This window comes from Sarcophilus harrisii, chromosome 2 (genome assembly GCF_902635505.1).
Source record: "Sarcophilus harrisii chromosome 2, mSarHar1.11, whole genome shotgun sequence".
NCBI lineage: Eukaryota > Metazoa > Chordata > Mammalia > Dasyuromorphia > Dasyuridae > Sarcophilus > Sarcophilus harrisii.
The window spans coordinates 407,401,330-407,523,225 of record NC_045427.1 but is presented as its reverse complement, the minus strand read 5'-3'; the positions used below and the strand labels follow the sequence as shown (position 1 = coordinate 407,523,225).

At 36.1% G+C, this 121,896-nt stretch overlaps 1 protein-coding gene and 1 long non-coding RNA gene across 8 annotated transcripts; one reads left to right on the top strand and one right to left on the bottom strand.

The window, feature by feature from the left end:
* Positions 1–712: 712 nt before the first annotated feature.
* LOC116421671 lies at positions 713–1,813 on the bottom strand. Its single transcript, XR_004232149.1, has 2 exons — positions 1,435–1,813; positions 713–1,092 (listed from the first exon to the last, which is right to left on the bottom strand). It is a non-coding gene; the product is annotated as an uncharacterized LOC116421671 (long non-coding RNA).
* A 119-nt stretch (positions 1,814–1,932) lies between these two features.
* FBXW11 (F-box and WD repeat domain containing 11) lies at positions 1,933–84,846 on the top strand. Of its 7 annotated transcripts, none has more exons than XM_031953660.1 (14): positions 1,933–2,509; positions 36,737–36,838; positions 54,681–54,743; positions 59,270–59,495; positions 65,355–65,541; positions 66,407–66,497; positions 72,420–72,557; positions 73,292–73,410; positions 74,465–74,714; positions 75,332–75,450; positions 76,295–76,405; positions 77,043–77,121; positions 77,904–78,090; positions 82,219–84,846. In XM_031953660.1, exons 1-13 carry the CDS (start codon positions 2,465–2,467, stop codon positions 78,063–78,065), a joined length of 1,692 nt encoding a protein of 563 aa, XP_031809520.1. In that variant the 5' UTR covers positions 1,933–2,464; the 3' UTR covers positions 78,066–78,090; positions 82,219–84,846. The 7 variants fall into 7 exon arrangements, with proteins under 7 accessions (XP_031809520.1, XP_031809521.1, XP_031809522.1 ...); XM_031953664.1 differs by lacking the exon at positions 36,737–36,838 and adding an exon at positions 16,165–16,332 and having other exon boundaries at positions 1,938–2,509; XM_031953661.1 differs by lacking the exon at positions 54,681–54,743.
* The last annotated feature ends 37,050 nt before the right edge of the window (positions 84,847–121,896 follow it).

Here is a 121,896-nt window from a genome sequence, read left to right as displayed (position 1 = left end):
GAAGATGATTTCAAAAAGTCCTGGAGAGACTTACATGAACTGATGCCAAGTGAAGTGAGTAGAACCAAGAGAACATTGTACAAAGCAATAACAAAATTATGTGATGACCAACTGTTGGATTTGACTCTTCAACAACAATTTAGGCCAATTTCGATAGCCATCTGTATCCAGAAAGAGAACTATGGGAACTGAATGTGGATCACAACATAGTATTTTCACTTTTGTGATGGTTGTTTGCTTGCTTTTTGTTTTTTCTCATTTTTTTTCTTTTTGATTTGATTTTTCTTATGCGGCATAATAAATATGGAAATATGTTTAGAAGAATTGCACATGTTTAACCTATATTGGATTACTTGTTCTCTAGGGGAGGGGAGGGGGGAGGATGAAGGGAGAAAAATTTGGAACACAAAGTTTTGCAAGGATGAATGTTAAAACTCTGCATGATTTTGAAAAAGAAAAAGCTATTATGAAAAAAAAAAGCTAAAATGTCTACAGGACATCTATTTTAAGATGTTCAATAGGCAGTTGAATTAGATACTGGAGGTCAGGGGAGAAGCTAGGACTGGATCTGAAAATCATCGGTAATAATGGTTACTGAAACTACAGGAGCTGATGAGATCACTAAGTGAAACAGTACAAAGGAAAGAAAAAGGGTTCACGACCACACCCGAGTCTAGTTAATTTAATTAGTTTACTTTGTATAAAGGTGATAGTGAAACTATCCCACTTGGCTCTAAGGAATTACATATTTTGATAGAATCAAACAATGAGAACTGAATTTGAAGTGATTCCTTGAATTAATCAAAATTATTAGGTGAGAGACTAGATCTCATCCTAATCAATTTGTATAAAAGAGACAGGTTCAGAACTGCGGCTGAAAGAGATTCTTCTGACTACTGGATTCCAGAAGTTGGAGAAGCAAAAGTAAGACTGAATAGTGAAAGAGAAGGGGAACGTCAGGAAAGTTGCATCTCGTAGAAGAGAACCAAGGAGGAGCCACATCCCAATAAAAGATCAGTTCTGTAGATGCTCTAATTTACTGTTTCCTTAGCCAGCTTTGTCTGGCAAAATATTGTTTCAACCATCAGAGACCTAGAATCAGAAACAGATATAAAGGTAAGGTTAGGCAAAATGTCCAACGTCTGCCTGTGTGTTAGGAATTTTCTCAACTCTGGCTGCGAGCAGCTGTAACTGAGGACCGAATGTATTGTAGTTGACTGCAGGAGTCCCAATGTTGTCTGTGTGTTTTTTTTATGCATTTGTTACCATGTATTCCATTTTATGCTTTGGTAAATAGTAACGCTGTTGACATTCGGTCGGTAGGTTTTTTTTTAAGGGGACACGACACAAAAGAGGTTACGAACTTTCCTGGACTATGTCTACAGGTCCCTTCTAGTTCTAAAGCCAGGAGGTAGGGAAGGACGCCTACGTTACCTTTAATATTTATGCCAAAAAGCTTCTGCTCACATCCCGGCGCCGCTCGGGCCGGAGAACTGCGCGCACTCGGGCCCTTTCCACCTATTTATTCGCACGTTATATTCAGTGACCTCCCCTATCCCACGAGGCAGAGCCCCGCACCCTTCGCGTTCTCTCCTTCCTGCCTCCTCCACCGCCTTCTTCCCCAGCGCCAAGCCCCGGCCAACATTCTCTCTCCTCCCCCTTCCCCCACTTTGCTATCTGCTACCCTTCCCCTCGAGCCCATAGGGCCTCACGCCCCTTCAACATAACAAGGCCTTCCGCCTCCTTGCCTTGGCTCACCACGGAGCTCGCCCGACACCCCGCTAAGTGACCCTCTAAACTCAGCGGCCCTTTCTCCGGGGCCTGGAGAGCGGATTCACATTGCGCATGTGCGGAAATTAGCCCCACGCGCAAGGCCTCACTGACTGTTAAGTCGCCTTAGTTTCCGCTCCAGTTTTAGGACTACGATTTCCGACAGTCATCAAGGCATCCAAGTAGTAGCAGGAAAGCGCGCCGGAAGCACCGAAACCTACAAGGCCCGACCGCTGAGGCCGATGGGATATGTAGTTTATGAAAGCTACAGTAACTTTGTTTGCTCACCACCCCTATGTTTCCCAAATTGTAGTGGTCTTAACTCCCTACAGACAGAGCTTGCTTAGGACATTATCTGGAAGCTCAGGTTTGGGTTGCATTTACACGCGAAAGGATAAATCTAGAACCAGGATTTCGGTCCCAGGAAGCTCTGCGGCGGATTGGCCGCCCAGTTCGGCATGCCCTGCAGTTGGGCGCGGGGCTTCCTGGGAGCTGTAGTCCCCGGGTTGCGTTACGGCGTTGGCGGAGGGGAGGGCGGAGCTGCCGGCGGCCCGGGCGGGCGGGCAGCTAGAGAGGGTGCGATCGCCGCTGCCGCCGCTACCACCACCGACACCACCGCAGCCGCCGCCGCCGCCAGCTCTGGGGCCGTTCGCCGCTGCGGGGAGCGAGAGGCGGAGGCGGGGCCGGTGTCGCGATGGAGCCCGACTCGGTGATCGAAGACAAGACCATCGAGCTCATGGTGAGTGCGGCCCCGCCGGACCCTCGGCCCCGGGCCTGCCCAGCGCGATCAGAGGGCCCGAACCCTCCCACCCAGCCCCGATTCCGCCTCCCCTCCCCCAGCACCCCCGACTGAGGCCTGTCCTGGCGCCCCCCTCCTTCCCACCCGATTCCTCCCCGGGTCTGGTCTTTTCTTCCCTTTCCCCTCCTACTTCTGCCTCACCGACTCATCCAAGGACCCCAGACCCCGGCCGTCCCCCTCCCCTCACCCCCAGCCCCGACTCCTGCTCCCGAGGATCCGATGCCTGCCCTTGGCTAGATCTGCTCCTTGGCCGGTGACCCCGACCCGCCGTCCCGGGGATCTCCCCTCCTTCCTCCATCCTGTCCACCTTTCCCTTCCCCCCTCACCCTAACCTACCCCCACAGGCAAACTCGCCCCTAGCACCCCAAAGAGTCTCCTTCCCCCCCAGATCCATCCTCCCCGATCCGCCTTGTCCGGAGCCTTGGGCCCCTCCTCGCCCCCTGTCCCTGCCCTCGCTGCATTTCTCCAGCCCCCTCCCCCCTCTCCTTTCAGACTAACCGAGGTAGGAGAGAATGGAAAAGGAGGGTCAGAGAAGTCCCAGTCGCCATTGCTTCTCATCCTCCTCTTCCTCAAACCTCTGAGGCCTCAGTGCACCCCCTCTCTTTTTCTTCCAGTCCTTAAGTAACTAATCTCTGTGTCTCCCCCCCCCCCCCCCCCCCCCTAACCTCTGAGGCCTCAGTGCACCCCCTCTCTTTTTCTTCCAGTCCTTAAGTAACTAATCTCTGTGTCTCCCCCCTCCCCCCCCCACCCCAGTGAAGGAGCCGAGCCAGTGAATGCTCCGGATAATCGATGGGTGTATTCCGGGGGCTCGGTTTTCAGGGAGTGACTGATTTATGGCCCCGGATCTCCCGGGCTTCTCTGGTGACTGGATTATTGGGGTTGATCCGGACAAAGGGCTTCTGACATTCTGCGGAAATCCCGGCAGCTGCTTCACGCTGAGGGCTCAGAGGATTCTCTGAGGATGCAGTATTTTAGGCAAAAGGAAGAGTAACTGTTCACTCAGAGAAAGTGTGAGTGTTGTGAGAGAGTGTGTGTGTGTGTGTGTGTATAGAACAGTGAAGCCCTGCTAGGCCCTTAGCACTTTTCAACTGCAAAAAGCAAAAGGCTATGACTGATTGATGGGGTAAATCTACCTTGTATTAGAAACCAGTGTGGGTTTAAAGAGCCAGCTCTAGGCCTGAGGAAGGTGAATTTGGAACCAAAATAAGTCTTTGTACAAATGGGTGAGAGGGTGGTGGTATAAAGGAAAAAAGTAATAGTAGTTACAGAGTAAAAATGAGGCATTAAAAATCTGATTTCTCCTAAGATGACAAGGAGAAATAAATAGGGCAGGTGGTTCTTGCCAATTTCAGTGGCTTAGGAAATCAATCATAGGGAGTAGACTGGGTGGCTTTCTGGGAGTGTTTTAATGCTAGGATTCTCATCTGTTCGCTTTTTTATGGCCACTTTGCTACAGAAACCTTGATGGTTTCTTTGTATCTAGCCTAACAGTAACTAGTTTTTCCCTGAGCTGATGAAAAGGAGGGAAAAAAAAGATCACTTGTCAATTATATCAGAACACTTTCATAGTTAGATTTTTCTCTAACTCATGAATGCCTGAGTCAAAGATTCCACTAGGTAGGGTCAGTGACATCAGAGCCACTTCCACATTTAATGCTATAAATAATAAATGGTGACTACTCTGAATGCCCTTTGGATAGCTACCCAGTTTCTGTAGATGATGATATCTTAAGGATAGAGCCACATGTTTAAAAAAATGGAAGTGTAGTAGTTTAAATATGGAGGTAGCTTAATAAAATATTTTTGCCTCATTTAGTTATCTAACTTTATCAGTACTTCCGAACACTAGAAGTGGCATTTTTCCCAAAAAGTTTTCAAGGAGATCCTGATATATATATATATTTGTGGCTTAAAAAAAAAAAAAAACCCAACCAAATCATGATAGTGATAATTTATTGAGTAATTTTTCTTCCTTTTTAGCAGTATTTTCCAGCCTGTAGTAGTATATTTAGGTATTTGATACACTCTTACAATATGTTGTTCTGGTTAAAGATACTGTAACAAAGACTACCACTCAGTTATACTTAAATAATACAAACATATTTAAGATTGAGATGCAAATCTAAACTTGTAAGCACAATTCTTCATATTGAAACATTGTGAAATAAAAATGTGGTTTGATTGGACTGATGATGACCCTCATCTCTTGGTAACTGAATCCTCATAAAAAAACAAAAAATAAACAAACTGAAAATCATCTGTTTCCCAGATACTTGGTCAAGTATAAATGAAGAAAATGTCTTTATGGCCAAATGGACTTTGAAATCTCAAAGCCTAAAATCTTAATCTTCCAGGGTTCAAACTTCAAACCACAAAGTTTTTGACTAATGTGACAGTACTTGTCTAACAAGGCATTCAACCTTCTAAAGGCGGGAAGCAAACTCTTTACCTGTGCACACATCTGGATATTCATAGAAAATGTTTAATGACCAAAGAATTTTAGGGGAGAGAGGGGGAGGATAAGAAGCTTCATTTAAGGACTTTGTTGTTCTTTGTGGGATAAACCAATTGACTATTAAAATCTTTCCTCAAAGCCTTTATATACTTGTATAAGTGTTGTAGATAAGATAGAAACATAATGTATTTAAAGCTGAGTGACAGAATCTATAGAAATAGATTAGAAATGATCAGTGGATCATCACTTGAGACTTTTTGACTTATGTTGGGGCAGCATCCTCATTCTTTAGATGAACAGATCTTTTATATCAGTTTCTAGATTTTTTAATTGATAAAGAAGAGGATGAAATCAAGTACTGTGATAGTTTAAAAAAAAAAAAAAGCCCAAACACTTTAATAATTGTAAGGTTTCTTCCATTACTTAGTTAACTAGATAATTAGACCTGAAAAGTAGGCTCTTTGTGAATGAAATTTAACCACTTATTTTGATTTGTGGGAATATCTATCCTTTTATATTTCTTTCCTCACCATTTTCTCTCTTTGCCTCTCTTACCTTTTCTTTGTACTAGTACTATAACAAAAATAAAGGTAGTTTTTATTCCAGAAATTAAGGAATGTGCCAGAAGTTCTTCCCCCCCATTCTCATAAGTGCACTGTATCTGACACGTAGCAGGTATTTAATAATATTCAATAAATTCAATTGAATTAATAATCTAGTCAATAGATTATAACATCCCTTTGGGCTAAAGCTGTTTTTCTTTGTTATTCCTCCTAACTCTCAGTTTAGATTTACCCTTGGGACCATAGCTATTGTTAACTAGATTACTAAAATACAAAGCTTACTAAAACTCTTTTATTATTAAGGACCTAGCTGCTATGTTTTAAATGCCAGGGTAAGTGAATAATCCCTTGGCTCTAGAAGCAGTTTGGAGATAATCAGGTAATCACATAGTGATGAATTATTGGCCTGATATTTTAGAGTTAATTGTTTTGACTTGTATTAATACTAGCGAAAAGCAGTTATGCCCAGTTACTGAATCATTGAGACAGTGTGTGAATGTCTATAAAAGGTACCTGTTTGGAAATTTCTTTTGAAATGTATTCAGTATATACAATGTATACCAGAGGGCAGATTTAAAGGGGGAAAAGGCAGCAGTATACATATTATCACATAATATTTGTTTTCTTTTGGCTTCCAGTTATGAATTGCATTTCAGCCAAGCATGACTAATAAGCCACAATGGTTACTGTGCAGGTTGAAGAGAAAGACAGACTTTCTATTGAGAGGGTAGCAGAGATTGAAAGGAAGCTGTAAGATACAGGATTTAAGAGCTTTCTCCCCCATACTGTGCATAATGTGTCATTTGTTGTTGACTGTGTTCTGGACAAAGTGACCTCTGGGCTGGTCTTTTCTTGTCCATCAGTCTCACCTTTCTTATTTTTAAATGAGCCTGCTATTTTCTGGAGTTTGTTTTAAGGATGGTTGGGATAATATATGCAAAATACCTGAAGCCTCTTTAAAAAGGTAGTGGTTTCAGCCAGTGTATTCCAAATTATATCTGACATAGTGGAATATACTGAAAAGATGAAGGAAACTTTCCTGTGTGAATTTATGGGCATTTTCTTTTGGTAATTTCTTTTCTCTTCTGGGACAATGTGTGTGAAGCACTGTTATTGTGAGCTATTATTTTCCATTTTGTTCTCATTAATTTCTCTAAGTAAGATAGTGGGTGGATGGGTGGGTAGGGGAAAATGTATTTTCCCCCAAAGAAATTAGTTTAGTTGAGGGGCTTACATTTTTTGACATCGTCCCCATCATATATGCCAAGTAACATGTAGTACAAATTAGGCAGATGTGAATCCACATGGCAAATCAAATTGACATAGAGGCTTCATTTCAAAATCCAGAGACCTGGATTTGGAGTCTGAGAACATGGGTATGAATATGGAGTCCATAATTTTGAGTATAACTATTTAAGAGCTTGGGCCAGTCACAATCTTTCTTATCTGTAAAATAATGGGGATGCTCCAAAGATCCCCTCTAGCTCTAAATCAATAATATGAGAACATTGACTACACTCACATGTAAAAACAAACTTAAGCATATTTCTTTTGGCTCTTCTTACTCTTTTAGTAACAAGTAATAATGTTAGGTATTCTGTACCTAACAAGGATGAACACTTACAAATACAAAGAACAGAAAAAGCCACTTGCATGTGATACTCTGAATCTCTATCATGTACATTTTTTTACTTTGTGGGACAACTTTAAGAGACCATCTAATTTGCTATGGCACACTTACTGGTCAGAGAAACATGAAATCAAGACGATGAAGCTCCTGGGATGAATGTATGTGTGCACATAGTGGTGTTGGATCTCCTTGCCCTGTATTATTTATTCCCATCCTGAGATACTGCACAGGATAAATTGCAGCCAATTGCAAAGTCTTCCTGTTAAACAGAACATCTACCCACTAGCGAATAGAGGGAATTCTTTGACCTAGGTTAAAGGACTCCCAAGCCTTCTATGAGAGCCTTAGATGTATAGAAACTCTAGTATTCAGACTTGTGCTAGCACAAACCTAAGGGAGACTTAAGGTGTGTTGATAGTGTTGATAGGAGAAGGAGTAAGCATTTATATAAAGTCTACTATGTGTCAGACACTGCTAAATAATTTGCACTAAGGCATTTGAGCCAATGATTCCACTATGTACTGTTATTTGTTATCATTTCCTTGATTTTTCCTAAAGGTGAAGGTAGAAGGCTCTAACTTTCTAGAATTGTGTTTTCTTGGCTATTCTTACTACAAATAACCTCTTCCTCTTTAGAATGCATGTCTTATTTTGTGCATATTCTGCCTTGAATTATAGTTGTGTCCCCTTGTTGGATGGTAAGCTCCTAAAGTCAGGATCTCTGTATTCTAATCATTTTATATTCCCTATTGTAGTAACTCCTGCAGTCCCTTCCTTATGCATAATGTGTATTGGATGAATGAATGACTTTTAACTCTAATTTTCAATGAAACCTTTTACTATTTCTCCAGTGAACCTCTCTGAGGCGGAGGGAACTTAAGGGTTGGAATGGAGAGAGGAAATTATAATGTACATGCACACCTTGTGTACATTTTGGAAAGTTTTGGAAAATATGTATATTTGGAAAATTTGCTCACAGAAAATTCAGACTAAGAATTGTTAATCTTTCCTTCAGAAGAACTCACTGTGCCCTTGGATGACAATTATGAATGTGTAGACTGGTGATCTATGACCTTGAAACAGCTATAACCAACCTATTCATGAGTCTCATTGAACTTGCCACCATTAATTAGTACTGTGTCACAGGTCCTAATCCTGTGCCCTAATTGATCTAGACTTGAAATACTAAGTACCCTAAGAAAAATGTGATCAAAGAATGAATTCTTACCCTATTGGGAATCTTGTAAATGTTTTCAGGTAGCATAAATCGTTTTTATATTTTTGTGTTTTTCATGTCAATGAATTCTAATTTTTAAAATCTTTGACTTATTATTTGACTAGTTTCAAGTTTGTGAATAACACCAAAAGGAAGAAACCTGTTGCTCAAGGGGAGAAAATCATGTTTCCTTATGTTAAGTTTCTGATCATTGTAATTGCTTAACAGGAAGTTTGTCTAAATAGGCAAATGACAGATGTACCAGGAAGACCTGACAATCCAGTTGGTTGTCCTTAACTTAAACCTTATTATTGTTTTAGTGAAACCTGGAAGGTTTCAGTTTCCTGAATTGCTGAAGTTCTTTATAAAAGGAAATATCTTCTCGGACTTGGTCAACATTGATTGAATGGCCACTATATTTAAAATTCTATTCTAGGAACATTTGAGTTATTCACACACAACAACCAAAAAAAAAAAAAAAAAAAAAAAACCAAAAACCCCCCACCCAAAATAGAAAAGTGTCGAAATCCTGTGTGTTGATCATTATATAGTGGAAAAGACAGAAATAATGGTATATAATGGATGAGAAAAAAATAATTTAAAAAAAAAATAAAGATAACATATCCGTGGGCAGAAATATCAAGCAGGAGCTACACAGACACATACATATTAGTTTTTGTTTTTTTTTTTAAGGGCAATTTAGGAAGTTTTTAAATAGTATTTTTCCAAATACATATAAAAATGGTTTTCAACACTCATTTTTAAAAAACATGGTGTTGTAAATTGTCTCCCTTCCTTATCTCCTCTTCCTCCAAGACAGCTGTTACAGATTAAATATGGCCAATCTTAAGAAATATTTTTGAGGGACAAACAAAATTTACTTTTAAAGTTTGATGAAGGGATAGATAGAATTTGAATTGGTACATATAATAAAATATTTTTCGTTTATGCAATGTTTTAAAAGGAAAAAAAAACAATCTAATAGAGCTTGAAGGGTAATACTCAGGAAGTTGTAAGATGAATGGTAGTTAATAGCATGTTACACATTGATGTTGGTTTATACTTCAGCTGAAATAATATTTCTAACTCCTATGAAATGACTAGAATGCTGTATACATTGTGACGCCACTAAAAGTCTGTTGGGGAGAGTGTTCTCTAGGTTTCCTTCTCAAGCTAAAATAATTTTTCTTAGGATATTTGCAAAAATCCAGTTGAGGGTGTGTATTATCTAGTTAGCCAACCTTGTTGTATACTGTGCAAAAGTTCTCCTTTATTTCTGACTTTATTTTTTTGTTTGTTTTGCTGAAGCAATTGGGGCTAAGTGACTTGCCCAGGGTCACAAGCTAGGATGTGTTAAGTATCTGAGGCCAAATTTGAATTAAGATCATCTTGACTTCAGGGCTGGTATTCTATCCACTGTGCCACATAGCTGCCCCAATTTTCTTACTGTTTTTGTTGTTTTGCCATCCCCCTGTTATCACAAAAGCAGGCTCAAAAACTTCTGGGGCTTTTTCTGATGTTATGATCTTTCAGCCATGTCTGACTCTCAGTGACTGTATTTTGGGTTTTCTTGGCAAAATACTGAAGCAGTCATTTTCCTTTTCCAGCTCATTTACAGATAAGGAAACTGAAAGCAGACTGGGTAAAATGATTTGCCCAAAAGCTACATAACTAGTAAATGTCTGAAGCCATATTTGAACTCTGGAAGATGAGTCTTCCCGATTCCAGGTCTTGTGCTCTCTCCTACTGCGCCACCTAGCTTTCCAACCCTCTATACACTCCTTTGGTGATCTTGCCAGACCTCATAGATTTAATTATACTTCTGTAATTATACTTTAATTATACTCAAACCTATATATCCAGCCATCATCTCCTGAACTCTTTCTGCATTACCAGCTGCCTATTGCACATTTCCAATTGGTTGTCTCAGAGGCATCTCGAAGTCAACATGTCAAAAGTAATTCCAAATTTATCTCTTCTTCAAACTTTCCTATTTCCATTGAGGAAACCAGTCACACACATGTACAACATTGGTGTCATCTTGGGGCCTTACCTTTTTTTCATTACCCATCAGTTGCCCATGCCTGTCAATCTTATCTACACAATTTCTCTTATGGAGAATGGGCCTTTCCCTCCATTCTTGGCAAAAAAAAAAAAAAAAAAAAAAGTCCTAAAAAAAAAAAATCTCTCCACATCTTTCACTTGAACTAAAAACCTCTTGTTTGGTCTTCCTGGCCTCAGTATCTCTTTTCCAAATATCTTTTGTACAGCTGTCAAATTGATAGTTCCCCTTCCCCAAAATTAAAAATATCACCTTTAAGTGATTTTTCTCAGCTAGTAAATGTCTAGGGTCAGGTCCTCCTGATTCCAGGACCTATCTATTGCCCCACCTAGCTGCCCTGAAATTGAGATTTTAAAATCACAAATCTGAGCATATCTTTCTTGTATTACACACACACACACCTCAGAAAAGAAAAAAAAAAAACATACAAACACTAAAAATCCTCTACATTAGATACATGAACTATTCCCAAATCAGATTTCCACCAACATCTATCTTTCCCCTCCTTCACTCTCCAATTCTTTTTGGCTGGCCTTCTAGCTGTTCCCCATAACTGTCCATTGTTTCATCTCTCATCTCTGAACCTTTGTACAAGCCATCCTAGTTTCCCTTTGTATAGGTCATTCTTCATGTCTAAAATTATTTTCTCAAATAAAAAGCATTTGTTAATAATAGCACCTGTCTGCAAGTATTGAGTGTTCAGAATGCAGAGGCAAAAGTGAAAACAATCTACTTTAAAGAACCTTACAGTCTGGCTATATTCACATACAACATTTACCAATGTCTCTAAATATGTGTGACACACACACACACTAGATATAAAATAATTGAGGAAACTATAATTAACAACTAAAGTAGATGGCAGGAAAAGACCTTATGGAGAAGGTGGCACCTAAACTATAATGTGCTTAGAGGTGAAGTTTTAAGGCTGAATATTGTAGATACTTAAATTCCTTTTGATTATTTGAAAGATTGTGTGGAGAGCTTTAAAGGCCAAACTTTGTATTTGATCTTGACCTCTTTTAATCCCCAATATCCTTTTAGAACAGTGTCACTAGGTAATTAAAGCATTTATTCCCTTTAAAATAATTTTATATAATTTATAATTTCACATAAATTTTTAAAAATTGTGAAGATCATGCATACTGCACTAGAATATAAGCTTCTCAAGGGCTCACATTGTTTTGTATCATTTTCCCAGTGCCTAACATGATAAATGCCTGTAAAATGTGTATTGTGGGAAGAATATTTACTTTACAATTGACTATAACAACATGTCTCTTTTAAAAATAAACACACACAAAAGAACTCATTCATCGGCTGTAAAAGAAAGAAGCAAATGATGGTTTGTGAAGTGATTCTGGAAAGAAATTTCCTTGAGCTGTGACTTCCACAGATGTTTTGAGAAGATTCAGTTGAATGGGAAGTTTTAGAGGTGTTTTGGAAATAGAGATCAGGAGAATGCTGAGTATGGATCATTTTTGTCTTATTACTTTGGAGGAGTCTTTTAAAAAAAAAAAAAAAGATTTTGATAAAGCTTTTTTATTTTCAAAACATGCATGGATAAGTTTTCAATATTGACCCTTGAATAGCCTTGTGCTTCAGATTTCCCCCTCCTTTCCCTAGAAGGAAAGCAATCTAATACATATTAAACATGTTAAGTTATGTTAAATCCAATATTTATTTATATTTATACAATTCTGTTGCTGCACAAGAAAAATCAGATCAAAAAGGAAAGAAAATGAATAAGAAAACAAAATGCAAGTGAACAACAACAAAAAGAGTGAGAATGTTATGTTGTGACCCACATTCAGTTCCACAGTGTCTATGGGTGTAGATGGCTCTCTTCATCACAAGATCATTGGAACTGGCATCAATCATTTCATTGTTGGAAAGAGTCACATTCATCAAAATTGCTCATCATATAATCTTCTTGTTGCTATGTACAATGATCTCCTGGTTCTGCTCATTTCACTCAGCATCAGTTATATGTATAAGTCTCTCCAAGCCTCTCTGTAATCATCCTGCTGGTCATTTCTTACAGAACAGTAGTATTCCATAGCATTCGTATACTATAGTTTATTAAGCCATTCTCCAGTTGATGGGCATCCACTCAGTTTCCAATTTCTTGCCACTCCAGAAAAGGCTGCCACAACTACTTTTGCCCATGTGTATCCCCCTTTCCCTCCTTTAGGATCTCTTTGGGATATAGGCCCAATAGAAACACTGCTGGATCAAAGGTTATGCACAGTTTGATAACTTTTTGAGCATAGTTCCAAATTGCTCTCCAAAATGGCTAAATCTGTTCACAGTTCCACCAAGAATGGATTAGTGTCCCAGTTTTCCCACATCCCCTCCAACATTTGTCATTATCTTTTCCTGTCATTTTAGGCAATCTGACAGGTGGTAGTGGTATCTCAGAATTGTCTTAATTTACATTTCTCTAATCAATAGTGATTTAGAACACCTTTTCATATAATTAGAAATGGTTTTAATTCCTTCATCTGAAAATTGTCTGTTCATATCATTTGATCATTTATCAATTGGAGAATGGCTTTAATTCTTATAAATTTGAGTCAATTCTCTATATATTTTAGAAATGAGGCCTTTATCAGAACCCTTAAAGTAAAAATGTTTTCCCAATTTATTGCTTCCTTTCTAATCTTATCTTCATTAGTTTTGTTCATACAAAACCTTTTTTTAACTTAATATAATCAAAATTATCTATTTGGTGTTAAATTGTGAGTTCCAGTTCTTCTTTGAACTCAAATTCTTTCCTTCTCCACAGATCTGAGAAGTAAACTATCCTATGTTCTAATCTGCTTATAATATAACTTTGTTTCTGGAGAAATCTTTTAAAGATAATATGGAATAGGAAAGATGGATGCCAACTAAAGAAGACCTTCAAAGGATTCCAGCCTTAATCCCCTGAGCAGGGATTAGATCTTGTTGACAAAGATCTGAATGATGTATGTAGCTGAGTTGCCCAAAATTTAACATAACATGATGAAAGCTTCTGCCACATTGTAGTAATGAGTACATGATTATCTATGACTTTGATGAAAAAGTTGGAAACTAAAAAGGGAAGAATGGAAAAAGAACCATTGACTTGGAGTCAGAACTTCAATTTCAACCTCAGCTGTTTTCCTGCCTCCCTCTTTGACATTGGGTGTAGATCCTAAACTTCCCTGAGGATAAATCTAGGGCAACTTATGGTCCTACACGTAGATATTTTAAATATCTCTGTATTGACTAGGGAAAAAAGTCTTTAAAAAAAAATGATTCAGAAGTTAAATAATTTCCATTTAAGTATCTAGTAGTTAGAATGGGCCCTGAGGCTCCAAGGGCCAAAAATTTCCCACAAACCAAATTCTGCCCTCAAGCTAATGATATTTTTATCAGTAAATTATATTATATTGTAATGCAGCTAAACAGCTGGTAGAGCTTGGCCAGGCTAATATTTGAATTCTTTCTTACATACTTATTAGCTATCTGAGATCTTGGAAGTGACTTCACTCAGCCTCATTTTCCTCATCCATAAAATGGAAATAACAGCAATCTACCTCATAGGATTGTTGGGAGGATTAAATATGTACAGTTATCCCATTTACATATTAGATTTTGCCCATCACGATTTCATTATTCATGGATCAACATAAGCAATTATCAAAGTACTTTGTATTTATTTTTAGTTCATGCAATACTTTTACTTAGCATTGACCTATATGTATGTCAAAATATTTAACCCAAATTTTACAATGGTATTGCAAATGCCCCATAAAGGAAAGAAAAAAATCAGACTTCTCTAGTACAAAATTTTGGGGGCAACAAAATTTTACTGGGATTTTTCAGCTCACAGGGATGCTCTTCTCTATATGATATGAAAGGGATAAATGTTTTATAAACTTTAAAGCACCATAAGAGTTAGCTACAAGAATAAACACAGATAAGGATATATAAAATATCTATGAGTGGCAGAGAGGATGGGAAGCAGAATAGGCTGTCTATAAGAAATGGAAAAATTATGGCTAAAATTTATAAACTGTGAAAGCAGTAATCTGGCAAATATAAACTACCAAGTTTCTAGGGAAAAAATAGACCCCACAGCACAGTTTTTAATTTTAATCTACATTTTCTTGATGACTTTTCAGTCTAGGCAAATCAGCAAAACAATCACTGATTTGTAGACTTGGAAGATTTTCAAAATTTAACGGCTAGCTCTCCTGACTCCAGCACACTCCTGAATGGATAAGCTTGAGTTATTTGCCCACAATTATACCAAATCCTGAACAATTCAGTTCTATTTCAGGTTAAATTATATCCGAGAGACTGATTCTCTTTGTTGGTAATGGAAAATTTGTGGGGCATTAGTATCATCCACTTTATTATTACTCTTTGGGGAATTATGATTCTTTAAAAGTAATGCGTATTTTTGTTTATTTAGTGCTGAAGATGTGAGATATTGACCTTCTATACACTAACCCATTTAAAGCTGTCTTGAGGGCTAGTGATAATAAGACATAACCAAAACATAACAAAACCAGCTCTAATGAGAATATTTTAGATAGACACAGCTTGGGAGCTTCCTACTTTTTTGTATCTCAGTTCTTCCATCAGAGGTTTGACCTGGCTTGTCTAAGCACTGAGGAAAGTCAGAAAACCTGAGGTTACTTAATTGAAACTGCACCTTCAGCTTACTCATGACTGTGGAAATTGAAGGGATCAGAGATGCAATTTGTGGTTGAATACAGAGGGCTTTGGAATTTTTGTTTTTGTCAGAACTGCTGTTGTCTCACGTGCTCTTCTGTGTTTCTTTCTCCCATAGTTGATATAGCATTCACAAAAAGAAAAGCAGTAATTTAGTAGTAAACTGTCAGTTGAGGTCTTTTTAGTAATACAGTAAGCAGCCATGGGTGAGAAAATCAACACTAAGACATCGATCTGTCTTTAGAGGAGAAGAGGGCTGAAGACCTGGCTCTTATCCCATCTCTCTCATTTAACTGTGTTATCTTGGGGAAGTCATATAACTTAGAGCTCGAAGTATGTGGTCTCTATCTCTACTAAGGAGTTTCCACTTCTGCTCTTGAAACCTCTCTTCTGAGTCTTGGGCTGAGTTCTAATGGTTCACTGGCTTTTTGGTATGGCTGTTATATTTTTTTTCTTTTAGGTTACAAAATTGGCATTTGTACAGTTTCTTGGCAGTGTTGAATTTTTGATACTTAATAAAAATACTACAAACAAAAGATGTCTTAAGATATTGGAGAGGTTTAGGTCCCTGTTTTTAAGGTGTCTTGGAACTTGGTTTCTAAGGTGACAAACTCCTTCCTAGTTAGTTGCTGGAGAAGCAAAAAGTTATAATAACCATATATTTATAGCTGATAATAGGGTAAATTTTATTGGAGAATTTGTGCTTATTTAGAAATTTGGTGAACCTGAATAGTTAAGGATATTCCAATGTGTTCTGCAGAGATTTTCTTATTCTTTCAATCTTTGCTATAAGGAATCTTACTCCTAAGATTTCATACTGAGCTGGTTGGCTTAGGGCGTAGTTTTGGCCTGTTTTCTGGGACTCAGATCCACCACTCCACTGACCCTTCCATTACATAGTGGCTATTATTTGCCACTGGTGCCATGGTAGGTGTATGGATTGCTTTCTGTCTTTCCAACAGTTACCGAAGTGCATGTTTGGGATTTTGTTGAAGAAAACTGGATACAGTAAAGCAGAAGGAATCTTGGAAGATGATTGACTGCTGTCTTTTCTCAGACTAGTCTGAAAGGGAATATCCCCCACCCATTCATTCTGGATTGGTGGATCTGAAGTACAAACTATTTTCCAGGTAAGCAATTACCCTGTATTGTTTTGTTTTGTGGAATTTATTTCTTTTGAAAAAAGTTTTATTTTAAAAATATTCTTTCCCTCTATTTCCATAAGAAAATGGAATAGATGGTTAGACTTTAGTGTCTTGTATCTTCGGCCTAGTATTAGCCAATATATCTGAGGCTGCATTTCTTAGCAAACATTTCATTGAGTGTAATGAATGAGATTTAAGTCTCTTCTGAAACGAATCATTTCTTTTGATTTATGAATGGAACCTCTATAGTAACTAAAGTGTGTACACATAGGACCAGATGGGCAATGTAGTTATATTGAGATGGAGTGAAGGATGGAGTGAAAAACTTTGTTGCAATGTCATCTTGTAGGATTAGTGGAATTAATGTCATAACATAATTTATGTTGCTCTTTTTTCATGCTGTGATCTTTATTTGTTTGGATATTTAGAGCTTCTCCACAAGGATGTTTAGAGATGTCATTTCAGGTTTTGTAATTTAGCATATAGATGTTCAGGTTCGCATTCTCACTCATGATAAAAAAAAGAACCAGTAGTCTTTGGGTGATTTGTTGACCTAACATTTGTTTTCCCAACTATCCATCAGAAAGAATGGAAAGCTATCTGAAAGAGTTCAGTTGATGTAATACTGAATCTCAAAAGTTGGAAGGGACCTCAGGCCATCTCTCTAGTCCTGTTGGCACATGAACAAGAATCCTTCATATAACATACAAGTGATCATCCAGTATTTTATTTGAGTAACTCAAAGAAGGGAGAATATGCTACTCCCAGGAAGGGAATAAGAATTTATATAGCATTTTGTGCGAAGTGCTGTGCTAAGCACTTTGCAGACTAGTCTCATTTGATCCTTACAACAACCTTGTAAAAAAGGTCTTAACCTTCATTTTACATATTAACTATCATTTTACTATCGCTGAGGCAAACAGGCATGGGTGACTTGCCCAGATCATATAACTAGAGGGTATCTGAGGCCTAATTGCCAGAGGCAACCCATTTCACATTGAAATAGTGTAGATTGTTAGGAGATTTATCCTTCTGCCAAGCTGTCAGTGAAATATTTTTTTATTATATTATATTATAAATTATTTTTTAAGCAACTACCATGTGCCAATCACTGTGCAAAGGCCTGGAAGTATAAATAAGTTAAAAAGCCTTATATTCAGGGAACTCAGTCTAATGGGACAGATAACATACAAACAATTATTTACAAACAGGCTATATACAAGATAAGTAAGAGGATATCTAAGAGGGAAGGTCCCAGAATTAAGAGGGATTAGAAAAGGGTTTCCTGTAGGAGGTGGAATTTTATCTTGGTCTGGAAGGAAACAAAGGAAACCAGAAGGCAGAATTAAAGAGGAAGTGTATTCCAGGCTTGGGGATGGAATTGCCTAGTCAGAGGATGAGTCTGAAGAACAACAAAGAGGCCAATGTGTGGTAATGATGGGTAGTATAAGGTCTAAGGAGACTGGAAAGATAGGGAGGGGCCTATCTTTTGAGCATCAGAGGCAATTATGTTTGATTATAGGGACTCACTGAGTTTTTTGAGCAAGGGGTGACATGGTCAAGTTGACAGCTGGTTGGAAGATGGATTAGATTCGGATTTGTGGTGGAGTGATGAACCAATAGGTTATTCCAATAGTCTGCTTGATGATGAAGGGCGATACCACAGTAGTGGCATTGGCAGAGGTAAAAAGAGCACATGTGTGAGAAATAACACAAAGATAATAGATGATAAGCCTTAGTGATTTCAAAGATAAAGGTGCCCTCAACAGTGTCCAAATGGGGAAATTTAGGAAGGGGAAGGATTTGGGAAAAAATATGAGCTCACTTGTAGATGTTTTGGAGTTTAAACTCCCACCTATTTCCTGATTCTGCCCTTTGGGACCAAGTAGAATAAATCTATTCCCTATTTCCATTGTGGGCTCTTGAAATACTTTTTATAAAACAGCTAGGTTATCTTCCATCCAATCCTTCACGTGATTTTCCTGGGGTCTTACACCATCCTGGTCTTTTTATCTTCCTAAAATGTGTTGATTAGAATTGAGCACAAATTTCTGGTGGTGGTCTGCCCAAAGCAGATTAGAGACTAGAAAAACAAAGATAACTAAGCTAGTATATAAAAAAAATCTTCTTAAATATTAAAACAAGTGCTGGACAAGGAAGTATTTCAGGGTCTGATGAACTCAAAGCCAGCTTCATGCTTCTTTGAATTCTTTTTTATGAAGGTTATCTTGGTAACTTAAGTAGCTATGTAAACTTGTCTATTTAAAACATGTCCATGTAGCTGATTTTAATGGTTCTTGTAGTGGCCACTTCCCACTCCCTTTCTTCCCTGTCCTTGGGAGAACAGGCAATTTCTTTGTAACATTAAGCAATTCTCCCCAGAATTCACTTCTTTCAATCAAGGATTCATTTTGGTTGTAAACTCCCAGAATTCATGATGCTTGTCGCAATATAATTAAAAAATTCCTTTAATCTTCAAAGAATTTCTTTTGGATCATTTTCCATACTGGCATTCAGATTGGGCAGGGCCAGTCCTGATGAATTATGGGAGAGTTCTGAAGAATGGGACTAAGCATTATATATGCATGTAAAGTGAAATTGGGGGAAAGGGGAAGGAGTTTTTGAATTTGATAGATCAGCATCATGGAAATGGCTTTTGTGGTCAGCCTTCCCCTCATCTTTTTGTCAAATTTAGTTTGCGTATTATTAGGTGGTTTTATTAGTGCAGTGATTCTTAATCCTTTGGGAGTTAAAAAATATAATATATGTACTTTGAGATTATCTTTTTGCAGTCTGCACTTCTAGAAAGTCACACTGTATGTATTGAGTCCTGTTTTCCCACTGACTTTTCATCAGAATTCTGGAGTTATATTTCCATAGGGAAACAATTGTTTTTCAGTTGTGCCCTACTCATTGTGATCCCCAGGACTATATCTTCCATGGCAAAGATACTGGAGTGATTTGCCATTTCCTTCTCCTGGATTAAGGCAAACCGGTTAAGTGAATTGCCTAAGGTCACAAAGCTAGTGCCTGAAGCCTAATTTGAATTTACCTCTAATTGATTCAAGGCCCTGTGTGCTCTATATTACCTGTCTCTTGAATAATAAGTAACATAAATATGGTATAGGAGATTATGAGATTTAAGCTTGAAAGGGATTTTAGAGTTGATTTTATAGTGTAGCAAACTTCAAGTCCTAGAGAGAGGAAATGTTTTGCCCATGGTTATACTAAAAGTGTAACAGGTCCAGAATTCAAACTCAGGCTCTTATGATTTCCAAATTTGGTGCTGTCTCCTCATCTATTCTTTGAAAACTAGCATTAATTTCAAGGAGCAGTCTGCATTTAATTTTCTCTTGAGCCATTGTAAGAATTTGGCCCAGATGAGGATGTGGGATATTTGGAGAAAAGAAGGAGACTTTGGCTTCAAATCCATCTCTTTTTTTGTTTTTTGTTTTGTTTTTAAAATATTTCCCTTTTTTGTTTTGTTTTGTTTTGTTTAATCGCCTTTTATTTACAGGTTATATGTATAGGTAACTTTACAGCATTGACAATTGTCAATCCTCTTGTTCCAATTTTTCCTCTCTTACCCCCCTACCCCCTCCCCCAGATGGCAGGATGATCACTAGATGTTAAATATATTAAAATATAAATTAGATACACAATAAGTATACATGACCAAACCGTTATTTTGCTGTACAAATAGAATCAGACTCTGAAATATTGTACAATTAGCTTGTGAAGGAAATCAAAAATGCAGGTGGACAAAAATATAGGGATTGGGAATTCAATGTAATGGTTTTTAGTCATCTCCCAGAGTTCTTTCGCTGGGCATAGCTGGTTCAGTTCATTACTGCTCCATTGGAAATGATTTGGTTGATCTCATTGCTGAGGATGGACAAGTCCATCAGAACTGGTCATCATCTAGTATTGTTGTTGAAGTATATAATGATCTCTTGGCCCTGCTCGTTTCACTCAGCATCAGTTCATGTAAGTCTCTCCAGGCCTTTCTGAAATCATCCTGTTGGTCATTTCTAACAGACCAATAATATTCCATAATATTCATATACCACAATTTATTCAGCCATTCTCCAACTGATGGGCATCCACTCAGTTTCCAGTTTCTAGCCACTACAAAAAGGGCTGCCACAAACATTCGTGCACATACAGGTCCCTTTCCCTTCTTTATGATCTCTTTGGGATATAAGCCCAGTAGTAACACTGCTGGATCAAAGGGTATGCATAGTTTGATAACTTTTTGAACATAGTTCCAAATTGCTCTCCAGAATGGTTGGATGTATTCACAGTTCCACCAACAATGTATTAGTGTCCCTGTCAAATCTATCTCTTAAGCAACTTGGTGGTACAGCAAGGCCTGAACATTAAGCCTGAAGTCAGGAAGCCCTGAGTTCATATTTGGCTTTAGAATAGTTAGTAGCTATGTAACTTTAGGCAGGTCACTTAGGGCTATTTGCCTCAGTTTTCTCAACTGTAATGGGGAGTGTAAATAGTACAGGGTTTGTGAGCATCAAATGAGATTATGAATATAGCACTGTGTACAATGCGGGGTACATATTAGGTACCTTTTCCCTTCCCTTCTCTGTAAAATGAGGTGGTTAGATGAGGTCACCTATAGTGAGGAGTGATCCAGCTCCCAAGTCCTCAGGACAAATAACATTCATGTGATTTTGGGTGATCGGTCAAGTACATTCATATTTAGACATTCCATGCAGCTAAGTCCCATTTCATTGGGAATTCTCACTGACTCTTTGGTACTTGAATGTGTATTCAGCCATGCTGTCAATGCTATTGCTCCAGTTACTTAGCAGGACTCCCAAAGACATATGTGGAAATCATGTTTCCAACTGCTTAGACAGTTTGCCGGCAATTTACTTAAAGGAGCACCGTCAGACATGTAAAGTGCTGGGTAAATAGGATCAAAATGAAGCTACTGACCAAGCAACAGCTCCACAGTTCAACTCAATCTTTTTCCCACTTTGGCTTTTATTTTCTAATAGTTGCATTATATCTGCATCAGTTAAGGAGTGATTAGTGGATACGGTTTCTTTTTTCTTGTGTATGTGCAATTCTTCTGGGGGAAAAAAAAACCCAACTCTGTGTTTGTTATGTTGTACAAGAAAAATCAGACCAAAAGGGAAAAAACCATGAGAAAGAAAACAAATTAAAAAGTGAAAATATTATGCTTTGATCCATATTCAGCCTCTATAGCTCTCACTGGATGAATACTTTTCCAGTGGGTGCATTTTCAGTGAATAAACTAAAGCTGGTTAAATTGTTTGCCTTTCTTTTCTTCATGAGTAAAGCCCCAGACTTTGCTGTTCTTTCCTAAGATGGGCCCTTTACCTTTAGGTATACTACATATAGCTTGTGTGTCTCCACAAAAAATCAATCAAACAATGATTAAACATTGGAGAATGGGGAGGGGAAAAGCTTTGCAGGCCTCTGACCATCTATCTTCTTGGGACATCTTTCATTGCTCATAGAATGAGCTGCATTTCCCCCTTGGACTTAGGTATTGCTAGTAAGTCTCTTGGAGCACAGCCAGGGAACGTCAGAAGTGGCATCTCATCCAGACCATGGGCAGGGCAGGGCTGTAGCCACGTAATATGTGGGGGAGAGTATGGGAGGGAAAAAGGAGAGGCCTAATCGGTTTCCACCCAGCTGGCCCCTTCTTAAAACAGCTCTTCAAGACCTCACTCTTGCCCCTCCTTTGTCCCTCCCACATGCCAGCCCTTTTTCTCTTTCCTTCTCCAAATTCCAATCTCCATTTTTTGCTTGCTTGCTTAAAAAAAAAAGTTTGCAGCTGTTCTGCCTGCAGAATTTCCTCCTCTCAGTGCTGGGGCCCTGAACTTCCTCTAGGAATGTGGTTTTTTTTGTTTGTTTTTTTAAGCTCTCCCAAATCTGGCCCATCCTCAGCCATCCTTCCTCTTGGGCTACTTGAGGTTCTTTCTGAGGGAGACTCCACTACCTATTTCATCCTTTGGGATCCCTCACAACTATTCTTTCTACATTATTACACTATTGAGAAATAAGTAGGACTTTTCAGCATTGTGAAGTTGTATGCATAAAGATTCATCTGCTCTTTTCATTCTTCTCAAGGACAGTGATGGAACACAGTCATGGGACATTTGATGACACATATCAATGGCCTTGAGACTATTATTATTAAGTATTAGTGTGGTTTTCATTTTCTTTATACATGAAAGCCTTATTTTTCTTGATTTGATTGATGAGTCTTTATTTTAAGAGATGGGGGAGTAAAATCTGGGGCTTTACTCATTCATTTACTGAATTCTATGTAAGAGTATACATGCCATACATACATATTCATGCTAGGTAGTTTGGTTACTTAGGTACAGTGAAGTCCCTATAAAATATGAGGTAGGATTTCTGGTATTTTATTTCAGATGACTAAGGGAAAATGAGGACTTTTTTGTTTTCAACTGTCATCTTTTCATTCTGATAGAATTTTTTTTCTGAAGAGGTCTTATTTCTCTATTTCCTCTACTATAGTCTGATTTAAAAAAGATATTCTTTTTTGCTGAATATTTAATATTGAGTACCTGCATATTGTTTTAAAACTAAAGCCACCTTTCATTAGTGCAAAACTAAATATATTCAATTGCTAAAATAAGATATTTATTTGAGCACATGAAACTATAGGGACATGCTGTCTCTGTGATGGGAGAAAGGCTATGTGAGTAAGTTAATTTCTTCATCCATAAAATGAGAAATAGTTCAAGGATCCAAATTAATGTCTCATAGATCTATAGGACTTGACATAGCACCATTGTAAATCAGCAAATATTCTTTGAGAGGCAGCTGAATTCTGTTACACCTGAGTTCAAATTCTGCTTGATCGCTTAATTGCTATGTAACTCTAGGCAACTCACTGAACCTCAGTTTTTTCATCTATAGAAATGGCTCTAAAGATAACATTTACCTCTTAGGATTGTGGGAATAAAATGAAACAACTTTTTATTGAAAACCTACTGTGTGCAAGATACTGGGCTACATTTGTATTATATGTACAAAGATGTTTCAAAACGTAATTTCTTGTGCAATATTATTTGAAGATCGTGCTTTTCACCAGTTCACATTGTTTGTTCCACCCAGTTATTCCAAGGTTAATATGCTTGGGTCTTACTTGGTTCTTACAAAATAAAACATCTTTTCATTGCCTACCATATAGCATAGCATGGGGTATTTGATTATTTAGATTCCCTTTGATTGTGTATATGTTTGTTTAGAATTGGATTTTTTTAGAGGAAGACCTAATGTTCTCACTGTTATATCCCACCAGAAACAGTCTTGTGGATACTTTTATTTTGTTTCTGTATTTGGTTGTAGCTTTTCTCACTTGAATTGAATACAGATGGTCACTGTATTTTTTTTCTCTTGTGATCCAAGTAGTGCTAACAGAGACTCTACCTTTATAAATCTTGCTTCATTATCTACCTCTCTCCCCATTACAGTATGGGCTAATGCCTCTTACAGGAGTTCTATTTCTGGTGTGAGCCACAAGAAACAGACGACATCTGTGCTTAGTAGGCCCTTTGGCTCATCATTGATATCCAAATACAATTCCCAAGAGTGATTTGACTTCACAGTTTTCCAGTTTGGACCATGGCAATTTCGAATCACCTTCACTAAGTAAGGAACAGCTCATGTTTATTCTAAAATTAGTAACTGATTTTTCAGATTTTACCTGACAAATTGGTAGACTATGTTAGGATGCTTAATTCTAGAAGGCTTTTTCTTTCTTTTTTTATTTACATAGAATCAAGGAGTTAGACTAGGTGATTTGTGAGGTCTTTTCATTATCTAGATCCATGATCTTCTAATCCTAGGATTCTTGTCTGTCCATTATAGTATGGTGAAAGCAGGACAGTAAGTACTGTGTGTTGCAAAAAACACTGCTATAACAATTTGTATAAGAATTTCATCAAAAAAAAATGTGAAGGGGGAAGGTATAGCATATATATATATTATATGCCAGGCACTGTACTAAATGCTTTTTAAAATCCTTATCTTATTTGATCCTCACAACAACCTTTGTGAGGGTAGTATTTTTGTCCCTGTTTTATCATTGAGAAGACTGAAGCTAATTGACTTGCCCTAGATCACACAGCTAGTTTGAGGCTGGATTTGAACTGCCTGTTCTAGGCTCAGAGTTCTAACCATTGTTCTACCAGCTATCATCATCAGTTTCATCATCACCTTTTATTACCCACTCACTGTTTTCTTCATAAAATTTTTAGTTTGGAAGACAAGAGAATACTTAGGAAGAAATAAGGGGTTAAATCTAATTTTTGTTTTGGTCCATAATTCTGGCTTTTTTTTTTTTTTTTTTTTTTTTTAAATAGATGGTTTTTCACGAAGAAAGCATAGCGAACTTTGAATTATGACCTATGTAGAGCCAGTCTTGCTTATAAGTGCCCCTTTTCTGTTCAAGTTCTGGTTGATATTTTTCACTACTTTTGCTTTTTCTTACTTTGCACATAACCTACAATGAAGCTTTGAAATCAAAACAATTCTCTTCCCCAGACCAGAGCCAGGAAAAGAAAAATAGATCTACACTGCACCTCATGATGGATAGTGATCATATTCCACTCTCTAGCATGACATAGGGAACATGATCATAGGACAGGGAAAGCCTAGTTTTAAAACCAATCAATATACATTTATTTAAGTGCTTGCTATATGACCAGCAATTTGCTAAGCACTAGGAAAACAGAAAGAGGCAAGATAGTCCTAGTCTTCAGTGAGTCAAAGTTATACAAAGATATATAAAGCAAGCTATATGCAGTATAGGGAATAATTAACACAGGGAGGGCACTCAAAGATATTTATGAATGTGTCTGGTAAGTGGTCTTTTAATTGGGACTGAAGGGAAGCCAATAGGCAGAGATGAACCAAGAGATTCCAGGCACAGGGAACAACCATAATCAAGCAAGAGGGAAGTGTCAGTGAATCAAGGAATATGGGATATTGAGTAGACTAGAAAGATATAAGGCTGAAGCGCGTTAAATGTCAAGCAGAGCATTGAAAGTAATAGGGAGCTTATTAAGTAGGGGAACGATATGGATTAGACCTGTGGTTTAGGAAAATAGCTTTGACTGCTGAATGAACGGTAGATTGGAATGGAGAGAGATGGAAGGAACCAGAAGTTGAATAGGGAGATAGGATAGAAAAACTGAATTTGAATGATTTCTAGATCTTTCATGTTTAAATTAAATTTTAAATGTTTTAAATTATTGTTTAATTTAATTTTAATTTTAATTAAGACTATGAACTTAACATAAATTATATCCTTGCTTTATAAATCCAAAAATATTTCAGTGCCCAATAGAGATGCTTTATAGATAATAGAAAATAAAAATAGTTTTATTCGTACTTGTCGATCTTTACCTCAGTTCTTTCTTTTTTTTTTCTGAGATAATTGGGGTTAAGCGACTTGCCCAGGGTCACACAACTAGGAGGTGTTAAGTGTCTGAGGGCAGCTTTTATGGGGAGGAATGGGGAAAGGGATCTTTATTGATCTATAAAGGGGCCTTATATAAATGTGTTTACACACATTGGATTTAACATATTTTAACATGTATAACATATATTTGGATTGCTTGCCATCTGGGAAGGAGGGGAAATTCTAAAACACAAGGCTGTGCAAGGGTCAATGTTGGAAAAATTATCCATGCATATGTTTTGAAAATAAAAAGCTTTAAGAATAAACAAAAAAGTCAATAAATAACCAACAACAACACCAAAAAAGAGTAGCTAATCGAATCCAACTTTTTTGTTTTACTATTGAATAAACTAAGGTCCAGAGAATTAAATGGCTAGGTATTTAGTAATCCAGTAAGTAACCTAGAGCCTCTGGTCTCTTTAGGAGTGGGGATAGTTTTTTTTTTTTTTAATTGATATCCCAGCACCTAGCACACTCTCTATCTAGTACATAGAATAGAAGTTTATTGATTGATAACTTCCAATTTTCATGTGTGTGTGTGTGTGTGTGTGTGCGCGTGCACATGCGCACATGCTTGTAATGGGAACATTTCACACAATGTAAGCACTCAAAAGTTTTGTGAATTGTTTTTAGCATAAATTAAGGTTATTACTATTTTAGTTTTAAATCATAGGGTGATCATCAAGCTGCTTACCATAGTTGATAGAGTTTAGGGTTGGGACGCAGGAGTACTTGGCTTCAGATCCTGCCTTTTTTTGATCAAGCATTTGGAGTTAAGCAAGTTGCTCAGTATCACAGCTAATAAGTGTCTGAGACCAGACTGAGGCCAGGTGCTCCTGACTCCAGGCCTGGGTGCTCTGTCTACTGGACCATCTAACTGTTCCCAGTCCTGCTTCTTTTTGACATGGGGGAGTTCAACATTAAATGTTTCATGAAAATAATTTATTGTTATCAGAACATGAGATACTGTGACTCTGGAGGCAAGTCAGTTAATTTCTGTGCCTCATCCAGTTCCCTGGATTTTTTCTGCTAAGTTTTAGATGGGTTGATGGGAGAGAATTTCCATATCTCATGAATTGACAGTTCGTTACACTGATCCCAGATCCTTCAGGTATTCCACAGTTCTTAGCAGTCTACCACATACTAAGTACTTTACAAATGATTTTTTTATTCTTTCAAATCTGACAAAACTGACATCATTCCCAGTCTGACATTATATAGTTATAGTCCTTCCCTGACTTCCAAGAGGGGAAAGAGAAGGTTATCTTTTCATGACTAACCTGGGTCATACAATGTTTTTTAATTTGAAGTTGGAATATAGCGTTATTTTAGTTTCATCTACCAAGCTACCATCACTTCCCAAGCTTTTTTCTTGTTAAATGAGTTGAGATTACTCTTGATGTTTTTCTCCATTCTGATCTAGAATCATTTGCACAAAGGCCTGACTAATTTTTTGAATTTATGAAAAATAAGTTTTTACTACTTGAATCAATCTTTAACAAAAATATAAATTATAACTATTTTGTGCTATGAACATATATATATATATTAATAGTTGCATTGGATGGGCTTATTTTTTTGTATGCAGTTGGATATTGCAGTTCAAATTCTAGTGAATATTTTATTTTTCTCAATAGTATTTTATTTTTCCAGATGAGATGTACAGATAGTTTTCAACATTCATTTAAATTTTTTAATTTTATTTTTTTGCTTTGGCATTTGGGGTTAAGTGACTTGCTCAAGGTCACACAGTGTTAAGTATGTTAAGTGTCTGAGGCCAAATTTGAATTTAGGTCTTCCTGACTTCAGGGCTGGTGCTCTATCCACTGCCCCACCTAGCTGCCCCGTCAACATTATTTTTGTAAGACTTGTGTTCTAAATTTTTTCTTCCTCCCTTGCTTCCCTCCTTCCCAAGACAGCAAGCAATCTGACATAGGTTAAACATGTACTCCTTTCATACATATTTGCATATTTGTCAGATTGTGCAAAAAATTAGACCAAAAGGGAAAAACCATAAGAAAGAAAAAGCAAATAAATGAAAAGGTGAATACTATGTTTTGATTCACAGTCAGTGTTCTTAGTTCTTTCTCTGAATGCAGATGGTGTTTTCCATTCCACATCTATTGGAATTATTGTGGATCACACATTGCTTAGAAGAATCAAATTATCATGGTTGATCATCACATAATCTGGCTGTTGTTACTGTGTACAGTGTTCTGGTTCTGCTCACTTCACTCAGTGTCAGTTTATGTAAGTCTTTTTTTTGCTGAGGCAATTGAGGTTAAGTGACTTGCCCAGGTCACATTGCTAGAAAGTATTAAGGGTCTGAGACCAGATTTGAACTCAGGTCTTCCTCACTTCAGGGCTGGTGCTCTATCCACTGTGCCATCTAGCTGCCCCTATTTAAGTCTTTTACAGACTTTTCTGAAATCAGCCTGCTCATCATTTCTTACAGAATAATAATATCCCATTACATTCATATGCCATAACTCATCCAGCCATTCCCCAATTGATGGGCATCGACTCAATTTCCAATTCCTTGACATTACAAAAAAAGCTGCCACATGCTTGCACATGTATGTCCTTTTCCCTGTTTTATGATATCTCTGAGATACAGCTGGGTCTGTTTGTTTAAAAGAAGTATTAGGAGGATTTTTTTTTTCCCAAAGTGCTTAGGAAAATGAACTTTGAAAATAGCTATAGTTTCTCATAGATTCTTATGAGTACAAAATGAGAATTATTTTGATTTTTCCCAGAAGGTTCACCAAAGAATCTGATGAATTTAATAGGGGTCAGTTCCAGTACTTAGCACAGTGCTTGGCACATAGTTGGAAAAAAAAGTAAAACTTAATGTCATGTAAATCCTCATCCTAACTTTTAACAAATTCAAACTATTACATTATTCTGAATGAGTTTGCATTGTTAAAGGGAGTGGTTTTTGGCAATGTTCTGTGGCAAAACATTTGTTTTGTTACAGTCTGACACCTTAAGTGAAACAAACTTACATTAAAAGGATTCTATATATGGACTTATACACAAGATATACTTCTTAATCTTGATCATCATCTAGAAAATAATCTCTCTTTCTGGAGTACATGAGATTATTGGTCACTGGGCAAGGGGAGGTGTGGAAATTTACTTTTGGTTTGTTCAGATGCTTGTCTTTTGTATGTTTCATTGCTTAAAAAAAAACTTTTGGGAAATTGAATGAATTTGTTGAAAAGTAGCTGAATATATCAGAGTAGATGATTTGAAGAGTTTTGTAATTTAAGTTTATTTGGCTTAAGGAATGAAGGAACTAGAAAATGAAGACACTAGTACTGTTTATATCCTAAGGTAGCAGAAGTTCTGTTCTGGGGCTGTGATAATAAAATATTAGGAGCAGACGCATTTAGAAATCTCTCAGTGAGCAAGATGCTTTTGTGTGTTCTGGCTTACTGATACTCTGACATGATAGTATTTGAATAGGGATTGCTATGTATTTCATGAGGTTAATGGCCCAAAATGGGCCATTTGAGTGAGCATTAACAGTGCTTTCCAGCAAGGGTCTGTCTGCTAAGTAGCTCACAGGTGGCAGGTATAGGCCTTGCTTTGGGCTCAGTTTAGTTTAGTTTCATTGTTCCAGCAAAACCTTAGTAACTATTGCTACTCACCTTCTTCAGAAAAGGGATTTTTTTCCTAACTGATCTCCCTTTTTTAATGAGATAAGAATGAGAGAATAAGATTAAATTACACACTGGTGATGTAATATCTTGATTAAATCATGTCCTTAGATCTTCTGATTCCCCTGTATCTCTGAATAGGCAAATGGCTGATTACTTAGGACCACTAAGCATGCCCCTCTCTACTAGAAGAGCTATAGGAGTTAAAATTGATTTTTCCTTTTTATTAGTGGTGTCCAAAGAAAAAGAATAGAGGAAGCCTTCAAGAGAGAACCATATTATTATTATTTTAAAGAAAAAGAATACCACAGAAGCCTACATAGAAGGGCCAACACATTGTAATTACTATAGTAACTGAATCTAAAAATGATACTGTGTTGAGGAAGTGCAAATCAAGAGAACATAATAATTTGGAGTGGAGAAAGACATTAGAATTGCTCAGACTTTAGCATGAAAGTATCTGGCCACAATTCAAAATGTGCATCAGAATGATGGAAGATTTTCATATATTCATATCTCAATATTTTTGAATACTGTCAATTCTCTGGAGTTAAATCTTGAGGGGGTGGGGTGTCTAGATTTTCTCTTAGTAAAGATCAATAGAACAGGCTCTACTTATGTACTGTCCTAGAAGGTAAGCTGGAGGGGACTAGGGAGTGTAATTTTCATATAAACTGCCTTTGTCATTGATAGATGTACATCACATAATGTAATGGATTTAATCTTGAATATTTTCATATAAATCATTTTTGTAAAAATGAATCTTATTTTAAATGAGACTGTTTCATCATTTTCCTTAAAGATGTTTTTGTTTTCATAAATGCTGACCAGCATGGTGCCAAACATTTCAGATGCTGACAGCATGGAGCCAAACATTTTGGCGATCCTCCCTCTTGGCTATGAGGACTGATATGGCCTGGATAGTTCAGTGGAGTTTTACTTTCCATGTCAGCAGAACTCCAGGATTTCAGTTGGGACTTGTAAGCTGGAAAGAAACTATTTTGCTCAGTCTAGTTTCCTGCCACACTTCCCAGAATAGATATGTATTCTAATCTCACCCCTCCCTCTCTCTGACATCACCTTGAGAACCCTGATGGAATTTTTGTACTATGGATGGTTGCTTTTACAAAGAAAGGGATCCAAGGATATGGGAGAAAATGGAAGGGATGATTTTTTTTTTTTTTCAAAGGGTGTGCTCAGGTACAAACACTTGCTAACTGTTAATTGTGGCTGTAAAATGTTTTACTAATTGAAGTAAATTTCGAGAGTGTGTCTAGGGAAGAAGTGGACTTTTAAAAATGTGTTTCTCTATTCTCGGGGTCTTGCACGTAGTAAATATTTCATAAATGCTTTTGGACCAAATTGGATTTGGTTATTACTTTAGTCCACCAGGTAGAGAAAGTCTTACAGCTAGCTTTTAAAAATTTAAGGCCCTCCAAAGCTTTTTTTAATGTGGACATAGCCAATTATGCTAATTAAGGGGGGGAAGCTTGCTTTGGTTTTGAGTTATTTTTTGAGTTATTTGTGATTGACAGATTTATTTTAATTTCTAGATTTCTCTGTTACATAGTAGAAGTGTGTGTTTTTTTGTTTTGTTTTGTTTTTTTATTAATGGATAGTTTCTTTTGGCACACTGATGTTTGTTAATAAATAGTCCTGTCTTCCCCTTTCTTTTTCTCCCTTTCCCTTATACTCCACCCTTAGTACATTTCTCCAGAAACAAGACTGTCCTAATGAACTAAATGAGACTGAATGGGTCACTCAACTTTATTGATTATTAAGCATATAGCCTTCCTTTTTTGTTAACAATAATGTCTTTAATAGATGTGACCACATTATGTTTTTTAAGCAGTTAAGTCCCTTTAATGGTAAGATAATGTTGTGGGAGTCTGGGTCCTTTTAAGAATTCCACCTAGAACTAAAATGAAAGTTGAGAAGGTGATCCAGTGTCACAATTTTCATTTCTCATATTTTGTGTACTGCTCAGTTAAGGTATCTTATTACTACCCTCAGGAGAAGATATATGATATAGTGGAATATACTAGAAAGCTGGAAACTGAGAGCTATTCTTCCCCTTCTTATACGCTAGTGTTGAAACCTCATCTTTTAGAGATTCCGTTTCCTTATTTGAAAAAAGAGGGAGTCTGAGTACATGATATGTAGGATTTCTTTTAGCTCTAATCATTTTTTGATTGCTTTTGAAAAAGATTATTTGTCAAGCTTCTACTGTGTGCCCAGCTCTGACCTAGCCAGGCCTTGGGGATACAAAAACAAAAGCAGTAGCTCCTGCCTTCAAGGAACTTATATTTTATTGGGGGAAATAAGATGAACATAAATAATAAATATTGCTCTATCTAGTAATTTACAGGAAGAAGAGAGCAACACTAGTATCAGAATAGGTCTCATGTTAAAAGTGGCCAAAATTGTTATTTTTTTAATAAGCAAGAGATTCCAAGAAGCAGAGATGAAGAAAGTATGTAATAGATAGGGAGGTGGCCTGTGCTGTTTGAGGAAGAGAAAGTAGGATAATTCGGATGGAAGCTTAAAGAAGAGTAATGAACAAGAAGCGTGGGAAAGTAAACTGAAATTGTCTAATCATCAAAGTGTTTTAATGCTAAAAAGAGGAATTAGGAACCACTATATAGGTTTGTGAACCTAGATTTTAAGAATATCAATAAAAATAACAATTGTTAGCTGTATAGATAATAGATAAAAGGTGAGAAACCAGAGTTAGAAACTACTGCAACAGTTAGGCAAAACTTGAAGAGGACCTGAACTAGGTTGGTAACCACTTGGACCAGGGATGTGGTGGAGGTTAATTCAACAAGAATTCTATAGATGGGGCAGAAGCGGGGACAGGATTCTAGGAGGTCTCTAGGTTGTAAGAGTTTAGGAAAGAGACAGAATGACCTTTTGTTTTCCCCTGTTGAATTTAGATAGTTACAGACATCTAGTTGGAAGATCATAGATTTAATATGGGACTGAAACTCGGGAGAGATGATACTCATGACCACTGACTAATGAGATCACTAAGAAACTGATCCCTGGGATTTGGAGATGATCTGGCCCAGAACTTCTTAATCTTTTTCCACTTGAGACCCCTTTTCATCTGAGAAATTTCGTCCGGTTTCATTTTTATGCAATCCTGGGCATAGAGGTATATAAAATAGATTTAAAATAAATAAAAAATTTGATAATAAATAATAAAGAAATTTATTTTTAAAATCATTGGTATACATAATTTTGCCATATGTATGGTAAGCTATGTTATGGTATATGCACCAAGATGAAAACAAATTTGCATCCTAATGAGATACCCTAACCCTAAATACTTGTTTGTTTTTACATAAAGAAGGAAATCTTGGCAGAATATTTGATAGCCTTTTACTATTCACAGCCCCTACATTCTGTTATATATATATATATATATATAAATTGTAAGACCCACAGTTTAAAAAAGCTTTGATCTAGCAGATGAAATTAGAAGATGAGGGTCCTTTGCAGAAAGAAAATAAGGATAGAACAGTTTTAGTAAAGCCCCAGAAGAGTTCAGAAAATTTAAAGCAAGACTAGGTAAGAAATTATTTAACCTTCAAAGACATTATTGAAGAAAAAAATACATCTTGAAAGGTTTAAAAAATTGGTCCCTTTATGAGAAGACATTGAATAAAAAACTGAAGCAAACTTTGCTTTGTTATAATTGTTTAGAGAAGAAATAGCCCATAGTCAATGTGTCAGCAAACAGAAACATGACATTTTTTTACCCCTTTTTAAAAAATGAACTGGTAGATACCAGACTGCCATAGATCTTTTTTACTTTGGGCTTTATAATATATTTTGCTTTAGACTCTCTCTTCTTTGTAAGTTTCACTTCAATGATTCCAATTTTGGTTTAGACTATACAATGGATTTGGAGAATTACATAAACACAGCTATTATGGAGCTTACTGTACAACTTAAAGTCTATTTCTTTGATTTTTGTCTTCTGGTCATTCCAAATGAACTTTTTTTTTCTGTTTGTGATCAGAATCTCTAAGCCTTTTATAAATACCCCTAATTGAAGATGGTCATTGTTTAAAGTTAAATATAAGCATGTTAAAAACATGGTTAGTGAATGGTTTCTCCACCCCAAAATTTCCTACTTAAATAGGCGGCTTCATGGTCTTCATGGGCTAAAACAACTTGTGCCTGAAGGCTTAAGAGAGGGATATTTAAATTGTTAGTAAAAGAAATATATAACAAAGAATAACTTAACAGGAGTTATCTGTTTTTAAATAGTAATTTTTCACTGTGATTGTAATTGATATGAAGTGAATGTTCATGTTCTTTAACTATAGCAATATTCTATTCTAAGCCACAAGCTTTCAAAAAATTGTTTCAATACAATCAACAATATGTTAATCCTTTAGGTTAATAATCATAACTGAGCTTTTAACCATCATTTGCAAATTCCATTAATGTGCTTCCTGGCAGAACAGACCCAAGAAGGGGGAGCTGTAGATGAAATCTGCAGTTATCCTTGTTGAAGGATTGAATAAATGGGTCATTTGGTATGTATCTTTCTTTGGCATGGCCAGTTTGATTTCAAACTTTCCCTTTCTTGAAAAAGTAGTGGATAAAGACAAAGGGGCAGTCTTAAAGCTTTTTTTTTTTCTTAATAGACGCTATTCTTGCCTGCTAATTGTTAAGTGCCTTTTTCCTCTTTGTATTCTGTATATACTAAGTATACATGTTGTCTCCCCTAGTAGAATGTAAGCAAGAATGATTTTATTTTTGTCTGTTTTTTCTAGCAATAGCACAGTGTCTGACACAGACAATTAAAAAAGTCTTTTTGATTGCTTACTGCTAATAAATCAATATTATAACAGACCTGCAGTCCTCACCATGGCAAGGATCACCTTAGAGATGGAATGTATTACTATGGAAAAGGTCTTTTTCCTATTTCAACCATTAATTGCCCTTAAAAATAGGGTCTGCTATTAGATCGATCCTTCCTGTACTAAATTCTATCTTAAAATGTCATATAAACTGGAACATGCTACGTACATACATACATCACAGCCTTGGGTGGTGGTACTGTACAATATCAGCTTTCATTATCTTGCAGTAGTGATGGCAGGTTAGAGTAAATAAATATTTACATATGTTTGTGCAGTGTATGCTTATATGTAATACTTACATTTTAAAAATTCCTAATTTTGTAGGGCTCAGTTATAATACTTTGTAGCAGGTTTTTTGGTATGTAGTAGAAATCATGCTGGATTTGTTTGTATAGTAAAATAGAATCTAGGTTCAAATTTGACTGCCTACTGAGTGAGTTTGGGCAAATCATAATGTATTTCTATAGTTCAGTTCCATTATTTATAAAATGATGAGGAAGTTGGATTATATTATCAAGGGCTCAGTATGCTGGAAAACACTTTATTTTTATCCATGTTATCTAATAAATAGCTCTTCCCCCTCTTGGAATTTACATTGTTTAAGGGTTTGCATAACAGTTTATCAGTTTATTTTTTTCCCCAATACAGTCAAGATTAAGTGATTTGCCCAGGGTCACACAACTAGTAAGTGGCCAATGTCTGAGACTGGATTTGCCCTCAAGTCCTAGACTTTCTGATTCCAGGGCTAGCATTCTGTTTACTGTGTTACCTAGCTGCCCTGGTTTTAAGGTTTTAGAAATTGGTATATAATAGCTAATTTGAGAAGGGAAGGAATATTCCTAGGAGAGGGAGAAGAGGCGTGCTCATGAAAAATTTCTGGTAGGAAGTAGCAAATGATTTGAATCTTAAAAACCTTGAAAGAATCAATAGATTGACAGTTTTATTTTTGTTTTTGCACAGGGCATTGACAACCTGTACAAAAACATAGAAGTGAGATGTGTAATACATATTCAGAGAAAGGCAAGGCTGGAGTATAAATTATTTGAATGAGAGAAAATAAAAAATCCAGGAAGGGAGGCTAGAGCCAGATTCCATTAAGAACATAATAAATGAGGGTACAAATGTCAGAGCTCCTACTTTGTCTTAACAACAATGATGCTTGAACGGGGAAGTTACAGATCATTTGCATGCATATAAGTTACTTTTTTTTTTAAAACTTTCTTGGATGTATATCTGCCCTTTGAATGTGATAAGTTTTTGGAGGAAATTTCCTAATAAAAGAAATCAGACAATGAATACAGGTGTATCTGTTAAATCCTACACTTGTGTTTTCATGGTACTGGTGTTCAAATAATTAGAAAACAGTCCTTTTTGAACTATAGGAAATCATATATGACAGAATTTCTAAAATATTAAAGATTTGTATAATGCATGGGACTTTTAAATATGTTTAACTATCTATCCACTCATTATGCAATCTATGATAATAATGAAATTATTATATTTACTTATCAAACAACATTTTGGTAAACTTTTTAAGATAAAGATAAATGAAGTTTGAGTGATTTTAAAATGTCATGAGAATGCTGCCCCATAATATTTCTTCTATTTTTCTATGATATCTATATATTCTAACCATGCTTTAATTACATATATAATATACCAACTAGGCTGTTGAAATCTATAGAAAACACACCCTTGACTTTTGGTGGTGATGATGTTCTATATTAATAATAATTATAATCTTAGAGCTATTGATAATAGTGAAAATCAGAATTATATTGTTAATCCTTTGGCCTCATCTACTACTACCGGGGCAAAGCTTGTCTTTCCTCAACTCTCCTGCATTTTAATATAATGCAAAAAGCTCCACTCATAGGGCCACTAGATAATCCATACACATACAGTTAGATAATCCAATTTTGTCTATGAAGTAGACATGGATAGTGTGAAGTGAGAAAGCTGCTGGATTTGGAGTCAGAGGGCCTGAATTTAAATTCTAACTCTGCCACTTGTTTATTACCTATCTGTGAGAAAGTCCCTTAACCTCTCCTGGCCTCAATTTCCTCAACTGTAAAATAAGAGGGTTGGATTAGATGGCCTCTAAGGTCCCTTCCGGCTCCTGAGCAATGAGCCAAAATAATCAAGCAGTTGGAAATGGACATTCCTTTCTGTAGGTCAGAAAGCTGGCACATACTTTAAAAGGTCTCGATTAAATTATTTTACCCCTGGCCATTTATAAACTATCACTTAACTGGAAACAGTGATGCACTTAACTCACTAATATTTGAGTTGCCTGTGTGAAGTGATTTGTTGTGGCCTCTAACTGCTTCTTCTCTTCCTTCCTTTTTGTCACCCTGCAGTGTTCTGTGCCAAGGTCTTTGTGGCTAGGCTGCTCCAACCTGGTAGAGAGCATGTGCGCACTGAGATGCCTGCAGAGCATGCCCAGTGTCAGATGTCTCCAGGTGCCTTTCTTCTTTCTTGTTGTAAATGTGTTATGCGTATGCTGTGAACATTTGTTAAACTCTTGAGTAGTCTGTTTAATCAAATTGTTAAGTCTGCTAAATGTTTTGTGTAACCTTCTGCTCTGAAATAGCCCCTAGAAGCACACTTAGTCATGAATTAGGGCTGAGAGGGCCTTTTTGAGTAGCTTCTTTTTTGGCTGGGGATCCCTTTTGTGTTCTTTCCCCCTTGAAGTTGTGGTTCATTTAATAGTAAATAGTTATGCATGTTGCCCATCACAGTCACAATTTGCCTTTTCACTTCTTTGGTTCTTTAATATTTTTAGTTGGGCTAATTTTTGAATTATAATAATGTATGATGATATATCATGATAGATGCTTAAACCTTAGATGACGACTTTTCCAAGTTTATGTTCCACTTTTCAGAAGCAGGGAACACCCACCCCTCCCCTAAAAAAAATATTTTTTGTATAACCCCAGTCAGTGGCAGCAGTCAGCTATGTGCTACAGTACCATGTACTCAGCTTCATGCTGGTTCCTCTGCAGTTTGAGCCAGTAGGTCCTACACTATGACTTTCAGCGTCCAAAGACGGGGACTTTGCCAGATCAAGATTGGCTGGGAATTCTAAGATGCTATTCGCTTTTCCTTTCCCCTTCCCTCTCTAAAGAGTCATGTGGCAAATTTAACAAAAGTCTTAAAAAAACAACAAATAGTTGCCCAGCTCTTCAGGGAGCCAGACACTATCACTATCTAAATCAAGGATTTGATTTGGGAAACCCTATTTGGGAAAACATGGATCAAAGCTTTATTTGAATAGCAATATTAAGGTTTAATCATCTGTATACTCCAATTTATCCTGAATAGAAATGTTCAGGTTACCATAATGCTGTCTATATGGTCCTTTTTCATGCTGGCAGCACTAATAAGGAAGTTATTGTTATCGATGATGACAGTGGTTTTATTATATTAAAGTCATCACTCTCTCCTAGTAGTTTTACAAATTGTAAATGAAATTAGGGAGGAGAAAGGGAGAATAGTATCCCCTCCCATTTGGATCTTGGGGGTTTTGTTTTCTTTTGCACAACTAACTAGAAATGCTTTCAGGTTAGTTAGTGTTAATATGGTCATTTATTCAAATGTACTTTATTTGGAAACCACACTGGAACTTGGCTGTAACATTATTTGTCATAGACTAGAATTCTATATGAGGTTGCCTTGGACCCTAGACAAGATGGGGATTTGGGAATGAAATACCATTAATGCCCAGTTTATGAGCATGCAGGGTGGGTGTCATTTGTAAGATGTAGGGCACACACAAATGTTCCAGCGAGGCTCCAGTGTACCTTGGATATTTATTTATCTTTGAAAAGACATTTCTGAGCTTGTTAGTGTGTTTTTTTTTTTTTTTTTTTTTTTTTTAATACCGGTCCTTTTCTAAATGCTATTTAGTGCATGCCTTTGGTTTGCTTGATAATGAATGAAGATATTTGTATTATAATAATAGTGTTTATCTCTGTTGCTGAAATTTGAAAATGTTGTTCTCTGAAAATTGTTAACTTGAATGTTATCCAATTGCTGATTCCATTGGTCTGACTCATTAAGTAAGAAGGGGTTGCACTTATAAAGAATTATTAGAAGTGCAACTTGGTGTTTATTGTATCCAATTAAAACTAAGTGACCAATTGCAAACACTCTTCAGCCAAGCTAGAGCAGTGAGAGAACACTGCTGCTTTATTTTCATAATGGGTATTGATGTGAAAATTCCCTGAAGTGGAATGGGTGGAAGGGTAAAGGGACAATCCAAATTTGTTACAGCATTTTTAATTGACTCCTTTTCCATGCAAGATAAGTTTTTTTTACATTGGAAAAATGGGGCTTGCCCTGAGCAGTTATTATCCCAGGAATGGGGAAATAGATTCTTTAGAAGTAGGTAAGGAGTTTTGTTTGCATATGGTTTTGTTTTCCCTGGTTTGAACTTGGGGTGCATTCTCCACTGTAATATGCAGTATTTATTTAGCTGGATGGAATGAGCAAATCTGCTATTGTGGTGTTTTGGAAGCTGTCAGGCATCAATCTCTACTCTCCACCTGTTTATGGGAATGGAAAAGGAAATGTTGTCTGGGATATAATGTGAACTGAAAGGCTTTCTCTCATGGTTCTAGTCAGTCAATCAGCAAGCATTTATTAAGCACCCACTATATGCTAGGCATTGTGCCAAATACCTGCTGATAAAAGAAAAGTCAAACCCTTGTTCCCAAAGAACTTAGAGGCTAATGGAAGAAGAAACATGAAAACAATTACTTGTCAACAAGATACACATATTTACATAATAAATTGGACCTGCTCAAAAGGAAGGCAACTAATTGCTTATTAACTGATTTGTTGACTGACTGATATCCAAGGATGAAGGAAGCTATTTCCTTTTGGGGGGGAGGGCAGGGTAGAATTGATATTTTAATAATTGAAAGTGGAATATAATAAATAACAATACAAGATTGAATCTAGAGGGTCAAGGAGAAAGATGGGAGGAACATTGAGAAATGTATGGCCATGTGGTCATGGTGACTTCCAAGATGATTTTTTCCTGTGTTGTTCAGTTAAGGAAATTCTAGTACTTCTGAATTTAGATGTCTTCATTCTTAAGCAAATAGGGTTTTGAAAGCAATCTTCAAAATTTGATGGGCAAGGATTTCTGAATAGCAGTAAAAACTGCGCTGTAGGTCTTTGTAAAACTAGAGCCCTTAAGAAACATATAGTCTTCATTTCATTTAGGTACATTAAGAGAGCAAAATAGAAGCAAAAAGAACATTAGTAATGTGATACGTGAATAATATATTGAACCTCAAACAATACAAACATGATTTTTTTTTTTTTAAAGCTGAACATTGTGTTGTTAAAAATACCTAGCAATCCAGTTTGGACTAGAATCAAACCTATATATTTTTTTCATCTAAGAACTGGAACAATAGAAGTTATGAAGTATTTTAAGGTTTGAAAAATGCTTTTCATGTATCACATTTGAGCTTCAGGGTAAATGGCAGAGATGGGATTCAGCAAACTGTTCCCACTATTTTATAATATCTTTTTTTAAAGGCCAAATTCCAGACAGAGACATGCTGGTTTAGTAGGGTTAGAAAATACATGTTTGAGTATGGTTTCATTCCTGGTTTAAGTGAACATCTTTTGTTCACTTAAATGCTTTCTGCTCTATTTCTTGACTCCAGCAAGAGTTTACTGCCCACTGTTTATAAGTGCACTTTCCCCATTGCCAGTTTCCATTTACTTCTTGATTTCTTTCTTTTTCATCCCCTTGTAATCATCCTCAGCACCTGTGAGGTTTTTTTTCTCCCAGTTTTACTTAGGAAGGTTCTGTCCATACCTTCTTAACCAGGCTCCTAGCCAAGGTCCTCCCACTAAACTCTTAATGATTAGTCACATGCAGAAGATGTCAAGGCCTTTTATTCTTCGAATGGATTTGAGGATTCTTTCTATCTCAAATGGTACTACATTGAATAGTTTCTGAATCAGCCGCAGGATCAGGGAGCTGCAGAGTAAGTGCATGCCTGGATTTAGAGAATTACAAAGTCCAAGAATGTAAACCCCTTGATAGGAACAGATTGGCTTTTCACTCCCTAGTAGATGAAAGTGAAATGTGTCACATAAATGGTGAAAGCCTCTCTCAAAACTAAGTGAGGAGGAACAAAGAGAATCCATCTTTAAAAGAGCCTTTCTATTGCTTAGACTATGATTTGGGGTTCACATAGCTAGCATCTTTTCTCTGAGCAGTGGTCTAACCTTTTGAAGCAGTGTAAGAGCCAGTTGTATTTAGAACAAGTCCTGGGGATTTTTGTTTATTCTGAGATGAAAGTCAACCTCCAACATAGGAATGTTTTAAAGTTTAAAATGCCTGTATTTAATATTTATAGAATGTAGTTCCCCAACTGCTACTAAAGTCTTTCTGATGCCTAACTGTGGCATAGAGGTGACTTTGAGCTCACAAAAGTCTATGCCAGCAGAACACAAACGTGGGCAGATCTGACTGAGCCAGAAAATTGATTAAAGGCGAAATGCTAAGTCATATATCTGACCAAGAACCATTTTACTCACATGGAAAGGCCCATCAATTGAAGTTTGGCTACCAGTAGATGTTAAGTGGGAAGGTGGGAATAGAGTGCACCTTATCTCATCATTGTTGTTCTGCATTTGTTGAGGGGCATTATTATACAGATTTGATTTGATTTATCTACTAAGTTTATTTTTAATACATTTTGCTTTATGAATTATGTTGTCAGAGAAAAAAATAGAACAAAAGGGAAAAACCATGGGAGAAGAAGCGAACACAGCACATGTTGATTTATATTCAGTCTAAGTTCTTTTTCTGGATGCAGATGGCATTACCTGTCTATTGGAATTGCTTTGGATCACTGAACTACTGAAAAGAACCAAGCCTTTCATAGTTGATCATATATTCTTGCTATTATTGTATATACTAGTATTCCTGGTTCTGCTTGTTGCACTCATCATCAGTTCATGTAAATCTTTCCAGGCCTTTCTATAATCAACTTGTTCACAATTTTTTTAATACAATAATAATATTCCATTATCTTCACATACTACAACTTGTTCAGCCATTCCCCAATTGATGGGCATCCACTCCTTTTCCAATTCTTTGTTACCACAAAAAGAGCTCCTACAAATTTTTTGGTACATGTGGGTCCTTTTCCCAGATTTTTCACAAGGCTTGGAAGTAGAAAAGAGAGACAGTACAATATAGAAGAGACAGGGAAGCAGAATGACAGAAATAGATATTTGAATTGGAAAGAACTTTGGGCTAGATGGCACCCACAGGTCGCTTCTAACTCAAGTATCTCTATTTCTCTCATTCTCCTACCCAGTTCAGGAATATTCTTCTCTATAATATCCCTAGTAGCTAATCATCAAACCTATTTGAATACTAAAGTAATGGAGAGCACACTGTCTTGCAAGTAACCTTATTCATTTTGAAGAGTCCTCTGATTATCGATGGGGCAACTGGATGGCGTGTTGGATAGTTTGAAGCCTGGAGTTAGAAAGAATCATCTTTGTGACTTCAAATCCAACCTCAGAGTCTTTATTATCTGTGTGACTCTAAACAAATAATTTAATCCTGTTTGTCTCAGTTTCCTCAACTTTGCCAAGAAAACCTTAAATGAGATTACAGAGAATAGACGTGACTGAAAATGACTCAACAAAAAAATTGTCAGTGTCCTTTAGGTTTACAAACAATTCCTTCTTCCCCCTTTTTCTTCCCAGTAATCCTTTGAGGTAGATAGTGGTAGGCCAATGTGTTTTGGAGTGATTGGGATGTTTTTGGCCAGGTTTTGACTTTTATATAAAGCATCCTTAACTCGGGGAACCTTGTTTACAATTACAATCCTTGCCTTGGGAGCAACTCACCACACATGGATGGTCAGTAGTTTTTGCTTTACATAATTAGTTCAGAATTCTGTAAATTCTGTAGATTTATTTATCTTGTTCAACCCACCCTGAACAAGAATTCCTTTTCTGTCACATATAACGAGAGGTCAAATGCTACCTCCAACGCAGCTCACTCCACTTGTGGATAGCTCTCGTCTTCCTTTCATCAAACCTAGATTTGCTATATTACAACTTCCACTTGTTGTTCATAAATCTGCTTTCAGGAGCCAAGTGGAACAAACCTAATCCTACTTTTCCACATGAGAAAACCCTTTTAAATACTTGAAGCCAGCTGTTCCATACCTCGTCTCTCTTCTATAAGTCTTCTCTTAACTAGATAAATAGTCCTAGTTCCTTCAGCTGATACTAATATGGCAGTTTCCTCACATACAACATTATCACTTTATTCTCCTAACAACTCTTAAGGCTGGTAGCACAAACATCATTAGCCTTCCTGAAAAATGAGTCAAGTCAGAAGTAAAGTGACTTATCCATGGATCATATAGCTGCCAAGTGTGTTCTATGAAGGACCGAGTATATTAAGCAACTGGACCGTAAGGTTCAGTCGTTTATGGCACCAAGGGCATTATTCCATGGCTAAAAATGAGACCCCCTCCCCCCAAGCTGATCAAGAAGAGCCTTTGTCCTTTGTCATGAAGGGGGATGGAGAGAATGTGAAGTGGAAGGGGAGGGGCATGTCTTAGCCATCATCTGACGGTGAAGCAGCATCTTTCTTTTCACTGAACCAATTTTACCATGTCCACCTGGTGGGTGAGTATTTGAGACCTAGTAGAAAGAATGTTTATACTTAAGAGGCAGGAAGCTTGGACTGAAATCCTGGCTCTTCAGTCACTGGACCTTGGGCTTAACCTCTATAACCGCCAGTTTCTTCATCTGTAAAATGAGGATAATACTACTCGGGCTATCTTAATAAAGCTTTTGGGAGGAAAGCACAATGTAACCTTTAAAGCTTTATATTAATCCAAGTCAATATTATTGTTACTCCTTCCAGTATAGGTCATTACTCATCCAAACCATTTCAATCTGAACATCTTGTCTATCAGGTTTTTTGTAAGTCTTCCAAAGAAAATCTACACAATATGCTAGAAGCCCCTCTTCCCAGTTTTTTTTTTTTTTTTTTAATGCTTTTGATATGGAAAAGCAAAACCTACCAGCTTAGACACCAACATCTATTGCAGAGGATGAAGATGTAGAAAATGCCATCTAGATTTGATAAGGGCCTTCAAATTGAGTGGAATTCTACCTTGACATGTTCTGCAACTTCAAAGTGAAGGTAGGCTCAGGGGAAAGCAGCTAAAAATCCATTGGAAAATATGGTTTCAATCAAGAAATAAATGGGGCCAAAGACTTGCTTCATGCATGAAACTTGACTATATCATATACATTATGCATAATGCATTGTTAGTTCAGCTTTTCTAAATAATTCTGTGAACTCTCCTTCTAACTAAACAATGCCAAATTGAGAAGTTAGCCCACACAATTAAAGTAAAAAATATAATTCAAATAGGATCCAGTTGCTAAGATGTGGTTAAAATTTTCATTGGCATACCCCATGCAGTTTTGTACCATGAAAACATACTTGACCTTCTTAGGTTATTCTTGACCTACACTGAAGAGTATTTCTGTCTGGAAGGGGTTCCTAGATATGAGTTTAAAATGCTACTATGTTATCGTAGTAGTTCATGAAAAGGCATATAAACTAACTCAAGTTACAATGTTGACCTACACTCAAAATCTGCATTTCTTTATGGCCCCAAGTCCTGGCTCCAATTCATTCAACAAAGGCACATGGATGGTGGAAGAGTGTATATGGGTAACAATTAGTAGGTTCATTTGACCAGAACTTGGAATGGATGAAGGGACTTTATGTAAAATAAGACGGGAAATAGCAATGTGGGAGCTAGGTTATGGAAGGTTCTCAATGCCAGGCTGAGGATTTTAGCATTAGGGAGCCACTGAAGTTTAAAAAAAAAAAAAAAAATTAAATGATGCCTTTTGTTTATATTTTTAAAGGTCTGTTTCTATCATGGCCAAACTAGGTCACATGCTGATCTGCATATCACCTCAGTTTACAGTCATGAGCTAATTAGCTGCTCTTTAGGCAATTGGCCTTCTCCCTTCCTCACTATATTAATGTCCAACCAACTCACTTGATCCAAGTCATTCTGGTCTGCTTATCCCACTATTGCTCTGAGATCTGGAATAGCAGATACTACTGGCACACCCCCCACAGCCCAGCGTTTTGTCTTTTCTGCCTAAATATTCCATAATTCCATCCTTGCTCTACTTAACATTTAAATCTAAGAACTCTTTCATCTTGTTAGGTTCTTTCATTGGACTCAACTTGCAACACAATTTCAAATCCTATTGTCCAATAAGCATTCTGCCTGTCCTCGTTTCAAGATCTCTTCAGAGTTCACTTTCTACACAAAACCATGGGTAGTTGGGTACTGGTAGTATTGCTCACCCTTCCTAATTTATTCTCCCTCCCCCTACCTCCCAGTGACTTGGCAAAGTCTCATGTTCCATACATAGCTGAACAGCAGTTTGCTGTTAAGAGATAACTTAGTATATTTTTATTAATGACCATGATTATTTGTTGCTTATTTGACTTTTCTCTCCAATGTACAACATAGTATTGTACATATATGAGCACTTGTAACATGAAGAATAGTGATCATGAAGATTAGCATTGTAAAAAAATTTGAAATGCCGTTTAATCATCTGTATACCATCTGGAATGAATTTTTTAGAATGGAAGATTCAATTATCCCTTGAGTATGTATTTTGATTCTGTACCTTATTAAGGTATTTATTCTGCACAATATTAGAAATAGTTCTCCCCTCCCCCCCCCATGGGAAATAGTATTGATTTTCTTTTTCCTAAAGGAGGATATGTGAGGAAGAAAAACTTAGCTGTATTCTTAAGAATTCTAAATTAAAGCACATGTGATCTCAAGGATGAGAAGAAATAATTGCTTTAAGACTGATGGGCACCTATTTGCTTTCCATACTGCCCCTTATTGCAGGACTATGAACATTTCAAAGAATTGTATCCTCGTTTTAGATCAAGGACTCTGAGCCTTATCTTTAGAAGAATGAAAAAATAATCCATTTGCAAGAAAATGATGTTTCGCTTATGGACATATTTATTATAAGATGGAAAATAAATGTCTCCTTGGGGAGGATTAGTTGGCATAAATGTAAATTGTTTCATTGCTCTAATTGTTTGAATGTTAGTATTTTGCATATGTAGTATATGATAGCTATTAATCTACCTGAAAGTATTTATCATATGCCAGATGCTGTGTTAGGAAATGGAGATAAAATGGTCTTTATATGGTATGTAAAGGTATAATATTTCAACTGACAAATATATCCTAACTTATTAAAAGCTTAGCTCTGAAAGTTTTGAGTCAGTTATGTGGAATTTAGAATATATTTTCCTTTAGAAACAATATTTTATATATGTGGTGATGATTTTTTTTCAGGTATTCCATTAAATGCCTATGTATTCCCTATATATATAGTTCCTAAAGTACTATTTCAAGTAGACACACCCCAATAATAATCTCTCCTCACAGAAACAGGATGTTAGGCCAGCTAATTTTACCAGAATTGTTAATTCCATAGAATTAATGTTATTATAAATGCATCAGCTAAATAAATTAAAGCAGCATTTTGGCTTTAATGGTTGTGATCTGACATTATTATTACCTCCCCCCCCCAAAAAAAAAAAAAAAAACACCCAATTTGAGTCAGGGAATCCTTATGAGGATTAAGATTGTATTTCTAGCCATTATTTATAACATCATTTCTATATGGAAATATATTCTAAAGTTTTGTTGATTGGGAATAAATTGAATTGGAATCCCAGAAACATTTGTCTCTGTGACTTCCACCTACTGTTCCCCTTAGAATGCCTAACAACTAGTTAACTTTTTATCTGCCTAAATGAAAGCAACTTTTTGGAAGTCATTTTACAAGTGATCTGAATTGGAATAAAGAATAGTGGATAAAAAGGTGAGATAGTAATTTCTCCTCAGTAATTTCCCTTAGGTAGGTCATATTTGATGAATCACAAATACATTTGCAGCTGCCAACAGAAATTTTAGTATTGCTTTTTGAAATTTTCCCCTTTTTTAACGCTAAAGATGTGCCAAATATATTTACAGATGTTCACTAGTGACTCACATGAATAATCTAAAGGATAGAAATACTAAAATATCCCACCCTATTTTTCTTCCCTCCCCCAATCATTACCGGGAATGAAAAGAAAGTATATGTTCAAATTATTTGCATGATGCAACCAGCATCTTTGGGCTTCCTAAACTTACTCAGATGAAAGATTGTTCTTGTTTCTTGGGACTTCTGTAAATAACTGTTGTATTTACTGTGAAAGGGTAGAAAGAACATTGGATTTTGGAAGACAGGATACCTAGATTGCTTGCGTCACTGAGTTGTTGTGTGACTTTAGCCAAAACATTGAACTTTTTGGGACCTGCTTCCTCATCCGTAAAATGAAAAGATTTTACTGCTTGACTTTTGTCAACATTGTAGCATCATAACTTTAGATGTAAAAGAATTTAGAAGCCATTGATTGGTTGGTCCCCTGTTCTTCCTCCAGTCTTTTCATTTTACACATGATATAACTGAGACCTAGAGATGTTTCTCCTTTGTTTCCTGTTGTCCTGGGAATGTTAAGCAGTGGTATTAAGTGTACATCCTATTTTTCTGATTCTTCAGTAGTATTATCGTTCAAAAACACCAATGTTTACCCTTATTTTGGCACTTTATTTGCTAATTGAATAATCATTAAAATATTTTTATTTGGGTTCCTTCCTATAGATAATCTCTATACTCTCTTTTTTGATTTCTACCAAACACACTTTCATCTTAATTATCTCTACTCAGTTGACTCAAATATATATATCTAGCCCTGATGGATAACTCACTTAAGTATTGCCATCCTCACAATCGTAATTGTTTCTTCTCAAACCCCAACACCTCCCCTCATCTTGAGTTAGCTATACTAGCCCTTATTATTATTTGTCTAGACTAGGGCTTCTTTTTTCCATTCTTGATCCCTTTTTGCCCAAGAAATTTATACATGACCCCAAGGTATATAGGTATATAAAATCAACACATCAAACACTTATTGATAATAAATCACAATGATCCATACTCAAGCCCATATAGAACTATAATAGCTTCCTAATTCTTCTCTCTATTGCCCGTCTTTATCCTTTCCAGTTTGATCTTCACATAACTGCTAAGAGAATCTTGGTAAGGTATACTTCAAGCATACTTAGTTGCTCAAAAACAGGAGCTCCCTTGGTACCTCAGAGATAAAATCTAATCCTTTACCACAAATTTGAGTCCCTTCAATCCATCTTTCTAGCCTCATTAAAAACTTCTCTTCATTAACTTTACATTCCAGCCAAACTGGACTTTCTATGGTGTGACACGATCTACCATTATCCATCCATACAATCCTGGCATGCTGCTTCTCCCCAAAATTACCTATTCTCTTTGAGGCAGCACCCTCTTTGTAAATTAGTCTTAGTCTTCTCCCGATTCCCTTAATTTTTATTCCTTCCCTCATTCCCATCGAATACTTTGGTCTCTCCAAACACCCTAACCTGTGGTTTACTCATTTATGGACATGTTTTGCCAATGGACAGTAAGATCTTTGAGAGAAAAATCTGACTTTTTTTCTTGTATTTCCAATGCTGAGCTTATTGAGTGTTATTAATTGAATTGACTCAAATAACTAGGCTTTTGATAAGGCCAGACTGTTTCCTTTTCTATTTTAAAGAAACCAGGTGAATTCACACCATGTCGTCTTGTAGTTTTGTTTTGTTTTGGGGGGGGGTGTGACTCTTCCATTGACCTCTCACATTCAGAAGATGAGCATAGATATGAACTTGGCCATGCCTTTTTGGCCCATCCTCAAAACACAGACCTTTAAATTTGTAGCTCTGATTACAAATTGGGAGCTAGGGAACTAATTCTTTTTATATACTTTTATTAGGAATTTTTGACTTAATGCCTCAGTTTGATAGATGGTGGCACCTGCTGGTGAAATATGATATTACAGGCCTGTGCCTATGTTATATTGGTATATAAGAGAAAGGGAAAGCAATAATCTTCTAGGAGCTACAACTGAAATGTTAGGGATGACCATCTTAGAAGTTTGTTTTAGAAATAATGTGTTGGCCAGCAATGGAAAGGATCTTTCAGTTAGGGAAATGATTATAAAAAAAAAAAAAGCTGACAGATTTTATACAAGACATATTACTGTGGAATTGTACCAGCATGCCATGGGGCTACCGTTTTAACTCTTTCCTTGACAAAAAGTTTTATGAATTTTTAAAAAATGAGAACACATTCCTCTTTTGGTAATTTGAAGTCACCAGAAAAATTGCATTCATTTTTGAATATATATATATATTTAGTATATATCAATAATAAGATTGTTTGGCCATTCTTAATGTGCCCATCCTGATTAGTGCCTGATAATGCCCTGACCCTTTTCTACATCCTCTCCATATTACTGGTACTTATTTGCAAGTTAGTTGGCCAATCTTAGGATTTTTTTATTTTTTACAAAGCCAATTTGCCCTTATGTGAATTGAGCAAGACACTGTAACCTCACCAGCACTATACTCTATTTAAACTAGCTGACCACAAAAAAATGTAGTGTCCATTACTTTGCTAAATGGCTTGCCTAACTTGCAGAAAAACTTGGGTCACTTTGGAAGTGCCATTATGCAGAATGGTATCCTTGTGAAGAAAATAACTGCTGGTACTGATACTACTTTTGGATGGTAGGGAAAGCTATCTTGAGAATAACTCTAGCACCAATACCAAATTAGAAGTATACACACAGTGTATAGTTCACATCCTTTCTTAGAAATTTTGACCAGCATTTCTTTTTTTAAATCACCAGAAAATACACATGAAATGACAAGATAAGATTTTAGATACAGGGGACAGCTAGGTGGCGCAGTGGATAGAGCACCAGCTCTGAAGTCAGGAGGACCCGAGTTCAAATCTGATCTCAGATACAATATGTCCTAGCTGTGTGACCCTGGGCAAGTCACTTAACTCCATCGCCTCAGGGAGGGAAAAGGTTCTAGATACAGGAATGCTATAGAGCTATAAAGGCTATCTTCCTGTCATTGTAGTTCTACTTGATTAAATGAACTTCTAATTTCTGTGATGTAAATGGTATTTTTACAGAAATTAGAGGCACCCAAGTTTTACCCAAGGCACTGTAATCCAAAGCAATTATGATATCATCTTTGCTTCTAACATGCCATCATGCAGTCATCTTTTGAAGAGTACCAGAGAATGATTTGGGAGAATAGTGAAAAACGAGGAGCATTTTTCCTACTAGTGTTAATACCTTGTAGCTCCAATTTAGATTATTTATATAAAGTATTTGACAGTTTAAAAAATACTTCACTTTCATTTTTTCTTTATATCTTTATAACAACCTTGTAAAAATAGATGGGCCAGGTCATACTACCTCTTTTTCAGAGCTGAGAAAACAGATGTAAAGAAAATGTGTCAATGTCCAAAGTTCTGTGGCCATTAGCTAATAAAAACGGAAGGTAAAGCCAGGATTGGAATCTGTCTTCTGAATCCTTCTGAATTCTGAATCAAGGGCTCTTAAAACAGGCATATTTTCTTATTGTAGTATTTTTTATTGTAGTAGAAAAATGGATAGATTTCACTTTCAACCTTTTTAAGTTTTTCTTCTGGTAGATATTCAGAGATGCAGTTGAGGAGAGTGAAAGTAAGAGACTTTAATTTCAAAGAACTTACCTTCCCAAAAGTTGTAGTTACCAAGCTGGGCCTCTCCCTCTTTACAGGCGTTTTTAACTGAGGGAGTTTCCTAATTCCTTGGGAGTTTCAGCATCTTTGCTTATCTAATTTAGAGGCTTGACATTTTGCCTCCATGTGTCTTGGAGGATTAAAAATCATGATTGTCCCAAATTGGCCTGCAAAAGGGAGTTGTATCATTCTCATTTCCCTCTTCCCATTGTATTTCAAGCTGATAAAGTTAACCTGTATAGATAGAAAAGTAGCTTCCTCTTTTCCTCCCAATACTTACCTAAAATAAGAGTTGGGTGTGTATTGTGGCCTGATTGTTTGTTTCAAACAGCAATTCTGCTGAAAGAGGCATAGTTTTCCTCTTTGCAAACCTGCTAGGAAGGCTTGTTAAAATAAGCCAAAGGTAATTTAGGTAGTGCAGCAGATAGAGCACCAAACTTTTAAGTACTAAGTCTTCAGAGATAAATGGAGTTGGAAGGATATAGAAATAAATAATGAATGGCCCTTCTGAGGAATGAGAATTAGGACAGAAGTTTTTCCTTTTCCTTTATTCACTGAGGAGTGAATTGGCCTCTCTTCTGTCTGCTTTTTCAGAAATATCCCACAAGAATCCAAGTTTCTTGTCCTATATCCCACAAAACTATTTTTTGGCTGTATCTTGTAGAATACTAGAATGAGGCTCTAGTCCTGTCTTGCTATTTATTGGAAGTCCTCTTGAGAGAAAATGATATTGTCAAGATTTTTGTGACTTCTAGGTTGAATTAAAAAAAAAAAAAGTTAAGCACTTAATATATCCAAAGGAATATTGAAAAGCAAGGCAATTTCCTTAAGAAGCTTACATTCTAATAAAGGGAAACAAGAGACAGAGTAGTTGTGGCCAGAGAAAGGCAAAGGGCATTTTGGTTTAAAACAGTTCTTAACCTGGGTTCCATGTATAGCTATCTAGGGACTCTGCTATTAGGTAAGAAAAAAACAAACTTTGGTTTCCTTTGTAATTCTATGTAGTTCATTTTGTCATTTAATAATATGTTGATAGAAAAAGGAGTTTAAGCACTTCTATCTACAAAGTTGTGAGATCATGAGTGGATCTGTAGGGAATAGATTGTCTTTCCTGGAGCAGTGCCCAAATTGTTTGGATTAAGATTAGAACTGGAAACGAGTAATAGTATAGGAGTAAGCGCATTTCACACCCTAGCAAGGCAGATGGTGAGAAGGTAACTGGCAAGCAAAAGTAAATATTGGATGTTTTGATGGAACCGAATGGAAAATATCATTTGTGGAAAATAACTAAAGATGTCCTTAGCATAGAATAGGAATGTAAAGGAAATTGAATGATATAATATTGTCACCACAAATCCATCAAAATAGGATAATACCATATGTTAATTTCTAAGCATTGGCATCTTGCCATGCTGTTTGATAGGACAGTGTAGTACAAAGATTCAGATACACATCCTTTTGTTTCCAAAACTCTTGCTTTAGTTTAAATCATGTATATAGGCCATAGAATCATGTATATAAGGCCTTTTAGAGCTGAAAGGGCATCATCTTCTCCTGTAAATGGCTATTATATATAATACTAATGATAGCTAGATAGTACAGTGGATAAAATGCTTGCTGGGTCTGATGTCAGACTCCAGTTCAAATTTGGGTCTCTTGCTAGCTGTGATCTCAACTGTTAAATGGGGATAAATATAGCACTTTCTTTGAAGGGTTATTGTGAGGATTAAAAGAAATATTTTTTTGAAATGAAAATAAATGAAAAAGTGTTTAGCACAGTGCCTGGCCCAGAGCAGATAGTATGTTTATTTCCTCCCCCTTCTTTAAAAATACGATTTGCCTTCTCCCTTACTAAAGTTCCCTTTGGTCAGTATTGAATTTTTTAGAAAGAAAAATAATAGGCTGCATAAGCTTCAGTTAAGGAATGGTTGAATGGAAGGGATTCAAGGGTTACCTTGAACATGGTGATTGGGATTCATTACACAGGAGACTGAATTAGATATGTGTTGTCAAACTTGAGTAAAAATGGTGACCTCTACATACTGGTTGCAGTATGCAGGAAGCATATTGACCTAGAGAACCACATATTAACATTATGTTATGTTATATTATTTGTTTTTGGCTCAATAAATATTTATGGAGCACCTACTGTGCTGAACACTGGGGCTACAAAATGAGGCAAAAGACTGCTTGAGTTTACAGTCTAATCAGGGAGACAACATGCAGACAAATATATACAAAGCAAACTATCTACAGAATAAATAGGAAATAATCATTAGGAAAGGAAAGACACTTGGATTAAGACAAGTTGGAAAGGTTTCCTATCCTGTAGAAGAGAGGATTTAATTGAGACTTACAGGAAGCTAGGGAAGGCTATAAAGTGGAAATAAAGAATGAGAAGCACCAACCAGAAAAAATTGACAGAGTAAAGAAATTGTCGTCTTCTTGGAACAGCAAAGAAGTAGATGCCATTGGAATTCCCAAAGAGAGGAAGTTAGATATAAGAAAAAATGGAAAGGTAGGAAGGTACTAGGTTATGTAGGGCTTTGACTGCCATACAGAGTACTTTGTATTTGATCTGGAGAGATGATAGAAAACTGCCATACAGAGTACTTTGTATTTGATCTGGAGAGATGATAGAAAGTCACTAGAGCTTATTGACTTAGGGAGGTGACATGATCATACGTACAATTTAGGAAAATCACTTTGGCTGTGTGGAGAATGGGTTGATTGGAGTGGGGACTTGAGGGAGACAGTCATCATCAGGCTTGCAGTAGTCCCAGGTCTGATTGTGAGAGGGCTTGCATCAGTGTGTCTGAAGGGAGGAGGAGAGTATTCTAAAGATGTTGCAAAGTTGAACTCCACAACAGATTGAATATGGTGGGGGGAAGTAGTGGGTAAAATAATGAAAGATGACCCCTGTGTTGTGAGCTTGAGGGACTGGGAGGATGGTAATATCCTCCACTTTAATAGGAGAAGTAGAAAGTGGGTAGGGTTTGCAAGAAAGATATGAGTTCTATTTTGGACATGTTGAGTTTAAGATGTTGACTAGACATCCAGTTCAAGATGTCTGAAAGAGTATTAGGAGGGAGATTGGACGTCAGCATAAATTGGTACTGGATAGATAAATTTGAGAATCATCAGCATAAATATGGTGATTAAATGGAAGCTGATAAGATTACCTAATGATTATTCCAGGGAGAAGAAAAGAAGCCCTAGGACAGAACCTGGTTAGAGAATATGATCTGGATGAAGATCATGATCAAAAGACTGAGAAGGAGCTCTCACATTAGGCAGGAGGAGAACCAATGGCCCAAAAACCTAGAGAGAAGACAGTATCAAGAGAGTGATTTATAGTGTCAACTGCTATAAAGAGGTCAAGGAGAATGAGGATGGAGAGAAGACTTTGGACTTTGATGGCTAGTAACTTTGAAAGAGCTGGAATAAGACTGAGAAGAAAGTAGACACACCTTAATGCCATTTCAAGGGCTTTGAATTAGATAACCTAGTTAATAACTTCATAACCTAAGAAGATCTATGTCTATCTCATTTTCCATTATTCCATATTCAAGTCCTTTCCAACCCTAATGATTTTTAAGGGCCTTATCACAACCATACAGTATTTCTTTATAGAACTAATATTATTTGTTGCAAATAGATGACTCTCCCCCCACCAAGGAAAATGAACTTACCCCCATCTGTGCCATGAGTCCCTTCTCCTCCCCTTCTTTCCCAGTGTTTGTTAGACAACACAAAAAGAATTTGAACCCTACGCTGTGGTAATATTCTGGGGAAGCAAGGCTGACTAAAAAAGGGCTCCTAAATGCACTGTCATTTCTAGTTCTTTGGGAGATATTATTTGGATAGATCAGAAGTCATAGATAATATGCAAAAATAAATTTGTTTTTTAAAATTATTTCTTATTATTTATGCCTTAAACTTTATAACTTGCTATTGAAATAGTTGCTATTATTATACTCATTTTACTGAGGCTAAGAACTTAAATGACTTTTTCCCAGGCTTACACAATCAGTAGTCTGAGGTAGGAGTCAAATCCAGGAAGGACTTTATCCATTGAGTCATCTAACTGCTGCTTATAAAAATCTGGAAAACACTGAGGATTTCTCTCAGAAATAGAGGCATTCATTTGTGATTAAGGAAAGGATAGCTCCTTTTATCGATTCAATTCTCAACTGAGCATGCTCAGCCTTGAACAGAGCTGCAATGAAATGTGTGCTTGTTTTGGTGATAAAACTACTTACTAATCCAGGGAATGATGAGAAAGATCAGCATGCCTCCCAGACTTGCCCACCTCCTCCACCCCTAAGATAGAAGGCATGTGTTAGCTGCAACCTGAATATGCAATGGCAAGTTGGCTGTCTTTATGTTTTGGGGGAAATATGTAGAAATGCTTGTTGACTTTAGTTGTGGGTTTTTTTTTTTCCTAATTAATAACTAGATTTGAGTAGCTGTTTAGAAATTGAAAAAAATCAATATAATCAAAATAACCTTTTTTTCCCATAGAACACATCAGTTATGGAGGATCAGAATGAAGATGAGTCCCCAAAGAAAAATACACTATGGCAGGTAGGAGCAATACTTTTAGATGAGATAGTAAATTGAGTTGGTCCTCCTTTATTTTTATTTTTTATTATTATTATTATTATTATTAGCTTTTCTTCTCTACATTGTACTCTGCCAAGAAACTATCCAGTATATTCTCTTTCAGTTCCTCATAGATTTTGTTAAAATCAAATGCAGACCCAACTGCTATTGAAATTGATTATTTAAAGTAAAGGTTAGCCATTGACTTAGCACTCTGTTTCTCCTTTTGTCTTCTTCCCTTATGATCCTCATCCTCTTTCTTTTTATACTTTTCTTCCTATTCCTTCTTTGTGCCTATAATACTTCTGGACATTGCTCTGGTGATGACTCTGGGCTAAAGAGGTTTCTGACCCCAGTATGAGTGAGGCTTCCTAGACCATGCTCTCATGTTTATTCACATAAACAATATCCTTCATAACAAATATTAGCAACAACTAACTATTCACTACAACTTTTTGGTTTTTGGTTTTTGCCCAGTGATTTGCTCAGGTCACATAGCTAGGAAGTGTTAAATGTCTGGAGGCCTCATTTCAACTCAGGTCTTCCTGACTTCTGGTCTGGTGTTATATCCACTGCGCCAACTAGCTGTCCCCAGTTCTTTACAAATGAGGAAATTTAAATGAGAGCATATTTTGTAGCAATGTAACTTTTTTTTTAAATCCAAAGGGATTTTGTAAAAGTGAGTAGATAGGGCTTACAAAATTTGTATAAAAGTGTAGGAAATAAACGAGAGTAATAGATTAGAAACAAATTAGAAAGATCATAGTGTAATCTCAGGGGCACAGAGAAGTGACCTTATCCTATCCTTTCATACATGGTCAAAAATTAATTTGAATTCAGCTAGTCAAATAGCTGATGATAAATAATAAAAAAAAATGTACTAAAAATATAAGATTTAAGTGATTATTAAGAAAATGGGTTTTCTGAAATTGAGTTCACCACACAAAAGCTCCATGCTACCCTCTGGTGGTGCCTTGTATTTCCAAGTCCTTCCTTCATCCAAGAAAAATAAGCCCTATAGATGTATTAGATATTCATGTCTCTGTGATAAATTCCATATTCCATAAATTCGTATATTCCATAATTCTGTAAATTCTGTATTGAGAGATGTTTTCTCACACAGCCAAACCTGTTTCTTGAGATAACCAAATAATGATGATGAAAAATAATTCATAAAAATGTACCACTTTCGGAATTACAACAACTTTGTGAGGTAGGTTAATGTCATGTATTGTTCCCATTTTGCAAATGGAGAAAGCCAGATTCAGGGAATTGTCTTAAGTTATTTAGCTGGTAGGTGCCAGGGACTGATATTCAAATTCATGTATTTCCTGTTCATTTTGCATTTATTGGAGATTGCTACATTAGATATCAGATAGAAACTCATGATTATAAATCTAGGCATATACATTTATCAATATGATTGTGAATCTCTTTGACTATCTTTAACATATCTCTTCCCTGGGATGTTTTAAGAGCATTCCTCTTTAGTAGAAACAAGAAGATAGACTTGTGAAACCTTTAAGCATTTAAGATCTCTTAAGATTTAGGATATCTCTAGCCATGATATTAAAATTAATTTGATATTAATACCTAAGGGAAAACTCTAGATCTCTATAAAATTGTTTCTCCTCATCCTCTTCTGATATAAATAATTGAAACACAGGGGAGGGAGAGAAGGGTAAGTAGTATGCTTATAGAAAAGCAGTTGACTCAGAGGATTTTTTTTTTTTGTTTGTTTGGAAATAATATTGTATCTATATTTCCAGACAAAAGTTCAGAAAGATTCAATACAGTATCAGCAAACAGTTAACAGTTTGAAAGTTTCATCTGTTTACGAATTTGACCATTAATTTGATACCTAAATACAAAAATATTTAAAATGATTTTAGTACTAAAATTCAGCCAGCATTTATTAGGTACCAGGCATAAGGAATGTACTCCAATTCAAAAGGGTTTTTCATATGTAAATATGCACAGGATAAACATATATTGCATACATGTACATACGTGTATGATACATATATTTATGTATATATGTATGTATAATTTAAAAATTATAGGGGTTGGGTAGAAATCACTCAAAGTAGTTTGGGGGTAGGGAGGGCACCAATATTTGGCAGTGGGAGGTTGGGGGTGGCAAGAAATAGTAGTAGAGACTTCATGTAGAACATGCATCTTAAAAGAATAGCATGATCCTAAGAATAGAGCTTTTCTAGTCAAGTGGATCTGCCAGAATAGAGGCAGAAAGAAGTTGGAGTCTTCTGTATGTGAATAGAGAAGCTCTTTTTTGACTGGATCACAGACATAGATGTCCAGTACAGTTGGAGGATAGGTAGAGGGTAGATGGTGAAGGCTTTAAAAGCTAAACCAGAGGAGTCTCCACTTTATCTTAGAAGCGACAGAGAGCCAATGGAATTGGTTTAGGAGGATAAAGTGGGTAGTTGTGGCCTGGTGGAGGAGGAATTGGAAGTAAGAAATTGTGAGGTTAGAAATGGCACAATTGTTGTTCTTGTTTTTGAAAAGGCCCTTGACATCAGGGAAATGATGCCAGGACATGCAAGTGAATTGGATTTAAGTGAGGGAGGGCTGTTCGAGGTCATTTTCCCCTCCAGAGCCATCTGGGACCAGTGGACTAGTTGGAGATGGCCCTGGGTACAGTGGAAGACCATGGCCCTTTAAACTAAGGTCTTCAACAGGTCTCAGTTTGACTGAGGCAAATAATTTCCTTTTTTACAAAGTCAAAAAAAAAAAATCCATATCTGGGAAGGAAGACCCTCAGGGTTTCTGGTGGAGGCCTAAATGATTGCTACTTATTTACATTCAATCTGAATCAATCTGGACCCAAACAATTACCTAATAAAGAGAATAAGCTATTGTTAAAGATTAATCAAAGGAGACTAAGGAGTGGTCAGATATACATAAGAAAGATAAGGGTGGGGGGAGCAGAAAAGAGAGAGTCAGTTTCGAAAAACTGAGGTTTAGTGAAAAGACACCTGGATTTGGAACCAAATTTGAATCTCTTGTCACTGCTGTTTTTGTAACCTTGGGCAAAGCACTTAATATAATGGCTAGCATTTTATATAGTGCTTTTTAAAGATTTTGCAAAGGACTTTGCCTGTATTACCCATTTTATCCTAACAATATCTTACTTGTCTGGAGCACCTAACTCTTTAACGAAATTTTGAATTCAGGTTTCTCTGAACCTGTTTATGGAATTTATATGCCAGCAGTGTGCTGAGAACTTTGTATGTATAGCATGGCATCTGCTCCTCATCCTGGCGAGGGCAGGTATTTGTTTTACAGGTGAGGAAACTGAGTGTGATTTGCCTAGGGTTACACAGCTAGTGTCTGAAGCTTAATTTGAACTTAGATCTTAATAACTCTAGTTGCAATGCTCCAACCATTGTACCACCTACCTGTTTCTGAATCGGTATTTAACTATTTTAGATCTCTTTATACATCCATAGCTTGATTTACAAATACCTGACTTTTAATTTTCAAATGACTAATCTGATTTTGGATTTATATCATATCATTCTGTGTGAGATGCTTTTTTTCCCCCCATTTTCCTCTTAACCTAGACATTCCTCAAGGATTGGGATTTCTCCAATCAGGATTTTTGTCCTTTTTCCCTTTTCCCTTCCTGGGAAGCTTTCTAGCCAAAAGAATAGTGGGAGATTTTTAAGCTCCCAGTGTTTACAATAAGGCTGATTAACCATAATTAGAAGATGGATTGGAGTTGGAATTGAATTTTCTCCTTTTTCAATTCTGATTTTGATGAGATAATATAAACTTCCTTTTTATCCTTACTGCCATAATCCAGTTTATTTTAAACCAGCTTTCACAACCAACTACCACGATTGCATCTGCTTCCCATGTCAGCATTTTAAGGTTTATTATTTAAAATTTTCTTTTCAGTTCATAAATAAGTCATATGTGATTTATTACATTATCATGACACTTTTTTTTAAATTAAAAATGAGGAGGGTCTTGTTTCTTCTCTTGATATCCCACTTTCCATCCCAGAACACTCTCAGGAAAGCCCTATTTTATGCTTGACTATCACTACCTCCTTTCCAGCCACTTCTAACCCTGCCTCTCCACCCACTAATACACCTTTCTCACCCCTCCCTCAGGCTCTGTTAATCTTCTAAGTTTGTTCATATATTCTTCTTTGGTCCCCTTACCTAAGTACCTCTGTCTGGCCACCACTCCCCTGTCTATTGTTTTCCCCTTTTTTCCCCACTTAAAATATAACCTGCTAGTGGGCTGGGACTTCTGACTTACTACCTACTTGGCATTTAAGATAGTAGTATTGGTATTTTAGTTCTGGATGTACAGGTTTACCTCACAAGTTTTTGGATACACGATTCATTTAGTAAGTTGAGGCTTATGGATATATGTGTTTGCGTGTTCATAGAAACAATTTAGATCATATTAGAAAAAAGTTTTTTTTAAACTTAACCAGCAGTTTACTCATCATAATTTTTGTTTTTCTAAACTAGATAAGTAATGGAACATCATCTGTGATAGTATCCAGGAAGCGACCATCTGAAGGAAATTACCAAAAAGAAAAGGACTTGTGTATTAAGTATTTTGACCAGTGGTCTGAATCAGATCAGGTTGAATTTGTGGAGCATCTGATTTCACGAATGTGTCATTATCAGCATGGACATATTAACTCTTACCTGAAGCCCATGTTGCAGCGGGACTTCATCACTGCTTTACCAGGTAAATATATATTGGTCTTTTGAAGAACCAGGTTGTGGAGTGTGTTGGTGTTTTAAAAAAAAAAAAAAAAAGAAAAAGAAAAACCTTTGCCAGTTGCTTTAATGTTATTTGCATTTATGATATATGAAAGTAGTGTCTTTTAGCTAATTTATCTGACCCTGAATTATTTGTTGTTGTATCCAACTCTCGGGGGTGTTTTCTTGGCAAAATAGAAAAGTGGTTGGCCATTTCTTTCTCAAGCTCATTTTACAAATGAGGACACTTGAGACGACCGGGGTTAAGTGACTTGTCCAGGGCCAGCCGGCAAGCCAGTAAGTATCTGAGACCAGCTTTGATGTCGGGAACGTAAGTCTTCCTGACTCTAGACATTTTTGTGCTGCCAAGCATCTCTGACCATACTGGCAGCTTTTAATTATGAGCAAATCATTATAACCTCACAAGGCCCCAGGCGATTCTCTGAAAATTAAATATGGATTATACTTTGTAGATTGCAAATATGCGTTCGGAAATGTTTTTCATATCATTGAAGACAGGCACACATGTGCACATCTTAATGTCTCCAGGTGAATTACATCAGAATTTGGATTTAAAAGTTGTGTTTCTCATCAAGTTTCAAAAAGTCAAGCTTCACATCAAGTTTCAGTCACTTGCTCAGTGATCCCAAAGTTTAAAATGCTTATTTCCATGCAAAAATTCAAGAGCTTCCTTGATGAGATAACAGTAAATTTGTTTGCACTTAATTCCTAGCACCTTTCTTTGCCTTATTAAATCCACTTTGATTAAGGTTCTTTTGATTAAAGTTTGGCAGTAAAGTACCTGTTATTAAGGCTAGTTTTGCTTTCCCAACAGAACTGTATTATATTTTAGAATCCACCTGGAAGAGTGGGTAGTCAACTCTTTGGTCACTGGGACCACCAAACCCTAAGGTCTGCAGATCCTAACTCTGGCTTGCTGACAATAATGCTGGCTCTTGGATTAATAAACCTTTTATCCTTCTAACAGATTTCAGTGTGAAGTATTTATCCCTTCCCCTATTTCTCTCTCCCCTTCCCCAACATAAACGTTTGTAAGTAGAATGTAGAGTTGGGTTGAATTTGATACCAAAAGAGACTGAAGGTTGTGCTTTTTCCCACTTTGGACTTTTCCGGGGGGGGGGGGGGGGGGGGGGGGGGGGGGGGGGGGGGGGGGGGGGGGGGGGGGGGGAAGGGGAGGGGAAGCAGAACATTGCCTCCACGAGGTGGCAGTATTGGGGTTAGCCTAGTGTGTGAAGAGAGTATAGGTTTTGAGGTGGTCCCCTTGTCTCAGGGATTGTTAAATCTAAGAGACACAGGACCGGTGAACCTGTGGTTATGTATATACATATAGTAAATGTCATTGCACACGGGTCAGGTTACTCAAGTCACTACATGACACTATCCAAATTCTTTTGTTGGGCTGGAATTTTGTGGTGTTGAATATGGGAAATAAATGGGCCTTTGGATAAGGATTGGAAATCTTTTCATTATGCAGATGTTTTTGTTGTAATGGTATTTGTTTTAATAGGATTTGATCTGAAGATATATGTATGTATATACATCAATATATATAGTGCACATATGTATCTAATTGTGGAGGACAAACTGGCCAAGTTGATCGTGTTAGTGTCTAGTAGACTTGGATTAAAACTGGCATTATTTCTTTAGTACATTTTTGGCCCCGATACAAGACCATGCCTTAAAAATATTAGGGAGGAAAAATGTGTGTATGTTCATATTTGTGTTTAACATCGTGTTGGGGGATTTGCTAATCTTTATCCCACTATGATTGTTAGATTTTACTGATGATCTCAAACTTGAATTTAAAGTTTATTGAAATGGATATGAAGCCTAGACTTTTTATTGTGAAAACTATTAATTTTATATAAATGATCTTCATAACTTTGGCTTCTTAATGCTCAGTCTGAATATCATACCTGTCAGTACAGGGAAAATGGAAAATGTTTGTGGTCTCTGGCTCCCTTTTGGTTTGGTGGAAAAGTGATAATTATGGTATGCTTTTCTTAAAATCATGGTAAATGTTTAGTCTGCAATGTCAATTTCTGCAAGCTAAGTTTGTGGTTAGCAAGAACTGTTGTTAGAAAAGAAGAAAAATGTGTGCCATATGAAATTGAGGCAGATTATACTTTAAATAGAGGTGATAAGGTTTTCCTCACAAATTACTCAATATGGGTGTATCAGCAAAAGTATATCAATAAAATCAGGATCTTAAAATTTCTGTCCCACCTAGCCACTGTCTTGGGCATCTGCCTGAACCCAGAGGAGAGATATAAAGCAGATGTCAGGCCTCTGCTTAAGAGATGGTGGAACAGGGGGAGGAAGAGTTAGAGCAGTAAGTAGAGAAGGCAGGGTCCAGGGCCAGTTAGTGGAAGAAAGAAACACCTGGTTCTCCAAAGGTAATGAGATTTATTGCTAGGCTGTTTATAATTGCTTGCCTAGTATTTTCCATGCTGATTTATTGCAGCTTCAGAGAGGTATGTTGGTGTGTTTTCGATGATGATTCTCAACCATTTGTACTTGTTATTTGATAGAAAGAAATGGTGGGGTTTTTTGGCATGAGTACCTTTGCCTTAATTCTTGGGTTAATTTATTCCAGGTTTAGATGGATCTAACAATAGAAGGTTGCTATTTGAACACATTTATGTAAAATTTAGAATGTTCTCAATTTTGAATTTTGAATACACCAAGCCTTTTAAAATGTCGGGGGGGGGGGGGCGGGACTTGGGCATAGAGCAGGATGTCTTTGAAGCCACTTGCTGCAGCGTAGCACTCCACCAAAGTTCTTTGAAATGTGTTTCTAAAATAATTTTTTTGGTAATTGTGTGATCTAAGCTGCTTTATACCTAGCTTTAGTCAAGGGCATTGAACTGACATTACCCATTTGAGTTTCATTTTGACCGTGTTATTTACATATTAAGCTTTGAAATCTTTGGATTTTAATTGTTTTAATTTATTATTGAAATTCTTCCAAACCTTCATCTGGTGCCAGTAATCAACAACAGCAGCACTTCTTCAGCATCTTACATGGTATTACTGCCTCATTTTCCCAGGCCATGATGCTGTCATCTTGCTGTCTTGGGGGGAAAAAAAGAATGACAGAATAATAAGTGCCAGATGTTGTTACTTAGGAAAGTGCTTAATTTTAGCACCTCAAAGGGTTTTTATTACAGGCAAATTGGGCACTGCCCACCTGGGACACAACCCCACTCTACAAGACACAATGAATCCAAGAGAACACAGTGGATGAGGTATTCTCAGGCCCCTCTGGTTAGAACAATGGGGCATGAAAATTTTCCAAGATGACTTGTGGAGCAGCTATTCTACTTTGGGACTGGTTGGGTCCTACCTTACCTCAAATATAAATTTTTTTTTTTTTTTAATTTAATAGCCTTTTATTTACAGGATTTATACATGGGTAACTTTACAGCATTAACAATTGCCAAACCTCTTGTTCCAATTTTTCACCTCTTACCCCCCCCCCACCCCCTCCCCTAGATGGCAGGATGACCAGTAGATGTTAAATAAAATATAAATATTTTGTTCCCATATGAAGGGACCCAAACTCCATTAGTTGCAAATGCAGTAAAAAGTAGTACTTATCTATTCGTTTGACTCCTTGCTCTAAGGAGGTTTTCTTTTATCTCAAACAGGTTTTTAATGCAATGTATTATACAACTTCATAAAGTTACTTTGTCTCATGGGAGACAGTCAAACTTTTCGTGAATCTGTATAGGCATTAGATGACTGAAAATTAAATGTAGTTTATGAAAGCTGGAAAAACAACAGATTTGTCAGGGGAAAATGTCACTGATTTCCTTAGCAATGAAGCCTTATAATTTTTCCATATGCTCTCAAGTGAATGTCCATGTATTTTCAGAGGTGGTGTATAGCTTTTTGTATGATTATTTACATATTACTTCTCTACTTCTCCCTTTATTAGACTCTTTGAAAAGCAAGGACTGTCTTTAACTTTTGTATCTCTGGTGCTTAGAACATAGTAGGGACTAAATGGCAATATCATGACAGTTGATAGCATGAATGGTGTAAAAGTATGGGTTTTTCTTTTCTGGACCATTAGCTTTTATTTGCAGAATATTGGGCACTAAAAAGAGATGTGGGACACAGAAAATGCATCATAATGAAAGAGAAATCATTTGTTTTTGTTTCCCTGAGGCAACTGGGATTAAGTGACTTGCACCCACACAGCTAGAAAGTGTTAAGTGTCTGACATCAAATTTGAACTCTTCCTGACTTCAGAGATGGTCTATCCACTGTGTCTCCTAGCTGCCCCAATACAATCATTTTCAAGAGAAAAATTTCCTACCTTCACGTTTCTGGTTTGCCATAGTGTGAAGCATTTATGATAAAAAGAGGGAGCAAGAATGAGATAAAAGCACACCTCCCAAGTTAGATGTTTTGATCAGTATTTTTACTAATCCCAATTAAATTGGGAATGAGGCAAGGTAGAGTAGCTATTGAAGGATTTCAACTATGACATCTTGGTCTTTCTTTATAGTTTTGCTAAGCTTTGAGGATGAAAATTGTAAAAGCTAGAAGATCTCTGAATTCAAGAAGCTCATTCTCTAAATTGGAAAGACAACATATTTAAAAAGTTTAGTACAAGGTAAAAGGGTACCACAAAAATACAGGGATTCTTATATTATTTATATTAGTAAGTAGTTCATACAGATTTTTTTTTTTTTTGTACCTATTGGTCCTCCTTTTTACTAGAAGGAATTAAATAGGTGAAACTCATCTCTTCAAGCCTTGTGCTCAACCCTAGAAGCTTGGATAAGTTCTAGGATAGTCTGTAGCAAGAAAGGGGAATAAGAAGGGAAGTCAAGAGAAAAAAAAGAACTTCCCCACTGCCTGACCTTCACTAATGAGATCTGTTTTTAGAGTAGCACCTCTCAAATATTTTGAATCCCTTTGCACCCTTACAAGTTATTAAGAATTCTCCCCATCACAGTCTCAAGAGCTTTTTGTTATGTGGGTCACTGCTGTTATTGTATTATTATAAAAAATAGTTTTGACCTTGTGTACCTCCAAAACACACTTTTAGAACTGCTAGTGCAGGGGAACTTCTGCCCAGACTTGGCTCTTGCCATTAAGGAAAGAATCATCAATATGGCAGAAGTGCTTGCCATAATAATATGCTCACAATAGTGAAGGAAATAAATTATGGGCATTGTCAAACAAGAACTTAACTCTTTAGGAAAGTACTTGGTATAGAACTTGCTGTCAAATCTTACCTTCCTAAATACTGAGGCACTAGGAAAGGCCAAAAAAAAATTCTTTATTGAAAGAAGTAGAAAAAACTTGATAGAACAACACAGCTGCTGGTACAAATTTATGTGATTGTATGCAGTTGTTTATGCATTGTAGTGAACCAGCTACTCATGGATCTTTAAATTTTCCTTTGATTCCTTCTCTCTACGCAGATTTAAAACTCTGAGGGTAGTGATTGCATCTTAAAGGTTTATAAACTGTCTGACATAATTTAGCATTCAAAAAACATTGGAGAATTTGGTAAATAGTGAATGAACACTTCCTGCAGTTTTATGCTCACTCATGTAGCAATCCCTTAACCTTTAACTCTTAACTCCCTTAACCTTCTGCCCCATCAGCACCATAATAGGTTTCTGGTATTGTTCCTCCTTTGTAATTAGATCCTGATTTATAAATTCCTTTTTAACTATGGGAATATGACTAGTACTTGCAAGTTTCTAGTCATCATTACAAAAAACCCTCCATTTATTTCACTGTCATTTATGCCTTTCTCTCCTGTTTTCTCATCTCCTCCCCTTGCCCCCTTCCCCTGTAGAGCAAGGCTTAGATCACATAGCAGAAAACATCCTTTCTTACCTGGATGCTAGATCTCTGTGTGCAGCAGAATTGGTATGTAAAGAATGGCAGCGTGTGATCTCTGAAGGAATGCTTTGGAAGAAATTGATTGAAAGGATGGTACGGACTGATCCACTTTGGAAAGGCCTTTCAGAAAGAAGAGCATGGTAAGTTTTTCTGCAACAAGGGCTGTTTAAGTCCGGAGCACACATTGCCTATGTATTACTTTCAAAGAAGATATCTCTAAAATTAGCTTAAAATTGTTTAAGCAAAGCAAAATTGTTAATTAACAAAGGTGATGCCTGGGTTTGAGTATATTTTCATCAATTTTAAAGAAACTTTTAAAATTCATTTGCTTTTTCTAATGAAAGAGCCAATTTTCGGATACTTAGTTCTTTACTGACACTGCATGTTATGTTATGTTTTGCTTACTGGTTCAGGGCAAAGAAATAAACAGCACCATTTCCTGTGAGTTAGGACAAAGAAGCAGAAGCTAGATCAATACGTTTTTAATTTGTTGCTTATAGTTCAAAATTGGGCCAGAAGGAAGAGGAGAATTGTGGGAACAGGTGTGGAGGGAGAAATTATTAGTTTGCATGAGGCTTTGGGTTTATCAGTGAATTTCAAATCCTTTTCCCAGTTAAGCACAAAAAGCACTGGCTTGAAGTATTATCTCTAAATTAGTAGCCAGGCTCTCTTAATCTGTGCAGTTCTTTTTATGGTCTCTGATCTAAAAAGGTAATTAGAGCACCAATTTTGATCATTGCATTTGTAGAATAGGTACACTTAGATTAAAAAGAAGAGAAATTTTTTCATGGGGTTCTCCCTGTTGGTTACCAAGTTGTTGTTGTTGTTTTTTTTTTTTTTTTTTAATCCTGCTTTGGAATTAATAGAATAATATGGTAACTTTATAATAATGCTAATATCAATATGAATGAAACTTTGTGACTTTATATAAACTTTATAATACTTCATGTTAACTTTGTAATATCTATTGTATGGAAAAAAAGTAAAATCTACTTTGTTTTCTAGGGATCAGTACCTGTTTAAAAATAGACCCACAGATGGTCCTCCCAATTCATTTTATAGGTCACTGTACCCAAAGATTATCCAGGATATAGAGGTAATTCTGTGTTGGTATTTTTTCCTGCTATATGGGCTATTAGTATTTGGGTGTTTTTTTTTATTCCTTTTACTGTGTTATATTACAATTGTGGAGACAGAAGCTAGCTTATTCAAGCTTGTCAATACATCAAATAATCAAGCACATACTGTGGCATGTCACCATTCCTCAAAGTGGCATCTCTTTTGTAAAAAATAATTTAGCATTTCTATAACATAAAGTGGTTTTTGATTTTGCTTTCATAAGCTGTGGACAAGCTTTACAGAATCAACTGTTTTTCACATTTGGTAATGTTCCACAAAATCAGATTTTCCCGGGTGTGCCTTTTCTAGGTAAGAACATAATTTAAAATTTCTAAGCCCTTCATGTAATGGAGTGGTTTTTCATGAGCCAGAGGAAAAAGTCACAGCTTCTTTAAATTTCTCTCTCTTTTTTTTTTTTTTTTTTTTCATGAAAATGACTCAAATGTGATTCCAAACTATTGCAAAATGGGTTTTAAAGAGTGCTTGTAACACATAGACCTTTCCAGTTATTGAGCATAATTTATCCAAAGTGGTAAGACTCTGTAAACTTGACATGAAACATTGAAGACGTTTGATATTGCTCATGTGTTCTAATTAGGTAGGTTTTTATTATTTAGCTGGTTTCCTTGAACTGGGAAAGAAGTGTACAGCCTTTTCTCATTAACTCATATTCACATGTGTTCTTGGCAGGTCAGGGTTCTTTCAGCATTTCCTCCCTGGCAAAAAAGGTTGGCTTCAGTCAGGCAATGCAGTATCACCCATAAAGTTATACTCAGTTTCCTAAATGTGAAGTAATCCTCTCGCCCAGGTGATAGACATAAAAATTATTAGGCCAAAATTCATTAATAGAGTAACATGTATTTTTGAGGTTTTTAAAGGCAGATGTGAACTAATGGAATCATTCCATTGCGGTAAATATGAATGTGCTTGAAATAAAATTATTTAAGATATGAATCCTTCTCTTGAATATTTTGCCACTTTAGTGGTCAAGTATAAGATAACCTTTAAATGGTGGTGAAATGTTTATAAACCTTTACCTTGCCAGTAATAAAGTTTTAAGAATTATTTTGATTCCAGGGTCAAGTCTAGGAAAGAAGCACCAACAATATTATTAGCCAAGATATGAATGATAACTTTTCATCTTTGGTTAATTCAGCAGATTCCCCTTTTCTACGAGGAAATGACAGCCATTTTCCTTCTAGGTAAACTAGGCACAATCATTAGAAACATTTCTTGCCCTTTTAGAATGCCATTTCCTAGGGGCAGCTAGGTGGCACAGTGGATAGAGCACCAGTCCTGAAGTCAGAAGGACCCGAGTTCAAATCTGGTCTCAAACACTTAACACTTCCTAGCTGTGTGACCCTGGGCAAGTCACTTAACTTTTGCCTTTTTTTTTTTTTAAACAATTGCCTTGGCCAAAAAAAAAAAAAAGAAGAAGAAGAAGAATTCTGTTTCCTTAAGCAGTTTTTGTGAGGTTTTTCCAGTTTTCATTTAACTTTAACTTTTATCGTAATGTGGTGATTTTAAAACAAGAATGGTCAAAGTCAATCACTATAGAAGTTGTTTGGAATATCTTTAGACTGGCTTGGAAATTTGACAGATATTAAAAATCTCTCACTCCATAAGCCCATTCCATTTTTGCATGTAAATAAGATTGACAAACATCATTGGCTCTGAAAGCTGAGTTGCATGAACTTTCTTACAGGCTGAAATAGCATTTCATAGTTACTAGATGAAACAGTTTCAAGATATGAGAGGGAGACTAAGCTGTGGATAGAGCCCATTTTGACTTATTTCCTTTTTGTGCAGAACTCCAGACCAGCATGGTGGTCTAATCCCATGGTTGTTAAAGTATAGTCTGGGGGACAACCATTGGTGGTCCACAAAGTGACTCCAGGTGGTTTAGAGAATTACTGATAATTTCTGTGCTTTGGTTTCTTAGTCTACACATATAATGCCCTTTATTTGTAGTACAAGGAAGGCAGAGTTGTCCTTACTATTTTACTAAGACAAGGTACATGTATATGTATATACTTATACACATAAATGTGTATGGGAGACAGGGAGACTCAAGAGACTGAAACTTTTGAGAACCACCTTCCAATAGCCATTATTTGACTATTTTTCAAAATCAGTTAATGCACAAGAAATGGAGAGATTAAAAACATTGGAAGTTGACAATATTTTCTGTCAATTATTGTATTGTGTCTTTTTCTAAGCAGTATGAAATTTTTAGCTTCCTTAATGCCTTGTTTAAATAAGAGGTTTGTATTTAAATGGACCAACTAAATTTTAGTTCAAACAGAAAAGAATAATCAGGGAAAAAAACAAAACGTAAAAACATTTTGATTTAGTTCCCTTTATTTTTTTCATTCTGTTTTATATTGTTTATTTTGATTGTATATTTGCCTTATGTTGAGGGAGGAGGAAGGAGAAGTGTCATAAGTTTGGCTTTCTGAAAAGCAGAAAAGGGCAATTCTTAGCTCTGGAATTACCCTTATGTCCACCCAGTGGAAACTAATTTACTTTTAAAGATACAGTAGAAGTCTGGTATCTTGACTAACTCATTTATTTGGGAAATGGATCATTAAAGCTCTTTGCAACTCTGTTATTCCATAATCCTAAGGTAAAAATTGACTATTGATAACTTTAAACCGAAAATTCTTAATGAATTTTTCCAAATGCCTTTGGACCTTCCTTGAATGTAACAGCCATTTTTTTTCCTTGGGATCCTTTTTCTCTGAACATTCTAGAGGAAGTTTTGGCTCTTAATATAACCCATACCAGTTAATGATCTTCTGAACTTAATTTTTTTTGGGGGGGGGGATAAGACTCGATCTCCTCTAATTTTTCTTTCTTGTCCTTGCTCCCCACTTTTTTTGTGCAGATTAGTTAACTATTCGAAATTTTGTCTTTAAAATAGACCACAGGTGAAATATTAGTGCGTTGCTTTGCACCTTTCAGTAAACCACATTTTATATGGTGAAAGTGGGGAGCCTTTTTGTGGTTTGCAAATTTGGTATTAACATTGTCCTGGTTAGAAAATGCTGAAAGTTGCCCACCCACTCAGCTGTATTTAGGCTTCTAAAAATAATGTTATTTCTCTATACTCACACATCTGTTTTCACTTTGTTGCCAATTTAAATGCTGCTGTATATTCTGTGTATCGTGGCTTTTTTCCCAGTATTTTGAAAATTTGCACAGGGTAAGGGGATTTTACAAGTTCTTAAAAACATGAAATAGTCTCCCACAGTAGCCACATCACATTATGCCTAAGCAAAATGTCAGGTGTCCATAGTATTACAATGTGCCCCTATCTATCTATCTAGATAGATAGATAGATAGATAGATATAGATAGATATATAGATATATAACCTATTATTTAATTCTTTTCTGGCTTAGATGACATTTCCATTTAAAGCCCATACTTCTTATGGAAATGCCCTGATGTTCTCTGTGGTTGGTAACAACACAGACAATATTGTATGTGGTCACTTGGTATGGACAGTTTTGTCTCGAGTTCTTATTTTTAGCCAATTGTCTCAACAAGGAAGGAAGAGATCAGGTAGATTAGGCATTCATTAGTATACTTTTTTAGTTTGAATGTTAAAACCTAACAGGTACATAGATTAGAGAATCGTAGATGCCTGAGAGCTTTTGGGATTGTTTGCTTTTTTGCCTTCAGTTCATCTGGTGAAAAATAGTCACTGACTTTCAAGTTTTATATACTAATGTGTTCTACCAGCATATGACTTTGAGGATCTAAAAGTAAGTCCTTTGACTGTTATAGGCTCCATCATCTAATAAAATCCTTTCAGCTATGTTGCAAGTTCATCCTCTTACCTGAGAAAAGTCAAAACACTGACAATATGGTTATTAATATGGAAACAGGATTCTTATTGGTCATTGAAAGTTGCAAGAGGATGATCTGTCACTAGTTATCTGTTACAACCTTCTGTCTTGTCACATTCCTTGATCAGTTGAAGATCCAGACTAATGCTTAGAGGACCCAATCCATTAAAATGAGGATCCAGGGAAACAGGAATGGCCTTTTTTTTTTTTTTTTTTTTTTTTAATGATTATCCATCTAATCTCTCAATATTTATTGAAAGTACAGTTTTTATGGAAAATATTTTATGAAAAAAAATTTTTTTTACAAATTTTAAAAAATTGTTCCACATTCTGATGTTTCAAAGTTGGCATGGCCCCTAAAGAGTTCATCTGTTCTCTCCCTGTGCTGGTACTACTTTAGGACTATGATAGTTGATTGTCTGTCCTTTTCTTGAAAACCTTGAGGATTAAGGACTTAATATCATCTCAATGGACAAGACATTCTTTTTCAAATTTGAGTTGGTTAAAATTTTCTCTATTCCTTTCCTCTCCCATTATTTTCTTGAGTTTCTTGTAAAAGAGTTTGTAGGGATATAAACTTTCTAGTTTAGTGACAGAAAGAAATTGTACCCTTTCCCCAGAATTTGCCGTAAGATGTGGAGGATACAGCTGTCAACCGCATTCATCGATATTAGTGATACACAAGGGTCCTTGTGTTACCAGGAACCTCAGGGACTTTATACTAAGGAACTTTGGAGGGCATCTAGGTTAGAATGCAATAACCCTTCTGTTTTGAATGCCAGACATAGAATGTATTATTTATTACACCTGTCTCCATTATCTCCAAGTACTGGTTTTAATTTGTAAAATTATTAATGGCTTCAACCCACATTAGAAATTGTTTATCTGGTCAAACCTCAGTTTTCTGCACTAGTGGAAGGTAGCAGAGATGGGGAGAATCACAAACAGCAAGTAATTTATAAATCATTTCTACTCAGTTTTAGGAGTACATTTATACTTAGATTTGCATGTGAGTGTATTCATTCTGGGAAATCGCTGTAAATGACAAAATTGTTCTTTGATGCTTTGACTCGAGAGAATATAGGAATTTACTTAATTTCCTCATCTTGATCTCTTACTGCATTCCATTCTTTTATCTGTTCCTTGCTGGTAAGCCCTCTCTCAAGTGTAGGGATTGGTTTCAATGTTCAGAAGATTTCCCCATGGATTGTAAAATATGAGTAACTACAGATGGACCAAAAGATTTCAACAAAACCACTAATTCAGAGCTTTCTATGATAGCTCTTTCTGTTTGTGATAGTGCTTCAATTGGAAGAGATCTCAGCTTGTGTAGTATATTCCTGTCTCAGCAAATTGTGATTAGTACAATTAAGCTAGTTCTTAGTAATCCTTTCAGTAATAGCCAAAATATACCTTTAGTTCTTGTTTATAGTCATGGTTTCCAAGGCCTAGTGGACTAGACTTAGGTTTTCTTGGGAGAACAACTTTACATGCTCTTTGATCCTTAAAAATCATCCAGTTTAGATTAATCTTAGATATGGTTTGTTCATTGTATCATTACCTTTCTCAAAAACCTGTGGGTCCCAGTTGCCTGCATGATAAACTTCATTTATCAGAAGCTATCTGGTATCACTACTTATCTTTCACATATCCAGTTTACTCAAAGGCAGGGATGCTCACATGTATTTTGGCTATATTTGAGTCTTATCATGCTTTATTACCTATTGGTCAATCAAACATCTTTTTCATATGTGTGTATCTATGTATGGATGTATATACAAAGATTATTATTTTAATTGTATTAGATTCTCAGGACCATTTTTTCTCAGAAAATGAAGATCCATCAAATCTTTTGATAGTTGCTAGCTTGGTGAAAAATAGAGAAGAATAATAGTTTTCATTAATTTGCTCATAGATAATTGTTCATATCTGTAACCTAGAGAAGCCGTAGTTTGACATTTCTGAAAGGAGGGTGAAATTCTGATACTAAGCTGAATCTTTTTCCACATACAAAAAAAAAAAAATTGTTTACCTTTTTTCCCCTAGACTATAGAATCTAATTGGAGGTGCGGAAGGCATAACTTGCAGAGAATTCAGTGCCGCTCTGAAAATAGTAAAGGTGTCTACTGTTTACAGTATGATGATGAAAAGATCATCAGTGGCTTACGGGATAACTCTATTAAGGTGAGTGCATTGGGTCTTTTAAAAATTGCAATTATTGATTTAGTTTCATTTGGTAACCACTCTGTCCTATTTATCCCTTGCAGCCTTTTATCTGACTGAACACATGTACTTTTTCTGTTACTTTTCCAGACCTTTGTGTTGCTTTGCCTTCTCACCTTCAAAGACAGACATGCAGACACAGAAATATCCCCTGTGTCCCTTTCCCACCTTTCAAATTCCATTGTCAAATACAAAGAAAATGTCAGGTTTAATTTTTTTTGTCTTTCTTAGTAAGCATAAATTGCTATTGGAATGAGTCTAGAATTTCACTTCACTTTTAAGTACATAAAACTGACATTGATTTGACCTAATTCATGCCTCATTTTGCAATTAGTAACTTGTATTTCCTTTGATATTCATGATTGCTTTGTATTAAATATTTGGCTTTTCGGCTCACTAGTTGGTTCTTTATAAAGACTAGATGGCCTCTTGACTTTGGTGTTGATACATGAGTTAAAAAGGCAAGATGCCCAATTCATTAAAAAGAGAAACTGGATTGCTAATCATTTGGCAAAAAGTCAACAGTGCTCTTTGAATTATTGGTATATATCTCTCCTTCCTGCCATTTCTTAATTGATAAAGTAATAAAAGTGTTTATCTTTGCTGTGGTTTAGAAAATCAAGTAAGTGAAGCAATTGCATTGTCAGGAAAGTGATCCACTAACATTTTGCATGATTGACCTTGTGTTTCAACAGATTTGGGATAAAACCAGTTTGGAATGTTTGAAAATATTAACAGGACACACAGGTTCAGTCCTTTGTCTGCAGTATGATGAGAGGGTTATTGTGACTGGCTCCTCAGACTCCACAGTGAGGTGAGCACAGTGAAATCCCAGCTGAGCCAGCCAACATATCTGAGAAAGTATCTTGCTTCCTTGTCCCTTCCCTCCCTTTTAGGACTATATTTAAGGTAACTTTTTAATCCTGATTCTTTTGTCTGCCGTCCTATCTTCTTTCTCTGTGTAGCTTTGTAGGACACTTTCTCTTCTCTCTACTAAGAATCTTGACATTGTCTTTCTCATGCCTTCAGCTATATCTGCTACTGCCTGATACACCTTTCATGGTGTACTTGGCAGATAAACTGAGGTCTAGCGGTAACTTTGTCCTTTGCCATCTTGTGGCCTGGGTCCCTGGTTGAGTCAGGGAGGCAGTTACCATTAGAGCTGACCTGAGTCTTAAATCTAGATTTGTCACATTTGTGTGACCTTAGAAAAGTCACTTCCTTTTTGAAGGATTTACTTTCTTTATTTTTAAGCTTGTCATGTAGTTTCTGTAAGATTTAAAAATCTTATGAACACTTCCTCCCCACTCTAGCAGAACAGAAAGAAAGATAATTTAAGAGCCATGCCAAATGAGCTGCGGTGCCAGGAACATTGGGGGAGAATAAAATGTTGGATAAAATAGCATAGGCTCTCTTAATTTCCAAAATTTGTACTTTTGAGGAAACCAAGTCAGTTGAAAAATGTCTGTGGTTTAAAGAACTTTAGGCCTGCTTTCTGTCTCTTCCATCATTCAGTTTGGCAAGTACGAATAACGTGATTTGTTTTCAATTTGATTGTTGAAGCACGCAGAAAAATCCTTGAGCCATGAGCAAGCAGTCTTCTGTGTGCTGTCAAATTTGGCCACTGTATCTGTTTTTACTCAACCTTCTCTTCCCCTCCCTCCCCCCCCCCCCCAAAAAAAAAAAGGGGGAAGTTGGGTTGTATTAGGAAATTACAGATATAAAAACAAAAGACGTCAGCACAACTTTTTGAAAATAGAAAATACCTATTTTCTTGCATTTACTTGATTTTTTGATACTGATATAGATCCACAGCATGAAGAAAAAAATTTTCCCTGAATTTAATTCATATTTTTCTCTTGCTTTAGAGTTTGGGATGTGAACACAGGAGAAGTTTTGAATACATTGATCCACCACAATGAGGCAGTCCTTCACCTGCGTTTTAGCAATGGCTTAATGGTGACTTGTTCAAAGGATAGGTCCATTGCTGTGTGGGACATGGCATCACCCACTGACATCACGCTTCGACGTGTATTGGTTGGCCATCGAGCAGCTGTTAACGTGGTTGACTTTGATGACAAGTATATTGTCTCTGCTTCTGGTGACAGGACCATTAAAGTAAGTTTATGGGAAGAAAAATCTTGATTTACTTTCATATTTATTGTTCAGGAACTAGGGGCATAGTGGAAGATGGGGGGATTTTTATGCCAGGATGGAATTGACTACATCAGAAAGCCTCTTTCAGTATCCTCAGGGTGCCCCCTTCTGGTTATTCACTATCTGAGCTCTTAGAGTCATAGAAAAGAGGGATGGAAAAATGTGACATAAGTTACCTTATAAGTTGTGTTGAAAATATGACCTGCTGGGTGTGTGGGGGATCAAGAGGGAGGGGTGTGTGTGTGTGTGTGTGTGTGTGTGTGTGTGTGTGTGTGTGTGTGTGATGCATAGTGAAATGCATAGACACAAAGATGTATACACATAGATACATAATATAGATATATTTATACATAATAGAATAGAGAAATCTAACAGGGATGTAAACACTTAGCTGAGTAAAAGATAGACTGTGGGGCAAGTAAAGTTAGTGACAAGAGAGACAAGAAAGGGTGGGGCCCACATGTAAAAAAGGAACCACATACCTCTGAGGTCAGCCTTTGGAGAAAAGATATGAGAATCAAGTACTGTAAAATCTATTTTTTGTATTCAATTATTAAACTGTACAATTTATCCTGCAGGTCTGGAGCACAAGTACCTGTGAATTCGTTCGTACTCTGAATGGGCACAAGCGTGGCATTGCCTGCCTTCAGTATAGGGATCGACTTGTTGTGAGTGGATCCTCAGACAATACCATAAGGTGAATGGAAAATGTTTCTCTACCAGTTCATAGTTTGAGTTTTATCATATGATAATTTTATCACATTTTTAGATATTTTATTTATATCCAAAATACTTCCAAGATGGGGGGAGGGAGATTTTTATTTAGGTTTTTGTATTTTTTGTTTTACAATAGATTCTAAAATTAAATTACTTTCATTGAGGATATGATATAGGCCACTATTGGCAGTAGACGAATGTTAGAAATAATTTGTCTGTCTGTTTTGTTAGTACAATAAAAGTCCAATTAGTCAGGGCTGAGTTGTTGCTTATTCAGAATAGATCTGAGAAACTATTGCATATTAGAATGCTAACAACTTTTGTTTGCAGATATAATAAGGTGTAGGTCTGAAATAGTGGTGTGTTAAAGTTGACTACAAAGTTGAGATGTTCTATGTTCTTGGTCTTTTATTTCCCTCTTTTTTCATTGTTGGAAGTAAGTTAGAAGAATACAAATCCTTTTAGCATCAGCATTTGTTAGGAAAATCAGATTAAAAATAGAGGTACAGATTCATCCTCTGCATTTAAATCTCCCAAGTCATTGCATAACTGATAGGCACCTCTCACTGACTGAGAAACAAACTTATTCCATAGTCCAGGTCAAGAAAAAGGCCTCACTTGCAAGTCTTGTCAGGAATGTGGAAACCATGGGGGGGAGGGAGATATTACATATATTATGCCCCCTTTGGAGCTTCTGTAATACAAGTTCTCATAACTAAAACATTCCATAAGCTATTCCATATCTGTGTTGTATATTGCAACCATGTATTTCAAGATGGCAATGAGGAATCACTTGCATAAGGATGCTGTATTTCTTATTTAAGGCTATGGGATATTGAGTGCGGTGCCTGTTTAAGGGTTTTAGAAGGACATGAAGAATTAGTCCGCTGCATCAGATTTGATAACAAGAGGATTGTGAGCGGAGCCTATGATGGGTATGTGTTTAAAACAAATGACTATATTGTTAAAATTATATTAGTGATGACCTTATAACTACAAGAAATATTGGAACTGGAAATTCTGGGTAGTGATTTTTCTTCCTTATACTCCAATAACATTTCTCCATCCAGAAGGCCTGTGGGTGGCAGAATAACATCATTAGAGCCTGTAGAACCCAAATTAAACCTAGATGTCTATCAACTTATAGAGCAACTATTGCTACTATATGTCATCTCTATAGTCCATACTCTCCAGGGTAAAATGTTAGGGGGCTAAGAGAAAAAGACCAGTAAAAATCAGAAGATTTATTTTTTATTTTCACACACAACACCAATGTGTTGTGTTGCTAAAATAAAATAGATAAGGATGATACCCTGAGCTTAATTAGGGGGGAAGGAGAAGAGAGCAGGATAGAGAAATAAGACGTGCATCCACAGTAAAATGTGTCAGATTCATATAGTATAAAATGTATATTTACCTTCAGCCTTGAAAAATAGAAAGTAAGGTTCACTTTTTTAAATGGAAAGAATGAACATTGAATAAAAATCAGTTTTATTTATTTCTTATCATTTTGTTCTGTTTTTTTTTTCCCCACTCGGTGAAATCTTAATTCATATTATTTTTATGTTATAGAAAAATTAAGGTTTGGGATTTGCAAGCTGCTCTTGACCCCCGGGCACCAGCAAGCACATTATGTTTGCGTACCTTAGTGGTATGTATGTTTTTACTTGTATGTATTGAAGCCATATGCAGAATCATGTCTGTTTGCAGGTGAATTTACATCAGAAGTTAAAGTTCAAATCTTTTGTGCCTCAAAGTACCTTCAAATGAATTTTTAGCCCAAATTAGGGAGAACTTATTATCTCTGTTCTTGTAAGCCTTTTTCCAAAAGTATATTGACCCTGGAGTTGGAATTTAATAACTAAATGGTTCTTTGAACTCGGGGGCAGTTTTCTGGCCTATTTCAGAATGCCTACTTCCAAAAAGGAAGGTTTCCAAAATACCTGAAAATATAGGACACAAATATAAAGCTGTGGGGTAAATTTGGAGAAATGTGCTCTTGGAATGGAGAACCAAATGATGGCTTCTGCAGTAAAGTTTTTCAGAGGCCATTTAATGCTAAAATTCTTACCCAATTTTGTGTCATGGGTCCTTTGGCAGTCAAGTGAAGCCTAGGGATCCCCTCTCAGGATAATTGTTTTAGGTGACTGTGATAAAATTTTTAGCATTATTTAAAAAAAAAAAAAAAAAAAAAAAAAAAACTAGTTATATTGAAATAAAGATGTTAATCCTCCATGGATCTGTATTGAACTCAGTTTAAGAAGTTCTCATCTAGTCTGATACTCTTGACCTACAGTGGGGGGAGGGGGAGAGGGGAATGGGACTGGGGGGGGGGGGGGGGGGGGGGGGGATAGCTGTGTGTCCTTGTGTTAAAAACCACAGAAAATTCCAGAAAGTTTAGATCTTCATTAATGAACCTGTTTGGTTTTACAGGAACATTCTGGACGAGTGTTTCGATTGCAGTTTGACGAATTTCAGATCATCAGTAGCTCCCATGATGACACTATTCTGATTTGGGATTTCCTAAATGTGCCCCCCAGTGCCCAGAATGAGACTCGTTCTCCCTCTAGAACATACACTTACATCTCCAGATAACAGTCTGCACTTTTACCCACATCAGGTATAACTTTTTGTTTGTTTACCATTCTTATCTGTGTATTTATCATTTGTTACTGGGTTATAGTGATTCAGATATTTTAAATGTGAAATTATATAATTTGATTCATCATTAGCAGGTCATATTCTTTAAATGTTTCTAGTCACTATTAGAAGACTCAAGAACATAGACCACATTTGAATTCTCCTTTGATTTTCTCTTGTCTTTCCTTTCATTCCCTTTGAATGTATTTATTAAGCCCTTACTGTCTATTTGGCCTGTGCATTGTGCACACAAAAGCATGTCAGCCCTACCTTCAAAGAGTTTGTATTGCAATAGTGGGATACTGTACATGTATGTTTCTTTATGTGTTCCTCTTTTTTTTTGGTAGAAAATCAGTAACCATTTATTATGTGTCTACTATGTGTCAGGCATTGGTCTAAGCTCTGGATATAAAAAGAGACAAAAGACAGTTCCTGCCTTCAAGGAGCCCGCATACTAGAGTGAGAGGCAACTTGCAAAGTATAAATACAATGTGTACTATCTACACAAAAAGTAGAAAATAATTAACAGAAGGAAGGCATTAGAATTAAAAGGGGTTGAGGGAAAGTTTCTTGTAGAAGGTGACATCTTATTTGGAACTTAAAAAGGAGCTAGGGATATCAAGACCAAAAAGACAAATAGGGACAATGCTATGCTAATTACTGTCAGATTTCTTTGAATTTGCCAAATATACAATAACTTTTCCAAATTCTAGCTTCATGATACTCTACTTGGATACTAACCAAAATTTATGCCATCTTTAATGGGAATTATTCTTTACAATCTCCTGTCCTTGGATTATGGTTCACCTTAAACTAATTCAAAATCCAAGATTTCCATCACTGACATTAGGAAGCCTAACGTCAAATGGGGTAGATGAACCCCACAAATGTAAAGAAAGAAAACCAACAACAACTAAGTAGTAAGAATGTGTAGTCATGGACATGCACACGCAAATGTTAAGTATTCCTAAGAGGAATAACTTTGTAGTTATTCTTAAAGCTCTCACCTTGGGAAAGCACAAAGTTCAAATAAATTTGAGACTTGAAAAAAAAATTTTCTGCTGCAATTCAAAATTTTCCCTAATAAAATGTCACAAATTTGATGTATTTTTGAATAGTTTCCTGGTTTATTTAAAAAAAAAAAAAAACTACAGAAAGGATTCCTGTAGTTGATGTGTGTGATAACAACTACCTCTTTCTATGTGATTATCTAAGGGTGTGTGTGTGTGTATGTATGAGTGTTCCTCCCCTTACACTCCACCCCACCCCCATTCTAGGAGTCTAAAAACATCTCTAAAGATTATTCCCTAAAGTGTTTTGTTAATGACGATAAATTGTAAATCAGTGGAAAATGTTATCTGCTCTTTCAGGTGGTGGGTCCTAAAGACCTTATGCAAGCAATGAACCTCTTTTACAAGGTTCCAAATGTGTTTGCTTCTTCAAAGCAAATTGCTTTTGACAGCCCTGGCAGTTAGCTACAAGGATTTTATTGCCTTTTTTTGAATTCTTTTCATTTATTGTAACATGACAAAAATTGTTACCATATGATATGCTAAGATGCTAAGATCTAAGTACTACAAGAAAAAACTCACTCTTAAAAGATGCTTTCACTGTTTTAAAAAAAAAAAAAAATCTCCCAGCTAAAATTTAATAAGGCAAGTCTTTTGCTCAGGAAATGTAGGAAGTGTTAGGAATTAGATTTATTCAGATTCTTTGTTAATGCTCATTTGTCTCTGGAAGAAAATGCTCCTGGGTGATTGTTTTTATTTCTCCATTTTGCATGATTATTAAAAAATGTTGTCTTTTTTTTACTATATATTTTTACTGCAGACTAGTCAAATACAAAGGAGAGTCATTTAATGGATAATAGTGTTAGATATTTTGTAAGTTACTGAAGTATTGCATACTTTTTTGTTTTTGCATAGGTTCTAAACAAAGGAACACAAAAAATTTGTAGCAAGCATGTCCTTGTTTACTTGTATGCATTATGGTTTACTTTGACATATGCAGCATCAGTTGCTTTAATAGTTTGAAAGATGAATTACAGGTGTCCCAAGATCAACTTTCATAACCTTGACATACCCCTATCATTGTATAGTAGAATGATTTTAATTATTAGGCTTTATGGTTGCCTGGATTCTAGAAATTTTAAGTTTAATATAGTTTTTGATTATGATGAAACCAACATGACATGTCTTTGTTAATATAATGATTCTAATTGTGTACATTTCCTTAATGTAGGGATTTACAAATCATTTCCCTTACTACCAACTCTGGGAAGTAGGTAATATAAGTATTTTTTTAATCCCTATCTTACAGAAGAGAAAGTCATGCTCAGAGTGGTATAAGTGAATAACCCAAGATTTTGTAAATCTAGTAAATACCGAGCTCAAATTGAAGCCCAGGTTTGTGGGATCATTAACCATGCTGCTTGTGAGCTTCTTTCCCTAATCCTCCTTCCCCCAACTGCTCCCCCCCAATCCCCTGCCATACTCACACATTAGAACAAAACCATACAGATCAAACATCACATCAATAATTAGACTAGAAGAATATTAGGATTCTTCAGTGCCAAGGAGGTGTGAATGAGATTTCTAGCTACCACAAAGGATTACAGAGAATTAGCATGAGTTATAACACATTCTATATGAGAGCTGGGAGTTACCCCAACCTTTTTCAGAAGAATTTGATGATCACATAAGTGGGATGATTTGCCCAATGTTGATGCCAGAATCAGCATTAAACCCCAGGTTCTCAGTTCAGTTCTTTCCACAGATCCATGTTGCCTTTTTGAAGTGCATCTCTACTTGTCGAAACTGCCAATCCTTTGAGTCCCTATTCAGATGCCTCTTACTTAATCTATCTTTTTTATTCCATTATGTTAAGACTGGAAGCTTCTGAAGGCCATTGCTTCTTATTCTAGTTTCCATTAGTCCCTTAAACTTTGTGTGGGCCACAGTCTTCAGGGCTAGCTTTGCCAGGGAGACATAAAGGGGATCAATAAAGATTTGATGGGCTGAGTTCATATTAATTTTTTTTAATCATAGACTCATTTTCCTAAAGGAAAGGGTAGCTTGTCTGTAATTAAAGGTTTAAAATTTCCTATGAAATTAAGGTACACATTTAGATTTTTCAGGAGGCTCATTCCAGTACATTAAAGACAAAATTTGATTGGGGAATTTTAAAGGACTAGAAGAAACTAGAGATCATCGACTCTGACTCGCCTCTTTTTTAATACAAAGAAATTGAAGTCCAATAAATTGCCCAAAGTCAATAAACTGATGTCAGAGTCGAGCAAAAAAAAGTCTTCTTTCTCCCAGTCCAATGCCTTTTTCCCATATACCGTTTTTTGCTTTTTCCAATGAAATTTTTAAATACAGCAAGTTCTTGGTGTTTTGCATTCTCTTAGCAGAAATTTCATAGCAGTTGCCATTTCTGTATTTTTGTAGTTCATTGGTAATTTATACTTATATCAATGAAAACTTTCTCTGAATTAGAACTAACCCAGAATGGAATTAATTGCAGAAATAGAGGCTTTCCCATTCCTTGAAGGCTGCACCTTTCAGGAAGCTTGTAGGTGAGGTTCAGGTTGAATTAGATGACTTCTGAGGTCTCCCTTCTTACTAGGCTTCTGTGAGGCCTGGGGCATTTTTTGGTCTTGAAAAGCTTTCTGAGAGTTGTTGTCATAAGTTTTTGTTGTATAAGTAGTCTTAGTACATTGCCATTCCACATATAGAATAAATAACCAGCTTTTATATGGCACTTTGAAGTTTACCAAGGGCTTTGCTTTCTCTGTTGATCCTCACCTGATTGATAGCTGCTATTACTTTGTTTTTACAGATGAAAAAACTGAGAACCCGCCCAGGGTCACACAGGTATTAAGTATCAAAAGGCAGGATTTGAACTGGGGTCTTTCTTCCTGAGTGCAATTCTAGTACTCTATATAATGTGTTGTCCTTTCCTCCTGAATATTTGATCTGTCAGATCATGCTTAAAAGAAGTTTTGTATTTTGATGGTGGTAGTTATGGTAGCATGAAGGTAAATGTCACATCTAACATATCTGTTCTTTTTTTTTGTTTGTTTGTTTGTTTGTTTGTTTGTTTTCAGGGTTCCATAGTCTTGAACTACTGGCTACACAGCTCTCACATGCCCACAGGTGTTCATTCACAGCTGAGTATGAAGTTGGAATTGGTTCTAGATGCTGTGTAGATGCAAAGCAGCACAACTCTAAATTCTCATTTTTCTTGCGATCTCTGACTCCTGACTGTTTACTTGGAGGCCTTTATGATGGTCACATCAACTTCAAGTAGATAAGAAAAAGCCTGTCCTTCCCTGCCATGAAAAAACCTAATGCTTCAACTGTAAATTTTTCATATAAACTGAATTTACAATCTGTTTTACAGAAGTAAATGAAAAATTCAAGAAAAGACTTGGCCTAATTTATATTGCTTTGCACTTTGGTCTGACTTTAAAGAACAACATCATATTCTCCGATGAAATTTGGGTGCCAAACACATGCCCAGAATGTACATTGTTCCTTTCAGAAGCCGGCATCCTCCTTTTGACTGTACGAGCTATCCTCCATTGAGAACTTGTTTTATAAGGAGTGTGTTGGACTTTGGAAACATTTCTGGATTGTTTAATAATATTTTTGGATTTTACTTTATTTCTGCCCCACTTATTTCTTTTAATTTAAAGAATTGTAAACCAGATATTATCTGCCAATTGGTAACATGGCACTGGCTTTTCTTTTATTAATGGCCCTCTCCTTCTTTCCTCTGTTTTACTGATATTTGATATAGTCCTACCTTTCCATGAGTGCTTGCCTCTTAATTTAAAATACTGTATCAGCATGTAGATAGAATGTACATAACAGTTTAACCTCAAGGTGTGTGGAGTGAGGGCCTCCTGATCCCGAGACACTAATGCAGACTGTATTAGCACTTAGCCACGGGATATTCTCAATGATTGGCACCCAGGGGCTCATGTGGATTATCCAGAATCCTCCGTGCAGTATTCATAAGATTTTTTTTTATGGGAACTATGTTTTAAAAATGTAATTTCTAAGCTTAAAAAAATTAAAAACGTTTTGTTTCTGTTCTGCAGTATGTATAATAGACATACCTTTTAAAATATTTTTTTGTTTTGTTTTCTTAATGGTATTCTGAAGTACTTACAGGTTAGCTTTTTTTGGTAGCATTTACTTGGCTCCACAATTGAACAATGTCCTGAGTCAAAATTTAAATGTATTAATATTAATTTTATTTTATCTGAATTGAAGTAGTAGAGGAGACTCTGTTGCTCCCATGTCTCCATCTGGGTCTAGACTCCATCTAGTTTTCAGGCCCTTGTCCCAGGCCAGTGCTTGGTGAGCGTGTTGGTATATGTGCTTCCTCTGTAGCTTTTGTTATCGGACATCTCCTTGGACAGAAGGCCTCTTTGGGGGCCTCCAGCTTAGGTTACGAGGCTTCCTTGTCTTACATTTGCATTCTCATGTATTTTGTGGCATGCTTCTGTGGGAAAGGATTACTCACAAATGTCATTTCTCTTGATTTGCTTCGTGTGACATGTGGTTTTCAACAAATGATTTTGTTTTGTTACCCTTAGCTTCCAAATGCACTAAAATTCAAGTAGGTGTGAATGCCATTGTCACATTGACTGTCTGTGGAGATCATATCGGCACTGGGGTGTCGGCTGGCAATCTTTTTTTCTCCATGTACAATGTTATGTTTTATTTATCCTTTGACATTTGTTTTAATCCAGGAATGTCCATGGTATTTAAAGGACCAATAAATTAATATTAAAATGCAGTGAACAAGCATGCTAGCAGTGGTATCCTCTTGTGGATCAAACCTCTTTCCAGCGAAAGCACACACAGATACTACCAAAGGGCAGATTGCTTTGCTATATTTTATCTTTTGCATCGAGAAAAGTGTTGGGATCAATGTGTAGTTTTCTTATTTTTTTTCCTTCAGTTAAAATTTCCTCCTATATGTTACAATTGATTTCTTTCTTTGAGCTGTTAAAACCTCAAAGTACAGAAATAAGGTCACAGTTTTGTAAGCTTGACAGTAGTTTGTGAAAGTGGCTTACTTTTAACCCTTTTCATCTTATAGCTTTAATATTAAACTGGCTAAGAAAAGATGCTTTTGCAGCCCAGAAGAAAATGGCAAATTGTTTCTCAGAGAGCAGTGTCCTTTTTTATGCATGTGTACAATGGAAATTCCTCATTTTCCTTGGGAGATCATGGTGTTTGAACATGCACACAACTTTTGGATTGTGCTTATTAAACCACAGCAGTGGACTTTATCTTTGGCACCCAAGGAATCTGACTTCGGGGATTCACAGTAGCAATTCCTGGCTGCACTCTGGATTTTGGTTTTGCTGACCATAATTGAGCAATTGTACATTTCTGCTATATTAATGTTTTAAAGCACTGGGATAGTCTACTTCTAACTTGTAATTAATTATGTTTGCCAATTATCTGTTTGAAATAAGTTTGTGTCTGAACAGCTTATTGAAACTGTTAAATTGTACAGATATTGTTCATGACCTAAAGCTTTGTACTGTGGAATGTGCTTAATAAAAAAAAGTTTGACCTTTGTCCAGAAAATTGCTAACTAATATCCAAAAAAGTATTGGCATTTTGCATTACATCTAATTTGGCTTCGTGCATTTGTTACTTCAGATACTAATTTGAAGCTAATAATCTTAAAATAAAACATTCCTAATCTACTACTCTGTTAAGGAATTTGTTTAAAGAAATACTGTAATATGTTATCAATAATTCAGTGGCATGAGACTGAGGCTCATAGTTTTTTTTTTTTTTCCTTAAACATCTGCATTGTAAAATGAGGTGAAAGGTCAAGTGGTTTCAGCATAGGAGAGCTATGCTATGTCTGTGATACAATTGCATGTCTTGAAAGGTATTAGCTCGAAAGCTGACATGAACTTTGTGGGTTTGGGGGTTAGGCTATCCCATACCAAGGTTGCCTTCTCCCATATGCAAGATTGAGTCCTCAGAATATTTTACTTTAGAGTTGTGGAATGAAATATAAAACGGGCACCTTTTAAGTGCTCTTTGTGTCATTTTGATTTCAGTGAAAATTGAACTTTTTGATCTCATCACAAGACTTCCACAAAGGCAGGTATGGAAGAGCCAGCTGGAGCCCATTCGGCTTTTGTGCATCAAGAACAGATATTGTGGCTCATGGTAATGAATCATCAGGATTTATTTGAATCATCCTTTCAGGCAGGGGTTCTTAAACCATTTTTGTGTGATCATCCTCTAGGTCAATCTGTCTTAGCAGAATCATGCATTTTAAGGAATGGAAAGAAGAGCTAAATTTCATTTTGAAGTTTAAAAAAAAAAAAAAAAAAACTGTTTTATTTATTCCTTGCTTGGATCCCAGGTTAAGAACACCTGCTCTGAAGCATAAAGTATTCAGGTAGATTTTACATCCCCAACTCTGACTAATCAAGAAATTTTTATTTACCAATCATGCAACTTTGGTATAGCATTCAGTCACATCCACTTCTGCATGTTCCCATTTTTGAGGTTTTCTTGGCAGAATTACTGCACAAATGGCAAATGGTTTAACCATTTCCTTTTATAGCTCATTTTACAACTGAGGCAAATAGGGTTAAATGGCCTTCCCAAGGTTATACAACTAATAAGTGTCTGAGGCTGGATTTGAACTCAGATTCTCCTGACTCTAGGGCCAGCACTCTGTGCCCCCTACCTTAGCCTATTTAGAACATTAAAACCCTACATAACTGGAAAATGTTGAGGAGCAGCCAGATTTTTCAGCTAAAAGTTGATTAGCTTTCTAAATGTAATCATTATGAAAGGAAATCTTTCTGAAATATATCATTTTCCTGCCTTTCTAACATGTGTAGCCTGAGCAATTTAACTTTTTAATGGCCTTTTGAGGTATCTTAATGAACATTTCTTATTTAGAATACCCAGGAACTCCAAGGTAGCTCCAATATGTTCTAATTTAGTCTTTTCTCCCTTACCCACCATCTTTGTTGTCAGGATGTCGGTAGGGCTGTGCCCTCCTTCGTACAACCAAGAATGACTTTCTTCTAATTTCTTGTAACTAGGCAAAATTATGTGGAAATTAAGAGTTGTTGAATCAAAATAAGGTCAAAATGGGTTCATGACCTAGACATAAAGAATGAGATTATAAATAAATTGGAAGAGTATAGGATAGTTTACCTCTCAGACCTGTGGAAGAGGAAGGAATTTATGACCAAAGAAGAACTAGACATCATTATTGACTACAAAATAGAAATTTTTGATTATATCAAATTGAAAAGTTCTTGTACAAACAAAACTAATGTGGAAATTAAGAGTTGACCAGCTCTGGGAGGGGACCTAAAGGCCTCCTCTTTGAACAAAACATTGATTTTTTTAACACAAGGATTTTCAGACATCAGTTACACCAATTTTTTGGACTGTGGGGTATATTCTGATTATTTGCCTTGTTAGCAAATATTAAGTCTTTCTGAATTTAATGATAAAGAATAAGTTTACCTTTAAAAATATTCTAGATTAAATGATCTTAGATATAAAATTTAGTAAAAGCAAAAATGACATGAACTTAAAAAAAAAGCCACAAAGGAAAATACATTGAACTAGGAATCACATCTGGGTTCTGGGTACTGGTGGACAAAGCTTTCCACCAGTTTAGTTCTAACAAGCATATAAGTACTTCCCATGTGCCAGATAATGTAGAAGGCACTCAGTATACAGAGACAAAAAATGTAACAATTCTTATCCTTAAGGAGCTTAGCCTATTGACACACAGTATAGCCAGAAAAAAAGTTAAAACACAAATACAGAATAACAAAAGTTGGACTGAAGTCAGGAGTATATGAGTAGAGTAATATGTAATAAAGCTGGGAAGGTCATGGAGTTTTGATAACCTTGGAAAAAACAATTTCAAGTAAGTGGTAAGTTGAAAGCAAGAGATTGGAGAAGTAGGAATGAAGTAAGAAAATAGAGACAAGTGTAGACAGAAGATGTGTAGAATCTTAAGGTGGTAGGAACAAGTAATATATATGATAGGAAAGAAATCTCAGCATGTTTATATGTAGTAGAGAGGTAGATTAAAAATTAGAAGCTCCCTGAGGAAATGGGATTGGGAGCCAAGGGTACAGATAGAGATGTCAACATTTGCAAGGACTTCTTTCTCTAAAATTGGAGCAAAGGAAAAGGGTGAGAAGAGGGTAGGATTGATGATTTGGAATGTAAAGTTGGGAGAGAAGAGGGAGCTTGGGACAGATGGTCTCATCTTTTTCAGTGAGTTATTTGGCTACATCCTTTGGCAAGAAGAAGGGGAAGAAGTGGCAGAGATTGCTTGAGGAAAGACAAGGTTTGGAATGCAAAGGGGAGTAAGATAGCCAATCTAAGAATAAAAGTATAGGCATGCAGCAGTGAGGGCCAGTTGAGATTGGAGAACAATCTGTGGTGAACCTATCAGTATGGTTGTGTGACTTTCTTCTATCTGCATTCAGAAGCATGTGAGTAGGGAGAGGCAAGAAAAGTGGTGGTAGTTGTAGTAAAACAAGATTTGGCCCTTGGTAGATGGTGAATGGTGATAAGATGAAGGATTCAAGGATATAAGGAGAATGTACCATTGCCCTAGGTAACATTAGAAAAGGAAAAAGAAGCCAGGGCAGGAGTAGAGTGTCTAGAAGTTTAGACAGAATATGCTTATTAAGGATCACAGCACAAGGAGACATGGATGGCCAGGAGGTTATGACCAAATTAGATCAATGTCAGAATTATGGACAGTGGGAGTGCAAGATTTGTAGATGATGAACTCGGATAATCTGCAGTTAGAATGAAGGTGTAGAACATGGAAACTGAGGTGGTTAAACTCGGAAGAATAAGGGAGATGCAGTTGAGATGGAAAAGACTGCCTCAAGTACTGAGGTCCTAAAGGAAAAAAAAAAAAAAGAGGAGGGGTGGAGGAAAGAATGGCCTTTTGTCAAGCAAAAAGCAAAATAGCAGGATCTAGATAGAATGATTTATCTCTGGAGTAAATCTCATCTAGATGGGGGTAAATAAGAGGAAGACCTGAATTCAGATCCTGCCTCAGATACACTGCCTTCAGTTAAATGATGCTGAGCAAGTCATTTCTCTCAACCCCAGTTTCTTTATGGGATAACTCCCAATCTCTAAAAAACCAATCTCAGCAAAAAACATCAAAGGATGGTTATGATTAGATAGGTAGGAAAATGGATAGATGTATTGCAGAGGGGTCAATTAAAAAGGATAAGGACAGAAAATGTCATTAGATCTAGCATAAGATGTCAGTTTCAATTGAATAGTGAGGTTGGCAGAGGGTTTAGAAAGAAGTGACATCAGAGGAAGAAGAAACACTTATGTAAAATCTTTGCTACAGATTTTAGCCAAGGTGAGGATATGTAGGATGATAGTGAAAATGGTCAACAAAGAAATTAAAGAATGGAAGTGTCATGGGTGTGTTTGTAGGCATTAAAGAGCCAATGAATAGGGAGATACTGATGATTAGAACAGTGATAATATAGGGGAGACAGAAAATGAGATTGTGTATGTTTCAGGGTTTATCTTGAACAGGATGAAGGGCCATCACAGGGATGAAGGAGGAGATAGAAGAAGATATTTGAGTGAGATGAAGAAGAGAAAAATTTTCAGCAAATAGCCTTATTATTATTATTATTTTTTTTTTTTAGCAAAATATGTGGTGAGGCCATCTACTGAAAATGTTACTATAGATTCAATTTTTTCCTCTAACTCTATTTAGCAACATGAGAATTGGAGCAAAGGCAACAGCTAGCTGGCACAGTGAATAGAGTCAGGAGGAGCTGTGTTTAAATCTGGCCTTAGACATTTAGTAGCTATGTGACCCTGGACAAGTCACTTAACTCTCTTTGTTTGCCTCAATTTCCTCATCTGTAAAATGAGCTGGAGAAGGAAATGGCAAAATGCTCAATTGTCACAGAGTTTGAACACAACAACTTTCTGTCTTCCCCTCTTTTTTCCTCCCCTTCCTCGCCTCAAAAAAAAAAAAAAAAAAATTAAACACTTGAATGTATAGAATGATACATTCTATGCTGACCTGATTTGTCAAAGGGTCAAGATAGCTAAAGGAAGAGAATGCAGCAAGTGTAGGGATAGGCTTAGGAAAGGTTGAGAGACAGAGGATTTAGAAGGATGGAGAGGATTATGGGTAGTAAGATTTAGGAAAGGATAGAATTTTAGAAGATTATGAACAACCAAAGGAATTTCAGAGTTATGAATGTGTAGATGCTGGCAACCACAAAGAATAAAGAGTTAGGTGAAGTGGAGAGGTAAGTCATGGGAATACAATAGATTGAGTATCTGGGAAGTCTTAGTCACCATAATTGAAAAACTGAAGAGGATCCAAGGAACCTCCAAAGATGAAAAGTATGATGGGGAAAAAAAGAAATCCTATAAAGAAAGGGAAACGTTTTTATATTTGTTGAGCCAGTAGGAGAAAAGGTTTAATTGCCGTTTTACATTCTCCAATTCCTAAGGGAACAAATAAGACAATATGTGAAAGAGTTTGGCTTTTGTGTTGAGAAAATATAATGGACAATTCTAGAAAAGGTACTATTAAAAAAAATTTCTCAGGAACATAGCTTTAAACCGTCCTGTTTGGACATAACAAAAGACAGCATTTGAGGCACTGAAGGGGATAACTTAATGGTGAATTTTCTTGGGATGGTCCTGGAGATTTTCTTGCAGAGATTAGATGGACTACTCAACCATTCTGATTTAGGTATTTATTTGGCCCAAGGCAGAGGCCTTAAGATTTTTCTAGGTCTTTTCCACTTCTAAGATTCTTAATTTTATTAAATAATTGACTGATCCTGGCTCTGAAAAAGGGAAAGATGTTTCATTTGTTAGCTAGGCAGGGTAACTTAAAAGATGTTGGCTTGAGAAGCATAGATAATGGGTTCAAATCCTTGTTCTTCCACTATGTCTTTGGACAAGTCATTTAATTTCCCATCTGTAAGATAAAAACATTCAACTATATGACTTTTAAGATGCCTTCCAGTTCAAAATCTATGATCCTTTTTATTTTTTAATTTTTAAAGCTTTTTATTTTTAAAATATATGCACAGATAATTTATCAACATTGACTTGCGTTTGCCTTGCATTTCGGATTTTTCCCTTTCTTCCCCCACCCCTCCCCTAGATGGCAAGCAATCCAATATAAGTTAAACATGTTAAAATATATGTTAAATCCAATATGTGTAAACATTTATACAATTCTCTTGCTGCACAAGAAAAATCTGATCAAAAAGGAAAATAAATGAGTAAGAAAACAGAATGCAAATGAACAACAACAAAAAGACTGAGAATGTTATGTTGTGATCCACATTCAGTTCCCACAATTCTCTCTCTGGGTGAAGATGGCTCTCTTTGTCACAAAATCACTGTAACAGGCATCAGTCATCTCATAACTTATTCAATCATTCTCCAATTGATGGGGATCCACTCAGTTTCCAGTTTCTTGCCGCTACAAAAAGGGCTGCTACAAACATTTTTGGTCCCTTTCCTTCTTTTAAGATCTCTTTGGGATACAAGCTCAGTAGAAACACTGCTGGATCAAAGGGTATACACAGTTTGATATACTTTTGAACATAGTTCCAGATTGCTCTCCATAATGGTTGGATCCCGTTCACAGTTCCACCAAAAATTTATCAGTGTCCCAGTTTTTCCACATCCCCTCCAACATTTATAATTATCTTTTCCTGTCATTTTAGGCAATCTGAGAGGTGTGTAGTGGTATCTCAGAGTTGTCTTAATTTGCATTTCTCTGATCAATAGTGAAAATCTATGATCCTGAGACCTGTAGAGAGGATGAAGGGGGATGGGGGTTATATAGGAGACATCTAATTTGTTTTTTATTTGGGAAGTCTCTATGTTAGGGCAATTTATAATCTTTTGGAGTTATTGCTTGTTTGGGAAGTCTGTGGAGATCATACTTGAAATACTGTATTATCCAAGTTATTTTGTTTCCATCTTTGTGCTGCTAAATTGAAAGGCTGGGGTATGAGGGGTAGGGTATCTCATTTCTTTCCATTGTTTGACGCTGTCACATTTGCTCAAAAAGCTTCAATGGCTCCTTATTGCCTCTAGGTCACAAAATCCTCTGACTTTTAAAGCCTTTCACAATTTGACTCCCACTTATCTTTCCCAATTGATTTCACACTCCTTCCTATTCCCATACTCTTCCATCCAAACTGGTCTTCCTTCCCACATAAGACATTTCATCTTTAGTTTCTTTTCCTTTGCATGGGTTATTATTTCCTCCTTTCTATACAACAATAATAATAACTACTATAACTACCACAAAGCTTTTCTTCTTGCAATCTAGCCCCCTTCAAAACTCAGCTATGCAACTTTGTTTTCAAAGCTTTTCTTTATTTCCCCAGTTGTTATGCTTCCCATCCCTCCATTTTTACTCTCTCCCTCTCTTCCTTTCTTCCCACCTTTTTCCCTTTCCCCTCTTTCTCCCTATATATATATATATATGTGTGTGTGTGTGTGTGTGTGTGTGTGTGTGTATGTATACAAAAATACACACATGCACATATATAGATGTTAGATATAGATATGTGTAATGTTAGCTTTGGGAGAGCCTCCAAGCTGGTCATCTTAACTATACCTCTTCGGATTTCACTAGGAACTAGGAACACAACAGATCACACTGGCCTTGGTATTCAAACCTCATTACTGGCTTTCCTAATTTGACTTCTTTTAATGGAGTGTACTGGAGAGCTCCTCTCCAAACCTTCATTAAAAGAGGGCCCCTATCAAAATGGGTTCATGATCTAGGCATAAAGAATGAGATTATAAATAAATTAGAGGAACACAGGATAGTTTACCTCTCAGACCTGTGGAAGGGGAAGGAATTTATGACCAAAGAAGAACTAGAGATCATTACTGATCACAAAATAGAAAATTTTGATTATATCAAATTGAAAAGTTTGTACAAACAAAAACCAATGCAGACAAGATTAGAAGGGAAGCAATAAACTGGGAAAACATTTTTACAGTCAAAGGTTCTGATAAAGGCCTCATTTCCAAAATATATAGAGAATTGACTCTAATTTATAAGAAATCAAGCCATTCTCCAATTGATAAATGGTCAAAGGATATGAACAGACAATTCTCAGACAAAGAAATTGAAACTTTTTTGCCATATGAAAATGCTCCAAGTCATTATTGATCAGAGAAATGCAAATTAAGACAACTCTGAGATACCACTACACACCTATCAGACTGGCTAGAATGACAGGGAAAGATAATGCGGAATGTTGGAGGGCATGTGGGGAAAAGGGACACTGATACATTGTTGGTGGAATTGTGAATACATCCAGCCATTCTGGAGAGCAATTTGGAACTATGCTCAAAAAGTTATCAAACTGTGCATACCCTTTGATCCAGCAGTGTTACTATTGGGCTTATATCCCAAAGAGATCATAAAGAAGGGAAGGGGACCTGTATGTGCACGAATGTTTGTGGCAGCCCTCTTTGTAGGGGCCAGAAACTGGAAACTGAGTGGATGCCCATCAGTTGGAGAATGGCTGAATAAATTGTGGTATATGAATACTATGGAATATTATTGTTCGGTAAGACATGACCAGCAGGATGATTTCAGAAAGGCCTGGAGAGACTTACACGAACTGATGCTGAGTGAAATGAGCAGGGCCAGGAGATCATTATATACTTCAACAACAATACTATATGATGACCAGTTCTGATGGACCTGGCCATCCTTAGCAACGAGATCAACCAAATCATTTCCAGTGGAGTAGTAATGAACTGAACCAGCTACGGCCAGCGAAAGAACTCTGGGAGATGACTATGAATCATTACATAGAATTCCCAATCCCTATATTTTTGTCTGCCTGCATTTTTGATTTCCTTCACAGGCTAATTGTACACTAATTTATACTTTAACATATTTAACATGTATTGGTCATTTTGCCAAGTAGGGAAGGGGGTGGGGAGAAAGGGGAAAAATTGGAACAAAAGGTTTGGCAATTGTCAATGCTGTAAAATTACTCATGCATATACTTTGTAAATAAAAAGCTATTAAAAAAGAGAGATCGAGAGAGCCCCCAGATTAGCTATCTCTTCTTTCCTATATGACTATTCTACTTAGGAGTTTAGTACCTTCCCCGACATCCCCTTCTCAGCTTCCTTATTTCCAATATTTAACCCATTACCAATTTATAGTACGTTTTCAGGGGGCATTTAACAAATGTTTATTATGTGACTGATAATTATAACAACTCAAATGGAAAGTGCTATTTATCTCCATTTTAAAATAGAAGTGAATTGACTTGCTTAGACTTATAGAATTAACAAATAATTGAAGTTACATTTGAATTCCAGTCTTTCCAGCTCTAGATTTAGCATTCTATCCTTTGTGTTACCTAGTTGCCTCCTCAGTGAAATACTCCTTGCACAATGAATTTTTCTGTTGTTCTTTGGATTCCCTAAAACTTTGATTCTTCAAAGACTACATTTCACTCACCCCACAAAATTGCTGGAGAACATTTGTGTTGGAGGGGGAAAAAAGGATTTTGTGCTAGAAGACAATGAAGGATCTTTGAAATTACTGTACAATTTCCAAATATGATATAAACCATCTTTTTTTCATATTTAATTCTGAATTTACATACAAAATGAAGGTAGAACCTAACTTAAACATTCTTATTTACATAGTAGTAGACATTTTTAATCTATATACATTTTCCTTAATGGATTCTTAAGTTGATTTCTTTTGTGCAATCATGGATCTTGTTGAGGCCTTGTTATATCAAATCCCAAAGGGATTTGATATAATCAGCACAATATGATTCAGGGCCATTTCCAATTGCATTGATCAATATCTGGCCACTGGACTCAGATGTTTTGGAGGAAAAAGTGAAGCTGGTGGTGACTTTGCACAGTCCTCTCTCACTTAAATCCAAGTCACTTGCATGTTAATGGCAATGATGTTAATGGAGAAGAAGTCATGGTCCTCTTCAAGAATGAAGGACAAACAAGATCAATGTGTGTAAATATTTTTAATGCCCTTTTCTGCTATATCTTATCTGGTCTTTCAAATCAATAAGCATTTATAAATGCTTTACTATGTACTAAGCATTGTGCTAAGTGCCTGGGATTAAAAAAAAAAAAAAAAAAACACTGTCCTTGCCCTCAAGGAGCTCCCATTCTAATGGAGAAAACATGTCAATAATTTGCATGTTGTTGAGTTCTTTTGGTTATGCTCAACTCTTGATGACTCGGGGTTTTCTTAGCAAGGATACTAGAATGGTTTGCAATTTCCTTTTTCAGTTCATTTTATAGAAGAGAAAACAGGCAAACAGTGTTAAGTGACTTACCCAGAGTGTGACTGAATCCAAGGTCAGTGCTTCTATCCACTAAATCATTGAGCTCCTTTTCTTGTGCATAGTAGATCTATTCAGAGTTGAAGAGTAATCTGAAAAGGGAAAGGCAGCTAGGGAGACCAGGAAAATCCATCATACTCATTTCAGTTTAGAACACTGTGACTGAATTACCAACTGTCTGGTTTATTTGTTGTAAAAATGCTAGGGAGGCTAGTAATGTAATGCCAAAAGAAACTGAGCAAGACAGAGATAAGAGACCAATTCAATAATTTATTAAATGGAGAGAAATACTGGGACCAATGGATCCCAGGGCTAGAGGAGACTATCATCTCAAAGAGTCTAGCCCTGAGTATCGGGACAGCAAACCTTTTATGGAATAACAAGAACAATAACATAATGCAGAGACCTAGGTGGGGATGGCCTCATAGATGGAGATTACTGATATTCTAATGACATTAAGGAATGTCTATAACACCTTTATCTCAACCATTAAGAGGGGACGGTCATGACCTTAAGGCAGAATTACCAAATAGGGCAAATGGAGGAACTGGTCACCCCATTAAAAGTGTGCTTATGGCATTACAGTAATCATTTTCAGAGATACAACTGCACAAGGCAGCTAGCCTGCCTGGATTCTTTCAGCTGTGATTTTTGAATGTATTGGAACAGAAAGAGGAGAGGAGCAAAGCTGAGTTTCAATTCAGACATGAGATGAAACCTGAACAATTGGTCATATCCATGACCTGGACAACTGTCATTTTTGGAGGCCTTTGGGAGTACAAATTGTATTTATAATGATGATAATGATGATATCAATAACAGTTAATATTTGTTAGTACTTTAAATTTAAAAAGTGCTTTGCCTACCTATATTATTACTTGTTCCTCACACGAGACAGGTCTCTATTTTATAGATGTGGAAACTGACAGAGAATTAAGTGATTTGCTCAAGATTACCTCCATATATGTAATATAGACAATATACTACTATATGATTGAGATGCAACATTTTTAATGGCTAATATAATAAGTGCAGTAGTATAATATTATACAATACATTAATTATATATTAAGTAATAATAATTTTGGCATTATCAATATGTAATATTATATATAATGCTATTTAATCATATAACAATAAATAATTATAATAGGATTTACATGACACTTAATTTTGCAAAGTGCTTCATATGCATCTCATTTGATCCTCACAACAACTCTGCAAGGTAGGTGCTATTATTAACCCCTATTTTATAAATGAGGAAGCAGGATTACACAGATATTAAATTTCTGTGACAGGATTCAAACTTATTCAAGTCTTTCAGATTTCAAATTCAGTACTCTATTCCACAGAGTATTCTCCAGATAGAATACAATATTCCATAATAATATAATGATATCCCAAATCATTTTTATTCTGAATATCCAGGTATCAAAAATGATGCTCATATAGGCCCGGTAGTGCCAAGGCACAGATACCATTTCTGATTCATTTGTAAATCATTGACCTCTCAGTTGGGTAAAGGAGAAAGACCAAGGGACCAGATAGAACTTTCATGGAGAAAGTGGATGCTAGTTGTTAGCAAGTTTTTTCATTAGATTAGAAATTCCTTGAGGGCAGGGATTGTTGCTTAGTTCTTATTTAGCAACATTTAGCATAGATTATGCAGTAAATGCTTGCTATTGACCAGGAAAAAAAAAAAAAAAAAGAAAGTGGATGTTAATCTGGCCCTAAAGGTTGGGAGCTCCTCCCCATCCTCAGGGTTGTCAACTGACTCCCTACAGTTTCCATATGAATAGATTCAAGCCTAAATTATGTATTAGGTAGGTCTGCTGCAATTTTTCCAAATGAAAGCAAGTAGGAATGTGATGGATCTACTTCCTTCTGCTCTCCTTATCTTCAGAGTCCTCCTCCTCAGCAGATCTATGCCTTCTCTCTTTTTCTGGCTGTCTGAAACCTGATCTGATTTCCTTTTGAGTATGAACTTTGGGGTTCCTAAATCACAGTATGACTTATTATTTATTCTCTTTCCTTTTTCTATTGTGTATTTACTATTAAAGAAAATTGGCCTTGAAATCCGGAAACCTGAATTAGAATCCTAACTTTGACCATAATTAAATTGATGGTAGCAAACAACTTCTGGGTCTCAGTCTCCTTTACATAAAAAGATAATAAAAATGAAGGCATAGGGTTGTTGTGAGGAAAATGCTTTGTAAATCATAAGGCATAGATAAGTGTAAACTATATTACTGCACTATGAACTCAGATTTCTTCTTTATTTGTAATATTTAATGGAGGCCATTGCATATAGTCCTAGACATCTCAGTGAAATTTTAAACTATTAAATCTATCTAAACTATTAAAGCTTAAACCAGGAGATGGAGCCAAGATGGCAAAGGAAAGGACTCTTCTGAGAGCTCTCCCAAACTCTTCCAAATACCTTTATTATTTATTTTTTTTTGCTGAGGGAATTGGGGTTAAGTGACTTGCCCAGGGTCACACAGCTAGGAAGTGTTAAGTGTCTGAGGTCAGATTTGAACTCAGGTACTTCTGACTTCAGAGCTGGTGCTCTATCCACTGCACCACCTAGCTGCTCCCCAAATATCTTTAAACAATCACTCTAAAACATTTTTTTAGCCCAAGATAACTAGAAATTCTGTAGGAAAAGTCAAAGAAAACTGCACAGCCTAGTGCAGGCCATAGACCAGGCCCTAGCAAACCAGGAGCAGACATGGAGGTGACTGAATCATTAATAGCAGTGGCAGTTTCCAGAACTCACTCAAGATGGTAAGGGGACTGGACAATTGTCTTGAAAGATCTCACCTCATCTCCTTCACCTGGATCTTAATCCCAGTGCTGGGAAAAACATTAGCACAGCAGAGCTTGTGGCTACATGGAATAAAAGACCTTATTCATAGTTCCGGGGTTGAAAAAAAGTGTTTGTGATCACTCACAAATCAGTGTATAGTATAGGAGAGTAGTAAACATCTATTCCTAGATCATATCACCTTAGAAGTGCCCAAAACTTACAGGTCTCTGAAATTACATCTGAAAACCATTGTACAATATGAACCTTGAGACAGTGTCCCCTCCTTTTGGGAATCAGAGGTCCACTTTATCAGAGTTGAAAGTCAAGAAATAAACTAGAAAATGAACAAACAACAGAAAAAAAAATTCTGACCCAAGTTACAATGATGACAAGGACACATACTCAAAAGAGAACGGAGTCAAAATTCCTGCATTCAGAGCCTCAAAGAAAAATATGAATTGGTCTCAGACTAAGGAAAAGTTCAAAAAGGATTCAAAAAATTAAGAGAGGTAGTTGAAAAATTAGGAAGAGAACTGAGACCGATTCAAAAAAAAATCTGAAAAAAGAGTCAACAACTTAGCAAAGGAGGCACAAAAAACACTGAAGGAAATAATACCTTAAAAATCAGGATAGGCCAAATGGAAAAAGAGGCATAAAAATCCAATAAAGAAAAGAATGCCTTATCTAGGATATACTAGGACATATTCAACATATATAGAACTGCTTGCCATCTAGGGGAGGGGGTGGAGGATGGGAGGGAAAAATCAGAACAGAAGTGAATGCAAGGGATAATGTTGTAAAAAAAAAATTACCCTGGCATGGATTCTGTCAATAAGAAGTTACTATTAAAAAAAAAAAAAAAAAAAAAAGAAAAAGAAAATAATGCCTTGAAAAACAGAATTGATCAAATAGAAAAAAAATAGTCAAAAATTCACTGAAGAACTTAAAAAGTAGAGGTGACCAAATGAAAAGGAAGGAACAAAATATCACTGAAGAAAATAGTTCCTTAAAAATTAGAACTGGGCAAGTAGAAGCTAATGACTTTATGAAACATTAAGAAATAAACAAAATGAAAAGAATGAAAAAAATTTGGAGAAAAAGTGAAATAACTCACTGGAAAAACAACTGACCTGAAAAATAAATCTGAGAGAGAAAATCACATGAACTGATGAAAAATGAAATAAACAGAACCAGGAGAATGTTGTACACCTCTGAGCAATCTTCTATGGTAATCTACTACAAATAACAGTTATTCGCAGTAATATAATGATCCAAGAAAATTCTGTAGGATTTAGGATAAAAGGTATTGATAGAACCTGAATGCAGAGCAAAGATACTTTTTCTTTATTTTTCTTTGGGTGTTTTTATTTTTGTTTGTTTTGTTTTTGATTTATATTTTCTTTCAAAGAAAGACTTACATGGAAATGTGCTTTATATGACTCACATGTATAATCTATGTCAAATTGCTTGCCTTCTCAATGATGGGAGAAAGGGAAGGAAGGATAGAACTCAGAACTCAAAATTTTTTTGAGGGGGGAATGTCAAAATTGTTTTTATGTGTAATTGGGAAAAATAAAAAAAAAATAGGATTTAAAATTAAAAAAAAATTCTACTGAATGGGAGGGAAAAAAAGCTTAAACTGGCACTAAGACTTTAGAACACTGCTATTCAATAGGTGCTCTTTCAATTTGTGACTGGTCTAGGATTAACCTTGTTCATCCCTTGTTCTTTTTTTTTTTTTTTTAATTTATTTAATAGCCTTTTATTTACAGGTTATATGCATGGGTAACTTTACAGCATTAACAATTGCCAAACCTCTTGTTCCAATTTTTCCCCTCCTTCTCCCCCCCCCCTCCCCCAGATGGCAGGATGACCAGTAGATGTTAAATATATTAAAATATAAATTAGATACACAATAAGTATACATGACCAAACCGTTATTTTGCTGTACAAAAAGAATCAGACTCTGAAATATTGTACAATTAGCTTGTGAAGGAAATAAAAAATGCAGGTGTCATTCCTTGTTCTTGAAGGGGACCCATGACATCAGGTGTCTTGGCTTGCAAGTGAATTGGATTTAAGTAAGGCAGAATTGTGCAAAGTCATCAGCCTTGCTCTTTGCTCCAGAGTCATCAGGGGTCCATTGACAAGACATAGTCAAAATGACTGGTGATGTCATTCCAGGATTAACACCCCCATCACCACCAAGTAACATTTACATAGCACTTATTATGTGCTGCACACTACCTTAAGCACTTTTCAAGTATTAGCTTTTTTGATTTTCACAGCCACCTTGGAAGATGGCTCATCTTCATAAATACTGTTATTATCTTCATTTTATACTTGAGGAAACTGGAGCAAATAATGCTTTCTTGGGTAGTTCCCGTGTTTAGAATGTAAGATCCTCAGCCAATAAGGATGAGGGTCAGTGGTGGAAGGGGGTATTTGCATTAGGGATTAAAAGTGTTGACCCTGCCCCCAAAGGGGCTTCCTCCCTTCGATTGTCTGCTTGATGGGTGGGACTCCCGATTCTCGCAAGAATGTATAATAAACTTTGCTTCTAGAGATCTCTCCAGCTTTTTTTATTAAATGGTGACTCCCCCCTCACCATTTCTGAACCATATAATACCCAGTTGTATGTACCCGTCTGAGATTACAAAGTGGTGCCATGGATAGAGATGTTGGGCCTGAAGATAGAAAGATCTGAATTCAAACCTAAGCTTCAGACACTTCCTAGCTGTGTGACTTACAGAGGGAAAACTGGTGCTGAGTAGTTAGACTTGTCCAGGGTCCACAGAGCATCGTGAGGAGCTAGGGTAGGTTTTGGACTCAGATGGCATTGGAGGCATTGCACCACCTAGCGGTCATAATATGTCAGCAGAAGTGCTCATGCTAATGAAATCATAAATTCTTAAAACTGATTGTAAAATGTAACTAACCAAGTCACTTAGCCTCTGTTTGCCTCAGTTTCCTCATTTGTAATATGGGGATGATAATATCTACCTCCTAGGGTTTTTGTGAAAATTAACTGAGGCAATAATTGTGAATCACTTAGCACAGTGCCTGACAGAAAGTGCCAAATAAATGTCAGTTACTATTAGTACTAGTATACAACTATTACTAACCTTACTACTACTACTACTAACCACTAGCACTTCTACTATTATGAGACCAGGTTTTTTTGCCTCTCTTCCTAGGGCCAGCACTCTCTCCCCTGTGCTACCTTGAACCACTTAAGCACAGGTCATAGTGAAGTACCAATGAGGTTTTTGGGATATACTCAGGTACATTTTACAGTTTTAGGAACCTATGATTTCATCAGGGTGGGCAGTTCTTACTGACATATTATGTAAAATGGGGATAACACTAGCATCTATTTCCCAAAGTCGTCCTGAGGATCAAATGAAAGTAATTAATCTGTTTTGCTTTGCAAACCTCAAAGTGTGAGCCAGCTATTTTATCATAATAATTCCTTCATAACTTGGTCAATGGTTTTCACAAATTGCTATTACTGAAAAATTCATCTCTTTACTGGAGGGCTATTGGCTTTGTATAGGCTCATCACCTAGCAGTTCTTACAGGATGTAAAATCATAACAGTGTTGCTTTATTTGCTTTAAGAGCAAGGATCATTCTTTTACCTTTCTTAGTGCCTAGCACACAGCAGGAACTTAATAAATGCTTATTGTTTGACTGACTAATATTAGATATGTCATTGAGCTATCTGAGTACAAATCCTAACTTAGATACTTATTACCTATATGATCCTAGTCAAATCATTTACTTTTTTGGTCTCAGTTTCCTCATCCATAAAAATGAAGAGAATAGCATTTACCTCATGCGGTTGTTTGATGCTTAAATGACTTAATATTAACATGCTCTGAACATTTTCTCTGGCTATTTCATATGCTCATAATGTTCTTTCCTCCTATCTGACTACTGACCACTCTGACTTCCTATGTATGTCTCACTAAAATCCTCTTTTATTGGCCATCTTCCTCAATCTCTTTTAATTCTAATGTCTTGCTTCAGCTAATAATTTCCTATGTATATATGCAAGCATGTGTATATGTATATATCTGTGTAATATTCTTTGCTTCCTTTTGTTTCTCCAAGGCCTAACTCTGTGCCTAGCACATGGTAGGTGCTTAATAAATGTTGTTGATTGATTGATTGATGACACATAAAGTTATTTGTAAACCTTTAAGTTGTGATGTATAAAAAGTTTGAGGAGCAGGAGTCAGTGGAACTCTTGAATGCCAAAGACCCTTCATGGAACCCACACAATGCTCACATGCCCTTGTAAGAATGGATGTCCTAGAGGATAGCAATCAACTCTGATTAGTTATCAAGAAAAGAGAGAATGAATATTATGAGAGGTAGACCTATTTTAAAGAGAGGTGGGGCAGGCATGATTGATTATAGCACTCATGGACAAAGAGAAACTCTGTCAAGCAAGCCCACTTCCAACCTCAGGCAATCTTGATAAAACATCTAGCCTTAACCTTAAGGGAATACAACTCACCTTAGATTAAATTCTTTGTAAATGCTAAAGTTGGGTGGATTTCCCAGGTAAAATGGATAAGCATGTATCCCAGAGATTTGGACAATCTCTTCCATCAACAATGTGCTTCAGAGACTGAACAACCTACAGTTTTCTGGGGAAAAAAATCCTGGTCCTAATTCAATAATTGATTATTAATATGAGAGAAATAATAATTTCTCTCCAAGTACTACATAAGTGCTAGCTGTTATTACCATTCTTTTTCTTGACAGTATCTTTACCTTCAAATTACAGTGATCTGGTACTCCAGGTATGCTAGCCAGACTGTTCCTTTGATTTCTGTTCAGAACTGCAATTTCACTGGGACCAAAACCCCTCTGGGCTTAGTCTAGTTTCCATCTGGTTTGGCTGAGAGCCTGGAGAGCCACAATGTGACCTCTAGAGGTTCCCTTTTAGCCTTTGGAATTCCAGATAAGTGGTTGCCCACAATTATCACAAAGGGCTAGATGAGAAGAATCCCTCAGAATTATGTTATTCTTAACAGAAGCATTGGTAAATCTTTGAAATAAGAACTACCGATCAAGGAAGACAATGCAAATGGTCCCTTAAATAGCCTACCTATACTTAACAGAGCTGCCCACCCTCTTCTAAAATCCTTTCCCTTCTAGACAAGTACATGGAGCCCTTCAGTTCCCAATTGGGACAAATACCTTTCTCACTAATCACTTTGCAGACACATAATCCTGTTTCACACTCTCCCCCCCCAACTCCCCAAGAAATCTCCTGTCTATATAATGGCAAGGGCTCCTGCAGCAATTACCAACAGGCTGCCCTGAGAATCCCTTCCCTCCCTAGTCATGGCCCCTGCCAAGAATCTCACAGTTTGGCTCTTCCGTGGGTGTTTTCCCTCCAACCCATCTGCATAAACAGAAGTGGGCCAGGTCTGCACCTCAGGAATGAGAAGATAAAAAGGGCAATCATTTATTTTTCCACCAAAGTTGAAGCATTTTATAGAATTTGCTAAAAGTTTTTGTTTCAGGAAATTTCATCATGTCTCCAGGAAGAAAAAGGGGGGAAAAAAGTTAATTGGCCTCAGATTTTCTAACTCCCTTTTCATTTTGGTAACATGAGGCGGCCTAGGTCATCCTCAGGTCAGCGTAGTTAGGACTGCTTTAGTGCACCTCTGTGAATACCTCATTTCTGTAATAGTTTTCCCTTTAAAAACAGCTCTGGCTCTGTTGCTATCACAGCCAGCTTCCTTGGCAGACTTTTGGACATCCCATTAGCATATGGACTATTTTTCAAAACACATCCCCAAGAAGGTCCCTTATGGAGAAGATTCTTTTAAAGTGAGCAAAATGGTTGCAGACTATGTTGGTGAGAAGGTAACCTATAACAGAAGGCTTACTTCTTTAATCTAGGCTAGATTCTTATTGCACACATTAAAAAGGGGGAGGGGGCAGAAAGGGAGTTTTCTAAAAGCTTAGTCTGTTGGCTGTATTTTGACCAATATAGTAATAGTCTAAGTGAAGCAATGGAAATCTCCTTTAGACTGTGATGAGGTTCAAGAAGTCAAGAATACACAGAGTCATTTGTAAAAAATTCAAAGATTTAAGAATTCAATCCCATCTTCTATTCAAAAGGCAAAAAGCTTTATTATGACCCTTAGTAAGTTAAAGAACTAAAGAACTTGCTTTTAATAAAGTGAAAGATGGCAGAACTCAGAATTAAGAAGGGGAAGGATTCCATAAGTAGGGCAAAGCTCCTAATGAACTCATGATTATCAAGGAAACAGGTCAGGGTCTTTACCAGACATGTGTGCCCATAAGCTAGTATGATGGATGAATAAGACCCCAGCAAAAGACCAGGTTCTTGGTGGCTAAGTGGGCCATTGGAAAGGGCATTACCAGGAGAGCGTCTTTGTTGAATTTAAGAGGGCCTTTGTTGGCCAAGATCCTAAGTCTTAAGTGTAAATCCAGAATTACTTGTGGATTCCTTAAGATCAAGCAACCCATGAGTACTGTTTGGATTCTATGATAAAGTGGTTTACCTTAAAGTGTAACTGTAACATGATCCTTAAGCACTAATTTAGAGCAGAGTTCCAATATATAATTATGTAATATTGAAGGGTTGTTTTTTTTTTAATTGACTCTCTGTAAACAAAAATCATAAAAGAATGACAGGAAATGGGATACATAAAGCAACTCAAGTATTCTGCCAAGCTTGCAAAACCATTGTGTTTTCACCAAAATTTGAAGCCTCTTACCCTTCAATAGCTAGCCAATCACTTTGTCCTAGACATTTATATACAAAACATTTTTTGTCACTTTTTCTTTTATATTCCCACTGTTAGCACTTAGATTCAAGTCCTCAAAACTTCTCCCAATGAACACTGCAATAAGCCTCCAAATAGTTTTCATGTCTCTAGCCTTCCCCACTCCAAATGTTCTGAAGACCTCTATTACATTAATTTTCCTTAGAATTCATTTCTACTTGTATCACTGCTTTGGTCCAGAACTTTTTATACCTACCCATCAGATCCTCAATATGGTTCTGTTTCCTTTTCCCAGCATCCTTTATGAAGTATTCATAATAGTTTCAATCTGAACTACTTGTATTAGCCTCCTTTCTGCCTATCATCCTCTAGTCAAACCAGACTGTTTACTGTTCTCCAAATATATATGGTATTTTCTTCCACAGGGTTTTTAATCAGTATTTCCACTACCTAAATTTTCTTACTTCTCTACCTAATTTCCACCCATAGGGGCCACCGTAGTGAAATTTTCCTTGATTCTTCCTCCTCCTTTCCCATCCATTGTGATTTATCCTTCCTCTGAACTCCCATGGTGCTTTGAATATCCCTTATTGTATTTTGGAATGCTATATAGACATTTGAGTTATTTATGTCGATATCTTGTTTGCTTCACCAAATCATAAGCTTCTTGAGATCAGGGCCATGTTTATTTGTTTTGTATGTTCTCAGCATCTTGTTAATTTTGCTCTTTACTCTAGACCATGTTGACTCTTTCCCAAAGGAATGAAGTTAAAATGAAATAATATTTGTAAAACACTCAGTGAAGTACCTGGTAGAAATATTAACCATTATTACATTATACACAAAGGAGATTACTGATAAAATAAAAAGCTGAATTGTATAGTTCAGGTAGTATGTCCATGATGAGCTCAATAAAGGGAAAAGTGACATATTATTCTTACATGAAGTATATATTTTTATGGTGGTGGATATTTTGTCTGCTAGTGCAGATATTGCCCATCTCTGCCTTCTCAGCTTGTGTCATTCTTAGGTACCAAAGTATCACTTGAGTCATCAATTTATAATCCCTCATTGTTGATACATGACTGGCAAATCTTTTCCAATCACCCATCCTTGGTGATATATTTTATTTTACTTGTACACAAATCATCTTAGATAATGATGCTATCCATTTTTCCATTGCCCTTTGCATCATCTACTATTTTAATACTTCATAGATATGGTGTTCCATGATTTGCTACCATTTGTTATCCCTGAGTCAATCTTTCAGGGAATCTTGAGATGAAATATAAACTCTTTGTCTTTTAATACTTCTCCCAAACGGACTCCATCTTCTCATTCCAAATTTATTTCCCATTACATCAGGATTATGTGAAAAATTCTCTGGTGAAAAGGGGTCGTTAAAGAAAAAAATTTAAGAAGCATTGATCTATAGACTACGGTGACTTGGCCCAAACTGGTCATTTAACTGGGAGATAAACTAAAATGAGACATTTACAAACTATCCAATATTTAACAGAAAGTAGCTTGCCTAACAAGAATGAAAAGGATAATCGGCAAAGATACAGTATTTGTTCAAATGGATACAATTCTTCTGCATTTGGCAAAATAGCGTGCTTGATCTAAAGGGCGTTGTCTTGGATGGCAATAGAAGGGAGTCTGTTGAGTCTGAGAAACCTTGACTCCTCTTGCAAAGAGCTTTTTTATCTTAGACAGCCAGAAGTTATGTCTAGAATTGAGACCTTAGTTATAAGGACTCTTGAGGACAGTTTCATAGGGAGATCATTGGATTTGGAATCAGGCAGAATCTGACCATGACTGGGCAAATTACTTAACTCTGCCTCAGTTTCCTAATCTATAGAATAAGCTAGAGAAGAAAATGGCAAAACCATTCTAGTATTTTTGCCAAGAAAACCCTAAATAGGGTCATGAAGAGTCAGGCATGACTGAACAACAAAATAGTTTTAGTGCCTTTTAAGGGAAAAATTAGACTAACCTATGTAGCAGAAACTTTACTAGATTTTGTAGAACTAGCCTACTCTATATGGAAAAGTTGTATTTATCACATTTCTTCATGTTCTTTCACAGACTGTTTTCACAATTCAAAAACACTCTCCCTTGTCACTATTGCCCTTAGAATACCCAGGTTCCTTCAAAGCTAAGTTCAAGTTCTGTCTCTTATACAGATAACTTTGTATTTGTTTTGCATATGTTTTATATTAATTTATCTATGTATTTGTTTTTGCTATAATGAAATACAAATTTATTGGGTCAGGAAATGTTTTTCATTTTTTTTCTTTGCATCCCTAATACTTAGCTAGTGTCCAACAAATAGCAGGCTATTAATAAATTATTTTTTATCACTCTCTCTCTCTTTCTCTCCTCCCCTCCCCCCTTACTTTTCCTCACTATTAAACTTCTGCTCTGACTTTATTGGGACTGCTTATCATTGCATTTTTCACTGACTTCCCAATATGTTATCCCTATTCTAGCTTTTCCCTCATTTGTTCACAATCAGCCCTAGTCTTTTGCTCTTAAAGCCCTTGCCCCTTTGTTATTACTGTGTCACTCACTTTCATGCTGAACATTTCTGGAAGAAGTCAAACAACCTTGATGATCGTGGTCCATTACAAATACATGTTATTTATTCTCAAATGGGTTCTCACTACTGTGCCTCAATTTTTTCCTTCCTTGATAAACTCTTATTATACTCTCTGTAGGAGCTTTTCTAATCTTCATTCCTGAAGCAACCCCTTTACCAGCTGGCCGTATTGTTTGAATGCCAAACATATTTAATTTTCCTAAAAGATTATTTTGTGGAGAACTCACAAAAGGCCAGCACTTTACATGGTGTCAGAAGACATGATATAACAACACTTTTCAAGGTCTTTCTGAAGAACTTTGGAATCAATTGCATGACATGGGAGTCACTGGTAAAGGACTGTCCAGAGTGTAATGCTCTCATCAAAGAAGGCACAATGTTCTATGGAACAAAGCAGAATTGTAGTAGCTCAAAAGAAACATGAGAGCTACAAATTTAGGGACACTTCCACTCCAAATGTTCCTATTGAATATTTGGGCCCAACTTGTAATAGAGCCTTCTAGGCTTATATTGGTCTGATCAATCACTATCAGACACACCACCATGCCTGGACTACAGCATAATAATTTTATTTTAGATCTCTTTAAGAATGAAAGAATGTTTAAGAATGAAAGCTCTCTGTTGATTAACTTCTTATTTAGTACTTAATTATTTTGTTGATTAACATTTTGCTGTATAGTTTGAGGTCTGATACTGCTAGGTTTCCTTGTTTCACTTTATAAAAAAAAAAAGTGATTCCTTTGATATTGATTTTCTACCCCCTCAAGATAAATTTTTTTTCCTGACTATAATAAGATAATTCTTCAGTAGTTTGATTGGAATTGCACTAAATAAGCAAATCAATTTAGGTAGTATTTTTATTTTTCACTACATTTGTTCAACCCACCCATGAGAGATAACAATTTCTCATTTAGATCCATCTTTTTTTTTTGTATGAAGATTGTTCTATAATTATGTTCCTGTGTATATCTTGAAAGATAAATTGCCAAATACTTTATATAGCCTAATGTAATTTTAAGTGGACTCTTTCTTTCTATCTCTTCCTATTGAGTTTTGTTAGTAATATACAAAAATGCTTGTGATTTCTATGGGTTTATTTTATATACTGCAACCTTAATTGTTGATTCATTTTTTTTTATTTGACTCTCTAAGGTTTTCTGAAGAAATCATCATATCATCTGCAAAAAAAAAAAGATAATTTTGAGGAAACACATTCATTGCCTCTAATTATTTCTTCAGTCTCTTTTCTATACAGTATTGAATAATAATGGACATCCCTACTTCACTTCTGATCTTACTGGAAATAATTCTATTGGATTTCCATTTCCTCATATAGGTAATGCTTCCTCTTGGTTTTAACTGCATGCTACCTATCATTTAAAGGAAAACTTTTTTTTTTCCTTTTTAAAAATATATATATTTTATTTTAAAGAAACAGAATAAGAGAAAAGAAACAAAAAATAGAAAAGTAATGAAAAACAAAATGAAACAAAACAAAAGAGAACATTGTTATATGCCCAGCAGAACATCAGGGAAGATTCAAAATACATAATAACAAATACCAATTTAATAAAGTGTGTGTGTGTGTATAAGTAGAAGAAATTATATTCATGAGTGTCTTTTCTTTATTTCCTTGTAAATTATTATTTTGTTCTTTGCTACACACCTTATTAACATTATTCTTCCCCCTCCCCCTTTCATCCCCCCTACCTCCAAGCAGGCTACAGTTAAGAAAGGATATATTTATATATACACATGTAGATATATACATACATATACATATCTCCTTTTTATCATTCCACCATCCCTAAGCTACAGTTAAGAAAAAGATATATTTATGTATACATAATGTAGATATATACATACATATATACACTCATATACAGATATACACCCCAGATACATGCATTTATCTTTCTTCTCCTTGCTGACTCTTTCATTAAATTCTTCTCCATAACTTGGCTTACTGTTACTTTACCTCCCCCTTCCCCAAGACAGGAAGCAATTTGATGTAGATTAAATGTATAGTTCTTTTAAACACATTAAACATATTGTCATGTTGTACAAGAAAAATCAGACCAAGGAAGGGAAAAAAGCCACAAGAAAGAAAAAAACAAAAAAGTGAAAATCCATACTTCGATCCACCTTTAGTCTCCATAGTTATTTCTCTGGATTCAATTGGCATTTTCTATGTGAAGTCTATTGGAATTGCCTTGAATAACTACATTGGTGAGAAGAGCCAAGTCCATCATAGTTGATCATCACCTAATCTTGTTGTAATTGTGTACAGGGTTCTCCTGGTTCTGGTCACTTCACTCAGCATCAGTTTATGTAAGTCTTTCCAAACTTTTCTGAAATCTGCTTGCTCATCATTTCTGATAGAACAATAATATTCTGATTTCCTCATATAGCATTATTTAGCCATTTTTGCACATGTAGGTCCTTTCCCCCTTGTTATTATCTCTTTGGGATACAGTGGGTCTCCCTGTCTTAAGTCTCTCCTCTCTCCAATTCCTTCTCCACTTAGCTATCAAAATATTTCCTAAATCATAGGTCTGACCATGTCATTTCTACACTCAATAAAATCCAGTGGTGCCTTTTATCTTCTAAAATCAAACATAATCTCCTCTGACTAACATTTAAAATCCTTCATGATCTGTTCCTAGTCTATGCCTGTAACTTTATTTATTGCACATCTTTCTCCATCATGGAGAGTATGGTCTAGCCAAAATGGCTTTTTTTTTTTTAACTGTTCCTCATACATGGTATCTGACAGTCCATTTCCCATCTTTGTACCTTTGCATAGACTAACTCCTCTACCTGGAAAGCTCTCTCTCTTTTCACTGTTGTCTCTTAGAATCCATTGTTTCTAATAGTAATCATTTCAGGGACGGGGAGAGGGGGAGGGAGAGGAGCAGAGAACAGAGGAGAAGAGGGAAGATAATTTTGCTGTATACTTAAAATGAATAGTAAATTGTGTACAGTAAATTTGCAGTTTTATATAAAATCATCTTTTAAAAAATCATACTATGTTATGGAAATGCTTGTTTTATTCCATAAAAAAAAAAAAAAAAAGAATCCCTTACTTCTTTCAAGGTTCATTATCATATTCTACTTTTTTTCATGTAAAGTCCTTTTTGATCCCCCAAGTGCTGCTAGTGTCTTTCTTCTCAATGTTATCTTTCATTGTGTGTGTATGTGTGTGTGTGTGTGTGTGTGTGTGTGTGTGTGTGTTTATAGTCGCTTTTGGTTGAATTGTAAGGTCCTTAAGGGCAAGAACTGTTTCACTTTTTTCTTTGCAGCCTCATTGCCTAGCATAGTGCCTGGCACAAAGTATATGCTTGTTAAGTGATTTCCCATTACCACTTACCTGCTAGACATCTCTGTTTATGTGTCCTATCAGCATCTCAAATTCTGTATGTCCAGAATGAAGTTCATTACTTTCTCCTTACCCCCACCTCCTGGCCAACCTATCCTTTCTCATAAATTTGTTATTTCTGAGTAGAAAATTACCTTTGTTCTGGGCACCCATCCATGTGTCTGTCCTTAGAGTCATTTTTGAAGCTTCTCTCCTTCAGTTTCCACATCTGATTTTTGAATCTTGATTCTTTCTGTAATTTCTCTGTCTCTGTCTCTCTGTTTCTCTCTCTCTCTCTCTCTCTCTCTCTCTCTCTCTCTCTCTCTCTCTTTTTCTCTCTCTCTCTCTCTCTCTCTCTCTCTCTCTCTCTCTCTCTCTCTTAAAACTCACATCTTAAAACCCTGGCTCAGATCCTTTTCTCCTCTCCTTTTCTCTATACTACATGAATAGTGCCTTATTAATGATCCTCTTTTCTTCTAATCTTTTTCCTTCTCCAGTCCAATGGTTCCCCCTTTAAACCTTCAGCAGATCTCTATTAATTGAAGGATAAATTACATGATCTTCAACCCAGTGGTTAAGAATCCCCACATTATGTCTCTAACCTATCTTTCCAACCTTATTTCATGTTGCTCTACTTTGTGGATTCAAAGTTCTTGTCAAATTGGAGAGTTAGCTGTTCCTTGAATTGAGACCTTCCATCTCTTGCTTTGTACATTTGCATATGACATTCCTGGAATGTACCCTTTTCTCATTGTTGTTTTTCCCAATCTTTATCTTTAAGGTTTAGCTTATATATTTCCTCCTCTGTGAAACTTTCCTTGTCTTCTAGTTGCTAATGATTTTCTATTCCTCATATTGTTATTGTTGTCCAGTCATTTTCTAGTTATGCCTGAATTTTCATCACCCACTTTGGGGTTTTCTTGGCAAAGATATGGGAGTGACATCATTTTCTTCACAAAGCTAGTGAGTTGCTGAGGTAAAATTTGAACTCGGGTCTTCCGGATTCCAGGTGTGATGCTGTGTCCCCTGTGCCACTTAGCTGCTCATATTACTCTATTTTCCTATGTACAAGATAATCTCATTAATCTGGGTATTCCTTCAGTGGTGAAGGTTGCAGTGCATGCATGTGTTCTCATTCTTGTTTTTCTGTAATTCATGTGGGGGTTCATTCAATATTTTAGAAGCCTTCCTGTAAATCTTTTAGTATGCCATTCCTACCAATATAGCATTTGAATCATTTACCTGGTATCCTTTTGCCTTTAGATATGATGTCCTCAACTCTACTTCTTTAATAAATTACCTGCATTATTTTTTAATGTCACTTTTAATGCACATTTTTGTTGTATGCTACATCCTATTTAGGTCTACTTTTATGCTTCTCAATTATTCTTTGATTTATCCACATTTTATGGCATTGCATAATTTGTAACCATGTAGCATTATCAGAAGAATAATGGTGTTTAAAATGAGTTTTTCTTTTAGGGAACAGCTTGGAATCCTTGAAAGCATTGTTCAATTTCCCAAATTTTATGCATCTTATTCTCTTTCTCTTATTCAGTTTTGGGCCTGGTTCATTCTCCACTTGAAATGTCCATTCAAGATTTGTACTCACTGACCAGTTCAATTATCTGTACTGAATTTATAATTAGAAATTCTGATATCGGGGACAAATGTAACTGGGGAAGTGGTACTATAAGTTATGGATATATCTATGCATATTCATATGAGGTAGATTGGAGATATAGGTTACAGGAGATGGGAGGTTGGGAGGCCAGAGTATTTGAAGAAGTCAGTGGAGACTTTGATTAAAGCACTGAACTTTTTATAGAATAAGGAGAGTAACCTGTAAGTTTTAGCAATAGAATTTGGGCAAAACTTAAGGGAATATTAAATAAAGAGAGGTATTTGTAGATTATGGCAGAAGTAGGATCAGTAAGTAACAGTGGAGAGTAAAAACTGTCATGGTCTTGTGTATTGGGAATATGAGAGAAGGAATAGCCAGCCTTGGAAAAGAGTGGCAAGAGATATGATATGTTCATGAAAAAACTAGATTTTAGTCAATACCAAAATATGGAAGGAGGCTGAATGGATGTTATAGATAATAGGATCATCAGTTTAGAACTAGGAGCTGAAAAGGATTTTGGGGTTCAACTCCTTCATTTTACTGAACTATGGGACTTTCCAGAGTCACAAGGGTAGTAAGAATCCCAGGTAATTTAATGCTATGATTTTTCCTTTGTCCCACAAAGGAGACAAATTATCAGAATATACAATAGAAAAGATGGTTTGACAGTAAGAAGAGAGTAAAGGCTAACTACTACCTGCTTCCCTAGGTCCATGGTGATGGTACCCTATGGGAATGCAACTATAATCTAGCTAAGGAGGATAGTGGAGGGAGGAAATGGGAGCTTGAGAGTATAGCCAAAATCATCTCCATTCCCTTTTATCCCCAATGTCAACATAAAGTATGGCCTAGATTTCCATGTACAGATTTTACACACATCCTAAAGTTCACCATGAACTGAGCATTAAACTTTCTTCATCTGTTTTCCCACGTATATTGTTAGATCAATCTATTTTGAGTGTCTGAGAATCTCATGGATCAGAACCTGGATTTTTTTGGGACTTGATATCATCTGTAAAATAGCATCCATGAACAAAAACATCTGGAGTTCTTTACCCTCTTTCAAAAATAATAGAAGTCATTCTCCCATTTGGACATATTCCATGACAGTTGTAAACACGTTTGGTGGCCATATGTGTGTCTACTTACTTGTTTTATGCCTTTCTTGATTACAATAATTATAGAATGTTGAAGAAAATAATCTTTGTAGTGACAACTATCAAAGAATCATACATAATCTTAATATATGCATGAGAAATACACTGCTTTAAGGACAGATTTTTCTCTGAGTCAAATCAATAAACATTGTAAAGTTTGCACTATTTATGCCTTTCAGTCATTGTGTGACCAAAGATTTGGTTTGCAGGGGGAAAAAATTCATCTGTAAAATATGGTCTGCTCTTTTCTCATATTTTCATCAGAAAGAGTTTTAAAACATGAGTAAACAATTCTTGTAAAAATGTTATAGAGGTGAGTAAATGGGTACAACCTATAGTCTAGAGTTGATGCATTGTGTTTCACAAACTGGGTTCAATCTTGGCAGCTCTTGACTAATAATATCTCCTTGGCTTGTGCTCCCTCCTGCAATTTTGTTGAAGCTATTGTCTCAATTATTATCTTTACTGATTCCTCATTTAACCCTATTTTTCTTACAAAGAGTTGGACACAACTGAAAAACTACCAAATAACAACACAAGGCATTTTCCCAGCAAACCATATCAATAAATAGGAATTGTTTTATATCTTCTTTACCTATCTTCATGCTTTTCATTTCTCTTTTATCTTATTGCAATTGCTAGCATTTCCAGAATTATATCAAACAAATATTCTAGTGTATCCCCTTTGAATTTGACAGCTGCTTTTGACTTTAGATAGATGCTTTATATGATTTTTTAAAAAATCTCTCTATGCCTGTACTTCATAGCTTTTTTTTTTTTTTTTTTTTTTATCATTAAAGCGTGTTGTACTTTGCTAAAGACTTTTTTTTTTTTTTGTATCTATTGAGTTGGTCTCATGGTTTGGGATATCTTTGTTTTTAATATGATTAATTTTGTCGATTGCTTTCCTCATATTGAACCATCCTTGAATTCCTGGTATAAATATCACTTGATTATAATGAATGATTTCTTGGATAAATTACTATAGTTTGTCTGACAGGATTTTGTTTAAAAATTTGGAGGCATTCATTAATGATATTGAACAACAGCATAAGGATTCTAGTAAAGTGCTTTTCTCCTAAATTTTTAGAAGAATTCTTAATTTTTGAGAATAAATTATGAAGGACTGATAATAAATATTAGAAATCTTCTGTAAATCCATAAAGATCAAGAGTTTTTACTATGATAATTCCTTTACAAATAGATCTATTTCCTTTTTTGATATTGGGTTATTTAAAGTCTCTAATTGGAATTCTGACATTTTATCTATTTTATATTTTTAGAGATATTCTATTTAATTTACATTTTCAGTTTTATTAACATATAATAGAACATGATAAGTTCTGATTATTCTTTTTTATTTATTCTAGTTTTGCTGTGATTTCTCCTTGTTTATCTGCTATTGTGTTGATTTGATTTTTTGTTCTCTTCTTTTTAATCAGATTAGTTAAGGGTTTATCAATTTAATTAATCTTTTAAGTTTTATTTGTTATTTCCATTGGGTTTTTGTTTCAATTTATTTATTAACCCTCTAATTTTTAATATTCACACATTTGTGCTTATTTTAGTTCTATTTGTGGCCTTTTTCTTTTTTAAAAAATGCATATTTGGCTCATTAATCCTCTCTTCTTCTATCATATTAATTTGTAAGGGTGTGTTTTTCCCCAAGAACTACTTTAGCTACATGCCAGAAAATTTGGCATGCTTTTTAAGCATTATTTTCTTTTATATCATTACTAATTATTTCTATGATTAGTTCTTTGGTTCACCCATTTTTAGGATTTTATTTTTAATTCTCCATTTGGGTTGCTATAATTTGTTTGTGGTTTCTGAACCTGAATTCTGTTTTATTGCATTATGGTCTGTAAAAATATATTAAACTGTTTTTGTCTTTAAATATTTGTTTACCATATCTCCATGCCCTAGTACATGGTCAAGTTTTGCAAAAGTTTCACATGGTGCTGAGAAATTTGTAATATATATTTTTTCTTTTCCATTTAGAAGATGCCATAAATCTTTTAACACATTTCTTCAGTAATTTGTTCAGTTCCATATTTCCATTTTATCTTTCTGTTAGATTTATCCAAAACCAAGAGGGAAAATCAAGTCTCCTGTCACTATTGTATTGCTATGTCTTCTTGTAGCTCAATTAATGTTTCCTTTATGAATTTGGATCTAAGATATTGGGAGCATGTGAGTTTATTGCAGATATTGGCTTGTTGTCTATGATTCCTTTGAGCATAAATGTAGTTTCCTTACTTATCACTTTTTGTTTTTTTATTGTTTATCCAAAACTGAAAAGTTATTAAAATTTCCTGTCACAATTGTATTATTGTCTATATTTGCTTTGTAGTCTAGATGTTTTCCTTATCAATTTGGATACAACTGCATTTAGAGTTAGTAAGTTTATTAATTTTTTGGTTTTAGCTGGGATTCAGCATAATATAGTTTCTTTGTTTATTTCTTTTTATTTTTTGAATGTTTGTTTTTGATTTGTCAGATAGTACAATTACAATTCCTGATTTTTTTCGAAACACTTGATGTGTGATAAGTTTTTTTCTCATTTTTTGCATGTTCTTTGTTTTTAGAATATGTTTCTTATAAGAAACAGATTATAGGCTTTTATTTTCTTATCCAATCTGTCACTCTTTTTTGTTTTATTGGATTGTTTAATCCATTCACATTTAAAGTCATGAGAATTCGATTAATATTTTCCTTCATTTGTCTTCAATATTCCTTTTTTTCAAGTCCTGATTTTCTTACTTTTCTACTACAAACATAGTACTAAGTTCCTTCAGTTACTTTGCCTTAATATTTTTATAAGATGTTTTGCTAGTTCTCTTCCTTTCACTCCTGATCCCTTCCTCTCCTTTGTTACTCTTTTCTCTTGAGGTTTTTGTTTATTAGTTCTTTTCCCCCTTATGCTTTTCTCCATTCATATAATTCTCCCTCCCCATTTTTCTTAATCAAATAGGTTTCCCTTCTCCTATTCTCCTTTTCAACTAGTCCTGTTCATTAGTTTTTTTAAAATTTCATTTTAAACTTTCTTTTCTAAAAATGCTTTCTCTTACTCTTCATTATCTCTTCTTTCTTTCTGTCTTCTCTAGACCCTCACTGTTGGATTAATGACCCCTTTAATTATCTGGTTTTTCTCATTTTTCTGTATTTCTTATACAATCAAAACTTCCAATATAGCAATTCTAAGCTGTCCCCTCTAGCAGTCTCTTTCACTGCTTTATAGAACTTCCCTTGTGGATTCCCCTTTTTCATAATGTGGTGGTGAAAGATGAAATGACTGAGAAAACAAAGGTTTGAGATTCTAAGATATCAATTTAATAAGTAATGCATGGTAATTGCTCGATAAACTGGGGCCAGATTTTCCCAGATTACATCTGGTCCCTGAATATAGGGAAAGATAGGCTTTTATCTATGAAAAACAATTAATCAGATAAGACCAATTAAATAAAAGGAAACAATTAACCAGGATATGTTGATTAGGTAATCTGATTTTTATTTGGATGAAGATTAGGGATTTTCCAAGTTGGGAGATGAAGATCAAACAGGTGTAATTCCCCAAATTCATGATCTCCAAATGTATATAAATAATCCAAGGAGCATGGAAACAATAACTAATTGATCAGCATGGGGCCAATTTTCAGATAAGACATGAGTTTCTTGAGATGTATAATTGTGAGAACATTCCTTGCATCAAACTTTGGGTCTGACTGGATTTCTGTTCAGTATAATTTAGGTTCTTAGTTAAGTATATCTAAATAGCAGGTAGAAGTGATCCAGCTATTAAGCAACATAGTTCAAACAATATAATAAGATTTTCTCCCAATTCCCATAATTGGACAAAATTTTCTTACAAGATGTGTTAGGTTAGACCCATAATTGAATAGAAAAGGAACTGAGCTAGATCCAGAATTGAATCATAAGATGGAGTCAATGTAGTTCATTCAATTACCTCAATTGCATCAAGGATGTCTCATTTCTAAAACAATAATTATAGCTGAGTCAGAAAAGACATTGCCTCATGCAGACTTCCTCCCCCACTTCTTAGATTAGGCAGCAACCACTGATCTATATCTTCTCCTAGTTATCTCTCCAGTCCCCATTCTCCTTAAAAGCTCCTTTCTGAGTCTATCCCATTCCCACCAGGTGTAAGTTGCCCCAGCAACTTCCCTGCTTTTCAAGACTTTCCAAGCACCAAATCCTCCACAGCATCCCCAGGGCAAGGTCTCCCTTCACAGATCTCTTTTCACTCATAGAAACATTCATCAACGAGGACCCCTCCCACCACCAAAGGAAGGCCTCCTTCATTCCTTCCTTTTCAATTCTTTCCTCCTTACAAACTCCCCTGTAGACTTATTTCTTTCTGAGAACACAAGGGGTCACTTTCCTCTGTTTCACCTTCTCCTAATTGGTAGATCTTGAATAGACTGTAGCACAACAGGGATTCTTCTCTACCTCTCTGCTTCCCTTCTACTCTTTCATATCCTCTCCCATGTTATAATTTAGGATACCCCCCTTACTCCCTCCAAAAAAAGTTGATTCACCTGTAGGCAGAGTGTCATGAGATTCTGTCCATAATGATGCAGGCCCATGTCTTTACTGTTATCTCCATTGAACTTCCACTTTTACCCCGGTCTCCTAGTGTACATTTAGAAAAAAGTTTCTTATGCAAATTAAGACCACTCTGAAGTACCACTACACACCTTTCAGACTGGCTAAGATGACAGGAAAAGATAATGAAAAATGTTGGAGGGGATGTGGGAAAACTGGGACACTAATACATTGTTGGTGGAATTGTGAAGTAATCCAATCATTCTGGAGAGCAATTTGGAACTATACCCAAAGGGCTATCACACTGTGCCTACTCTTTGATTCAACAGCAACTCTGATGGGTTTATATTCCAAAGAGATTTTAAAGGAGGGAAAGAGACCCATATGTGTAAAAATGTTTGTGGCAGCTCTTTTGGTAGTAGCAAGAAACTGGAAACTGAGTGGATGCTCATCTACTCAGGAGAAAGGCTGACTAAGTTATAGTATATGAATGTTATGGAATATTATTTTTGCATAAGAAAATGACCGGCAGGATGATTTCAGAAAGCCTATAGAGAATTACTTGAACTGAAAGTGAGTGAAGTGAGTTGAACCAAGAGAACATTATACACAGCAACAGCAAGATTATGTGATGATCAGTTCTGATGGATGTGGGGAAAAAAATATTTCTGAGTGATCTCTCTACTGTCACTCTGTTTTCTTTGACTGGTGGATTTTTTATTCATGCATTTCTGTTGTTTGATGTGCTCAAGAAACAAATAATCTCTTTAGTTCTGGTTTTCTTTTTAAAATGCTTTAAACATTTCTTTATTATTGAATATCTACCTTTATTTTTTCTTTTATGGTTAAGCTCAGCTTTTTCAGGACAGTTCATTCTGGACTACATCCTGAGTACTGATACTCTTATAGATCATTCCACTCCCTTCTAAGTTTTTGGTGGGAACAGAAGGTCTTTTGTTATTGGAATGTCCTTTCCTCAGTATTTGAAGATCTTTCTCTTGATGGTTGGGGCAGCTAAGTGGTACAGTGGATAGAGCATTGGATTTGAAGTGAGGAACAGTTGAGTTCAAATGTGACTTCGGACACTTCCTAGTTGTGTGACCTTGGGCAAGTTATTTTACCATTTGCCTCATTTTCTTCATCTGTAAAATGAGCTAGGTAAGGAAATAGCAAATCACTTCAGTCTTTGAAAACAACAACAACAACAACAACAATAAAAACCCAAATGGGGTCATGATGAGCTGGATATTTCTAAGCAGCAAACAAGTCTTTATGGCTTGTAGAATTTATTTCTGAATTGAATTGTTAATTTTAATCATTATGTATCTTAGAACCTGTAGCCTTGTTTTTGTTTTTGTTTTTTTCCTTTTCTGGAGATGATCTGTCAAGTTTTTCAAATAATATTTTACTCTCTATGTTCAGAAATTCTGTACAGTTCTCGTGTTATTTACTGCATTTTGTTAAAGTTTTTTGTCTTGTTCTGTTCTTCTGAAAGATTTGTGATCACTGGATTATCTACAAACACCATGTCTTTAAGATCAGCATGTATTGTTGGTAGAGTGAAAGTATTTTCTTTTAATGCTACTGTTTTTTTGCTTCTCTTCTGCTAGACTGTCCTTCACTTTTGCCTATTTGCATTTTTAGTAAATTACTCTCTTTGTTTCAATGACAAACTTGCCATTGCATATTTTAGTTTTTCTCTTCTGCCCATTATTTTTACTGTGTAACTCAGAAATTATGTGCTTATCATTTTCATTTTGCTTTTCAACCACTCAAGAAAAGGGTGTTATGGGCTCATGCTCTCTTTACATTCCACAGGACCCTTTTTCTTATCAAATATTGAATTATTTTCCTTTGTTTTGCAATGTTTTTTCATAAAGGTCTGAGCTCATTTACTAAAAATAGGGACATATTTCCTTGTGTAGTTCATGTTTTCCCTATTGATTTATCCACTTTTCTTCAGGATTTTTGACTTTACTTCTAGTTGAGATTTTTGGTAACTTCAGTCTTTCCCTGCTCCTTTAGGTTTTTCTCTAATCACTTTCTGACTTTGCCCCTACAGATGGTGTTTCTTTTGGGGCTAGATCTCAAAGCTTCTCGGCTTTCTCTCACACTGGGTAATTGGTCTTTGTCTGCTGCAACTGACTTTTGGGTACCAGCTGGATGCTGTGCTCTTTTCTTCAGGTTTAGTAGAGTTCTACACAGAACGCTGCCGGTCCTGTTCTGGTGTCTTGTCCCACTTTCTCTGTTCCTTACGGTTCTGGCCTGGCATTGGGAGTTCAGAGTTTGCACTGGTCGTGCCATGGAATTGTGCCCCCAGCAGGTTTTTTATCTAGAGGGGCTGCTGCCTGTCATGCTGACTGGCTGTCACTGTGAGCAAATTTGGGCATCCTAGGACCAGAATCTCTACCACACTACAAAGAAGGAATGGGGGAATTGGATGTCCCTGGTGTTGGGTTATTTTTGCAAGCTTGCATGTTGGTTCTGCAGAACAGTCTCACTGCAGAAAGTATGGGAAGGGTGCTTGCTAAATACGTTCAGGGTCAATGAACTTCAATTCATGGGCTTTTGTTTTTGTTTACAATTTTCTTTTGGATTCTGGGTTTCTGAGAACAGGGAGACAGCTAAATTTCTGTATAATTTCTGTTTTTGGAGAGATGAGAGAGGTTGTGAAAATCAGATCTCTTGGCCATCTTATTGCTCATACAAAGTCCCTTTCACTTCAATATATTGGTTAATTTTCATAATTCTTTCATTGTTAATTCTTCATTATTAAAGGATGACTCTCTGAGAGAGGGAGGAAGATTTGGGGAAGGAAAGATATGAAAATGTAGATGATTTAACAATGAAATGCATCAATATAATTTATTTTTTTAAAAGAATCAAAGGGAAAAAACTCAGAGTTTTATATTGTTTCTGAAAGCAAGTAAAGCTTCTGTTTTTAGAGAAAGATGAAATGGTATGTCTTCCTAATCTTTCACACTTTTCAAAACTCACACTAAATCTAGGCACCCTCTAGACCTCTTTTTCTGATCACTCTAGTCCCAAATGATCTCTCCCTCCTCTGAACTGTATAATTTATAGGAATGTTAATTAATTAATAAAATTTTAAAATAGCTTTTTAATTTTCCAAATGCAGGCAAAGATAGTTTTCAACGTTCATCTTTGCAAAACCCCGTGTTACAAATTTTTCTCCCTTCTTTTATTCCCTCTCCCTCCCCTAGACAGGAAGCAATCCAATATAGGTTAAACAATTGCAATTTTTCCAAACAAAAATGTCAATTTAAAGCCAGAAGTGACTTCAGAAATCATCTGATACAATTTCTTGCCACTCATTTCATTTTTTTTTTTTTTTTTTTTTTTTTTTTGCTGAGACAATTGGGATTAAGTGACTTGCCCAGGGTCACACAGCTAGGAAGAGTTAAGTGTCTGAAGTTAGATTTGAACTCAGGTCATCCTAATTCAGGGCTGGTGCTCTATCCACTGCGCCACAGAGCTGTCCCTTTGCCACTCATTTTACAAGAAAGTTAGGAGACATGGAAACATATACACAGTCATACTGAAATCTCAGGATTAGAGTTTAAATGTAGATTTTCTGACTCCAAATTTGATTCTCTTTTTATTCTGCCATTGTTACTTACTTATATGTTGTTTTTTATTTTTATTTAATTGATTTATGTTTTCATACCTTAGGTCTGAAAAAGGGAGTATTTTAATTCAGCTTTATTAAATAAATATTTATTGATAATCACTTCAAAAGTTAAGGCAACCATTTTATAATTTGTCAAAACTGGAACTCAACCACACCCCATTGGTGATGCTTTGGGAAAAGTTCTTTTTTATACCCTCTACTATAATATGCTTAGTAAATATTTGTTTAATGACTGTACCAGAATACATTGTTGGGCAAGAGAGAGGGGGAAGGAATACTTACCCCCATTTCTCTAGTTTTAACCATCATCATCATCATCATCATCATCATATCTTCGGGGTCCTTGTTAGATCACTGATAACATTTATATAATAATTATCATGTACTAAGTACTTTAAAATTATTTTCTATTTGATCCTCACAATACCTTTGAGAAGTAAGTGTTATTATCACCTCCATTTTACAGAGGAGGAAACCAAGGTAGAGATTTAGTGACTTACTTAGGGTCACATAGCTGATCAGCATCTAAGGTCAAATTTGAACTCAGATCTTCCTAACTCCAAGCTCAGAGTGCTTGTGCCACCTAGCTGCCCCATAAAAATAGCTTTCATTTATATAAAACTTAATGCAATCAGATTAATTAATGTAATCATAGAAAGCTCAGACATTTTAGTTCAATCAATCAATAGTTGAAAAAATATATAGATATAAGCTGTTTTGCTACAACTCCACCATGATCTGTGACTTAGGTTTTAGGGATAAGTCTATGCCCTAGAAAAGCTTATATTCTATTGAAGGGATACAACTGGTG

Excerpts from the sequence above, each read along its gene's own strand:
- FBXW11 (XM_031953660.1), top strand. The coding sequence starts at position 2,465 with ATGGAGCCCGACTCGGTGATCGAAGACAAGACCATCGAGCTCATG. Across the intron at positions 54,744-59,269 it reads AGAAAAATACACTATGGCAG|ATAAGTAATGGAACATCATC; the intron begins GTAGGAGCAATA and ends TTTCTAAACTAG. Across the intron at positions 65,542-66,406 it reads CTTTCAGAAAGAAGAGCATG|GGATCAGTACCTGTTTAAAA; the intron begins GTAAGTTTTTCT and ends TTTGTTTTCTAG.